The sequence below is a fragment of the Nyctibius grandis genome, chromosome Z (assembly GCF_013368605.1).
Source record: "Nyctibius grandis isolate bNycGra1 chromosome Z, bNycGra1.pri, whole genome shotgun sequence".
NCBI lineage: Eukaryota > Metazoa > Chordata > Aves > Nyctibiiformes > Nyctibiidae > Nyctibius > Nyctibius grandis.
Genome location: NC_090695.1, coordinates 46,435,395 through 46,548,389, shown reverse-complemented (window position 1 = coordinate 46,548,389; position 112,995 = coordinate 46,435,395). Strand labels below are relative to the sequence as shown.

The following is a 112,995-nucleotide window of genomic DNA, read 5'->3' as shown; positions in this document are numbered from 1 at the left end:
TATGCTTTATCAACAGAGTCTATTAACAAGCTCTTACGGTATTGCTGCTTCATATGGCTGCGTTACGTTCAAATAGAAAATGAGGCAACTTTCAGATATAAGGTGAAGTCTGCTAGCTTGGAAATTAATAGAGGCAAAATTAGTTTATAATTGATTTAACAGTTATTAATATAGCTGCTTTTATATCAGGTACTTTTCTATAGTGTAATGGTGCTTATATATTCTTTAAGAAGTGCCAACTTTCTACTTCAGCAGGAAATTATTTCTTTTTTATTATATAATGTGGAAAACTTTTTTTCTTAGTTGCAGACAACTGCGAAGGAGGTGAACACAGGAGCGGTAACAGATTTCTTGTTGACTGTGTGAATACTGAGTGGGCAGCACAGGGATGGAGTCTGGCATGGAGGAGATCCCAGTTAAAGTTGCAGTTCGAATCAGACCTCTGCTTTCGAAAGAAGTACTTCATAACCACCAAGTGTGTGTGAGATTAGTCCCAAATACACAACAAATTATCATTGGGAAAGACCGTGTCTTCACTTTTGATTTTGTATTTGGCAAAAACTCAACCCAAGAAGAAGTTTATACTGTTTGCATTAAACCGCTTCTAGCATCTTTGACTGAGGGATACAATGCTACAGTGTTTGCATATGGACAGACAGGTTCTGGGAAGACTTACACCATCGGAGGTGGCCACATTGGTAGGTTGTAGAAAGTTTGGTTTTTTTTTAAACTGGTCAGCACTGTATTTCTGCAAGTTAAATATTTAATACATAGCAGATGATGCTGCAGAATTTTTAAGGACTAATGAAAAAAGGTATAGTAAAAAAATGCTTCCAAAGTTTATATGATAATTAAACTGTTCTAAAAACAATTCTCCATAAATTAGGCTATACCAAAAATGTCTAAGAAAAAACCAGTTTATAAAGTGCTCTTTCTCATTCTCCATTTTAACATGCAACTTAAACTAGAATTTCTTTCTGAAATGCAGTGTTTTGGAGATTCTTGCTGCATTTATCTTACCTTGAAAATGCCTGCTTTAGTCAATTAATTGTTTGCTTGCTCAGTCTTTGCCTTTTTTTTTTTTTGAGAGACATTTTTATAACATTATAGAAATTTATGATTTACGTTTTCCAAATGGATATAAATAGATTATTCTGAATCTCTTGGTAGGTATTAAAATCTTCCTTTTATTTAGAATCATAGAATCACAGAATCATTTAGGTTGGAAAAGACTCTTAAGATCATGGAGTCCAACCATAAACATAACACTGCGAAGTCCACCACTAAACCATGTCCCTAAGAACCACATCTACAAGTCTTTTAAATACCTCCAGGGATGGTGACTCCACCACTGCCCTGGGTAGCCTGTTCCAGTGATTGACAACCCTTTTGGTGAAGAATTTTTTCTGATATCCAATTTAAACCTCCCTTGGCACAACTTGAGGCTGTTTCCTCTCGTCCTATCACTGGTTACTTGGGAGAAGAGACCAACACCCACCTCGCTACAACTTCCTTTCAGGTAGTTGTAGAGAGCAATAAGGTCTCCCCTCAGCCTCTTTTTCTTCAGAGTAAACAACCCCAGTTCCCTCAGCTGCTCCTCATCAGACTTGTGCTCCAGACCCTTCACCAGCTTCTCTAGACTCGCTCCAGCACCTCAATATCTTTCTTGAAGTGAGGGGCCCAAAACTGAACACAGTGTTCAAGGTGTGGCCTCACCAGTGCTGAGTACAGGGGGACCATCACTTCCCTAGTCCTGCTGGCCACAGTTTTGGATACAAGCCAGGATGCTGTTGGCCTTCTTGGCCACCTGGGCACACTGCTGGCTCATGTTCAACACCCCCAGGTCCTTTTTCAGCAGGCAGCTTTCCAGCCACTGTTTCCCAAGGCTGTAGCGCTGCATGGGGTTGTTGTGCCCCAAGTGCAGGACCTGACACTTAGCCTTTTTGAACCTCATACAGCTGGCCTCTTAATTCTGCTTACTGTTATAACTTCACTTGTCTTTCCTCTAATATTAGTTATTTAATGTTCTTGTAAGTACCATTGCCAGCCAAATTTTCAGGCAGTGGATGTCACAATCTAATGCTGTTCATAGCTCAGCAAGTTTAGTTTTATACCTATATTTACTAAATTAATAGTTATATATAAGCAACCCTTTATTTTTTTAGTAAAAAGAAGAAAGATTCTTGGTATCCTCTCATATACAAACAGTTTTCGTGTTCTTGCATAAAGAACGCTTATTTTTTATGGAAGTGTCCTATGCTGAATATTAAAAGAAATAAAAACAGAGTTTGGCATTAGTGTTCTATGTCTACTTTGAAAAAATAGGAAATTACTGTAAATATTGGTCATAAATCTTGTCTCACTAAGTTACTAATGATTCTTTGCTGTATTTAAGTGGAATTTGTAGTTTCTCAAACACTTGTGATGTCATTGCCAACCATAATGAGTAGGAATAAAGAACAAATCTGTACTCTGAGGAGTATAGGTTTAAAGTAGACTCCATATTTTTCATAACTTTTGTGACTATAAGATTATGTAATTTACAACTTAATGTTGAATCCTATTAACAGATGCAAACAAATATTCTGAAGCCCAGAAAAACAACTGTTCACAAAAATGCTTGGGAACACTGAGCTTTTTGATTCCTTAGTATACAAAGTAGCAAATCCCACAGAGGTCTATCTGAAAGTCTTTGCAGTTTATACAGCAGAATGACTGCAAGCTTCTGTGACATCTTTGCTTATATTTTAGCATCAGTTGCAGAGGATGAAAAGGGCATAATCCCACGGGCTATTCAGGAATTATTTCAGCATATTTCTGAAAACCATAACATTGACTTCCATGTGAAAGTATCTTATATAGAGGTTTATAAGGAAGAGCTTCGAGATTTATTGGAGTTGGAGACCTCTGTGAAAGAATTACATATCCGAGAAGATGAAAAGGGAAATACAGGTAGGATTTCAGCTCTAAAATTTGATATGTTTGGTTTCAGTTGTGTGCCCAAGTTATTCTTGTCTTCTCTTGAAATAATTTATTCGTTACTAATACTAGAAAAAAGTTACTTTTTCAGAATATAAACTTACTTTAGCTGATTTGAAGCAGTTTTGGGGTTAGCTGCCTGTGAGCAATATAAATGTTCCAGCAGAAACGGCAGCAAATGATAAAGTAAAAATACCGTTATTACTTCTGCAAATTCTGTCTGGAAACACTATAGTGTGTGATTATTCACTTGAATAAGTATTTCAAGGTTAAACCTGTGCTTCTTCCTTCAAATTTTAATTGTTAAGCCATTTATACTGTAAATATCTGCCTCTCTTTCACTATGAAATGAGTGGAAGAGAACATTTAATTAAGAGTAGCATGTGATATTTTTGGAGGCTTTGAAATTAACACTTGTCCTATAGTTCTCCTGTCCACTACATGAAAATGGTAGAAGAATACACTGCAGAGATATTTTATTCTGAAACTATATAATGTTTTGTTTGTTTGTTTTGTTTAGTTATTCTTTATATTCTAATTGTTGTGTTTGCTTTAATATTAATATACTGTTGCATTGAACTGGCATGGTTTTCTTGTCTGTAGCTGGCAGAAGGTACTACTTTAGCCCAAATCTTGCAGACAATATATCATTGCTTCATAAGGACCCTGCAATATATTTTAAACTATTTATCTTCTTCAGCACAGTTCGAGTCAGCTTCACTTGATTGTGGTAGGACATTTTCCATCCTTCTTTAAAAGAAAGGACAAAAAATACGCTTAGTAGGAGTACTTGGTAGAAGTAGACTTCCACGTTATTAGATTACTAATAGATACCTGTCCAAAATACCCAACTACCTGAGCTATATAGAATAGAAATTCTGTTCTTACCATAGGCTAGGAGTTATTTCAGCTACAAACTTTTTTATTTTTAGTCTTTTTTTTTTTTTTTTTTTAAACTGACAAAATATCCTTTGAGCTGACTTTGCTTATACTTTTTCTGGATAGCAATAGATTGAAAATTCCATATGGCAATGTGTAAATGAGTAAAGCTGTGTATTGTGTTTAAGATATTGTTTCTAATGCTATGACACAATACACCCTTATATTAAATATCTGCAGGTTTCAGATGTGTTGTACCTCATGCTTTTCACATATTGATGCCTTATTTTTCTATATCTATATGCTATGACCTCAGAGTAATTCAGGCTTGTATATTTTTCTAATTTGTGTTTTTAGTTTGACTATTTCTAATTGCTGTAAACTTTTGCTAAAGAGTTTAGAATTAACTGAATTATTCTTACTTTCTTTGGTTTGGTGTTTGAAGTGATTGTTGGTGCCAAGGAATTCCAAGTAGAATGTGCAGATGAAGTGATAAGCCTGCTGGAAAGTGGCAATGCAGCTCGTCACACAGGCACAACACAAATGAATGAGCACTCTAGTCGATCTCACGCCATTTTTACCATCAGTATTTGTCAGAAACAGCCTGCAGAGTCTCAAAAAAATACTGATACTGCACCGGATTCGTCTTGGAAATCAGTCCAGATGATTACTTCAAAGTTTCATTTTGTGGATTTGGCAGGATCAGAGAGGGTCACAAAGACTGGAAATACTGGTGAACGCTTCAAAGAATCAATTCAGATCAACAGTGGTCTGTTGGCGTTGGGAAATGTCATCAGTGCCCTTGGAGACCCGAAAAGGAAAAGTGTACATATTCCATACAGGGATGCTAAGATCACTCGTATTCTGAAAGACTCCCTTGGAGGAAATGCCAAGACTGTCATGATAACATGTATAAGTCCATCCTCATCAGACTTTGATGAATCTTTAAATTCCCTCAAATATGCCAACAGAGCCAAAAACATTAGAAATAAACCAGTTGTAAATTACAACCCTGATCAAGACCGGATTGATGAAATGGAACTTGAAATCAGATTGCTTCGAGAAGCTTTGCAGAACCAGCAAGTCAGTAATCAGTGTTCACATGACTTAAATCAAGAAAGAACTCGTATCAGTTCACTTGAGGAGCAGCTCATCCGGCTTGAGATTCAATGCTTCAGTTATAGAAATTGTGTAGATGAAGCCTTCCCATTTCTGGTTGATTTGAATGATGATGTTAGCTTAAACAGAAGTCAGCGGAACAGGTTGCAGAGCTGGATCACTATGGTACAGGAAGTAAGGAAGGAAGCTCTCACCATGCAGGAAACTGGCACCCGGACTGGGACCAGCCAAGCGCCACATCACATCACAATTCTTCAGCTAAAGAGGGAACTAAAGAAATGCCAGGTATTTAATTATAAGTTGATTATTTAAATAACTATGGGAAAGAGCAGTCTGCTAAAACTTTAATTCCATTTTGAAAGAAGTAAAACTCTTACACTTACCTGTCCTTAATTTGACAATTTAAATTTAATTCGCAATCTTGTATGATTTTGTTTGTCTAATCCCTGGGACATAGCTTTATTTTAATGGATGATGGAATAGACAATCAGCTTAATCATGACAGAGACAGGTAAAGTAATGTTGTATTTTGGCTAATCAGTTTTATCTGTTAGATTTTTGTTTTTAGCTCTGCTAGTGTTCTACTTCTGTCTGGGATGGAGTTAATTTTCTTCACAGCAGCTTGTAGGGTGCTGTGTTGTAGATTTGTGACCAATACAATGTTGATAACACAGTAACATTTTAGGTCTTGCTGAGCGGTGTTTGCAGAGCATCCAGGCCTCCTCTGTTTCTGCCTTTGCCCCGTAAGGAATAGATTGGGGACACATACACACATACACACAACCAAGCAGATGACCCGAACTAGCCACAGAGATATTTCATGCATATAACATCATGCTCAGCAATTAGAGAGAAGGAGGTTTAGGGAGGTTAGCCATATTTTGCCTGGGAACTGGCTGGGCATCAGTCAGCCTTGGGAGGTGGTGAGTGATTGCCTTTGCATCATTTGCTCTGTTTTATTTTCTTCCACGACACCTTCACTTACTGAGCGATTTCTATCTTGACCCACAAGTTTTCTTGCTTTTACTCTCACTTTGCTCTTCCCCTGTCCCACTGGGGTTGGGGAGAGGGAAGTGAGCAAGCTCAGCTGCCTACTGGGGTTAACCCACAACAGTCTTTTTGGCACCTAACATGGGGCTCAAGGCCTTTGAGATAATGACAGATTTGACAGAGTGTGCTAGATTAGATTTCTAGCTGTTAACTTGTTGTTATTTGAGTGGCTGTTGCAGATCATGATGCTGACATATTTACTTTAGGTGCTGACTTACGAGTTTCCTCGAATATTCTGATGCTTGATTCCTTTCTATCTGTACAACAGACTCCAAGAATCATTAATGACTGTTTTCAGATTTTGCTGTTTAGTGTGTTATAGATCACTTTGTTTTCCTTTGCTTGGGAGTGCTATGATAAAATCACTGGCCTTCGGCCTAATCTGGTATTTGGGTCTTATATTGCTGGTGTCCCAGTACTCCAAGAACCGTCTCATGGACAAAACCAGCAGCTATACCTTTCCCCCTTTCTCCTCTGAGGGACATTTTGTGGAGAGAGGAAAGAATGACACCCATCCCTTCCTCTCCTCCAGGATAGGTTTTTATAGTTTTGATGTAATGGCTTCTCAGTTCCTTCAATATCCTTGTGTAATCAGACTGTTCATACTGGTGTGTGTTGTGATCCTGATTTTGATTATTGTTCATAAGGTTAAACAACTAATTGGGGATGCCACGCAGGAACATGCTCTAAGGCGATGGATCCCTGGGGTGGCAGGGTGTATAGGAGGAGTTGGGCAGATGTATAGGGCCATTATTGCCTCTGATAGCTTGGGATTTCACGCCTGAACAGGCTTGTAAACCCGTCAAACTCATACATCATTTGAAGGAGGGAAGGTGAAACACAGTGACTTTTAAAGCTGTGTTGGGACCTGGCCCGTGCTTATCAAGCCACTGTCCAGTGCCCTTGGAGGTGTAAGAGGGTCTCCCGATCAAAGAGCCTACAAATGGGCATTGAGAAAGCCTCTTGCTCTGAGGCCGCACAAACGGACACTAAACCAGAGACTGAACCCTAAACTGTAATAGTTGCTCCTGTAGTCAAGAAGAAACAGCGGAAGCAGAGGTCTACTCAGTAAGAGAAGCAGCAGCTCCTGAGAGGGGAAGAGAGGAAGAATCAGAAGAGGCAGCCTATTCTGCAGCAGGACAGGGGAGGAAAGAGGCAGAAATTGTAAGAGGTGGAAACTACCTGGTCCTTATCCATGACCAAGCTGCAAGATAGTCAGAAAGATTTTGTCCATCAGCAAGATGAGCAAATTGCTACCTGGTTGCTCCAGTGCTGGGATAGTGGGGCTAACAGTATGGAACTAGAAGGTAGGGAAGCATAACAGCTGGGATCCATTGCTAGGGAATGTGGGATTGACAGAGGGATCGGAAGAGGGGCAGCCACCCACAGCCTTCAGAGGTGGCTCTTATCGAGCTTGAAGACAAGGTACCCTCTTAAGGAAGATATTGTAACCCAGTGAGGCAAGCGGACTACCAGAGAGGGAGGTATCCAGTGTCTGAGGGAATTAGTGGTGGTGGAGGTGGTCTACAGTGACATGGACAATAATCAGGCCCTCAAAGATCCAAATGACATACAGTGCACATGGTCTGTGTGGCAGAAGTCTGTACAGAGCGCACCGACATCATGCACCTGCAACCTAGCAGTGATGGATTGGACTGACATCAAGGCACCAACTTTGTATAGACTGGTCTGCCAGCTCTGGCGGTTCAAAGAGAATCTCTATTCCCCCTACCTGCTATGGGCCTGCTTCTCAGCTGTGGAAAGACTGTTCCATAAGGTTTGGCAACTCAGAGAGAAAGTGGATAATCTCTCTCCCTCCTTGCCCCTGCAGGCCAGCATCTCAGCTTCCATGAGTCGGCCTTTCTCTGCTGAAAGTAAAGGGAACAAGGGCACGTGCTACGCGCCATCCTGTGGTTCTGTCTGCCTGACTGTGGGGAGGATATGAGGAAGTGGAATGGTGCACCTGCCTTGGTCCTGGAAGTCTATGTTCATGAATTGTGGGAAAAAGCAGTAGTTAAAAAGGGTCCTTCCAGGAAGATTACTGCTCCGGTTGCTGTCAAGCAATTCCCGAGATGCAGTAGATGGTCTGAGGACCCCTCTCCTCTTTCTGATACTGATCCAATGGACTTATGTCCCTATGGGTTTGAACCCCACTCCTTCTACCATGGAAGGACCATGCTGGTTTATAGTAGGATCACACTTGTGAATAGTCCTTGTAGTATAGCCTGGGCAACAGAGAGAGACCATAGGCTCCTTTCATGGTGTAAAGGCTTCTGGTTTGCACTTACAGGAGTCAGGTAGTGAATGCTCTGATTGGGAATAGGGGAGCCCTCCCTCTGACCAAGCAGAGGAAAGGGACAATTGGATTTACTTTGGTTTTGGTAGACACCAGTGCACAGTGTACCCTAATGCCATCGGGATACAAGGGGGCAGAACACATTTGGATTTCTGGAGTGACAGGGGGATCCCAATTGTTGTCTGTGTTAGAAGCTGAGGTGAGCCTAACAGGAAACAAATGGCAGAAGCATCCTATTGTCACCAGTCTAGAGGCCCCATATATCCTTGCCATTGACTCTCTCAAAAGAGAGTACTCAGGGATGTAAAGAGGTACCATTGGGCCATTGATGTAGCCACTGCAGGTTCAGAGAAAATTAAATAGCTGTCTACCTTGCCTGGCCTCTTCGGTGGTCTTTCTGTTATAGGGTTGCTGTGTATTGAAGAACAGCAAGTGCCAATTGCTACCATGATGGTGTACTGGCATCAATATCGTCCTAACTGAGACTCCCTTGTTCCCATCCAGGACCTGATTCGTTGACTCAAGAGCCAACGAGTGATTAGCAAGACTGACTTGCCCTTTAATAGTTCCATATGGCCACTGCAAAACTCCAGTAGAGGGTGGAGTTTTGCAGTGGGCTATCATGGCCTAAAGGAAATCACGCCACCATTAAGTGCTGCCATACCGGACATGCTAGAACTCCAGGATGAACTGGAGTCAAAGGCAGCCAAGCGATACACCATAACTGACATTGCCAGTGCATTTTTCTCAATCTCTTTTTCAGCAGAATGCAGGCCACATTTAGCTTTGATGTGGAAGGGTGTCCAATCTGGAATCGACTGCCATGGAGGGGTGGAAGCACAGCCCTAGCATTTGCCATGGACTGATCCAGACTGCACTGGAACAGGGCAAAGCCCCAGAAAGCTTGCTGTGCATTGATGACACCGCTGTTTGGGGCAACACAGCTGAGGAAGTGTTTGACAAAGGGAAAAGAAAAACCAGATTCTTCTGAAAGCTGGTTTTGCCATAAAACAAAACAAGGTCAATGGACCTTTACAAGAAATCTAGGTTTTGGGAATAAAATGGCAAGATGGTTGTCATCACATCCTAGCAGTTGTGATCAATAAGATAACAGCCATGACCCCAGTAGTTAAGAAAAAGGAAACCCAGGCATTCCTAGACATTGTGGGACTCTGGAGAATTCATATTCCAGGATACAGTCAACTTGTAAGTCCTCTCTATTGATGACCTGAAAGAAGAACTATTTCAACTGGGTCCCCAAGCAGCAACAATCATTTGAGCAGATCAGTCAGGAAATTGTTCATGCAGTAGCCTTTGGGCCAGTCTAGACAGGATCAAGTGTGAGAAAAGTACTTTACGCTGCTGCCAGGGAGCATGGCCTCAGCTGGACCCTCCGGCAGAAAGCACCTGGAGAGATCCAAGGTCAACCTTTTGCGTTTTGGAGCTGTGGGTAGAGAGGATCTGAGGCCCACTACACCTCAACTGAAAAGGAGATATTAGCACCATATGAAGGGGTTCAAGATGCTTCAGAAGTAGTTCATACTGAAGCTCAGCTTCCCTTAGCACTGCGATTGTCTGTACTGCATTGGATGTTCAAAGGAAACATCCCCTCTACCCATCATGCAACCAATGCTATGTGGAGTAAATGGGTAGCACTAATTGCACCATGGACCTGAATGGGGAACCCCAACTGCCCTGGAAGAGATCATGGACTGGCCAGAAAGCAGAGACTTCAGCTCATTGCCCGAGGAAGTGACTCATGCTGAAGAGGCCCCACTGTATAATAAACTACCAGAAAATGAGAAACTATATGCTCTGTTTACTGATGGGTCCTGTCAGACTGTGGGAAACCCTTGGAGGTGGAAAACTGCTGCGTGGAGTCCCACATGACAAGTTGCAGAAACTGCTGAAGGAAAAGGCAAATCGGATCAATGTGCAGAAGTGAAAGCCATCCAGCTAGATATTGCGGAACAAGAAAAGTGGACACTACAATACCCATATCACCACCAGAAACACTGTCCTGGGCCTTAAAAAGCAAGTTCTGTGGTGACATGGCACCCCAGGAAGCCTTGAGCCAGGCAATGGGACTCAATTCTGAAACAATCTGATAAGCACCTGACCAAGAAATATGGCATTGATTGGGTGTATCACATTCCCTATCATGCACCAGCCTCCGGAAAGATTGAACGATACAATGGACTGTTCAAGACTATACTGAATGCAGTGGGCACTGGGACATGTCAGCAGTGGAATGCAAATTTAGGAGAAGCCACTTGGCTAATTAATACCAGAGGATCAGCTAACCGACCTCGACTTGCCCAAACAAAAGCCCTATGTATTGTAGGAGGAGAGAAGTTCCTTGTAGTACATGTACAGAACTGGCTGGGAAAGACAGCATGTATTGTTCCTCCCTCAGGAAAAGGCAAACCTATTTGTGGGACTGCTTTTGCTCAAGGACCCAGGCACACTTAGTGGGTAATGCAGGAGAATGGGGAAATCTGATATGTACCTCAAGAGATTTAACCTTGGGGGAAAATAACCCATGATTTGAGTTGTATATTTCAAGAAGTACTACAGCACGAATCACCTAAACCAACAGAGAATAAGCCTTGCAAAAAGCCAGGCAAGTGCAGCAGTGACTCAGCCTGAGCTGGTTTTGATGTCCAGTAATACAACACAACATGCCTCTGTTGTCCTAAGTGACCACCATAACAGACAGAATCCAAGTCATGGAACTCAGCGGACATTTTAGGAACATGTTAAAGTTATTTTACAGGAATGGCCCATAGACTAAGGCAATGATATCTGTGTCTAAGTCAAAGGACAAGAAGGGAGAGATGGTTAATGATGTATTGGATAGTGTGGGACTTGAGCGTGACATAAATGGTATGGAATATAGAGTGGAGATTGTACTGAGTCTGGTTGGGATGGAGTTAATTTTCTTCATAGCAGCTTGTAGGGTGCTGTGTTTTAGATTTGTGACAAATACAGTGCTGATAACACACTAGTGTTTTAGGTCTTGCTGAACAGTGTTTGCACAGCGTCAAGGCTATCTCTGTTTCTCTGTCTGCCACTCCAGTGGATAGACTGGGCAGTGCACCCAGGGGCAGGGGGAGCACAACCAGGCAGATGACCCAAACCAACCAAAGAGATATTTCACACCATATGACATGTTTATCAATAAAAAGAGAGAGGAGGAGGGCTTAGGTACGTTAGCCATCTTTTGCTCAGGAGCTGGCTGGGCATCAGTCTGCCTGTGGGAGGAGGTGAGTGATTGGTTTTGCATTAATTGCCTTTGCATTACTTGTCTTGTTTTCTTTCTCTCTTTTTCTACTTCACCTTCACTTACTGAATGATTTCTATCTCGAACCACAAGTTTTCTTGCTTCTACTCTTCCTTTGCTCTTCCCCCATCCCACTGGGGTTGCGGAGGCGGGGGGGACATGAGTGAATGGCTGTGTGTGCTTAGCTGCCTACTGGGGTTAACCCACAACAATGACTTTCAGTTGTCCTTCTAACTCAGAAATTGTTTTGAGTCCTGCAAATAAATCAGTCTGTCAGAAGCATTACAGCTATAACTACAATGTAGGTCTTTTCAGATATCAGTGTACTTACAGATAACCCATGGGCTAAGTTTTGCAACTTGTATCTAATACTATGTATGTAGTATACTAGTCTGTCTAATACTATGAAGTTGCACCTCGTCTATTATCGTTAAGTAATTTCCTAACCTGTATTTCTTCAGCAATGTTCTCACCAAGAACTCCTGCATTTCTTTTTCATTATCATGTCTTTAGCTAACTGATTTTCTAAACTGTTTACAGATTTCTCTGTCTCATTACTTTTCTAACACTTGCTTGTGTGTCGTATACCAACTTTCTGCTTTTTGGTGTCATCATACTTTCCAGTTGTCTAGCTGAGGCGAGAATTTCAAAACAAGATATGGGATTCTTAGCATGCAGATATCCCATGAGGATCCTGTTATGCTGGCAGCTCTGATTAGCTCTTTCTCAGACAGCAGATAATAGCGCTAGGCAATGACCTATGGGGAGAAGAGCTCTGAGCCTTCTCAGGCATGATAATGTCTCCTCACAGAACTGACACATGATCAAATAAATAATTTTTTTTGGGAACATCACCATATACGTTTAGGAAGTGCATATTTTGGATGTACTGAGTTAAAATGTTGACTATGAATAACAAAACGTCAAAAATAACGCAGATTAGTGTACAATAAACAGACCCTCAAATGAAAATTAATTTTGTAACTTAAAATACCTGTACACTTATTTGAAACTGAGTGAAGTTCTGATGTAAGATGAACAGCTCAGAAAAACTAATCTGAGTCTGTCTTGTAGTAGGAGACAGTGCTCCAACAAGTTAGAATTTTATAACATCAACCCATTTTCAGTTTGCACACCAGACTGTGATAAGCCTGTAGATTGTTATCAGGCAATTGCATATACAAATTCTGTCTGTTCTTTGTTCTAAATCAATCTAAATCACAGCTTTTTTCTTACTTCTTGATTTTCTTCTGTAGCTTACTTTAAACCTCTGTTTCCCAAGTTCAAAACAGTATAATAGCTGAGTTTGAACTTAAATTTCCCCCGGTGAGTATGCCATCCACAGCCAGCAGGAGATGGTTAGGGAGAGGCTAAAATAAACAAGACAGTACAGACTCTAGAGCAGGGCTTGCATATGGACAGATTTAATAGCTAATAGTGGACTTATTCTTGTGTGTACATAAATATTTCTTTGCTAACAGCTCTGATTGCCTGGATAATGCTGCCTTACACAAAATAAAAATACTAGTGTAGTGGGTTAGGCATAGCTAACAGCCAAACTCCCACCCAGCCACTCATTTACCCCTCTATCAGCAGGACTCGGGGAGAGAAAATAGGAAGAAGAGGAATGAGAAGGCTTGTGGGCTGAGATAAAGACAGGGAGATTGCTTACCAAGTGAAAAACAGTCTCAAATTGGGGAAAAATGATTTAATTTATTGCCAATTAAAAAAATATTAATTACTAATTTGGGTAATGGGGAACAAAGAGACAAACACTGAAACAACACCTTTCCTCCTCCCCTTTTCCAGACTTACCTTCAGTCCTTCACTCCATACCCCTCTCCCTCACTGCCGAGTGGTGCAGGGACATAGCAGGGTGGTTTATGGTCAGTACATACTGATTTCTCTCTGCTGCTTTTTCCTTCTCTCACCTTTCCTCTGATTCAACATGGGCTCTGCATGGGCAGCAGTTCTTTCAAGAATATCCATCTGCTCCAGCATGGGTCCTCCCTAGGTTGTAGTGTGGGTATCTGCTGCTCCACCATGGAGCACCTCCTCCGTCTCCTCCTCCTGGTGTTCCCTTTGGTCTTTCTCACTCTTGGTTCCTTCCTCTTCTGCCTGTCTGGCATTTTGTGCCCTTTCTTAAGTATATTATCACAGAGGTGCCACTATTTTGGCTGAGGGGCTCAGCTGTTCCCTGCAGTGGGTCCACTGGAGTCGCCTGGAACTGGATGTGTCCAGCATGGGGAAACCCTGGGCTCTTCTCACAGATGCCACCCCTGAAGTCACCCTCACCAAACCCTGGACACCTACACCCAATACAACCAAGCAAATATATTCTGATTTTAGTTATGTATGTTTATTACAATATGGACAATATGCCACTTAGTTTTCTATCACTTCATCCTGCCCTTCTCTGTCACCATGCTAACATCTGTGCAAGCTTCTTTTTTCTGTAGTTAGCTCAAGTCTGCATAATGATACAGGACCAGTCGGGGGCAGGATACACTTGTCAGCCATGTTTAGTAGAAACATTTGCATTGGTACATAGACTTCGGAAAAAAGTTCTGTTCTCTGAAGAGACATCAGGTTCTTGAGTGCATTTTTAAAAGTATTAAGAGTTGTCTTTTCTTGGAAGAAAGATGCAGGTAAGCTAGTTGTACAGAAGTATCCAGTTTTAGAACAGTAAGACATCATTTTTCGATACTTCGTGTTTGGCTTCTACAGGCTTTCTGGAAGAGTAACATTTGGAAGTCTCCTTCAATCCGTATTGGATTATTTATCCACCAGAACATCTGAAGAAGCATTCTTATGGTTTCTTTAATCTTTAGGCTGTTATCGGAGTTGCAGAATGAGGACAGCTGTCCTTGTTTTTTCATTTAAGAAGTATATAAATCTTATGGTTGATGCTGAGATCTTGTGGCTACATCTCATAGCATCCTGAAGACAGTAATTTGATTTAGATCAAATTTAGATGTCTACTTCAATAAAGTACCTTTGGTTATGGGTACATTATTCCCTTTGAAAGGAAGAAACTTGTCAGAAGAAAATCAACAGATGAAACAGAAGTGAAGAAATAACTGGTAGAAACCACAGATAACCACTTAGACAATTTGCCTTACGTACCTCAAAACTTTGCAGTTCTGATCACATCTTTTAACAACAAATGAGATTTTGTTGTTTTTTTTAAAATTTTCCTACTGTAAGAATAATAATGTCCCCTTTTCCCCAGCTGAACTTTTCCTTTATTATCTAGCAGGCTCTAGTTATGGATGAAGAAGTATTTAGCCAGAAGGATCATGAACTGCAGATACTGCAGAAACAGATAAAGACATTACTACAGGAAAACGAAGAACAACTGGAATCTTTAAAGGAGGCTCAAGAAACACATAGATTACAGGTATTTTTCCTCTGGTACACATTACATATATCTGTATTGAACTATCCTTCCACTGTATGAATACATTCATTATTTCAAGATAAGTCCCTCGGGATTTTTTTGGACGTGTTGTTTGAATTAGAGCTGTATCATTTAATGAGTTGAGTTCATCTAGTGGATGAAGCACAATAGTGTGATTCCTGAAGTTTGTATATCAGTCTAGCTGTGCCACAGCCTTCCTGTATAACACGAGGTGAATCACTCACCCTCTCCGTGCTTCCTAAGGCATACCACACACCCCTCTCCCCATATGTGTATTATTAAGTAGTTTCAGGATGATTAATGAATTAGGATTTGAAAGGCTTTTAAAGATTCTTTAGAATCTAAAAAAGACTATAGTGATTCTATAGAATGCTTTAATTGAAAGGTTGTACAGAAATGTTTTTTTGTTATAGCTTTATTAAGAATTAGAGTGTTGTTCCCTTTTGACTTTGTAAGACAGAATTTCATCCTAATTTTCTGAGCATTTACTATTGGAGAAAACTGAGTGACATAGTGGAAACACTGCTTGCCTCCTTCCTTCTCTAGATCTTGTGCTCACTAATGAAATTATGATGGGTAGTAAGTGTATAACATTTCAAGATCCAGGAGACCTTAAATAGAATAGTTAATATTCTCCTGGTGTTGCCTGTCACGTGGATGATAGATAAATTATTATCTGACTTTTAAAAGAGAAAAGCATAAGCATGGCTAGGTAGTACTCTTCTCCTTATTCTACTTTTTCTCCTTTTTCCTCTTCTCTGCTGATGGCTTGGGGAGAGTCAATGAATGAAAGGTAAGTATACTAGTCATAATCTATTTCTTCCCTCTGTAACTTTCTTTCTTTTGTGTCACCTCTAGATAGACTGATTTTTTTTTCCTGTACAGCATAGTGTCAACTTATTACACTGAGATAATGCTGATATAAATTCTTGAGGATACAAGGTAGAGGCAATGAACAGAAGCAGTCACAATGTAGGTAAAAGATCATGATTGTTTCAGTGTCAGAGATGGGAGAGAAGCTTGAGAGCTCTCAGGCACCATTTTGGTACTTAATCCACTAAACTGCAACTTTTATTTAAAAACATATAGGTAGAATAATGAAAAGCAAACGGTTCTGTCAAATATTTTGTGTTCACAGGAATATGTAATTTAGTGATGCATGATAGAATAAGAACTTTAAAAGTAACAGGTACTAGATAGATATTAAATGTTTATACACATATGTATTTATGTAACAGGTGTTGCACTGTGGGGTTGTATGTACAAGGGTATCAGGGACAAAGAGTTTTAAAAGGGTTAAATAATAGCTTCAAGGTAGATCAGCTGGCCTTTACTCCTTCCAAAATCATAACAAATATGGTATTCATATATATATTCTATTCCAACACAGGAATATTATGTGTTGCATTCCAACAAAATGTCAATTTGTAAGGCATTGTCTATGTGTGTTTGGAAGGAACTTGCAGTCTAAGAAAACAAGATACACAGAATAAAAATGTATTATTCAAAGCAGGAGAATGCAAAATATCTTTCACTGAATACTTTCAGTTGACTATCACTAGCTATTTTTCAACTTTCCTGTTGCTACTAAGGCCAGATTTTAAAGATACTTTGAAAAGAATTGAAAGGAATAGAAGGAGTTGAAAATGGATATAATCTTGGCCTTTGGATGAATCAGTTTAGGTAAGATACGTAGTTTCAAACAATGTACAGAGACTGCTGTAGGAGAAGCAGATAAGTAAATTCTCCAAACTAGCATTACCAGCAAAGTTGAGGCTGGGTAGAAGAAAAAGAAGTAGCCTATACAAGGGATCCTGAGATCATATACATGTTTATGTTTTTTAATACAAATAATCTTTAAAGAGGAACTGCTCAAAGAGGAAGAGGAAGCCTGTATACATGTTTAATTAAATAGACTAAGACCATGTGTTTCATTTGAACATTTCTGTTGAATTCTCATTTTATTTCTCCATAAACACACATATAAAGGAAGCACAGGCTGATAAGTATGTCGTCTACTTCTCACTAGATGCCTCGATAAGCTAACGTAACTTACCTGGGGTAGGTCTTTCTGAACAAAAATGTGTCTAAAATTTATTGGAGTTGGGGTGTGTGTGTTAGACTGAGGATATGTCATAGAATTTTCAGTTTGCTGCAGAATTTGCCTGTGTACTGCAGAAGAATTTAGGGTCAGTAGGTGATTTACAAGATTCATGACCTTTGTAAGGAATTTAGAAATGGTGAATATGGTACAGAGCTCATGAGCAGCAACAGTTTTGCTTTGTTTTTTTTTCCCATGAGAATGAGAAAATGGTGGAACAGCAAATGCTTATTGATCAGCTAAAAGAAAAATTAGAGATCTTTACAGATGTGAAAACTTCAGACTTCTCAAGTGCTCATGGAGCTGGGCCAGCTGTTGTGGCATCTGCAAGGAGGCCATACAGTGTCCCACTCACGAAGAGTCTGCCACATTACCTTCACCCAGCATCAGGGATAGAGACCCAAAAGGTAAGGTCTATCCAAATGTTACTTTTTTTTTCCTTTACTTTGTAATGATTAAAGTTCAATTATTAGACTTGACAAATTATGGTGGCTTTCTCAGATGCTGTTTAGCTTCCCATTGAAGATTCTGGAAAATTATTTTTTAATGTCTTGCAACATATGCTATGCCACAATTGTCCAAAATGTTCAGGTTTAAAATTATCACAAGTGGTAAAGCTGTAGTCTTTTCTGGTGTCTTCCTGGGTTTTTTGAGGGTTCAAATATGAAGCATTATCAAAAATGAATGATTATTCTTACCAACATATTGAATACGTTGGATAAAGAGTTGATAACAGTGCCTTCTTTTACATTTGGAACAAGTGCTCTAAGCTCTTGCAAAACCTTTTGTTACAAAGGTATTCAGAGTTATAGAAAACCTCTGTAATTTTGCTTATAAGCTGAGGTGATGACAGACTTTTAAATTGAAATGTTTTAAAAATATCAGTAAAGTATTGCTAAATTGTTGCAAGTGTTTTTACCCATCATTTTTTTGTGTGCTTTTTGACAGGTGTATACCAGCCCCCCTGCCTTCTCCCTGACTCGGGTAATGGCAGAATTCCATGCTCGCAGCCAGATGATACTGAGCAACATAGAAGATCAGGATAAAGTCCTTCATTGCCACCTCTCTGATCAGAGTGATGAAGTGGAAGAAAGTACAGGCAGCAAACAGAAAACCTCATTTAAGTAATTTTTAAATTATTCTTTAATTTTTGTTACAGGGAAATTCATAGCAGAGGTAGTATTACTGCCTAATACTGACATAATATAAGACGACCATTTGTGATGTTATTTATGGTAAACTTATGGGACCAACTGAGCATATTACAAAATAAGTTTAATAAACATAGGTTTTTGATTTAATAAAGATTGCATAATCCTTGTTTTGGGGCCACAATCTACCATGAAGATCGGGGCGGGGTGGGGGGGGGTGGGCCATAGATTGGAAAGAAGGTATAAGTGCTTTTGTGAGTTTGGGATTCTTCTCTGTTAAGATCATGTACTTTGCATGAAGCTTAAGGAAAAAACATTCCTGTGTGTTTGGAATGTAGCATGTTTTTCATTCTTCCTTAGGCATTCCATAAACCGAACATGGACACGAAAACAGGCTTCTCTGTGCTTTATCCCTGATCTAAGTGACATGAAGTATCAAGTAGACAAGTCTAGTTTATCCAACAGATCTGCACTACAGACTGACACAACCACAGGTAAAATGGAAGTCATGAGAGCAAATCTTATTACAGTATCAGAATATGCAAGAATGTCTTTAACACATGTAATTATTTTTCCCAGCAAAATATGTGTATTTGATACAAGTATTTTTTTGCTTATAGTTCAACATAGGCTTTCAAGATTTCTTCTTTCCCTCTCTGAAACTGATGTCAGTGACCTTAATGTTTAAGTAATACTAGCCAGAAAGCAGTTCAGTTCACACATCAAAAAGCTGTTTAGTTATAAATCTTTAGCACTGCTTCAATGGAAGAAAACAGATGCTATTATCTTATCAGAGATGCACTGAAATGGTTTCAGGAATATTTTTGCTCCCACTTAGGGTCTTGAAAAGCTGATGCATGCCATCCTTTCTTTTCCTGTTTAGACACATGGCAGGGAAAAGACTCTGCGTTATTGTCTCCTTTTGATTCTTTTACTTCATATGGAAGAACTCCACACATACAATGTTCCGGAGCACTATCTTTTGGATACAGAGTGTGTTCCAGATTTTTAATCTCCATATCGCTTTGTTTTCTTTCAAGGTGAAGAGATTGACAGCCTCCAGAAAAGTCATGTTTTTAACATGCAGAAGTTGAAGAATTCAGAATTGAGATTCACTGAGGCCGAGCAAAAAATGAGAGAACTTGCACTTGCTATCAAAATGAAAGAGGAACTTATTAAGGAATTATTAAGAACAGGTAACTGGCTACTGTAAGGAATTTTAGAATGAAGAAGTTGAGAAACAAAAGAAAAGGCACAGAATTTCTGAAGTCCTACATGTCTTAGTTTTTATGTATTTATCTTATGTAAGAATACTTTTAATAATGTAAAGATTCATAACTTTCATTAATTACTTGCTAAGATTGCACTGAAGGCTGTAAATTTTGATTACAGCCTACTTTGCTATGATACACAGATGTATTTGTTAAATATTTTTTGTGCTTTGCTGATTATTGCTTTTATCTACCAATACTGTAATTTTTCATGTATGCTCAGTGCTATCGATCTCTTCATGGACATGTATTTGTCACATGGTGTCTGGGATAGGAGAGAAGATACATAACCATGCTGGGAACGTAAGTGTTCCTAGCACTGCAGTAGAGAAGCAGGAGTCAGAAGTGCATGAGGGAAAAGGTCACTGTCCCTGTTAGCCTATATCCCTTACACATCTGTCCTGGTATATATATGCCTGCCAGAAACCAGCCTTATCATGACGGTAAGGATCTCTTTGCTCAACCCCTTCAATCACACTCTTCTCCTGTGCATACCTTGTCTTGAAGTTGTCTTTTGGCACTGAGAAAGATTCTGTGCCCCCAAAAATAGTACTTTGGGAAAGATCACCCAACCAGGGCAAGTCAGAGAGTAGGAACACAATCCAAAGTTGTTTACTGTTTATTAAGCTGAAAGTTGGGTAATAAATAAATGGCATATTCTTCTGGAAAAAGCAAAATTTATGAAATACAGGGGAGTGTTTTGGCAAAAACTACAGTGGGCAGAAGAATTTATATTTATTTGGCATTCAGATGGCACTTTATTTGGTGATATCATGTGACTCATGAAGAATTCAGATTTAAGACTCCTTCCTTTATCTTTATTTCACAGTTAGAAAGGAACTGTGTGTTCCTTTAGGGTTGGAAAATGTCTCAGAAATTATTGATTTAGCCAGAATGAAGTAATGATTCAACTACCGAATTAAGTATTACATTTCAACTGATTACCCTGCTGTTTTTAAACTATTTGGATATGGTGTCTTTAAGGTAAGGATGCTCAGGCTGTAAGCAGACAATACTCTCTGAAGATAACTAAACTGGAGCAAGAATTAGAGCAGGCCAAAATGGAACTGGCTGAAACACAAAAGCGGCTTCAGGAGCTGGAGAGTAAGGAGCTGAGAGACATTCCTGAGAAAGCCAAGTTACAAAAAGAGTTCCGGAAGAAGATGGATGCAGCTAAATTGAAAGTGCAGGTATTTCTGATCTTACCATTAAGATTTGCAAATCTTGCAAGTCTTGGTATCACTTTTGAACCTTAACACTCTGCTTGTAAAACTCTCATCAGTTTTGCACATTGCACACTCAGTCTTTAATGTCAGGACCGGTTGTCCTCAGGAGACTCAGCCCCCAGAGCCTGAAGTTAGGGACAGGGGGCTGTGTGAAGCCCCCATAATCCAGAAGGAGACGGTTAGTGACCTGCTGTACCAATTGGACACCCACAAGGCTATGGGCCTGGATGGGATTCACCCGAGTAATGAAGGAACTGGCAAATGAACTTGCCAAACCACTCTCTATTATCTACCGGCAGTCCTGGTTAACTGGAGAAGTTCCAGCTGACTGGAAATTAGTAAATGTAATGCCCATCTACAAGAAGGGTCGGAAGGATGATCCAGGGAACTATAGGCCTGTCAGCCTGACCTCGGTGCCAGGCAAGGTGATGGAACAGATCATCCTGAGTGCCATTACATGGCACATGCAGGACAATCGGGGCATCGGGGCCAGCCAACATGGATTCATGAAAAGCGGGTCCTGCTTGACCAACCTGATCTCCTTCTACGACCAAGTGACCCGCTTAGTAGATGAGGGCAGGGCTGTGGATGTAGTCTATCTAGACTTCAGTAAAGCATTCGACACTGTCTCCCACAGCATCCTCCTAGACAAACCGGCTGCCTGGGGCTTGGATGGGTGGACTCTTAAATGGGTTAAAAACTGGCTGGATGGCTGAGCCCAAAGAGTGGTGGTGAATGGGGCAAAGTCCAACTGGCGGCCGGTCACTAGCAGTGTTCCCCAGGGCTCAGTTCTGGGGCTGGTGCTGTTGAATATCTTTATAGATGATCTAGACGTAGGGATTGAGTGCACCCTCAGTAAATTTTCAGATGACACCAAGCTGGGTGGGAGTGTCGATCTGCTGGAGGGTAGGAAGGCCCTACAGGGGGATCTGGACAGGTTAGATAGATGGGCAGAGACCAACGGCATGAGGTTCAAGAAGAACAAGTGCCGGGTCTTACACTTCAGCCACAACAACCCCATGCAGCGCTACAGGCTGGGGGAAGAGTGGTTAGAAAGCAGCCCAGCGGAAAGAGACCTGGGGGTGCTGATTGACAGCCGGCTAAACATGAGCCAGCAGTGTGCCCAGGTGGCCAAGAAGGCCAATGGCATTCTGGCCTCTATTAGGAATAGTGTAGCCAGCCGGTCTAGAGAAGTGTTTGTCCCTCTGTACTCGGCACTGGTGAGGCCACACCTTGAATACTGTGTCCAGTTCTGGGCCCTGCACTTCAAGAAAGATGTTGAGGTGTTGGAGTGAGTCCAGAGGAGGCTCAGAGGTGACCTTGTCGCAGTCTACAACTACCTGAAGGGAGGTTGTAGTGAAGTGGGAGTTGGCCTCTTCTCCCAGGCAACTAGCGATAGGACAAGAGGACATAGCCTCAAGCTTCGCCAGGGGAGGTTCAGGTTGGACATTAGGAAGAATTTCTTTTCAGAAAGGGTTAGTAGACATTGGAATGGGCTGCCCAGGGAGGTGGTGGAGTCACCATCTCTGGATGTGTTTAAGAAAAGACTGGACATGGCACTTAGTGCCATGGTCTAGTTGACAGGGTGGTGTCAGGGCAATGGTTGGACTCGATGATCCCAGAGGTCTCTTCCAGCCTGATTGATTCTGTGATTCTGTGTGGAAGCTGGTTGGATTGAAGTAGCTAACGAGAAACTTAATACAATTGTACTAAGAATGCTATTTAACATATATGTGGTTAGATGCACATGGTATTTTCTTAGTAGATAAGAAACCAAGAAAGAAGTGGGTGATACGAGATGCTCCTACACCATTGTATGTAGTACCGTAAAAGAACCTACACAAGGAGACTATTACAATTTTATTACCTGCATAAATAAAATTGACGTTTTATGAAAATACTATATAAATTCCAGCTCTAAGCAAATGACCATGATGGTTTGCAAGACCAGGCCCAATACAGTAATATTTGTTTGTCACTGACCTTCTATTTTTGAGTTCTGCTATACCTAAGTTTAAGTTCTGTGTAGGGCCAGCTTAGGTGCTCTGTGCCTCTTGGTCCTAGAATGGTGGGTCAGACAAGCACCTTACAGAAAGAGTTAGCTGACTTACTGACTTGGGCTCAGGACAAGCATTCCGGCACTATTATGTCTCTGCACATTTTTTAAGCTGTGATTTCTGTTAGATTTTACTACTTCCATTATATTGCCAGGCATAAACTGTATCTTTACCTTTTTATGTTGCTTGAGATTAATTTTGCCTGTGCTGACTTTACCAGATAGCTCAGAAACCACAGAAATAATGAGTGATTGTTTGGGCAGAAGTTAGTAAGTCTTGCTGACTCTAAGAATTCAGTGAAATAATGAATGAAGTTGAGTCCTATTTTGGTTTTAAGTTTTCCTGCTATTAAGCTGAAATTCGCCATGAACATTCAGGCCTTACAGAAGAAGCAGCAAGACACTAAGAATCTGGCTTCCTTATCTAACCAAAGTGAGAGACAAGCAACAGAACTTGAGCAGAACGTGGCTCAGATGAAACATCAGCAGGCCCAGCTACAGAAGAGACTGTGTGAGGAGAGTGAAAAAAAGAAGCAACTAGAAGCAGAGATTCAGCGGGACCAGCAACAAATTAAAGTAGGATTCTTCCTGTTTCTTTATGACAAAGAATGAGATGAGCCAATTTTGACTCTGCTTCCCCAAAGACAATAAAACCATACTGCCAGGCTTTCCATAGTTTTAAGTAATGACTTTCTTGACAAATGCTCTGAAGAAATTGTCTATAAACATTTTCACAGAAATCTTCAGTTCGCCTTTCTCTTCAGCTTTTTTTTTTTTAATTTTTCTACATGATATCTAGCTCTGAATTGCAATTTTACATGTAAATTGAGGCTCAGTATTTCAGATTATATACTTGTGTGACATTAAATGCATTTTAAAAACAGACTGATGCAGGAAGAATGGGGCTTCTTGTTTGTTTATAGGAACTTCAACTAAAGATGGAGCAACAACAGAAGATCCTTAAACTTAAGGATAAAGAGATTGCTGAATTTAAAAAGAAGAAAAATAACTCAGTGGGAACTTCACAGAAGCTGCAGGTACCTAATGTATTCCAAATCTGTGTGGGCCCTGAAAAAAAAATTCTTTCTTCATCCCTAGTCATCTTGAAAAGTGTTTGGAAGAAGAGTGTTCCATCATAGTTTTGTCTTCTTTTGCTGTAGCAAAAATTGGGAGTGTAGTCTAGCAGCTCTTGCACTCTTTTTGAATGAAGGAAAGGAGAGGCTCTACTGTCTTTTATTTCTATGATTTGTCAAAGACGCTGTTTCAGAGACCTGAGAATTCAACAGGTTTAGTTGTCGGTAGGTTTGAAGGTGATCCTGATGAGCTCTGATATAAACATTCCATGGCTTGTTTGGTTTTTTGTTTTCTCCTCTGACATAAATGACAGCAGTCTGTGGTTTTGCTTGTCCCTAAGAGGGTTAGAAAAGTAGGTGTCGTATGCAGCAGTGCCACCTACATTATTTCAGATGTGGAGATTGGAACATGAGAATTTCATGAGTTACCCTAAGCCTTTAATGGTGAAAAGAAATTTTAAATGTTAAATAAAGGCAACTTTTTAGCCTTAACAGGAATATATCCACTGATTAACTGTGGCTTCAGAATAAATTTATAATGGACTGTGCTAGCAGGATCAGAGCTCTCATTACTGCCTTTCTTCCTGTCATTACAATTTCTTGTCACTGAATGTTTTTCCACAAATAGCTGGTCTTGGGCAACTATAATGCAATGAGGATGGGCTAGCTGAATTCTTGAGGTACCTTCCAAACGTAGTTGCTGTGATTATATGGAAGACATCTATTTATGTAACTGTTCTTAGAAAAAGAATATATTTCATTAAAGGCATCTGATACAAATTTGTTTATACAAGATGTAGCAATGTAACATTGCTGAGCCTCTTAAGTCAGTCCAATTTCTGTATTATTCTGAGTCAAGATTCTGTTGCAGAATTAATGTTAACATTTGTCATTTTCTTCTACACTTTTATCAGTTATTCTAAAAGAGGAAAAACATAATCATAAATTCTGACCCAGAAAGTCCTGGTTAATGCTCTCTGGATCTCTATTTAAACTTTAGAAATTAGAAGAGCAAAAGAAATGGCTGGATGAAGAAATGGACAGAATTCTCCAACAGCACCAACAGTTAGCAGAACTAGAAGAAGATTTAAAGAAAAGAGAAGCCATTGTAGCCAAAAAAGAAGCATTATTGCAAGAGAAAAGCCAGCTGGAAATCAAGAAACTGAGATCTAGCCAGGTGATTTAAGAAAAAACATGAAACTCACCACAGTTATAGTGCTGACCAAAAGACTGGGGGAGGGGGAAGACAGATAGACAGCAGAAGAGACTCAAGCCATGTGACCTGTGTCTCCACCACTGCCATGAAGTTATTGTGTGGCTTGAGCAAACCAGCATTTAATGTGAATAACACAGAATAATGATTTTTATTCACTTTTTCTCTCCAAAATGTGAACAACAACCCAAAACAAAAAAATCCCAACTGTGAAGTTCTATTATTGCAGAGCATTAAATAATACGGTATCTAAAAATGACTCAGTCCTTCTGCAAACTAGAGAACGTGACAGGGAAACATTTTGCATTACTTAATTTTCAGTAGCAAAAGTGAATAGAAATTGAAGTATCATTGTCACTTATAATGACTAGCCCCTTTAATTTTTAGTATGTAGAAAACTGCACGTTGAGTGTTTTGGTTTTCTTTCATCTTTTGAGTAAACAGTATATTTTATGGTAGCTGTCTACTCAAAATAAATGGGGTCCCATTGCAAGAAGCAGTCAAGTCTTTCACTGCAGAATGTGACAGTCTCACCTACGTTTTTCACACTAGAAGGAGTATCTCGGTTTTACATCTATGGTTGCTGTGGTTTTTTTAGGCTTTAAACAAAGATAGTATGAAATTGTCTACTCGCTTAAGTATGCTGGATCAGGAACTGTGTGATAAAGGCATGCAGCTTCAGGGCAGTGCCACTGAAGATAAGACACACATTTTGGAAAAAATTCAGGTTCTCCAGACGGAAAGGGATCAGCTGCTCAGAAGAAGAGATAGTGTGGATGAGAAATTGAAAGATGGTGAAGTGTTGTCAACTGAAGTGAGTAAGCACCTCTGAGATAAATATAGGTTTTAGGTAGTGTTGTGTAATAAAGAGTTCCAATCACAACCTAAAATGTCTCCAAATATTAGATAAGCTAGAACCAAGGAACTGAGGTTGTGTACCTTTGTAAATAGCAACATTAAAATACTTCTATGATAGCACTACTTAATACCAGTGAACAAAGTTTATGTTTAGAGGGACTTAATTCAGCTAGTGCCTTGACGAACTCCACTGACCTAAGGATCATATAATCAAAAATAAGGGAACTAGAAGTTAATCGGTTTATCGTAGGCAGATATTTTAATGTCAGGACAAAGTACAAGGCAATGTACTCACATAGTGATGCTCCTTAATTTTTTTCATAGGATTTTGTGAAAAAGCAAACTTCACCTGAAGGCCTTTACATTTTTACAGTGAAAATAAGTCATGTTACCCAGATGGTCTACACTTTAGTTGATCATTATGATTATGTTGAAGATACAATAAATTAATATAAAATGCACAGATTATTTTTGGGTCTTGAGAAGCAGTATAGGCATGTGGCTGAGGTGATAACGTGCGGAAAGAACCCTACTTGCCTCACTCCTCAAAATCTTCTGCAATGCTTCAGGCCATGCATTTCTGCCACTTCCCTACACAAGTTATGGTCACCATACTCATTAGTGACCTGATTCATTCATTAATCCAACAGAAAACTAGTACAACCAAAAAAATAATAGCAGAAGTCAAACTGTGGGTAGGATGAGAAAAGGAGGATGAGGGAAACATGACTTCTGTTTTTGTGATGAACCATTTGATTGACCTCTGTGTCATGGAAGGGGTACTATGACAGAAAAAGACAAGTGTTCTAGATTTGTACTCTACCTCTTGTTTTTCCCATTACATTCTCTGTACTACTACTAGTTTGTCTTGTCCTTTAGTTTCACTCTTGCGAATGAAGTTAAGGAATGTCTTAAGTTTACAAAGTTTAATTCTACTCTTTTCTTTTAAAGAGCTCACTCGTGTGTTTCTCTGTAGGAAGAACATGTCCTTTTCCAGCTGGAAGAAGGAATTGAAGCCCTGGAGGCTGCTATTGATTACAAGAATGAAAGTATTCAGAATCGCCAACACTTGCTTAGGTCATCTTCTCAGGTTCTTTCACAGAGTGAGAATAATGTAATAGGAAAACTAGTTTCCCTGTCTGCTGCTGAGCTCAGAGCTATCCTCTTCAAATATTTCAACAAGGTTTGTTTTGGCTAATGAATAATATTTTATCCTATTTTCTGTTATTATTCTAGGTAATGAAATGAAATGGTGTCAAGAAATTAAAATAAATTTAACAAGCTTTTGGTGAAAAGCTCTTCAGGTTACATACATCTGCTATTAATTCAGATATTTTTAATTTTGACATTAACCTAAATAGTATACTTGTGTGTTAACTTTGTATATCTTGTTTTGGGGTCATTAGCTTTAAAGGTGCTGCAAATGTGGAAATTTCCTTGCTCCTTTCCAGTGCTCTGCGTTGCTAACTTTTGGAGCAGCAAATTTAAGTAGTGGTGTCGTATATAAATTCTACCCAACTGCAAGCTTCATAAAGCTCAGGCTAGTATTCCTATTTTTTTTCTAAATCCAGTAGAAACTCTTTTTGCATACACTGCCTGCAGTGTGTACAGACAAATACTGAAGAATCATACTGATGCCTGGAAACATAAAAATGAAATGCATTAGGACATGGTGTGTCTTTGTGACCTTGGGTGAACCTCGGGTGATTTTGTGAACAAGTTGTGTGGGGGATGCAAGTTGGAAGTTTTCCAGAATCAGGAAAACACTTGTTTCAGTTTAAATTCTGCAGAAGGTATTAAAAAAATCCACTAGTCCATGTGATCAACATGTACAGAGCTCATTTCTGAAGGGCAAACTTGTAGCAGCAGGCAAGTCTGTTTCCAATATAAGCTTATGGCTTACAGAGACCATTGCTTTTGTATGCTTTAATCTGTTAAGCAGAGGGTAAAAGCTTTTATGAAAATGGTTTGATAAATCAAAAGAAGTGTATTTCTTTCTTAGATTGTTGGCCTACGTGAGTCTGAACGTAAATTGCAACTGCAGACTGAAGAACAGGAAATGAAGATCAGAGACCAGGAAAACATAATACGTGAATTAGAATCTGCACTTGAACATGTCAAGTTGCAGTGTGACAGGCAGCTGACCCTACAACACAAAGAACATGAGAAAAAACTACAGTTAATACTGCATCATTTCAAAGGTATTTGCTTCTTGGGGGGGGCGTGTACAGCAAGTATTCTCTTCAGTCACTACTGAGAAATACTATAGTCCAACTGAAAAAAAAAGAATGAGGTTCAGAGATCTATTTTGGCTGTCACTAATTCTGATGGTGTCTAGGATGCTGAGGAACAGACACATGGTGTCTGTATGAATGGAAAATAGAATATTTTTTAAAAGCAGTATCAGAATTGTATTTTCATACTGAATTTGCTGATATTGGATAGTTGAAATATACCAGTCCTGCTGATCTTGATCCTCTAAATATTCCTATTAAAACTCACAAGTGGGGTTGGCATAGCCTCTTTGACCCTGTGTCATACTAGTTTAAAAGCGTTAGCAAGATACAAGACATATTCTGTCTAGTTGAGCATCTGGATTTTTGGCACTGAGATATTTGGTTCTTAAACTAGTTTTACTTGTCCTAGAACACGATAATGAAGGTATTGCAGAAACCTTGAAAGGGTATGAAGTAAAAGTCCAGCAACTGGAAAAAGACTTATTTTTCTATAAGAAAACCAGCAGAGAGCTGAAGAAGAAATTGAAGGGCCTCTTTGGAGAGTCATCCCATCAATTATTGGCATCCACTAAATGTAAGTATATTATCTTAAAACATTTATGAAGTTGTCAATAGACCATTTGAAGGGTGGTAAACACACAGAAGTATATCAGATAGACATAAAAATCATATTTTTTCTGAACTAACAGTTCTCCAGGAATATATTACACGTCTCCCCCAGTTTCAAAGGAGAGACAATATTGGTTTGTAGCTGTACCAGTGGTATACCAGTGCTTTAAATTCTTGTTCTGTTTTCTCTGGATTCTAACATAATTTCAGCATCTACAACCTCAAACTGTTGTGGTTAAAGAAAAATAATTTTACTCTCTGAAAGGGTTTGAATGATGTTGTAACTAACAGCTTTGTCATATGCCATGCTTTTAGATAGGCTGCTCCCAGCATTTGATTTCGTAAAAGTTACTTACTGGGAGATTGTCAGTGAAGAATTCCCTACTTTCACTTAGTAACTTACTTTAGTTAGTTACTTACTAAGGCTAAAGGGGAGGATTTATACACTTGCAGGGAAAAAAAAAACTGTTTTCTTATGTGATTCTGTGCTTTGACACAAAAACAAACAAAAAACCCCCTAAAAACCAAACCAACAACCAACTGCTACTATAAGTTTTCAATTGTTCCATGTCCTACTTTCCAGAATCCAAACCTACAACAGAGCTATTCAGGTGGAGGAGAAAAGAAGGTTCAATTTCTGTCACTATTTTGCTTGTCTCACACCTCTTGATGCCACCACCAATACCTCACATGCACAATACAGCTGTCTTGGTCCTGTGTTTCTTCTTAAGGCTCAGCATGACTGGTCCTTCCTCCCAACGGATGCTTGTTTCTTTCCACTCAGGCAGTGTTGTGCCTTCCTAACACATAGATGCTGATCACACACCTGCTGCTCCCAGAGTGAATTAAGGCTCAGCCCTTGCCCTCTAGGCAGGATAATGAGCCAACACATTCATTACAATAAAGCACACTGTCAAACTGTGAATATTAATATTCTAGAGGTTGGATTATAAATAAGCATGGGAAAGACTAGTCTGTGTCTAATATACAAAGAAGCGTGTAGTTCAGGACATGTATCCGTGTGGGAAACACCCATCCTAGCCAAACTGTAGAAAGGGAAGGAAGGGAGAAGATCCCTGTGAATTTCCAACTTTTTCAAATACATATGTTCGTAAGTTTTATAAGAAATATTCTGTATTTAGTTATTTTTCTTTTGAATACATTTTTAGGCATGCTGCAATAGAATGTAATAAAAACACCTTATAATTTGTTGCTGAGCTTTAAAAATAATAAAGCCCTGTTCATACATTACAGCTAGATTTGCAGAATGTGTTTTGTGTGTTGTCCTAGTTTAATTGCTGACTGTTTTTCAATATATGAATAATTTCATATTTGACTGTCATGGTTCAGTTGTTTTAAGACTGCCTACTAGGATACAAGTTAGAATGGTGAGGTATTACCAGCACCTTGTCAGAGGAAAGTAACAGCTAATGCCTCTGATGTTTTTGTAGATGACAAACTTTTTAACAGAAAGGACAAAATGTGAGGTGCTGATAATTTTTTACCATGATCCCACTACAAATTACTGATGCTGTAAAACCATATTAACTAATATTTCTTGATGGCAGGCACTCAGAAGAGTTGTAAATTATAGCTACTTATCTCCTGATAAATTTCATTTTAGGTAACAGTGCTGGTGACAAGACATCCAGTCAAGATGAAGCAGAAGTTGCTCCTGAGGAATCCAAGTCAACACTTAACCCTGAAACCAATAGTCGACCAGGGAAAATAAAAGAAACAGACAGAACAAGTATTTTAAGAGCACAGCAGAATTCATACAAGCTTGGAGAAGATGTTTCAGAATTTGAGTGCAGCAAAGAATGTTTGTCAAGCACTAGTGATGACAAAACAGGAACAGATGAAGCTCTGCCTTTAAAATCTCATCCTCAGCTACCTTCTGTCATCCAGAGAAGAGACACCGTAACACAGTTTCAAGGAATAACTCCAGTAAAACTGTCTCGCCGAGACCTACGTCATATTCCTTCCTCTGAATTATCTTTGAGACGCTCAAGCCTTGGAGTTGGTGTCAGTTTTATTGCTCCAGATTCCACTGAAATGGACAAAAAGTCTAGTGTTACTAAAACATAGTTACCCTTCATTGCATTTTTAATAGCTGTTGCTACTGGAGCAACTGTATTACATGTCTTCTTACTGTTAAGTATCAGCCATGGATAAATGAGTAAGAGTTCTTTAGTTCTTACTGCTCACTGTCAAGTCGTTAGACGTTAATGCTCACACAGTTTCAGTGAATCCGAGACAGCCTTTAATTAACATAGTATCTAAGAACTTTCATTCAAAGACCATTTAACATTGAAGAAATTATTTATATTAGTTTGGGTTTTTTGCAGTAACTTCAAAAAATATAAATGTTTTTCAAAAATTGCACTGTGAAGTGCACTGCACTTTTGTAACTTAGACTTCCTAGAGCAATATTGTACTTCACTTTCTTGGGTCAGAAACAGTGACAAACTATTTAATTTATTTGGATATACAGCAAGAAAACTTAGTTGCCAGACTGTCACCTAGTACTGATAATGACTGGCTTCTGTATGCTTTTTATCTAAAAACATTTTATATGAGCCATGTTTGAGATCAAAATCGGTACCTAAGGATTGATACAAAAATCGGAGATCTCCAAACCCCCTTGCTTTCTAACTTGCCTCACCGACGTGGGAAGCTAGGTGCGGCTGGGTAAGGAGTCCGAAAGAAAACTCAGTAACACCAGAGTGTGTTATTAAGCAGGCATTCTTTATTGCAGCGCTGGGCAGCACTGGGGATTATCCACCATGAGTCCTCCGCCGGTTTGGTAAATTTTCAGAGACTATATACCATAAAGTTATACGTAGTCATAGGATTTCCGAGAACTCATTTACAGAGCCAAGAGATACGCAAATGTCCATTCACATGCACAGTCTTTTTCCCTGGTGGTCGTCGGGGGTCTTCAGATGAAGGCCGGTAGTCTTCCTCACTGTGTTCGCTGACTGACCCCTGCTTCTGCCGCACTCAGTCTAGGGATTAGGTAGGCCACGTCCTTTGAGGTTGCAAATTCCCTTCTCTCTGTCTTCCTGTGCATCCGCTCATCCCAAGGCCCAGCCATCTGAAGTGAGACTATCCTGGAGCCTCCTTACCTTACAGCCATTACCACTCTTCAAATTGTAAAAGCTTCCCTTTGTTTTGTATATCTGTGTTAATCGAGTGTCTAAGGTATTTTCAACATCCCTTGCTCTGGGGACTCCAACTGTTTCATTCCCCCCTTTACATGTTACTTGTAAATTCTTTTACAAAGTTTCCAAGTTTTCATATTTCATTACCTTAGGTAGGATCCAAATTTCCATAGCTAATTTCTTCAATTTATACCATAAAAGGCAATTTAAAGCTGTTAGTATAATGACAAACACTAACAATATCAGAGGTGGTGTCAAAACCAGAAACAATATAATTATTAACAGTCTCGAGTCAACTTTATGGATGTGGGTCCTGTGAGTTGGGATTTCCATGGTCCTTCGGGTGCCTTTTTGATTCTCGAGTAGTGGATCCAGGCAGTGTGCTTCTCAAGCTTGACGGCAAAACTTGAAAAGGACTGCTCCATTTCTCTTCGAGAGGGTTACCTGAAATATTTTTAATGTAAACACAATTTCCAGGTCTAAACAAATGCACTGGTGACCATAAACCATTCATAGGTTTCCTTTAAACTGGTCAGCAAAGTATATGGGTTTTCCACTACTGGATACAAACCTTTAACTATGTGATTTATTGCTTGCAAATCCTGCACCCATCGATAAGTTTTGCCATCAGGTTTTTTAACAGGTAAAATAGTTGTGTTATACTCTGAAGAGAGAACAACATTAAGGCATAAACGAGATCAGATGCTGCCACTCAGACCGCTTTATTGAACGAGAGGGCAGAGGGAAAACAAAGCAATAGGAAAGGTAGGAAGTGAGAGCAGAAAACTAAGCAGGAGAGCGGAGAGAGCAGCAGGGTTAGTCACCACCACAGATCCAGGGGTGTGCCGTGGTCCTCTTTCCTCAGTGGGGGGGTGTACAGACGAAGAAGCAGAAGTAGGCACCGCCCGGAGGAGAAGGCAGGCGGCGGCAGGGGGAGCAGCAGCAGCAGGGAGAAAAGCAGGGAGGCTACAAGGATCCTGTGGCTGATGCATGGAGTCGTGTCATCCAGTGGGCATGTGTCTCCTCCAATGGATGCGTGTCCACAGGCCTCGGTAACAGAGCTTGCCGCTGGCAGATAGAACATGCGCACTTATCCCAAAATAACTAAACGCACCTGCTGTCTGCCCCAAAGAGTCCATTTTATTGGTCCTCCACACCACCCCGTGGCTCAAAGTTTGTTATGTCGTCCCAGATCGCTGTCTTCGGGATCCCGTGGTGGTGGGAGAAGAAAAGGATAGTAAAGTAGGAAAAGAGCATTTGAACTTTTTACAGTCAGTTGGCTATAATCCTAAAATGCAAACAATCAACAGATTCAAACAATTTGTACAACGGATGGCTTTGGTTGGTGTATTCAATGCCACCCGGTGATGAGGTAGGTACGAGTTGTACAGTATTAACAGTGACAATACACAATAAGGGCAACAACATTACACAACCACATAACATGTTAAAACAGAATGTGCTTAATTCACTGGGCACTTGGAAGTCATGAAAAGAATACTACACAAAGGCAATGCCTCTTTGTTTCATCGTTTAACAACTTAAATATGTCAATCGACAATGTCAGACAGAAATAAATTCAAACAAAATTAGTCTTCAGACCTTAGTTTAAAATACTGCTTATTGCTTTTTCAAACAGAAAGTTGCAGGCAAACATTATTTATATTGAAAAATGTGGCAGCCCTCATATGGAAATTTGTATTTTAACAATAAAGCAAACTTAAAAATATTGTTCCACATAACAAATAAAACAGGACACACTTATATACCGGGTGGACAGCTTCGTCCACCGTCTTGATATGTACATAGTAATTATCTTAACAATATCTTAACAATCTTGGCAAATTTTTAACAATATCTTAACAATCTAAAGAGTAACAGTTTAAAGAGAACAGAAACTTAACAATATCTCAACAATTCAAAGAGAATAGAAAGTATCTCAGGCCATGTTGGAGGTTTATGGCTCTGGGGGATCAGAAGAAGGAGGTGATTGTCCACAATTGCAAACACAAGGCCAATGACAATTACAGGATAAATCATAACCATAAAAAGCCAGAAGATTAAGTATTCCAATAATGATTAAAATAAAAGTTGAAAGGAAGAGTGCAACCAGAAGCGTAATTGCAGCTCCTGGTGACAGCCACATTCTGTCCTTTTTAATTCTTACGATTCGTTTGGCTATTCACAGATGAGTTTGCCACCTGCGTTGCGACCGAGAGACTGGTGGCCACGCTGCCCTGGTCTGATGGAGTTGGGGTCTGCATACACAGTAGGAAAATGGATTTCCACACTCCCAACCCAATCAGGAATGCTCCAGCACCTTCTCCCGGAAGGGCTGGAAGGCGCATGCGTGGTTTGGGGAAAAATGTGTGCAATGGGATCTAAGAGATTTTATGTCTAGCAATGTTATTTTGATCACCAAGGATACTTGCAAGTAAGTATGGGACCCTGACAAGCAGGATGCACAAACAGGTTTCACACAAGATCCTAGTTATCAAGCAATTTTCCACACAGAATTCAGATGCACCAGTTACACAATCCAGGCACACAAGCCACAAAGTTCTGATGAAGTTCTGGTCTACAAACACAACAAGTGCGGGGGTAATCGTCTCAGGGAGGCGGCACGTAAATCTCCACAAGGCTCTGGCTAAACAGGGATTTTCGTCACACAACCCCCACCCCAGTCGTCCCTGAGAGGCACACACAGAAAACCGAACTCCACACACAAGAACTCCCACCCTGTACATCCCTGAGAGGTGAACACATAATACAGACACGTGATACAGATCAGACCTGTCCGGGGTACACAGCAGAAACGAGGCAAAGTTAAAGCAGATTAGAAGCGCAAGCCAAAGTTAAAGCAGGTGAAGGGCGCAAGCTGAAGTTTAAAGCGGTTTGCGGGGGGGGGGGGGCGACACTGTCTCTTTAAGGGATCCTGCCGACACGCAAGTCCTCTATAACACTTTTCACTCCTCGCCTATCTTCCAGTTTCAGGGGATATTGTTTTATCCTAACAGGCCGTGTTCTTTCTTAGTTTAACAACAATCCATTCTGCATTTTTAGCTTTTCCAGGCGTTCCTGAGGCCCACACTCCTGGATATACCTGGTCCTTTATTTCGTGTATAATTTCTTCCCTAATTTGGGGTCAGTGAGAGCCAAACTTAAAATTTCAATGTGATTCTTTTCTGGTATTTTAAACTCAATTTCTCCATTTTTAAATTTTATTTCAGTATTGAATTGTTCTAACAAGTCTCTTCCCAAAAGTGGTCTAGGAGCATCAGGCAAGTAGAGAAATTTATGAATTCCTACACTTTTCCAATTTTGAATGCCAATGGTTTCAAAAAGAAAGCTTTCTCAACTGCCCCGTTGCTCCCACAATGTTAACATTTTGTTTGCTTATTGACAATAAGGTCTGATTCAATACTGAAAATGTGGCACCTGTATCTACTAGAAATTCTACAGTTTTTCTCTCCTTTCCCTAGCTGCATTTTTACCCAGGGTTCTGCTGGGGAAGATTCCCCTGGTTCCAGGCAGTCAGCTCCTGTGTCAGTAATCATTACCGATTTCAGTTTCGGACAATCCTTTTTCCAATGCCCCATCTGTTTACAATACACACACTGATCTTTCAGAAGGGGTTGATTTCCCCAGAGGGGTTGATTTCCAGAGGGTCTCTGGCCCCCCCGCGGTGCGCAGAGCAGCCGCTGCAGCACCGGCAGCCGCTGCGCCCTCACTCTCCCCCTCCGCGTCTCCCTGTTCCGATACGCCTGTCATGCAGTCTCCAGCAACCTCTCTAAATCTCTCGCATCCATTCCTTGCACTTTCTGTAGCTTTCTCCTAATATCATCTGCCGATTGTCCCAAAAACAGGGATCCACTGTTCCCGCAGAATTCCAGCCAGAATCAGAGCCTGCACCTGGGCTCTGGCCGCTTTCACAAACACCGCATTCCCAGCCGCATCTCCTTCTCTATCCCCTCCTCTAATCTTTCCTTCTATGCACCAACCTTTAAACACTTTTGTACAATGCTACAAGCCAAGCAACATCCTTTTAACCTCCCATTTTGCTTTTATTTTTTTTTTATCGCCAGGACCATAGGGTCCTGGGGTGCTAAATTAATTCCACATTCCTTTTGCCACTCCGGGTGATTCCACAGCGTAAAGAACATATCTGCATAACCCACTTCATCCCATTTTCTTTCACTTCTTAAAAATAACATAAGTTGTAACAAAGTATTATAATCTAAAGTTCTGTTAACAGGCCATTTTTCTCCGTCATATAACTTGTATAAAGGCCACCACTGATTGCAATATTTTATCAGAGTCTTATGGCTCACACTTCCTCCAGGTGGTCCCCCAATCTTTCCAGTGAGTCAGAATGCAGCCCAAAGGGCTCCTTTTCAAAACTCCACCCTATTGGTTTCCCATTCAAAAATTTATAACACACAAAGACAGGGACTGGGGCCCGAACACTTACACACACAGAGACAACAATTAACAATTACTATAGACAGTATTTCAGGTTCCCACATTTATCAATCACTTTGTCCTTCTCCGGCTGTTTCCCTCGCGGGATAACAGAACCGCAGATCCAGACTCCGCACTCGCTTCGTACGTATTTGTACTTCTCACTCACACAATCATATAAATTCAGATACAAAGTCAAGTTACAATAAACAAATTTTCCTCCGAACATTCACTCGCCCCCCCGCCAAAACCTCGGGGAGACCAACAAAGGTACAGAGATTACAAAGTTAACAACAGCAGCTGCTACTCCCCAGATGACAAATGTCGACACAGGTTATTCAAAGATTTTCAAATACGCGTATACCAAACACAGACGTATTACTACGCATATGTAACCAAATGCCAGCCGGCGGGGTTCTCATAAACCGCGACTTATGAGCAGCTCCAAATACAAATGCACAAACAAACGATCGCACTAACCAGAAGATTAATACGAATCGTACATGCAAATGTCAAAATCAAATACAAATGCACAAACGATTGCACTAACCAGATGATTAATACAAATCGTACATGCAGATGTATGCCACCCGGTGAGGTTCTCACGAACTGTGACTTATGAGTAGCTCCAAATGACCGGTCCCAAAAACAGAAACAAAACCAAAACAAAACAAACACAGAAAGAATGACTTTTCTTACCAGTGGTCCTTGTCTGTCCCCGCATGGATCCGCCAAATCGGAGAGTCCCTCCAGAGAAGTCTCTGGGGCCGGCCAAGGGAGTCTCCGACTCAGGGGTCCTGCAGCTGGACAGAGAGTCTCCTGCCTGGCTCGCCAAAACTGATACAAAAATCGGAGATCTCCAAACCCCCTTGCTTTCTAACTCGCCTCACCGACGTGGGAAGCTAGGTGCGGCTGGGTAAGGAGTCCGAAAGAAAACTCAATAACACCAGAGTGTGTTATTAAGCAGGCATTCTTTACTGCAGCGCTGGGCAGCACTGGGGATTATCCACCATGAGTGCTCCGCAGGTTTGGTAAATTTTCAGAGACTATATACCATAAAGTTATACGTAGTCATAGGATTTCCGAGAACTCATTTACAGAGCCAAGAGATACGCAAATGTCCATTCACATGCACAGTCTTTTTCCCTGGTGGTCGTCGGGGGTCTTCAGATGAAGGCCGGTAGTCTTCCTCACTGTGTTCGCTGACTGACCCCTGCTTCTGCCGCACTCAGTCTAGGGATTAGGTAGGCCAGTTCTTTGAGGCTGCAAATTCCCTTCTCTCTGTCTTCCTGTGCATCCGCTCATCCCAAGGCCCAGCCATCTGAAGTGAGACTATCCTGGAGCCTCCTTACCTTACAGCCATTACCACTCTTCAAATTGTAAAAGCTTCCCTTTGTTTTGTATATCTGTGTTAATCGAGTGTCTAAGGTATTTTCAACATCCCTTGCTCTGGGGACCCCAACTGTTTCAGGATACATTTATTCCTGAAAAGGAACATTAAAGTACTTTTCTTTTTTTCTTCTTTATGGCTTATTTATGAAATTAAAAGAATTGCTTATTTCACTGGTTTTGTTTATTGGGTATTTAAAGAATTGCACTTGGCAACTCAAAGTGTGATATTTATTTCTGTACTACTGAAATGGAAAAAAAAAACAGAGGACCAAATTCAGCATCCTCTAGGTAAACCAGATGGACCAACACATTATTTTATTTGTACTAATTAGTCATGTCCTTTCACAGACCAATTATTCTTCTAGATTCCATATCTGCTTCAGGACAAGGACTACACATATCCTTTGGTTTACTGCTACACTGCTGTTGGTAATGCATTCAGAATGATAACCAAATCTTTTTTGTAAGAGGACAGTGGTCACTGGGCAGCATATGCTTAACAGCTACACAAACTTGAAGGCAGAGACCAAAATGTCCACATTTAAATGAGATTAACACTTGTCACTGTAAGTCTCTCCTGCATAAAAAGTGGCAGTACTGAAAGTACGGTTAGTTTTATTTTAGTGGTGGACTTCATGTTTGAAAATGTCTTAGATTATCAGATGTACTTAGGAAAGGAATTTTTGCTTTCTGCTGTTGTCTAGGCAAGGTCTTTATAGCATGTGTGGCTATTGGTACAAAAGAACAGCATTTTTCCACGCTGCAAGCACAGTTCAGATCTGTCCATGTTATGAAGATGCTATTACAGCATGATAAATGGACCTGTTGTCTTGTGGCACATTTTAAAATTTTCTGAGTAGACTGCTAAATACTTCATTGTAATCAGAGAGATAAACCACTTAACATGTCAAATGATTGCATCTTTCCCGATTATACATACTTATTACCTATTGTTCAGCTGAATGGAGAGATAGATAAGGATTGAGGTCTTTCTTGATTGTTTTTGGATTGGGCTGGATTGTTTTCACTGTCATGGAAGTACTGAGCCTTAACTGTTACAGACGCTCATGATAAATCGGGAAAGCCAATCTATATTAATAATAAGAAATTTTATTAACATGAATTTAGCAAGCGATAAATGAGCAAAGACAACGCTGGGTGACCGGGGGAGTAACAGCTCCGCCAACGGCTCGCACCGAATCTTAGGAGAAACATCAATTTATTAGACAAAGCATACATATTCATTAATATGGGTTGGGTTATTATAATTTACAATCGTGGTAGGCTGGCCCCAAGGAAAAGACACTATCCAGCCAGAGTTGTAAATCACAACAATTAAGGCACAGCAGGGGTGTTGTTTTTTGTTCCCAAGGCTCAGCCATTTGTCTCCTGGCACCTCCTTATCTATGCATTTGTCATTTGTCGGTTGTGTTGGAATTTCCTTATCTAGTTACAAGCTTAACATATGTTATTCTAAACCTACCATCCTACATAACAGGAGGTTTGTTGCAGTAAAGCCTTTACATCTTCGTGCGATTTCATGAACAAAGTTAACCCGTCTATTACATTAACTAACATTAAGTTTAATATTAGTGCATGTATCATTCACTTAATGTTTCTAGTCAAAAAGCAATAAACAGAAACAAGCAAATACAGTTTCAAATGTGTACTTATTTACTACATCTCTGTATTACACGAAGGAATTGTTGAAGGTGTTTCTTCGTAAGATAATACCGTGCATTACCATACACCTCATTCTACTCTATAAATAAACATGAATTTCTCCTCTTCTGAAGTTTCCACAAACGAAAAACCTGTTCTTTATGGATGCAAAGTAAGCAAGGGAAAATGTAAGGAAGTACAACTCAGTCACTAGTAGATGTCAGCTAGTGCTCTGCAGGTTTCTGTAGCTGTGACGCTGCAGGTTAAGTAGTCATTCAAAAACATTAGCTTCTGTATGCCATACATACCTGTTTCAAGACATAACTACAACATCATCTGATGCTAAGGTAGATAAATACGTCAGATACATTTGTGATCTTTGAAGAAGTGGAAGAATTGTTGACCATGAGAGGGACCTAACATAAGCAAAGCAATGAGAGAGGCCAGTAAGGCAGTCCTGTAGGGAAAAGTAAAGAGTGATTTATGTTCTCATTTATGTAACTCTAATAGAGCTAACAAATAAAATGGTTTTACCTCTTTCAGACAATATGTAGCTCCTCTTATTTCTGCTAATTAAAAAAAAACCAAACCAGACTTTATCTGACAGGCTTTTATTATCACTCTCTTTGCTTTACTTTCTTGGTGTTATTCACTGGCATTTACGGCCTTCATTGCCATTCAGCTGATGCGCAATATGGGGGTAACAACAATATGGACCTAATTTGCAGTCATCCACCATGCTATTATTTCACTGTTTCTCTCATAGCTGTTTCTCCTGCTATGTCCTGCTAAAACTAATGACAAAAATAAGTATAATCTGTTCTGTTGTCTAGCTAGTAACTGTGAACATAAACTAATTTTACTGACGATCTGAATTCTCTGTTATGACTATCTGAACACTGTGATGGCTGCATTTCCAGAATAGACTCTTGTCCTTTCCATTACTGGCTCTTTGCTTAGTAATGCACATTGACAACAGACAGAGTTACCCCATGCAAGTAGTTTGCACAAGTTCTATGATTTGTGTAAACAGTAATTGCACCACCTTTGAGAAGCGAATCTGGCTTTTAGTAATTTAATGGAAGTTTTACCCCATCTACACCAAAACAAAGTTTTGTTCTTAGTAACTTAAAGGTGAGATTTAACAGGTACTGAAACTCCAACTATGTGTGTGTGGTGAGGTACCTTTTATGCCAGCACAGCAATTTTCAGTCCCACTGATTTGAAGGTTCTGGCTTGAGTTAGTTTTGTTGCATGGCCAATAAATAGCATCTCAGTTCCGATTTTCAGGATCCACGTGCTGATTAAGCAGGTTATTCAATGCATGGCTTGCAATGAATCTGAAAATATTTTGTAAGAAAAACTACTTGCAGGGCATCACTTCAACAAATGCACGTTTTATGTATTTCTAAGATTACATAGTTTTTATTTAACAGCAAACACTAAACACAATACAGCAAACTTTGTTATACTGCAAACGGTAACCTGTAACGGTTTATTTATGCTACGATCTATAACCACACAACACATGGATAGTGCACTAGCTGAACGAAGCAATGCCAGGGAAGACGGGTTTTTTTGCTCGCCTGACGGGATGCCACGGTTACAGAGCACAGCGGTGGGACCTGCCCCGGTCAGACGCCTCCAGCAGCGTTACCGGCCGTCCGGAGCGATTCTCCCGAGCGTGAGCCGCCCAGCGCTCCCGACGGGCCGGGCTTTGAAGGAGCTCGAGGAAACGCCTCGGATTTCGCCACGGCTGGCACAGGTGTGACGTTCTGCGGGTGGCGAGGGTCACAGGGGACTCGAGGCACGCACCCCCTTTCCCTGCCGCCGGCCTTCCCGTCGTGTCCCTCCAGCCGCAGCTTCGCGGACGCCCTCACCCTCTCCCTGCTTGGCAAGCCCCCCCCCAGGGCGGGCGCTGCGCACCTCCCGGCCCCGCGGGCAGGGGACAGCCCTCTACCCGCCACAGCGCACGGAACGCCGCAGCACAGCCCCGCCCCGGGGGATGCCCAGGTTTCGCGCAGCCCCCTGTGCGGTCCGGCACGTCCCAGCTCGCCCCGTCCTCGGACAAGGCGCCGGGGCCGGCGGCGGCGCTCCCGCGGTGCATGCCGGGCAGCGCCGACCCGGCGGCCGCCCCGCGCCCCGTAGCTTTTTAATCCCGGCAGGAGCCCGTATGGGCCGGCGGCGGCTGGCCTGCAGCCGTAACGCCGCGGTGACGCAGCGCCAGGAGCGCCGCGCGCGCCCCGGTGCCCCGCGCCCAGCCAACCAGCGGGCGGGGGACACTAACGAACCCGGGGCCGGCGGCGCGCGTCCAGCGCGCCCCCGCCGCGGCCCGCGATAACCAACTCCCCAGGGGCAACCGCCCGGCCGCTCCTCTCGCCTCGTCTCAACGCTCACTGCCGCCGCCACCGGAGTGAGTGTCCCATGGGGGGCGCCCGCCCGCCGCTCCGCCGCTGCCCCGCCGTTCCCACCTGCTGCTGCCGCCCCTTCCGCGGCCGTCGGGGCTCCGCGCCGCCCTGCGCTGCCTGCGGTGGGAAGCGGGCCCTCGCAGGCCTGTGGCGGTGGGGAAGGGCGGTGTCCGCCCGGGCCGTGCCTCCTAGCGGCCCCTTCCCAGTGGGCCTCGCCCGGCCCCGGCGGGAGAGCGGCGCCCCTGGCCCGGGGGCGCAGCAGGTGTCGGTTGGCTTGGAGCGGCCGGTGGGGCCGCAGGGCTGGGGCGGGTGTCAGCGCCCCGGCAGCTCCGAGGGCCGGGGCGGCTCGCTGCCGCTGTGCCCGAGCTCTCGCGCTTTAACTTCCTCGCCTCCTGTCGTGCGCTGCCTTCGCTTTTGCGCCTCTGCCCACAGGCGCCGCCTGAGAATCAAACTGAATCAAAATCAAAGGACGCTACTTCGGCAACAGCGCTCCTTTTTTCGGGGCCCACTTTTCCATCTGCCCCAACAAAGGTAGTAGCAAGGGGACGAGCTCTGCCGCAGGATCATCAGGAAAAGCCTGGTTCTTCCTCTCAACCTACGGCGCCACTTGTTGACGTGGAGGTTACAGGACACTGCTACACAACCAATGTGATCAAGCAAATGTCGTTTATTAGCCGTTACGCACAGATTAATATAGCAATTCTATCTCCTTATCACGCTCCTACTCGTATATGATTGGTAATTAGTAGCTATCACGCTCCCTTAGCATGCTTATGATTTGTTAAAGCCCTTTGTCCACGCTCCTTGACGTCTCCTCGTACATCCTCTTTTGTGTTCTGCTCCAAGTCATGTACACAGTTTTTTCTTCCTCTTATACCAATTCTTTCCAGTCGACTCAACCGCAAACAACCTTCACGTTCCTTCTTCAAGGTCAGTCCATAGGCCCCTGCTACATGATTCTTGTCATGCAGCCAGGTCCTCATTTCCTGCAGCCTTTTACATCTGGCTCAGGAGGTGACCATTCTCTTCCAGAAACCCCTCCACAGTCTAATTACTGGGTGGTGAAATGGTCAGACAAAGTAAACTCAGTTATAAAGAATCAATTCTTATTAATTTCGATCGCACTGACATATGGGCTGTGAAGTTACCTTGGCATTCTTTTATTTTAAAAATAACTTTAGAGCAATTACCATAATTGTAACATACAGTGGTTACAGTTCTGAAGATATCTCAGTCCCATTTTTTTATAAGAAAAAGGAATAGCGAAATGCTGTCACAGTTCTTGAGGCTGAAGAATAGACTGTTTTGCAGCACAGCTATATTTTTAATAGCTTTCTGTGGTCACAGTGGACTGAGCGTAAAGACTGGAGGTACAGTGTGGACTGTGCCTATTTTTCCAACAAATCCTGTGTTAACTTTTGCTACATTTAGTGAAATGGTTGGCACTGGCAGGATCACTGTTAGATTGCAGTGTTGCTGTTCTGTAAATCTGAAATAATTAAACTTTGTTTCAAGTTATTGGTATGACTTTGACACTATAGGTTTTGAGTCAACTATAGAGGTTACAAAGCATGGTTTAAATGGTTTAAAGCATTGGGTTTTAGATCTCAAAGTGCCAAAAAGTTGCCTGAACTGCTTTAAACTTACTTTTAACTTTACCAAGAAACTCTTAAAAATGTGAATATTGGAATCTGATGCGTGGAAAAAGAAATTGCTCCTTGTGATTCCTGTCTTAGAACAACAATCAAAATGCTTGCTGTAGCTCAACGTATATAACACGGAGTGCATGTCTTGTTAGGATATTCTCAACAAAATATGCATAATCAATAAGATTCCTTTTAAAATTGTTATTTCACTGTTTGTAGATGCTGCCCATGTGTTACAGCACTGGCAGGCATTAAATTAGCTTGGTTTTCCTTATATGAGGGGAAAAAAGGACAAGAGTGAAAATGGTGAGGAATTTAGTTTAATTACAGTGTATGCATTTTTAGGCTCTTAAGGAGAATTACTGAAAGCTTGAGAGTCCCCACTGATTTCCACAGGAGCCTACTAACAAGGCAATAAAGGACTTGTGACCCTGAAATAAAAACTAGGAAGTAAAGGCCAGTGTTACACAAAGAACCATGAGCCTTTGATATCCAGAGCTATGCCTTATTTTTTTTCTATCTAATATTATCACCAACAGTTTCAGTAATAACTTGTTTTATTGTCTGTAATCTTGTTGCCCAAATTGTCATAACAGTTCCATGTCAGGATATGCATTTAATGTTATTTTTGAAGTAATGAGTTACAGCATTTGTGTATCACTTCTGTTAAATTATTATTTGGCATGTTCTGTAAGACTATAATTTGAAGAATCTATGGATAACTCCGAGTTAAAGAATTGTGATCTTAAGTAAATTTGGTTACAGACTCAAGGTACAAGTATTAGAGACTTGATGCTTTGAGTGTAGTAATGAGTGAAGAAAAGCATATGCTTTGGAGTAGGTCTGAAAAGGCAGATCTGGTGAGCAATAATCAGTCTAGTCAGTCTGAGCACAGGGACTCAGAATTGATACATTACTGAGGGCCACAGGTAGTTTTTCCTCACGCTTGTTCAAAACATGGCCCATTCCGTTATATTCTCTAAACAACCCAAAAGGAGGTGGGGCAGGCACTTGCCTAGCTTCTGTGTAGTTTAATTGTTAAATAACTTGAAATAAAATTTGGGATGTTCATGCTCCAAGCTCTTCTCTTTCCCTTCTTATGACTATGCTAAAAGCATGACTGCAGGGTGATTTACATCTGCACTGTTCTGCACCTGCTGAAGCTGCCTTACTTTTTTTTAGTGCGGGATATTGCATGGTACACATATATGTATGCAGGGATTACCCTACCCAAGTCAAGTGTCTTAGCCATTTAGCAGTGAGGTCCTGCTCGTCTCAGCCCTTCAATTCTGACAGAGAAGGAAGCTTCACATGGAGGGTGTTAAAGTCCTTATCAGCTGTTGCTCGTGTACGGCTTATTATATCATTACCACCACTTTAGGAATATACACTTGATAGGGTCTATGTATAGCTTTTTGAGAACAAGTTGTTATATTAAGGCAGATACAGAGAAAAAAGGTAAAGGAAAAGAGAGCGAAGGCATGCTTATGTTGGTGTGGTATGCATTAAAGGAAGAATCAGTTAAACTATCTTCAAGCCCACAATAGCACCACCACTCTTAAAATTAGCAAGAGATGGTAGTTACAACTTACAGGATGTCTCTGTAGTAGGAAGAAGAGGTAAGGTATTCTTTTGAGGTGAAAATGAGAAGTGTTGGAAGCTTATGAAAAGTCTGAGTTTTGTTACGGGAAAGATGGGACCAGATGCACAGTGGATTCAGCAGACTTGAGAATGTAGAATTCCCAAACAAAATGTCATTATTCCACATTGTCCTGGTTTGGACTAGAACAGAACCAATTTTCCTTTCAGCTAAGTTTCTTCTAAGTAACTGCACTTTCTGAAGTTGACTATGTGTTTTGCAGACAGTGTCCGCTTCTAGGATTGATAACGCTCGAAGTTTATAGTTATTACTGAGGACTGGAGGAAGGCCAATGTCACTCCAGTCTTCAAAAACGGCAAGAAGGAGGACCCAGGCAACTACAGCCGGTCAGCCTCACCTCTATCCCTGGCAAGGTGATGGAACAGCTCATTCTGGATGCTATCTCTAAGCATATGGAGGAAAAGAAGGTTATTGAGAGTAGTCAACATGGATTCACCAAGGGGAAATCATGCTTGACCAATCTGATGGCCTTCTATCATGACATGATTGGTTAGGTAGATGAGGGGAGAACAGTGGATGGTGGATGTTGTCTACCTTGACTTCAGCAAGGCTTTTGACACTGTCTCCCATAACATCCTCATAGGAAAGCTGAGTAAGTGTGGGTTAGATGAGTGGACAGTGAGGTGAATCGAGAACTGGCTGAATGGCAGAGCTCAGAGGGTTGTGATCAGCGGTGCTGAGTCTAGTTGGAGGCCTGTAGCTAGTGGTGTTCCCAGGGGTCAGTCCTGGGTCCAGTCTTGTTTAACTTATTCATGAATGACCTGGATGAAGGGACACAGTGTACCCTCAGCAAGTTTGCTGAGGACACAGGACTGGGAGGAGTGGCTGATACACCAGAAGGCTGTGCTGCCATTCAGCGAGACCTGGACAGGCTAGAGGGTTTTGCAGAGAGGAACCTAATGAAGTTCAACAAAGGTAAGTGTAGGGTCTTGCACCTAGGGAGGAATAACCCCATGCACCAGTACAGATTGGGGTTGAAATGCTGGTACTGGAAAGCAGCTCTGCAGAGAAGGACCCGGGAGTTCTGGTGGACAACAAGTTCACCATGAGCCAACAATGTGCCCTTGTGGCCAGGAAGGCCAGTGGTGTCCTGGGGTGCATCAGGAAGAGTGTGGCCAGAAGGTCGATGGAGGTTATCCTCCTGCTCTACACTGCCCAAGTGAGGCCACACCTGGAGTACTGTGTCCAGTTCTGGACCTCCAGTTCAAGAAAGACAAGGAACTACTGGAGAGAGTCCAGCGGAGGGCTACAAAGATGATTAGAGGACTGGAGCATCTCTCTTATGAGGAAAGGCTGAGAGAGCTGGGTCTGTTTAGCCTGGAGAAGAAAAGACTGAGGGGGGGATCTTATCAATACTTACAAATACCTTAGGGGCAGGCGTCAAGAGGAGGGGGCCAGACTCTTCTCAGTGGTGCCCAGCGACAGGACAAAAGGCAACAGGCAAAAACTGAAACATGGGAAGTTCCATCGAAATATGAGGAAAAACTTCTTTACTTTGAGGGTGACAGAGCACTGGAACAGGCTGCTCAGGGAGGTTGTGGAGTCTCCTTCTCGGGAGATATTCAAAATCTGCCTGGACGTGACCCTGTGCAATGTGCTCTAGGTGAACCTGCTTTATCAGGGGGTTGGACTAGATGATCTCCAGAGGTCCCTTCCAACCCTAACCATTCTGTGATTCAGTGATTACTAAGGTAATGGTAGGAATGGTATGCAGAAAGGCTCTTGCTTACACTTATTCCTATAGAAACCAAAGTCACTGCTGAATTCCTCATTATCCACAAGCAAAGGGCTGTAGAAGGGTCATGCCTCTGGAGAGGAGCGGACAGGACAGGTGACCCAAAATTGACCAACAAGGTACTTCATCCTGTATATGTCATTCTCAGTTTAAAGCTGAGGGATCACAAGCGTCATGCTCTCTTCTGTGGCCGGTGTCCAAAGAGGACTCTGTCCATTCTCCTCCCTTTGATCCCAATCTGTGCGTTCCTGAATCCAGTTCCTATCTGCTGCTGAGTCCAGTCCAGGGCAAGAAAAAAGAGATATCCCATCCTTCATTCCTGTTGTGTTGTTCCTAGTTATTTTTCTTAATAGCTGACGCCTAGAAAGCTTCAAATGTTCTTTCCATCTCTCAAGAAGACTTACATAGTTACTTTTCTCAGAAATGAAAGAGAAAACATCTTGAAATAATTGTTTTCTTAGTTCTGCTCTCCTCTTAAGAAAATAATAAAGTGTGCTTAACCTGATCTCTTCTGTGCAATGGATGAGCTCTTAGACTTTCTGGGGTGGTCTGCAATGACCATTTTCATCCTTTAACATCCTCTGGTTTTCATGTTTCAGACTAAAAATAAATATTATTTTAAGGAAATCTTGTGTAAACAAATCACAGAATCACAGAATGTTAGGGATTGGAAGGGACCTCGAAAGATCATCTAGTCCAATCCCCCTGCCGGAGCAGGATTACCTAGATCATATCACACAGGAACGCGTCCAGGCGGGTTTTGAATGTCTCCAGAGAAGGAGACTCCACAACCTCTCTGGGCAGCCTGTTCCAGTGTTCAGTTACCCTCACCGTAAAGAAGTTTTTCCTCATATTTATGTGGAACCTCCTGTGTTCCAGCTTGCACCCATTGCCCCTTGTCCTGTCAAGGGATGTCACTGAGAAGAGCCTGGCTCCATCCTCATGACACTTGCCCTTTACATATTTGTAAACATTAATGAGGTCACCCCTCAGTCTCCTCTTCTCCAAGCTAAAGAGACCCAGCTCCCTCAGCCTCTCCTCATAAGGGAGATGTTCCACTCCCTTAATCATCTTCGTGGCTCTGCGCTGGACTCTCTCTAGCAGTTCCCTGTCCTTCTTGAACTGAGGGGCCCAGAACTGGACACAATATTCCAGATGCGGCCTCACCAGGGCAGAGTAGAGGGGGAGGAGAACCTCTCTTGACCTGCTAACCACACCCTTTCTAATACACCCCAGGATGCCATTGGCCTTCTTGGCCACAAGGGCACACTGGTGGCTCATGGTCATCCTGCTGTCCACTAGGACCCCCAGGTCCCTTTCCCCTACGCTGGTCTCCCACAGGTCTGTCCCCAACTTGTACTCATCCATGGGGTTGTTCTTGCCCAGATGCAGGACTCTACACTTGCCCTTGCTATATTTCATTAAATTTCTCCCCGCCCAATTCTCCAGCCTGTCCAGGTCTCTCTGAATGGCTGCGCAGCCTTCCGGTGTGTCAGCCACTCCTCCCAGTTTTGTGTCATCAGCGAACTTGCTGACAGTGCACTCTATTCCCTCATCCAAGTCATTAATGAATATATTGAATAGAACTGGTCCCAGTACCGACCCTTGAGGGACTCCGCTAGATACAGGCCTCCAACTGGACTCTGTCCCATTGACCACCACTCTCTGGCTTCTTTCCTTCAGCCAGTTCACAATCCACCTCACTATCCGATCATCCAGACCACACTTCCTCAGTTTAGCTGCAAGGATGCTGTGGGAGACTGTGTCAAACGCTTTACTGAAATCAAGATAGACCACATCCACTGCTTTATCATCATCTGTCCACCGGGTTATGTCCTCATAAAAGGCTATCAAGTTGGTTAAGCATGACTTCCCCTTGGTGAAGCCATGTTGAGTGCCCCTAATGATCCCCCTATCCTTGATGTGCCTAGAGACAGCACCAAGGACAAGTTGTTCCATCACCTTTCCGGGGATGGAGGTGAGGCTGACCGGTCTATAGTTCCCCGGGTCCTCCTTCTTGCCCTTTTTGAAGACTGGAGTGACATTCGCTTTCCTCCAGTCCTCAGGCACCTCTCCCGTTGCCCACGACTTAGCAAAGATGATGGAGAGTGGCCTAGCAATGACTTCCGCCAGCTCCCTCAGCACCCACGTGTGGAAGACCCTCAGCCTGCAAACAGCTGTGCTTTACTTGGGGAGCATAAGATTTGCTTGGGAACACTGCACTGAGAATAGTTTTTGCTTGCTTCTGAGATAAAGGAGCCGAGACCAGTTCACAGGGCTCTTTGAGGCATGTTAACAAGTAAACATATGTTGAAGGTCAGTTCTGAACACAGAGCTGAAAACAGGAATGGTTGTTGATGTTTTGAGCCCAGGACACTGTGGGCTCTTCCCAGGATGAGTGATGAGTGCTTAGCGTGTGAATGTTGATGTTATCTTGAACTGCCTAGTCTGGCTCCTGCATTGTAGCAGTTAAATAGGGTAGTAGCATAACAATAAAAAGCCTTAGGCCTTTCGGCCTTGCATCCTCGATCTCAGAGTCTGTGCCTTCCTTGCCGCCCGCCGCACCCGCGGGTGCATCGCATCAGGGCCCATGGATTTATGGATGTCCAGATTACTTAATTGGTCCCTGACTCAGCCCTCATCAACCAAGACAGATTCCTCCTCTATCCTGACTTCTTCTGGGGCCTCAGGGGTCCGGGACTCCTCAGGACAGCCTCCAGCAGTACAGACAGAGGCAAAGAAGGCATTCAGTAACTCCGCCTTCTTTTTATTCTCTGTCTCCAGGGCCCCACCTCATTCATTAGTGGGCCTACATTGCCTCTAGTGTTGGTTTTACCTGCAATGTATTTGAAGAAGCCCTTTCTGTTGCCCTTGACCTTTCTTGCAAGGTTTAATTCCAATGAGGCCTTAGCTTTCCTAGTTGCCTCCCTACATCCTCTGACAACAGACTTATATTCCTCCCAAGTGGCCAGCCCCTCCTTCCATGATCTGTACACCCTCTTCTTCCACTCAAGTTTGCCCAGCAGTTCCCTGTTTAACCATGCAGGTCTCCTGGTACCCTTCCTTGACTTCCTACCTGCTGGGATGCTCTGATCTTGAGCTTGGAAGAAGCAGTCCTTGAATGCTAACCAACTATCTTGGGCCCCCTTACCTTCTAGTACCCTGTCCCATGGGATTTCCCCTAGCAATTGCTTGAAAAGGCCAAAGTTGGCCCTACTGAAGTCCAGGGTTGTAATTCTGCTAGCTATTCTGTTCCTGCCACATGAGATCCTGAACTCTACCATCTCATGGTCACTACAACCAAGGCTGCCCTCAACCTTCACCGCTTCAACCAGACCCTCCTTGTTAGTGAGGATAAGATCCAGCAGCGCTCCTCTCCTAGTTGGCTCATCCACCATTTGCATCAGAAAGTTATCATCAATGCACTGGAGGAACCTCCTGGACTGAGGATGGCTGGCTGAGTAGGCCTCCCAGCAAATATCAGGGTAGTTGAAATCCCCCATGACAACCAGGCCCTGTAATTGCGAGACTGCTCTCAGCTGCCTGTAGAAGGCCTCATCACCCTCCTCATCCTGATCTGGTGGCCTGTAATAGACACCCACAACAGTATCACCCCTGCCAGCCTGCCCCTGAATTCGCACCCACAAACTCTCAACTCGCTCCTGATCCTCCCCTGGACAGAACTCAATACATTCTAGCTGCTCACTCACATAAAGAGCAACTCCACCACCTCTCCTTAGTGGCCTGTCTTTCCTGAACAGGACAAAGCCATCCATGACCACATTCCAGTCATGCGAGGTGTCCCACCAAGTCTCTGTAATTGCCACTAGATCATAGCCCCCCGTAGTCCAGCTTACTGATTACAGTGAAACAGATAACTGCACATCTCATGAACACAACCAGGCATGTAAAATGGCAGTCACTCTGAAGTGAAGAAGTTTGTCTAATAACACTTATTCAATGATCAGAAGGGAGCACCTGAGTAGAAGAAAGCACAAATCAAAAGCACGATAATCTTAAGGAATTAAAAACCCCACAACACTGTAATATTTTTGTCTATCTGAAGAGGTATTTAAATGACTTAATTTTTTAACATGAAACACTTGTGATTGAAATAATTTTTGCTTCACAGAAAATGCCAATATTTATTACTGTGTTTCTTATCTTTTTGGTATCTGTGCACAGATACCTCTTTAGTTTTGATCAAAAATTCTCTTTTCTAACAAACAAATAAGTTGCCTTTCCCAAGAATTGAATTCACATGACTAAATTATTAAGAAGTGATGTTTTCTTGCTTACGGGAGAGTGTTTTGAAAGATGGAAAAACAGAATGGCTAAAGCTTGAGCTTGAAAAGAAAGACGCAGAAATCGAGCAACTGAAAAATAGAATAACTCAGTGGGAGGTATGTATCTGATTATACCTTCAAATAATAGAGAAAATTTAACATTATTATACATTTGTAACAAGGTATTTATTAAAATCTGTAGAGATGCTTCAGACTGGCCACAGATTATGTATTTACAGAGCAGATCATTCCTTCAGTACCACTTGAAGCGGTCTTTCTTGGTAAGTTACATTAAGCATCTAAAAATAATCAAAAGAATCAAGACAAAGCATCCAGAAATAAACTTCATATCTGGCATATCACTCACTACTTGTTTTCTAGTATTGCTGTTTTCATGGTCAAAAAAATAAAGATGTAATCTAAGACTAGGTAAGATCTTGAGCAATCTGATCTGCCTTGGAAGTTAGCTCTGCTTTGAGCAGGAAGTTGCACTTTCTTGGATGGTTTCCAACCTGTTCATTTTTAAAATTCTGCTCAGCTTTTCTTGCATTTAAGAACTCCATATTGTTGGATTTTTTTTGTAGATTCAGTCCAATATTTGAAGTGGTTAAAGAAATCAGTGAATATTTTTTCAGGTTTAAAAGAAGTTCCTTTAAAGCTGCAGCATAAGAAGAGTGGAGGAGTCCTGTATTTTGTTATATCTTTTTCCTATTACATACAAGTGAAACCAGAAATCAGATTCACCATATGCTAAAACACACCAGGGAAAAAAAGATTTGATCATTAATAATTGCATGGTATTGCTATATTCCGGAGTAGCTAGGGAAAATATCGGTGTCTTTCTGTTTTCAGTCCATGTTAGCATTGTCTGGATAGCATCTAAAGCAAAAAGGGCAAAATCTTCATGAGGAAGTGACATTGTAAGAAAATACAGTAAAGCAGCAGAGAATTATTTTAAATTATTTTATTACTATTTTTATTCATTGCTTAAGGTACACTGAGCAGGTTGACAGATTGGGAGTTTTCTGATGCTTCAGAGAAGTACTTTTACTTGTAGTAATAAAGACATGAACATTGTTAACAGCTGTTCTCACCATGTACTGAAGTTGGAATCCCCAGGTGAAGTTTTAAAGTATAAAACCATTCATATTTACTGCTATCAGTACTTGATCATGTTTGACAGAAGAAACATGATGCGTAAGGATACTGGTGCAGTGATGGACGATGATAGAGCTGTTTAATTTTATGAACTTGTCGGGAGACCTTCATACAGTTTTAGGTGGCCATGAAAGGCCTTGCTTAAATGTGAGTGAATGATCCTCAAGGACTGGTGTGATACTCGAAGTGGATGATAGTAGCTTCTTTATTACAAAAAAAGTATGTCTGAAATGAAACTTTTTTTCAAGAGCCTTCAAGAGCAAACTGTGTGAAGACTTGTGACAGGAAAAATAAGTGTTTACAGCTGAGATGCATGGCTAGAACTGACATTGGTGGCCAATTAAGGAAAAGACTGACTTCTGAAGAAAGTGTGGTGATAGCAGATAGATTGGGAAAACCAGCAAAAATAGGTTCTTGAGTAGTAAACTGTAAAGAGTTGAAAAGGAAAGAAACTGTAACGTAACAACTGCTGAATAAAATCTGTAATGCAGTGGGGTCTTGTCCTACTTGCTAAGTAATATGGCAAACTATTTGTATTATCTCGGTATCTAGAAAGTGCATTATAATTGTTGTAGTTTTTCGGGGAGAAACCACCAAGCCGTTGATGCAGCAGGCCTATGTACTTCAGGCAGGCCTGAATGGTGGTTCCTGCACTATCAACGCACTGACATAACTGTCTTATTTTAACTTGCTCTAAGCCTTGTGCTTGCCTTTTTTCTTCAACTCTCAGTTATTAATCCACTTCTCCTGTCCTGTATTCCTTACTTTGGCTGCGGTTTAATTAAGACGTAGATGATCTTAAAGGTCTTTTCCAACCTAAATGATTCTATGATTAGATTCTCTGCAGAAGTCATCATTTTAAACTCTAAGTCTGATTCTTAGTCATGCTTATTTTATAGAATACTTTTTTTTTTTTAATAGGGTATATGGGTAATAATTCAATCTCTTTAATACAGGCAAAGTACAAAGAAGTAAAAACAAGAAATGCACAGCTTCTGAGGATGAAGCAAGAAGTTGAAAGTGAGTAAGAGTTTTATCAGGAAACTTAAACGTTCTTTTTAAAACACGGAAGGAACTTTCAAAGCAACTTTTAAAAAAAAAAAACTGACTCAATGACAGCTATAAAGAACTAAACTAATTGGCAGCGACTCCAGTGAACTACAGAATTTAGTTTACCACACAGTACTGCATTTCTCTTATTATATAATGAAATAATCAGTTGCATGTTGAGATCATTCTTTGAAATACAAACTGTTCAGTTACGTTTTAGGTACAATGATTCTTTGAGTTAGACTTTCTTTTGCTAGTGACAGCTCTCTGTTCTGGATTGATCTCATCATAACATCTGTTTAACCACACCTGAGGAAACTGTTCAGTTCTTGCATCTTTGCAAGCTGTTCTTTGAACTGTTGAAAACATCATTCTCCACCTAAGCAAGTCTTTTGCCGCACAATGAATAGGGATAGCTAAACCACAGGATTATATATGCAACTGTGTGATAACTTTCTTCTGTTATAACACTATTCAGAGTTTTTATGATTCAGAGTTTGTCGTCAAAGTTTGGGGAAAAAATTATATATATCCACTCATATATACGTAAATATCCTAGTATACTTGTTATGCGTAGTTATCCTTTAATATTCCTAATCTTGCTTGATTATGTTGTTTGAGTCGACAATGCTAGCCACACTTATTTTGTTACAAAATTGCCTTTGCTTCTCAATTTCTTAATTTAGTTCTTCAGTGTAATTTCTTCTCTGGGCTAAATTTTCAGCTAAAAAAGAGCTCAATTTTTTTCTTCATGTTAACAAAAACTATGTCTAAAATAGTTCAAAGGTTCATAATGTGATTGAGCATTGCAAATTTTTACTTGGAACTTTATTACTTCAGATCAGTGTCTGGGCCAAGATGAAGTATTTTCATCTTGAAAAAGGTGAAGTTTTGAAGGTTTTTTCCTTGTTTATGGAACAGTAGCATACTATAAACCGAGCAATGTTGTGTTTTTCTACAGACTGTGCATTCTGTATTTTGGGGAGAAGAAAGCTCATGGCAGAATTGAGCCTTGGAAAAACTTAATTTCTCCATATTGAGAATTTTAAGTTATCCACAGATATTTCCTAGACACTAGCTAAATAGTTTAAACATCTCTGGTTTTGAGTAAATAGAAAACTATGACTGAGCTCGTACGTGAAACTTACGATCCCAAAATCTTGATCCACTGCCAATATTCAGTTTTCTGATGGACTTTGTTCACAATGGATATCTCTAAAATCCATGCTGCTTATAGCATTAAGTGTGGGGTAAGTAGTGCAATGTTGGGGTTTAATTTCCAGAACTTTTCAAGCTGCTGCTAATGACCCTGGTAGCTAATGGTTGGTTTTGATTTACAACATCTACTATTCTTTTAGTGAAGACGGCATTATTTAGTGGTACCAAAATAGTGAAATCAAGTGATATCACTGTGCTATTGCAGATGAAGACCTGCAAATCTAGAAAGATCCTCATGCTGTACCTTTCTTTCTCTGTAGTGAAAGACAAAGCAGAAATACTCCTACAGGTGGATGAATCTCAAATGATCAATAATGAATTGACTGTACAGGTAAGCAAGGATTTCTAAATGTAAAATTTCATGGGTATTTCAAAGCTGCTGTTTATTTAAGGCAGTGATAGAGGTGGGGGAGGAAGGAAGATGAAACAGAAACTTGTTTGAAGCAAAAAATGTTACATTTCAATCTTAGCCCTGCACTATTTGTGTCAGAGGACATGTATTATGTAAATCTCCAGTGTGACTCACTTAAGAATTCTTTCTGGAAAGACAGCAGACCTCAGCATGCCTGAAATTATTTTGTCCCGAACAGTACCTTAGGAATATCATTCTCTGGTAACCCAAGCTAGGAAGCTCAGAAAGTGCTTCAGAAGATGCTGCTTTCCTGGGTGGTTGTGGATGTTTTTTCTTTCTAGTCTCAAGTTTTCAAACACAAGTAAGCTACAAATTACTTAAGACATGTCAGTTGGCAAGTCACTGTAGTAGAGAGCCTGCAAGACTCTTAGGCTTAGTTTTTGATCCCCAGCAACTATTAGATCTAAGCCCTTGACTTGTCCAAACATCTCACATATAATACAGCACTGTTTTTTGAAGGTGATGTAATAATCTTGTCTGTGTTCCATAATACTACATCAGTTAAGTGTTTTATGGAATAAACTAATGCAGAGTCCAAAAGTCAGAAGAGTTTCTAACTTTATAGAATTTCTATATCATTATACAGGTAAAACAGTAAATGTTGCTTGGGAAATAAAAGTCATTAAAGAGTATTTTACTTGTACTTTCAGTTTATGCACAATGATAGTGGTACTCTTGAACCCAATGTGTATTACCTGTTTGCCAACACAATACAAATGGAGAACAACATTGACTTGATAAACTCACAGAGGGTAAGGTTATTTTATAAATTCATATTCTGTATGTTTTTAGGTAACTATGCTTCATGCTGCATTAGAGCAAGAAAGATCCAAAGTGAAACTACTGCAGGCAGAATTAACAAAATATCAGGTATTGTTATTTTCTGTGTTTGTAAGTTTATCTGTTTTTGATGTAGCTGAGACTATCATGAGGTAACATGCTCTGAACTGACCTATTAGCTCTAATTTTTCCAGTTAAAAAAAAATAGCAGTTCATATTGTAGGAAAAAAAACAGTAGCAAAACCAAAGCACAGTTTTGGCAAGTTGCACTCTACCACCTGTTTTGTACTTTAAAGCTTCCTGAAGTATGCTGGTCAATAAACATGCTTCAAGCAACAAGTTGGTTTTATTGTCTAAGTCTGACTGTGTGTAACTGGACTAACCACAGACTTCATGGCTTTTTTTTGCCACATTCTTTCTTTGGTTCTGTATCTTTGTTCTGTCTTTAGCCAAATCCTTGTAGGAGTTTCGCAGCAAGTTGTGTTGAAATATGAGTGATAAGATCAGTGTCTTGCTGATTGTGCATATGCTGTTCTGTTCAACTTGGCTGCTAATGCAACGCATGTTAGTGAATTTCAGTTAACTTCTGCATAAATAGTATGCTGCTTAACATTCTGACTGGTTTTTTGAAGAGTGATGGTATTTGCAGATAAGGATTTGTACTTGTGCCTGACGACACATTTTGGGGTTTTTTTGTTTGTTTTGACTGTGACCTTTCGCATAGGTTACAAGGAGAGTCTGTAGTATATAATGGAAACTTATAAGGTAGCCGTGTAGTCTCTGGCAGGCTGTCCTATTTCAAGCTGCAACACATTGCTCGTGTTGGAATACTATAATTTTATGAAAACTGGCTCATTAAGCCATAATTACTCTTTCTGAAGCAAGAATCTTTTCTGATTACATCAAATTATTCGGCTAGCACTACATGTGGTTATGTACTCTCTTGTCTTTTTCTGTTGTTTTTTTCCCCTTGTCACTTTAATGCAAGTGAGCAAGTTCCTTCTTAAAATTGTCTTGCAGTGGTTGAAAAATACATATGCTCATTCAGTCCCTTACAGACAAGCTGAGGGCCACTACTGAAACTGAAGTAAATCTCTTGTCAAATTCAGTCATTCACATCACTGTTACGACAACTTCAGTCTTTCTGTTTTCCCTTCCCATCCGTGCCTTTGCTAATGTTAAGTATTTTTCTCCATAAATAGAAATTTTTTAATAAGATACATGTATCTTGTGGTTAATTGTAATAAACAGGATTAAAATAATAACAGTATAAAAATTACAAAAACTGGTCTTTGTTATATGCTTAGTAATTACTGCAAAATCACCTATTCTGTTGCTCTTTTTCCTCTGCTCTCTCCAGTCTAATATGCTTTTATCTTTCAGATCTTGCTGTATTTCTTGTTTAATTCATCACCCTGGGATTTTTTGTTTGGCTGGTTGGGTTTTTACTTTTTTTTTAATTGCGATATTTTTGGTGTGTTTTGTTTTAGGAAAACTCTTTCATCTGCCTTGCAGAGATTGTTGTTTCTGCTTTTATTATTCTTCCCTGTAATCTTGCAGGCTGACCAGGACTACCCTTCTTCTATTAGTACTTTTTGTGTGTTGTCTTTGATAAGGAGGCCCACTTTTTTATGGAATACTGCTTTGAAACATAAAGATGCCTTTCAAAAAAAGTAAACAAAATCTGTGGATTAAAACCAAAGAAACAAACAAAAAACAACCAAAAATAAGCAACAAACCACTGTGTTTTTATCCCTAGATGTTAACATCTCAGTTATGTATCCTATAAGTGCCTTGACTGTTTTAATTTATATAACAATATTTCACATTCAGACAAGCTTGCAACCCATAATAGCTGTATAATTTAACAAAAGTATGCAACTTAACTCAAGTTTTTTTTCTTGTTAACTTATACTACTTTAATATACAAAATAACTGCAGATATAAAGTGTCATGTCTCGTATATTAACTAAACATTTTTTTTAATTCTTTCTTACAGAGTGGGAAAAAAGGGAAAAGGCACTCCAGAATCTGACCAGTGCAGGTGATCTTCTCTGCCACCAGATTCAAAGCAAAAAAAATCAAATCTTTCTTCAGGGTTTTGCAGAAATTTATATATTTGTTGTACAACTGCTCAACTATGCAGTTTTTGAAGAGAAGTTAACAATTACTAGTTTGTTTAACAGTCTGAATAATTGATTTGTTGCACTTTCTGCTAGAGAAAAACTAAAAAACTAGTATTGCAGCAGAATAACTGCTGAAACTAACCGTAACGCCATTAGTTTTTCATCATTCAATAAAATTTACTCTTCCATTTCTGTTTGGATTCTTACTTTCACAGAATTTCTCAATTAAGAATTTTATGACTATCAAGATCCAAATGTATTAGTATGCAAATAGTCAAAGTTTCACCAAGTCAAAACTGAAAATGGGACAGCTCATGCAAAAGCATCTTGCTGTTGCTGAATTCAGATCTGTTTAAAAAAACAAGTCAACAGTCATTATTTCTTCTCCCTGTTTAGGACATTCAGCCAGTTGAATATGAGCCAGCAGTGTACGCAGGTGGCCAAGAAGGCCAACAGCATCCTGGCTTGTATCAGAAATAGTGTGGCCAGCAGGACTAGGGAAGTGGTGGTCCCCCTGTACTTGGCACTGGTGAGGCTGCACCTCGAATACTGTGTTCAGTTTTGGGCCTCTCACTTCAAGAAAGACACTGAGGTGCTGGAGCGAGTCCAGAGGAGGGCAATGAAGCTGGTGAAGGGTCTGGAGCACAAGTCTCATGAGGAGCAGCTGAGGGAACTGGGGTTGTTAACTCTGGAGAAAAGGAGGCTGAGGGGAGACCTTATCGCTCTCTACAACTACCTGAAAGGAGGTTGTAGCAAGGCGGGTGTTGGTCTCTTCTCCCAAGTAACAAATGATAGGACAAGAGGAAACGGCCTCAAGTTGTGCCAGGGGAGTTTTAGATGGATATTAGGAAAAATTTCTTCACCAAAAGGGTTGTCAGGCATTGGCACAGGCTGCCCAGGGAAGTGGTTGAGTCACCATCCCTAGAGGTATTTAAAAGATGTGTAGATGTGGTGCTGTGTGACGGGTAGGTGTGGGACATGGTTTAGTGATGCACTTGGCAGTGCTAGGTTGATGGTTGGACTTGATGATCTTAAAGGTCCTTTCCAACCAAGACAATTCTATGGTTCTATGATCATGAGGTTCAACAAGGCCAAGTGCAAGGTCCTGCACCTGGGTTGGGGCAATCCCTGGTATCATACAGGCTGGGGGATGAGTGGAGTGAGAGCAGCCCTGTGGAGGAGGACTTGGGGGCACTGATGGATGAGAAGCGGGACATCCGCCGGCAGTGTGCGCTTGCAGCCCAGAAAGCCAACTGTATCCTGGGCTTCATCAAAAGCATGGCCAGCAGGTTGAAGGAGCTGATTCTGCCCCTCTACTCCACTCTCATGAGAATCCGCCTGGAGTACTGCATCCTGCTTTGGGGTCCCCAGTACTAGAATGACATGGACCTGTTGGAGCGGGTTGAGAGGAGGGCCACAAAAATGGTCAGAGGGCTGGAACACCTCTCCTGTGACAAAGGGCTGAGAGAACTGGGGTTGGTCAGCCTGGAGAATATGCTGGAGAGACCCTGTTGTAGCCTTTCAGTATACAAAGGGGACTTATAAGAAAGAGACTTTTTACCAGAGCCTGTAGTGACAGGACAAGGGGTAATGGTTTTAAACTGAAAGAGGGTAGATTTAGATTAGATATTAGGAAGAAATTCTTCACTGTGTGGGTGGTGAGACACTGGAACAGGTTGCCCAGAGAAGTTATGGATGCCTCCTCCCTGGAAGTGTTCAAGGCCAGGTTGGACAAGGCTTTCAGCAACCTGATCTACTGAAAGATGGCCATGGCCATGGCAGGGGGGTGGACTTTGATCATCTTTGAAAGGTCCCTTCTGACCCAAACCATTCTGTGATTCTACATTTCTATGATGTGTATCCTCTTCGTACCTACATGGGATTCAGCTGCAGAATGTAGAAGCTGACATGTGCAATTACCATGTAAAAAGACCTTTCCTACCCGTTAGCTTTGAAAAATGCCCTGTGTCATTCTTCAGAGCTTGCCTAGTAATACACAATTCCTCTTGTGCTAAGAAACAGAGCTCAAACATTTTTTTTGTCCCATGTTAACTGTCAGTGAATACAATATGGCTATAAAAATGCAGAATTGTTTGTGCAGCACTGAATGTAGTACAAAATCCTGAGATCTTACTTATTTTGGGATAGTTGTTGAAGTGGAACATTACAAAAGTATGAGCAGGAGCTGGCTGACTACAAACAGATTAGAAAATCTCTGTCAGTTACCTGGGAAATCAGCAGAGAACACAGAAGTTGGAGGGGAAGAATCAGAGAAGAGATGAAGGAGGAGACAAAGCAAAATACCTGTAGATCTAACAGTAGAATACTTTCAACTGAGTTTTTGAACACACTGTAACATGCGTGTTTCCAAAGCAGTTTCCAAACAAGCAGTTTCCAAAGCAAAGTACATGTGAGGACAGCACTTCCCTGGGAGGCAGGAGAGGAAAGCGGGACAGAAGTCTTTATCAATAGAAGTACAATGAATCTCTAAAGTTCTTAGAGTTAGCAGTGACTTCTGAAAACTAATACCATGAAGATGCTAACAGTGGAGTAAGATGTTTCTAAGAGATTAGACATTGTAGCTAATAGTCCATAATTATTCAGATTTCATAATAATACTGGAAGTATTATTGTAGCTTTGCTGATTTTTTTTGTCCTACCTTTTTTATTTTTTTTTTGTTCTGGCTAACTCTTTCACAATATTTTCCAAATACCACATCCTCAGGACAGGACCAATACCACTTTTTCAGAACTGTGAAGCCTCTGACTACACATAACTGCAGTATCTTATCCTAACAGATAAAGCACCACTGGGTGGAACAAAGTAATCTGTCTTGTTAACAGTCTGATTCAAACTAAAACCCCTTTATTTGGGGATGTGGTATGTTTTTTCAGTATCTGCTGCCCCACAGGAAATATTTACCAGACCAAGACCAGGACTTTTTTCTAATCAAGTCAGTGGTGCCTACAACTTTTAAGTGTGACTTCTTTTCCAACATGTTTGTATTTGTAAGCAATTTTGAATTAGGAAATTCAGAATATTTATTTTCTCCCAAAATCTGATCAGTCTGTTTCAAGGTGTCACTAAATTGCTAAATGATGTTTAGGGAGAATAATTCAAAGTTCTATTGCTTCAGCTGTCTAGAAGCCAAAATCCAAAAGACTGACCATCTGCTATCCTGTACATTTGTCTTCCTTTAAGTTTTAATTTGCCCATCTGTCCCTATTTGACATATGGTATTTTTGTTGTTTTGTTGTTTTTTTTTTTCCTCTCAGGACTGTCAGTAAAAGCTTCCCCCACACCCAAACACTGTAGAACTAACCAGTGTCGTTTCTTGTGCTGTTGAGTTTGACATAAATGAAAGTTAGTTTGTATAATGCTTGCCGATTAACAACAGAAGGAATTCTATTAAAATGATGTTTTATTCTAAAAGTGCGTGTTCATAAAAAGCTTATTCTGTTTTTAAGTGCTAAAGAAATAGACACACATTTCTGATTGGACAATACTGAATACAGTTCTAATTGTTCAACACAACTCCTTTCCCCATTCACCACTTGATGTATTAGCTGGTCCAGTGTGAATTACACAGAAATTCTTCTGTCAGCTGATTTCTCCACTATGTTGCTCTTACTTGTAAATTTTTGTATGACTCTTGAAAAAAAATAAATTATATTTTCTCAAATCTAGTTCCTTTTACATTTGTAATAACTGAATGTTCATAAAGGCAAAGCTTTTTTTTGTGGCTGTTGCAGCCTGTTTCAGGAGAGAGACTCTCAGTATGCTTTCTGAAAATTCAGCTATTGTCTTGTTATTATTTTCCCACAATGAGTCATTTTTAAAATGACTGTAAGTGTATATAACTTGGCAATAGCCAGTTTCGTCATTCTTCTGATTTCCTGTACAAATCTTAGCAGTATTCTGTACCTGTCTAGTTGCTTTGAAATAAAGTGTAAATTGTATATATAGCAACACAATAAACCCTTTTTTTTAAAAAAACCCGATTAATTAAAAAAAAATCATCAGAATCTCATAACCAAAGGTGAGGTGAGAAAGCCAGAATAAAGAGAAGGAAGAGAAAAAGGCTCGTATTTACTGAACGTTAGAAAGAGTTTAGACTCTGTAGGTTCTGTACTACCTTTAAAGTAGGCAGTTAAAGCAATACTACAGATACAAGTTTCCCTTGCTGAAATTAGGAATACTAATGAGTTTTGGGGAAAAAAATCTGAAGTGAGGGGAACTGATGCGTCTTTGCCCAAAGAAATTAAAAGCTCCACACAACAGAGGTTAGGGAGACCAAGAAGCTGTTGGAAAGACCAAAGCACAGAGTACGTACAGAGTGGAGCTGGAGAAAAAAATTGCTGGGATGAATATGACTAAATAGAACTACAAAACTTTAAATATTATTTTTGTGAATCAAACCAACAAAAATAAGTATGGATAGGGCTTAGGTAGTAGAATACAATTGGAAAATACCTGTTAACAGATCAGGATAATAAAAGTGATGACTTTTTTTTCTAGACTTCCGAGTGCGTGATTCTACCTAAGAACTAGCAGTCACAGTTCAGAAGCTCAGGGCTCTATTTCTGTCTAATGCTACTTTCATGAAGACCTTCAGTGTCTTCCAAAGAGTAAAGCAAACCCTACTGAAAGTGAGACAACACATTTCATTTATTAGAATTACTGACAAGGATGTTGCTCTCTAGTTCAGATCTTAACAAGGCATTGTGCTACTAAAGGTAGCGTATCCACACAGTGAGCCCCGTATCCACAGCAGAAATAACTGCAGTCTCTCCAGTTACACTTTAGCATGCAGCTTTTTTAATGTATAGAAGTCTATACTCTCCCCTTATACGTTAAGAATAAATCACAGGTATTTGTGTTCTGTTTTGGTTTTAATATTCAGAAATGTAAGGAATGTTATGCATAGTTTATAGCAAAACTTCAGAGATCTTGCAGCAACTTTTACTGTCATTAGACCACCCGAGACCTTGTCGAAATTCAAAATTGCATCACTAACTTCAGGTAAAACATTAAACTGAGTTCAGGTAAACTGGCTCAAAACCTTTTACCGATATTCTTAATTTGGTTCAACTCGACTTGAGACAGTATTTTAATTTTGATGCAAGATAGTCTCTGGTCACTGCAAGTGACTTGGCATTGGTTTAAATCAACTGCCTATGGAAAAAAATACCAAACTGAGGATGTCTCGTCAGAGTTGGGAATTAAGCTGAGCTTCTGCAGTAAATACCATAACCATGGGTGAGGAAAATGGAACGGCATAAAAATTAAGCTGCTCTCTCTAATAAGCAATCTGAATTACATTCTTTAGGATCAGAAACTGAGGAAGAAAAGTTGCACAGATGGTTATAGAAAGGGGAAATAAAAGCACAGGTGGAAGGAAGTGAGAAAGAAAAAAAGCAAGAGGAAAGAAGTGTTCAAAAACCCATCAGCATAAGGAGGATTAAGAACTCAAAAGTCTTTGCTGTATCATTTTCATTTTCCACGCATTGTGTGTAAGTTGTGTTCTCAAGTGTCTGACGGTGAACACGCATGCATGTTGTCCTGGTTTAGGGTGTTTTCCATCTGAATGCTTCCAGTACTGTCAAATGAGCTCCCATATCCCTGTTATCTGTACCAAAATTAAGATGAAGAAACAACCATTCTTTGCTAAAATTTCCTCTTTGCTTAATTAAGAACTTTTGATAACTTCCAAGTTATTTTCTATGTATTTTTAGTATCCTTGTCCCTTATAACAAATATACATCAGTAAATAACACTAATGATTATTCTTCTAACATGTAAATCTCTGCTAACTGTAACCAGGTAGCAGTTGTGCTACTCCAGTACAAACTCTACTCCACTAACGATACAGTCAGCCTGAGCTGTATCTATATACTAAGAACAGCCTGGGATGAGGAACATCTTCTTGCACTTTGATCTGATTGATTTCTGCTTGAAATCACTGCTGGATTGCAGTGCAAAACGTTACTTCATAATGTCCCTCACTCTGACAGTCAATAGGACAACGTAGACCTGTCGTGTTGAAGTGCTCCGCTGCATCAGAATTGTAGGGTTGTGACTAATGTGGAATAGGAACAAGCATGACTGAAGAAAGGCTCAATGGTAAAATAAGCCTGAAATTATTTTTATCTGCAACAAACCAAAGCTCTGGGACAGGCAAAACCTGAAATTGCCTTCAACCAGTGTTTGGTATTGCTATTCTAAAACCTCTTAGCAGGTTTTAAATTCTTTCAGTAAAAATTTTAGAGGGTTGGAGCCTATTACACTTGATTTAGTATCAGCTGAATCAATTTAGATTGAGCTCCTGAGAGATTATCCCAACAGGAGACCAAGCCAGCAAATCATCTGGTGAGTCAGGCTACTGTGCCAAATGCCAATTATTATTTAAGGATAAGGAAGAAAGGACATTTGACTCTAGAATTCAACGCCACACATACCTTTTACACCAAAACTGGAACAGGCATCTTAAATTTCCTGAGAGACAGGAAAATCACTCTTATTTTGGGAGAATGCCTAATTTGGTGATACTAGATTTAATTAGGGATTTAGATTTTTTTTGGTCCAAGTTTGAGGAAAATCTGATTCCCAGCTATGGAATGCTTCCATAGCAATACTACTTTTAAAGCAGTAAATGTTTAGTACTTATGATAGAATTATTTTGGTTGGAAAGGGCCTTTAAGATAATCAAGTCCAACTATTAACCTAACACTACTAAGTCCACCACTAAACCATATCCCTAAGCACCACATCTACTCATCTTCTAAATACCTCCAGGGATGGTGACTCCACGACTTCCCTGGGCAGCCTGTTCCAGCTTGATAACGCTTTCAGTGAAGAAATTTTTCCTTATATCCAGTCTAAACCCCCCCTGGCGCAACCTGAGGCCATTTTGTCTCGTCTTAATGCTTGTTACCTGGGAAAAGAGACCAACACCTGCCTCGCTACAACCTCTGTCACCAAAATTGGGAAGAAAAACTCCTTAATGCTAGACTTAGCATTAACAAGCAGGCATTACTTTATTCAGCTGAGGGACATGGGGGATCACTCCACCTAACACGTCCTCCTAGGGACAAAAGCACACTCATTATATGCATTATAGAAAAGTTAATATTCGTACAATTCCTGAGAAAAGCCCACCTATTCCAAGAAACCTTATGCATATAGTAATATATTATGTAACTGTCTTTGGGCATGTGTACTGAATTGGGGAAGGGGTCTTGGGTGGTCTCTGGTGGTCGTAATCCCTCCATAGTGATGCTGTTCGCTGTATGACCCCACTTCTGCGCGTGGATGATGCCTTTCTGTTGACACATGCAGGTGGCTCAAAGGAAAAGATACTGTTCTGACTCCTACAGGATTTATCTCTACTCCTGGCGCCAGAGCTGTGAATCAAGTCATTTAAGACACTACAAAGATGTTGTTCGCAGTCTTGTTTCTCTTTGGCCCTTCTTCTTAATTAATGAGGAATTTAACAGAGACCTTGGATTCTCTAGGAATAAGCACAAGCAAGAGCCTTTCCGCATACCATCCCTGCAAACTTTAAGGCTTAACAGTCCCAGAAGCAGACTCTGTCTGCAAAACATGCAGTTAGCTTAAGAAAGTGCAGTTATTTTAGCTGAAAGGAAAATTGGTTCTGTTTAAAGGTTACAGAAAGTAGGCCTTTTAGGGCCTGCTTTGAGGCCTACTTTTACTAAACCATCTGGTATCACTTTCAGGTAGTTGTAGAGAGTAATAAGGTCTCCCCTCAGCCTCCTTTTCTCCAAAGTTAACAACCCCAGTTCCCTCAGCTGCTCCTCATGAGACTTGTGCTCCAGACCCTTCACCAGCTTCATTGCCCTCCTCTGGACTCGCTCCAGCACCTCAGTGTCTTTCTTGAAGTGAGAGGCCCAAAACTGAACACAGAATTCAAGGTGCAGCCTCACCAGTGCCGAGTACAGGGGGACCACCACTTCCCTAGTCCTGCTGGCCACACTATTTCTGATACAAGCCAGGATGCTGTTGGCCGCCTTGGCCACCTGGACACTATTTATTACTCTTTAGCTGGTGCCGAGTAACTTAAAAGCAAAAGGTGTGATTTATTTCCGTGACGTAGGTTCACAACCTGTACCGAGTTAATTTCCTTGTTTCCCCAACACAAACACCTCGCAGGCCGCGACAGGAACGAAGACCCCGCGCAGCAGGTGAGTGGCGGCAGCAGACACGGTAGCCTACGGCGCATGCATGGGCTGGGCGCCAGTGCCTCAGCTCCCTCCAGCGCGCATGCGCGGGGCGTGGGCGGCGCATGCGCGCTGGAGGAAGCGAAGCGCTGGCACATGGCCACGCCCGGGCAGATATCGCCCCTTTCTAGTAACTTCCCCGATGGGCGACGTCATCAGTGTGCGTCGGTGCGGGAGCGGGTGTCGTGGTCGCTGCGCGGCGTGGAGGGCCCGCCTGGAGCCGGGTGCCCGCAGCCGGCCAGGCTTCACCTTCCCCCGCCATGTCAGAGAGTGCGGAGGGTCCTGCGGGGGGTCGTAGCCCACCGGATTCCCCCGCCCGGAGCTCCGCCGCTGAACCGCGGATCATTAAAGTCACGGTGAAGACTCCCAAAGAGAAGGAGGAGTTCGCTGTGTCTGAAACGAGCAGCATCCGGCAGGTGAGGGGGCAGCGGGGCTGGCTGAGGGGGCTGGGGGACGAGGGGGCGGGTAGCGGGAGTAGCCAAGCCGGGGTTAGGGGCCGGGGCCGGGTGGAGCATAGCCCGGGAGAAGACCTTAGGCCCGTGGTTCTCCTCTCCAGCGCTCTAGGGTGAGGGCCCTTCCCGGTGACAAAGCAGCTGCTGCTCTCCCGGGCTGCTCTGGGCGCCGTTGAGTGAGTACCAGGGCCGATCCCGGCCCAGGAGAGGACTGCTGCCATCTGAAGCTAGCGGGGCTCGTGAAGAAACCTCCAGCTTCGTCTCTTCCTTCCCAGCTTCTCTCCTCCCTGTTGCAATGCTGAGAGCCGGCCCGGGAGGTGGAAGTAGCTCGTTTTCTAACTATGAGTTGTCCTGTTGAGCTGACTCAGTCGGCAAGTAGGAGGCTGGCCGGCTACCTGGCATGGCTACAGACAATGTATGCAATCATCTGCGTCGCAGCGCTGTGTGCCAATGGTTGCCTTGATCTACAATTGTCTTTAAAAAGGAGCGAGCAGGTTATGCAAAGATGTCTTCATTTTAGGTAGTCATGCCTTTAGACGGTGCTTATAAAATTTGCACGACAGATTAAATGTGCCTTCTACTGTACTTAAATGAGCTAGTTATCGATACAGTACTTAGCATGTTGGTACTCTTGGATAACTCTGAATTATTAGGGTCTTTTTTTTACGTTCTTGTGAAAGTCTATGCCCCATGGTGCCTTTGGCTCCACAGAAGCAGTGACACCTACTGAATCATCGATACTATTTCCTGCAACTCTTCTGTTTTCCTTAGAGGTTTTCCATGCAAGTATTGACTAAAACTTCATTTATTTAGATTAGAAAGGCATAAAATGTAGAAAAGGTGTAATCAAAGTGTAAGGTAGAGGCACTATAAAGCCAGAGTCTCCTGCTTGTGAGGGATGTAGACATCGCTATGCTAAAATACTCCAGAAAGTGAAGTTCCCTGAAGGAGATTCAGAGCTTACTTAATTTTCCATATAATTTCTCTGAAATTCTTACTGAAATTTCTCTGATTGAGGCAACTCAGTTTGACTTCACATTTTTTTTGGTGTGGTTGGTAACTGCAAAAAACTCACCAAAAAAAGTTATGTGTGTGAGAGTGCCACTGCTGTCTAGATACAGAGCGTGAAATCATTCCTTATGGATGAGCTGAAAGACAGCATGTGGTTATCAGAGGGGGATGCAAAAGATGAAGTAAAGGCTCTCAAATGTAAAATGTAGTACCAGCACCTTGGCTAGAATGTCAGACTCTTGCTCCACCTAGTTGCTGTGAAGAAACAAAATGCTGATATTTCTTTCACGATTTTACCGTTGGGTCTGTTTTAGATGCAGGATTTTTTATGTCAGCATTTGGCTCATAAGTATCCCAGACATAAGTTTTACTGAGGTCTTCTCTCCAGCTGCCAGAGAGGTGATACTACTCTTGTCTTCACTGGTCTTTTGGCAGCTGCAGTATTGTATACTATCAGCTACTCTCTCTTCAAGCTTAATCTAGTCATTTCTCCCAAAAGTAAAATGACTCTGTTTGCTTCTTAATGTTGCCCACTGCTTTCCCAGCAATCTCAGTCTGAAAGGGGTGCTTTTCCCTTCTCTGTTCTCCATAGGTTTGTGAGTAGCTTCAGTGCAGTTTTTGTAGAAGTCTTTGCAGGTTTTGGGATTATTGTTTTGTTTTATTTTTAGAAGAGAGATTCATATGCTGGAGCTAACCTGAGGATTGCATTTGTCCTGAAAAGCAGGCTGCTGTTAGTTTGGGTCCTTCAGGAATTCTAAACAGATTCACTTAAGATGTGAATTTTGTAATATATTTGATTTTAACAGTATTGTTTCAGATGTGAATGCCAGTGGGCCTGCCAAGTTTTCAAATAAGCAATTATCTTAAACTGAAATAGTTCTACAGCCTAGCAAGAATATGAATTTTTACTGAAAGCAGCCATGCAAGTTTAGTAGAACACACTGCTTAAAATGTCTTTCTTGCCCACAGATGTCTTAAACTCTGAATGTTGTCTCTCTTGGAGCTGCTGTTAAAAGATGAGATCTGCAGTATTATCTTGATTCCTGTGAAGTAAGATTGCCCCTGTGGGTCGACCATTTGCTTGGCGTCTCAGACAGTGTCATAGCTAGCACTAAAAAATGCACTGTCCCTATAGTGTGACTAATATTGGCGATTTCTCTAAACTGTAAAAATGAGCTGTTGTTAATAATAAGCATCAACAGTAGTTACTATGTGTCTAGAGCTAGCCTTGGAAACAGATTAATCTCAAATACAAAACAAGTTGAACATCTATTCAGATGCATGTGGGATCAGCAAGTGGTTTATTCTGTTGGCATAGGTGGGCCAGCAATGCCTGCCATATTTGCAGGTTGAAAAAGAAAAACAAACAACCGTAAACTCATACAGAAAAATAAAACCCATTCAGTTGTATATTTCTGTAGCTAATGTTATGACTTAGTGAGTTGACTACTTTTTTATTTGTTTGCAGTCATTTCAGAGGACTGCCAGAACAAAAATCTAGATTTTTAGGTAAATATTTTGTGTCATTAGGGCCAAATTTAGGGATACACAAAGCATATTTTATATTGCTTCATGGATGTAAATCAGGTTTGCAACTGTCTTAAGTCAAGGGAGATTTTTCCCTATGTTGGAAGACTTCAGCAATGTAGGATTTGTTATTGCTGATCCTGTGGTGTTTAGCTAGAAGAGCAAGTATGAAGGCTGGAACAGACAATAACCTTCAGGTACAAAGCCAGTCTGAGAGGTCAGTTGGTTGCAAGTGCCACCCATCTCTCTTTTTTTTTGGGGGGGGGGAACCTATTTGATTGTACTGAGCACAGTTTGACTGACTATTAGGACAGGGATCAAATATTTGCTTTCTTGATTGGGTATGATGCTGTTCTTGCTCTGTTCAAAGACTTCATGAAGACATGGTGGGTAAAGATGAATACCTATAAGCCTGCCGACTTTAGCTGACCTTGACGGTGCTGACACTTCAGCTCAGTAAAACTGTTTGCCTTTTGTCTTTTTTTTTTTTTTCCTTTGGTTTATTTTCTGAGTTCATGGCAATACAATCTTTGCAATTCCTTGCTTAGCAAAGTTGATTTAACAATGTGTTTTAATAATGTCTGTATACGAACAGAAAGTATGCTTGTGTTACGGACGACTCATGTCTCAATGTCTTAGTGTATGACTTGAATTGTTTGTATGAAGAGGTGTTGGAACCTCTTTACGTGGAAAAACAGTTTTACTTTCGTCATGTAGACTGTTTACACCGCAACAGAATTTTAGAAGAGTTGAAGCTTGCTGAGGCATCATGGTGTGCTTCTTGTAAATGCCCAGTGTTGAAATTTGCAGTGTTCAAGAGTTGATTGTAACCGGTTCAGAGTTGCTGCCCACCAATGTGTATGCAGACTGCAAGATACCAAGTTATGCATTCTGTGAGCATTATGACTCTGGAACCAAATAACATGCCTTGCTGTGTATTTTTAACTGTTAGGCCAACAAAGAGTGGATATAGCAAATAAGTACTAATAATTTCAGAAGCTTACAGTTCTTGCAGAGAATTATTGTCAGTCCTGTGATTATCTGAAAATTTCAGAGTAATGTCAATCTGGAAAAGTTAGTGAAATTCAGTTTAGTTCCACAGAAAACAGATTTGGTTCTTCTGCATTTTTTTTTCCATTTTTATTTAATGTCAGCATTTTTATGGAATTTCTCTTCAGTGTGGAATACAGTTTTCAGAATTAGCATATTTAACAGCTTGTATTACGTTTTTTAAACTAAGTGAATACATAAGTATTGTGCTTTCTGTACTACACTAAATTATAAATAAAAACCTGATCTACTGAATTATGTGTGTAAATGTATACATTGTGTTGGACTCTGCTTGTTGTCAAGTGGCTATGTCACACAGTTGTATACTCTGATTACAACCTGTGTACAGTTTATGGTTGGAACTTCAAATCCATAAATCCAGGGTTTCGGATTTGTGCCTGATTCTCATGATCCCAGATCGGCAATGTTCTGCTTATAAAGATAACACAGGTGTAAATGTTAAGGGGAATGTTGGGTGATTTGGTAGTGGAGCATGTTTCCTGACTTGCTTATGCTTTTAGTATTTTATGTAATGTTTTATTTCATAAAAACAATTTAATTTTAATTCTTTTAACTTAATCCAGTTCTGTCTCACTGTTTTTCTGTAGTCCAAGGATTACTGAATGGTACAACCAGAAGAGTTTGAAACTATATAATGTCTTCTTTTCCAGGATTATGATTTAGCTTTCTGTTGGCACTCAAGGCACTTGAGTACATGATTTGTTTAGCATTAGGTTTTCCATCATTTGGTGTCTCAGTGCATTGAAACACATCTGTATGACTCTTTATGGAGTCTGCCTGGTAGTATACTCTGATCATTCATGTTTCTTAAGCTATTTGTTTCTCATTTTGGAAACTTCCTCTCATTGGAAATTTGATTGAAATTGTTTTAGAGCAATGGTAGATGGCTATTTGGTAGAATAAAAACCTTTAGAAGAAGATATATTGACTTTCCTGACAGCTGGCTTGTTAGATGTAACTCGAAAGTATTAGTGATCTAACCATGATACTTAGCAAGTGTTTTCTGATAAATGACTGGCAGATATACTAAAATAAGAATACCTATTTAAATAATACTGTGAAGTATCTTGTGTGGAGATACTTTTCTGTAGAGTAACAGATTCATTTTGATATTTCAATTTTTTTATCCTTTTTAAACTTTATCCATGTCAAATGGAGCCTTTCTTCCTCCTGTGATTTCCTGTGGGTTTGTTTTGCTAGCATCCCTCACCCTCGGTCACGAATCAGGGATGTCACAGAATTTTTAAAGATCATCCTGTATACTGTTTAAAATTGCCAACAGCAGAGAAATGCCTAATGAATGAACAGCTGTGGTAGAGGTGTCATGGCAAATTATTCTATACATTTATTTTAAAGCCCAGTCAACATCTCAATCTAGTGACTATAAACCTTGGCTATCTAAGGAGGGTCACTGTCTGGGAGTAAGGTCAAAATCTTAAGAATTGGGGATTACATGGTGACATAGAGAAAAATGCTTTTGTTTAGACTTCTTGTTGTTGATGGGGTTAATTGTTCCCTACCATTAACAGGCTAAAAAGAATGTTAGCCATTATGTCTGTAGGCCACTCATGATCATACTCTGTATCACCTTAAATTTAAAACTTGCTAAAGTCAAACAATTTACAGATGCTTACCTAGAAGGTCAGAAGAGAAGGAATTCTATTGGCAGTAACTCACATCTCAGTGTTTCCTTGGGAAAAATGGATGTTGCCCAAGCTCCTCCCAGTTAAGCTGAAGGATAAAACATCCTATGCTGTCTTGTGGAAAAGAAAATATAGGGTAGATTCTCAAAAAGGAGCTCTACTGCAAGAATCCCATTTTACACATAATCCTTTTATGCCCTTTTTCAGTCTCAGTGACTCTCTAGAGAACAGACTAGTTCTGTTGCAAGTACAGCACTTTCCACCTGTAGATTGTGAAGTGCTTTTACGGAGAAGGGGAGTACTGCTAGCCATTTCTTCTAAGTCAAAGCATGGAGGAGTGGAGTGGCTTGCTGAAGGATGCCTGGAAGGAATAGAACTGGCTGGAACATGAGTCGTGAGCCCTTTGCAGTAGGTTGCACTGCCGCAGTTTTCGTTTATGGGCTGCTAGCCTTGTAAGCTCATCAAGAATCTGAATTTGTTTCTTGAGATGAATTTTTTGTGAGTTTGTTTTGTTTGCAGAGATTTGAGGAAATAACTTGATTGTGAAACTAGCATGCGTCATTGGCAAGGGCACAGGAAGATAGTAACTCCACCGAGTCGTGAAAGACAGAATAGGCTTATATAGAAGCCTAATTTTGGGTGCACTTTCTAGCTACGCTTTATAATGCTGCAAGCTGTGGGCTGCGGGCCAAAAGTACTTTACTGGTTGAAACCACGAATTCTTGTCCCGCTTCCTGTATAGTGTCCAAGAGTTGTGCAATGAAACCCTGTTTTCACTGACTCACTTTAGTTCACAGTCATAAGATTACCAGGTATGATTCATCAGGAAACGAGAACACAGCTATCAGTGGTTGTATTGCCATGAGTGTGTTTGGTTCCTTACTTCTTCGGTCAAGAAGACCTGTGGCCATTAATTCTATTGTATAAAAGAAGGCTGGAGCTCATCAAAGTTGGCCTCTGTTGAAACTGCTGGGCGTGGGTATAAGAAAGACTAGAGTCCAGCTAATACGCTTAACTGTGTGTGTTACTAGGAATGGCTGTTGAAAGTTTAAATGATCATGGGTGTGTTTGAAACAGCAGTGCTGAACAAAGTAATGTGATTTGAAAATCTTTCTTTGTAGTAGAACTGTTTGAGGGATTGCTGGGAACGTAAACTGCAGTTTAGCCCTCTAGATACAAACCTTTGCTTCCGTGTCATCCACTCCTGTGTTCAAAACAGTTTGGTGTGGGAAGAGTCAGCAACTTTGCTTTTTTATTGTCATCTAGATGAAGTTGTAGCTTAGTATTTTCAAAGCAGCTGCAGTTTTTAAGGGCCTGTTTTCTGTAACTTTTCAGTGGGAATTGGATATTAATTCCCTGAGGCCTCTTTCAGACTGTTACTGTAATTCAATTTTTAAATGTCTTATTAAGCCAAGGTTCGGAGGATTTGGGAAAGTATTTTTCATTTATTTGTTTTCCTCTTTTTTTTCCTTTTTCACAGCACTTTGTCATGTGAACGAATAGTAATGTTATTACAGTTGGTTTTGATGTCATAGAGTGAGTCAGCAAAAGTTTTTGAATCATTATATGATGGTAACATATCAAAGGACAGTTTGCACGTTAGGATTTTTACTTTGCCTGGAATAACTTTTTACCAGGCCCTTCCTAGGCCAACTTGTCAGATGTTAATAAGTTAATGTTTAAAGTACGGATCTGCTCTGCGAAGTGACAGTGCAAAACAGTCTCTGTTTTAGTCAGCTGTTCTACTTCATGTGTATTCAGACATTTGCTTTGTTCAGTAACAAAATTAATACTTCAGCTAGCTCAGGTATGAGTATGCATTTGTTCAGCACTGGGCATCAACACTGTGGTGTCTACCCATACCTTCAGAGGCAATCAAGTTGAGCAGGTGTAACAGAAGTCCTAATTTGCTTTGTGGAGCCTTTGTTTGTGTTAACATGGAACAAAAAAGCCAAGTTTTGTTAGCAGAATATTGGGCTGAGTGTTTTAAAGTTGTGTGAATATGAGGATATTTGGCATGGACATCAAGAATGTAAACAAGAAGTGCTGGTGTGCTGCTAAAAAAGATGTGAATGTTCCCAATGTGACAAATTACACTGTTCCTGTCCTTTAAAAACATAAAAAAGTTGATAGAAACAAGTTAACTTGAGGTAAAATGGTAATGTGGGCAAGGTGCTTCAACAAGACTAGCTTTCAATTTGCTCTAATTTATGTCAAATCTATGAGTTGCCATGCTTTGAGGAGGCTGTGACCTTGAATTAGTTCACTGTGGTTAAAAATGCTTTCTCCTTTTCTCCCTAGGGAAACGAGATCTCTGTCTAGCTATTAATCTTGTGTTTCAGTCTGATTCCTATTGTGTTTCTCTCCACTGATTTGTCTAATAATCATGTCTACAATTGATACAATTTTACATTATTTTTGTTGTATTCAGTTACTAGAGGAGTACAATTAATTAGTTTCTGTGGATATGCTAGGTGTTAGGTATGGTGAAACATTTGTTAGTTTTAGAACTTCAAGTCCTTTTCTATGCTCAGGTACAACTGAACACCTTTGTAATATCACAGTGCCTAGTATTATCACAATGGAGTAAAAACTTTTATTTTAGAACAGTAAACTGTCTCTGTTTAGCCTGCACCCAGGGCTAAACAATAGCCAGTTGTTCTATCACCCAGTGTGCCCTCCCTGACCGAGAAAGGGAATTGGGAAAGGAGGGAGACATGTGGATTGAAATTTAAACAGATTTAATAAAATCCAATATCAATACTAATACAAAAGACACAAAGTTATACTTAGCCCATAGAGTGGCAGCAAGTCCCTCCAGGGATAGCAACTCTTGAGAAGAAGGAAGAGGGATAGGAGAGCAGAGCAAACAGGCCCCCCCCAACCCCAGCAGCTTTCCCATTGTCCTGGTTTGGCCCAAACCAGGCCCATTAGTCTTAGAGAAACCAAGGTCACTGCTAAATTCCTCACTGCTTACGAGTGAAGAGCCAAAGGGGGGTCGCAGCTGCAGGGGGAAGCAGACAGGGCAGGTGACCCAAGATTGACCAACAAGGTATTCCATCCCATACATGTCATTCTCACTTTCCTGCTTATCACTAACCCACTGCCTCCTGGAGGTGGGGCCCAGGAGGGAGGGGCCCTCCTGTCTCCCACTGATTGGTACCAACTTTGCCAAATCTCCAGTTAAAAGCCTGCAGGTGTGATGGCAGGGAAGCTATTGCATTTTGCCCTCTGCCCATGCTGGGTGGAGCTACTGCATTTTCCCCTCTGCCTGTGCTGGGGGAGCAACCCTGCCTGAGGAGGATTTCCAAGCTCTCAATCTTGCCTTTGTATATATATTTGATTATTTCTATTATTATTGTTATTATACTCTTTTTCATTATTATAGTTTATTAAAACTGTTTTAACTTTCCAACCCATAAGTCTCTCTCCCTTTTCCCTTTCCCTTTCCCTTGAGGGGGGGGGGGAGAGGGTTAACAGAGAGCATCTGCCACCTGGTTAATAGCTGGCCCAGCTTTAAACCGTGACAGATTTATTGGTGCCCAACGTGGGGCTCGAGAGAAGCTCCAACAGGTTGCTCTGATAAATTGAATCCTGGCTCTGGTGGGAGGAGACCTGGAGAGCTCAGCTGAGAGAATATCAGATTTCTTCCTTTGAGATTTACGAGGGGTTGGAAAGTTAAAACAGATAGTGAAGATGGTGATGTCATTTTTGAATACTGTGTTATCTCATCTTTTTATGGAGTTTCTTTCACAGTTGAGTATTGCAATGATGCCTTACCTGCCATGGGCACTGTGTTATTGCTTGCTTCTTATGAATGTTTACATGCAGTTTAGCAGTGGGCGCTGGTCGAAATGTATTGTTTTGGTATGGGGTTTGATACTGATTTATGCTGTGATAAACTGGGCAGTTAATATTCCGATCTCTTATCTCTATGACACAATGATGGGCAGCTTTAATCGCGAATCAGTAGCAGCAACTTCATCTGCACGCTCCAGGCGTCCTTTAGCTGATTCTGTTAATGATTACACTTCCAGTTTTACTTTGGGAAATAGTACCTTCTCCTTTTCTGCCAAGCTGATTGCACTAGATTTTGCAAAATTAGGATGGTGCTGTCTAGGTGGCATGTTTTTATTTTTGGTTGTCCTGAATGTGTTTCTGATGTGGGATAAGATTAAATATCGGTGCAGGGACAGTTGTAGGTGTTACGCAGCCACCTCAGATCCTACAGTGTGTACTGCCGCTACAGCCACTAAACCCACTGAAGCCTCGGCAGCCTGTACCACAGCTGCTGCACCCCCCAAGATGGCCACTGCAGCTACTCAGACTCTCAGCACTCCCACGACAGCCACTGCGTCTACTCAGACCCCAGCATCTATCGAATCTCTACCAATTGCTCCTGTAACCAGGAAGAAATACCAAAAGAAATCAGCTCGTGAAGTGAAAGATGATGACTCAGAGCCTTCTAAGGCAGAGCCATCATATGACCCAGGTGAGGGCCCTTCTCAGGCAGAGTTAGGGCCTGACACAGATGGGGGTTTCCTCGATTGTCCTTTTAAAGCAGACCCATCACAGAAGAAAGGTCCTTCTAAAGCAGAACTATCACAAGAGGAGGACTCGGACGTAGAGATAACCTACCACTCCTTATCCCTGAAGGACCTGAGAAATATAAGGAAAGACTTCAGCCGTTATGACGGTGAACCTATTATTACCTGGTTGCTCCGATGCTGGGATAATGGGGCAGACAGCATGCAATTAGATGGCAGAGAAGCCAGACAGTTGGGATCCCTGTCCAGAGATGGTGGTATTGATAAGGCGCTCGCAAGAAAGTCAAACACTATCAGTCTCTGGAGGCGACTCTTGTCAGCTGTAAAGAGCAGGTATCCCTATAAAGATGGTGTTATGAGCCACCTAAGCAAATGGACCACTATAGAAAAAGGTATTAACTACCTTAGAGAACTGGCTGTGCAAGAGATCATTTATAGACACCCACGGGACATTGTAGATCCTGTAGATCCTGATGAAGTGGAATGCAACCGATCCATGTTCCGGAAGGTTGTGAAGAATGCTCCACCGACATATACCCATACATTGTCAATATTAGTATGGGGAGAAGATGCTATGGCAAGATCTAGTGTGGGCGAAATGGCTAACTATATGCGACAGTATGAAGATAGTATTTCTTCCCCACTGTAGGCACGCATCTCGGCTGTGGAAAAACTGACTAAGGAAAACAAGGACTCGTTTAAACAACTGTCAGACAAACTGTCCATGATCGAGAATAAACTTGACTCTCTACCTACACAGGCGCGCGTTGCAGCTGTTAGGAGCAAACGCTCTCCTACAGGACCAGCTCAAAGGAAACAGAACACATCACGAGGTGTCCTGTGGTTTGCCCTGCGTGGTTATGGGGAGGACATGAGTAGATGGCATGGACAACCTACCAGTACCCTACAGGCACGAGTACGTGAGTTGCAAGCTAAAAGAAATACCAGAGAGAATTTTTCTAGAAGGATGGCTGCTCCAGTTACCAGTGAGCAGGACCCCAGCCAGGGTAGATGGGCCTCAAATCACTTTTTCCCAGGTGTGAATAGGAGAAATGAAGGTCCAGTCCCTGTGAGCAGCACGAATCCATTTCTTAATTAGGGGGGCCCTGCCTCCAGCCAGGTGGAGGAGAGGGACAACCGAGTTTATTGGACTGTGTGGATTCGATGGCCTGGCACATCAAAACCACAAAGGTATCGCGCCTTGGTAGACACTGGTGCACAGTGCACCCTAATGCCATCGGATCATAAAGGGGCAGAATCTATCAGTATTTCAGGAGTAACAGGAGGATCTCAAGTGTTATCTGTATTGGAGGCCGAAGTGAGCCTAACTAAAAATGAATGGAAAAAGCACACCATTGTGACTGGCCCAGATGCTCCGTGCATCCTTGGCATAGACTACCTCAAGAGCGGGTATTTCAAGGACCCAAAAGGGTATAGATGGGCCTTTGGTATAGCAGCTGTAGAGACTGAGGACATTAAACAGCTGTCTACCTTGCCTAGCCTCTCAGAGGATCCTTCTGTTGTGGGGTTGCTGAAGGTTGAAGAACAACAGGTACCAATTGCTACTACCACAGTGCACCGACGACAATATCGCACCAATCGAGACTCCCTGATCCCCATTCATAAACTGATTAGACAATTAGAAAATCAAGGAGTGATTACCAAGACTCGCTCACCCTTTAATAGTCCTATATGGCCAGTGCGAAAGTCTGATGGAGAATGGAGGTTAACTGTGGACTATCGTGGCCTAAATGAAGTTACACCACCGCTGAGTGCTGCTGTGCCAGACATGCTAGAACTTCAATATGAACTGGAGTCAAAGGCAGCCAAGTGGTACGCCACCATAGACATTGCTAATGCATTTTTCTCTATTCCTTTGGCACCAAAGTGCAGGCCACAGTTTGCTTTTACCTGGAGAGGTATCCAGTACACCTGGAATCGACTGCCCCAGGGGTGGAAACACAGTCCTACTATTTGCCATGGACTGATCCAGACTGCACTAGAAAAGGGTGGAGCTCCAGAACATTTGCAATACATTGATGACATCATTGTGTGGGGTGATACAGCAGCAGAAGTTTTTGACAAAGGGGAGAAAATCATCCAAATTCTTCTGCAAGCTGGTTTTGCCATAAAAAGAGGCAAGGTCAAGGGACCTGCCCGGGAGATCCAGTTTTTAGGGATTAAATGGCAAGATGGGCGTCGCCAGATCCCGATAGAGGTGATCAACAAAATAACAGCTATGTCCGCACCAACTAACAAAAAGGAAACACAAGCCTTCTTAGGCGTTGTGGGTTTCTGGAGAATGCATATTCCAGATTACAGCCAGATAGTACGCCCTCTTTATCAAGTGACCAGAAAGAAGAATGATTTTCAGTGGGGCCCTGAACAGCGACAGGCTTTTGAACAGATTAAACAAGAGATTGTGCATGCAGTAGCCCTTGGACCAGTCCGTACGGGACAAGATGTTAAAAATGTGCTCTACACCGCAGCTGGAAACAATGGTCCTACCTGGAGCCTCTGGCAGAAAGTACCAGGGGAGACTCGAGGTCGACCCCTAGGATTTTGGAGTCGAGGATACAAGGGCTCCAAGGCCAATTACACTCCAACTGAAAAAGAGATACTGGCAGTGTATGAAGGAGTTAGAGCTGCTTCAGAGGTAATTGGTACTGAAGCACAACTTCTCCTGGCACCTCGATTACCAGTACTAGGCTGGATGTTCAAGGGTAAGGTTCCCACTACCCATCATGCAACTGATGCGATGTGGAGTAAATGGATTGCATTAATTACGCAGAGGGCTCGAATAGGAAACCCTAATCGCCCAGGAATCTTAGAAGTGATCATGGACTGGCCAGAAGGCAAAGACTTCGGAATGGCACCAGAAAAGGAGGTGACACGTGCTGAAGAAGCCCCACCATATAATGAACTACCAGAGGATGAGAAGCAGTATGCCCTGTTCACCGATGGATCCTGCCATCTTGTAGGAAAGCATCGGAAGTGGAAAGCTGCTGTATGGAGTCCCATACGACGAGTCACAGAAGCCACAGAAGGACAAGGTGAATCAAGTCAATTTGCAGAAGTAAAAGCCATCCAGCTGGCTTTAGACATTGCTGAGCGAGAAAAGTGGCCAAGGCTGTATCTTTATACTGACTCATGGATGGTGGCAAATGCCTTGTGGGGGTGGTTAAAGCAGTGGAAGCGAAGCAACTGGCAGCGTAAAGGTAAACCTATTTGGGCTGCTGAACTGTGGCAAGATATTGCTGCTCGGCTAGAGGAACTAGTCGTGAAGGCACATCATGTAGATGCTCACGTACCTAAAAGTCGGGCAACTGAGGAACATCGAAACAACCAACAAGCGGATCAAGCTGCTAAAGTGTTCCAAATAGATTTGGACTGGGAACATAAAGGTGAACTATTTTTAGCTCGGTGGGCTCATGACACTTCAGGCCATCAAGGGAGAGACGCAACATACAGATGGGCTCGTGACCGAGGGGTGGACTTAACCATGGACTCTATTGCACAGGTTATCCATGATTGTGAAACATGCGCCGCAATTAAGCAAGCCAAACGGTTAAAACCTTTGTGGTATGGGGGGCGGTGGTTGAAATATAAATATGGGGAGGCCTGGCAAATTGACTATATCACACTCCCTCAAACCCGCCAGGGTAAACGCTATGTGCTTACCATGGTGGAGGCGACCACCGGATGGTTGGAAACATACTCTGTGCCCCATGCCACTGCCCGGAACACTATTCTGGGCCTTGAAAAGCAAATCTTGTGGCGACACGGCACGCCAGAGAGAATTGAGTCGGACAATGGGACTCATTTCAAAAACAGTCTCATAGACAACTGGGCCAAAGAGCATGGCATCGAATGGGTATATCACATCCCCTATCATGCACCAGCCTCTGGGAAAATTGAACGGTACAATGGGCTGTTAAAAACTACCCTAAAAGCAATGGGGGGTGGAACCTTTAAAAACTGGGATAAGCATCTGGCACAAGCTACCTGGTTAGTTAACACCAGGGGATCTATCAATCGAGCTGGCCCTGCTCAGTCAGACCTTCTACATACAGTAGAAGGAGATAAAGTCCCGGTGGTGCATGAAAGGAATCTATTGGGAAAAACTGTCTGGATTCTTCCTGCAATGGGCAAAGGTAAACCCATTCGTGGGATTGCTTTTGCTCAGGGACCTGGATGTACTTGGTGGGTGATGTTGCAAGATGGTGAAGTCCGATGTGTCCCTGAAGGTGATCTGATTCTGGGTGAGAATACTTAATTCTGAACTGTATGTTGTTGCTGCATAAGTGTCTTTCAGGTTAAGACAGTGGTGATGAGACCGGAGCTTCATCAAGTGGCGTCCAGTAACCTCCTCGAGTCTGACATCTTTAACCTGCAACCCGTGGGCACGAACCATGACAAAAGAGAGACTGCTAGCCAGAGAGACTGCTGAGAGACTGCTAGCCAGATGGAAACCCACAATCCTGAACCAAATGAACTTAATGGACTTTTTGTATAGAGATGAATCATAAACTAGTGATATGTGTATATATATTTGAAAATGAAAAGGTAGTGGTGATCTGAGTATGACGTGAATGGTATGGAATAAGGGGTGGAATGTCCTGGTTTGGCCCAAACCAGGCCCATTAGTCTTAGAGAAACCAAGGTCACTGCTTACGAGTGAAGAGCCAAAGGGGGGTCGCAGCTGCAGGGGGGAGCAGACAGGGCAGGTGACCCAAGATTGACCAGCAAGGTAATCCATCCCATACATGTCATTCTCACTAACCCACTGCCTCCTGGAGGTGGGGCCCAGGAGGGAGGGGCCCTCCTGTCTCCCACTGATTGGTACCAACTTTGCCAAATCTCCAGTTAAAAGCCTGCAGGTGTGATGGCAGGGAAGCTATTGCATTTTGCTCTCTGCCCGTGCTGGGTGGAGCTACTGCATTTTCCCCTCTGCCCGTGCTGGGGGAGCAACTTTGCCTGAGGAGGATTTCCAAGCTCTCAATCTTGGCTTTGTATATATTTGTATATATTTGATTATTTCTATTATTATTGTTATTATACTCTTTTTCATTATTATAGTTTATTAAAACTGTTTTAACTTTCCAACCCATAAGTCTCTCTCCCTTTTCCCTTTCCCTTTCCCTTGAGGCGGGGGGGAGAGGGTTAACAGAGAGCATCTGCCACCTGGTTAATAGCTGGCCCAGCTTTAAACCGTGACACCCATTTATAGTGAATGTGATGTTAATGTCGCAGAATACACCTGTGGGCCAGCCTGGGTCGGCTGCCCCGGCTTTCACTGCTAATGGCCTTGATCACCATATCACAGCTGTCCATAAACTGAAACAAAATGTAACAGAAAATTGATTCTATAAATTTTATCCCTGCAAAACCAGGACATAAAGCAAATTGGCCGAAACCATTGCTTGGAGTGTTAGATGTTAATAAAAAGGAAGAGTCAGTGGAGTAGGAGAGTTGGACAGAAATGCTCATCATTTCCAGCCAGTGACACTTTGAATTCCTTCTACTTTTGGTTTTCCCAGGTGACAACGTATTTTAAGTGTAATTTACTGATAGCATTATTTAGTTCAGTTGTACAAACCGAAGATTTAAGCAGTACCAAAGTTTATTTTCTCACAACTGTCTAAATACGTATTAATTCCCATCATCATAATCTCATTTCCTTTATTCCCATTGCTGTCAATTGCATATGTTTAATTTGAGGCTCTGAGGCAGTACATACTAGGGTTCTGTTTAGGGAAAAGAAAAATCAGATAGTTGTCTTCACTGTTTATGCTGTCTTTCATTACCATAGTGCTGTTGCACCTTATCCCCCAAATGATTCGTTGCTATTAAGAGTGGTGGGGAGTCCTGTAAAAACTACACAGATAAGGTCTACGGGAGTAAGAATGCAATTGCCAGTCATTTGTCTTGTCCTTTTGCTCTCTGAATTTAAAGAAACTTCTGGATTTTCCACTTTACTGTGGGAGAATGGTCTTGCAGTTCAGTTACCATTAACAGTGAGATGCTGAGAATACTGAAGATAGGTATTTGCCCCCAGAGGATGGTAAAGAGTCTTCTCTTCCACCCTCCTTGACTTTATTTCACAGTGCAAACAGTATTGCCTTGGGCCAAACTCCGACCTAAGGCTAATCATCTTCCAGTATTGGCAGAGATCAGGTGGTGCTGAAGACTGACTTATTCATATTTTAATTTTAATTTTTTTTCCCCAGAAGCAAGACAGTAGATGCTGACAAGTAAAATAAAAAAAACAAACCCACGTGTATTGAATATGTTTCTGGGATTCTGTTTTACAAATGTATAGACTATTCTCTTCCCCCTGCCTCAGCAAAAAAATGAAGTGTGCAGACCTAATGTGTTATTGATGGTATCTTTGACTGTTGACACTCATCAACAGACTCATTTGCAAAATATCTTGCATGGTAACCTAGTTTTTATGTGGTAGTCTTCTGTGAATGAAGTGTCAGAGGGCTTGGTGCTGCTTATACCTTGTCATTTCAGAAGTCCCAAGGTTGTGCTGAACACAAGTGAAGCTGGTGAAGACACCTGACTCTTTTTGTGCATCTTGATTAGGCTTTTTATGTAAATATGCCTCAGTTAGCCAAAATTGACTCAGAATTCCTGACAGTTTTTTTTATTGTGGCTGGAAGGAGATCTGTTGTACATTTGTATCATGCACGTATGTTGCTTTAGAGATTGTTTTGGGGATCCTGGTGCATTGGCTGTTGCATTCACGTCTTACTATAGTGTTGTTTTTGCAGATCATCTAAATAGCATTATAGGCAAGTAGGGAAAAAGTGTGTAGTCTTTGCCTATAGACTAGTAATATTAGATACTGTTTTGTTATGTTCTATAAATGGTGTTTTGTTTCCTTGACCTTACGGGTAAATAGCAGCTTCTAGAAATGTATGACAGGGCTTGGTTTAAGATAAAGTAATTTGAAGAAGGACATCAAACTATTAGAGTGTGTCCAGAGGAGGGTGACCAAGAAGGTGAAAGGCCTTCAGAGCAAGACTTCCGAGGAGCAGCTGAGGTCACTTGCTTTGTTCAGCTTGGAGAAGAGAAGGCTGAGGGGTGCCCTCATTGCAGTCTACAACTTCCTAAAGGGGGGCAATGGAGGGGGAGGTGCTGATCTCCTCTCTCTGGTGACCAGTGATAGGACACGGGGAAATGGAACAAAGCTGCATTGGGAGAAGTTCAAATTGGACATTAGGAAGAAGTTCTTCACTGAGAGGGTGGTCAGTCACTGGAACAGGCTCCCAAGGGAAGTGGTCATGGCACCAAGCCTGTCAGAGTTCAAGGAGCATCTGGACGATGCTTTTAGTCATATGGTTTAGTTTTGGGTAGTCCTGCGAGGAGCAGGGAGTTGGACTTGATGATCCTTATGGTCCCTTCCAACTTGAAATATCCTGTGATTCTATGAATATTGTTTATACCACAGCATCACCCTTCTGATGAGAATTAAGTTGTGGATCTCACTGTCACAGCATTGTGGAAAATATGATAATAAATGAGTTTGGGTAAATGACATTACTGTTTGCCTTGGCACAGTATGATAGTCCCTTATTTTTATGCAAAAGCTTTGTACCAAATTGTATTTCTGGTGTTCTTATGTTACTTTGGAATGCATATTAAGAATAATTAATGAGAAGAATGCAGAATGGGAAGCAACTGCCTGAACAGTTGCTCTGCAGAAAAAGGTCTAGAGTTTATAGCTGTTAAATAAGTCAGCACTGTTACACGAATATTTTCCCACATGGATTTCTCACCTTTTTCTTATAAATAGGAGTTTAACTTGCAGGATGCGGGTTTTATTCTGTTGTTCCACGAAGTATAGGTAAGAACTGGTGTGGAATATTTTGGCCAGTTTTGAGCCTCACACTTAAAAAACTATGTAATTGGATTTGAAAATCTAAAGAGTGGTGGGAATGACTGGATTAGTAAACAAACCTCAAGGAAAGATTAGCCTTACTGCAACCCTTTATTCTAAGGAGATCAGCAATCTGTTTGTGCTGTCCATTGTGGGCAGGACGATGAAGAAATAGGGTAGCGAAACACTGGAATAGGTTTCTTGGAAAAAAGTTGCTGGGAACCTCAGTGAACAGACTAGATAAACATGTCAGGAATAATGCAGGTAAGTGACCTGCTTTGGGAAGGAATGGACTGACTGACTTTCTGGAATACTTGCAAGTCTAAATATTGCCAGTATAAAGGCTGACTTAAAAGTTATTTCCCCAAGAACTGGAAGTAACTCTCTGTGAGCAGACTTTTAACTAACCAAGGGCAACCTCCTACTCAAACACAGAAACTTTTAACCTCTGTTGTCTCTCAAACTCTTTCTCTTTTTTTTAATCTTTCTTTTTTTTAAACTTCCTATACTATAAAACCTTTCAATTAGAGACTCCTCTTCAAAGCATAATACAGTGAGACTTTACTTTTTCAGTCCTGCCTATTATAAAATGTAATTATTAATAACTAATTGCAAGATTAATATTTTATTTTCTTATATGGAGTGAGAATTCCCTAGGATGTTTGGGTTGTTTTTAAAAGTAGTATGGTCATCTTAATTTTAAAATGTTAAATAGAGTGAACTTCTGAAGGACTTCCTAACTGCCTGGGATGGTTTTAAAAATACTTAGCCTACTGACTAGTCTTGTTGAATACATTTATCTGGCTTTCTTATAATCAAGTCATTCCTTAGCGTTTTCCTTGGATGTCTTCCTGTTTAAGTTTTTTGAGTTTTTTGCTTTTGGTGAGAGCATTTTTCTAGAGAATAATAAATCTCAGTCAGAACTCAGTCAAAGCATAACCTGGTTATTACTGGCTAGGAAGGCAAGAAGGTATACAGTGCACTTCCATGTTCAGTTGTTTTAATGAGGGTATGATTTCCTGGTCAGCTGAAGAATGTGGCTGTTCACCATGCCCTGGGCTGCATCCACATCTCATGTAGCTATGTCATACATTGAATGAGAAAGAAGAGCCACCTGAGAGGTAACTTGTGCCTGTGTGAAAAGGGATGCTAGTTTGGACACATAGAAGGCAGCAAAAATATGTCTAAGAAGAGAGGATACTTCTCTGTTCAGTTCCAGCAAAAGTGTAGACAGATTTGTCATACTTGTGACATTGCATCCTCAGTCTTTCAGCAGTGGATGGCTTCAGTGGCGTGCGTGTGTATATATATATTACTGTATACTTACTAGTATATAATTATATACATACTTTCCAGTGTGTATATATATGTGCATTTATAAGTAGTATATATACTAGTCTATATTTATTGTCATGGATGCATGCCTGATTGAAGCCACAGTAGTCTTTAAGTGGAATCAGATTTTTGTTATTGCTAGTTATATAACTAGTGATCTAGATGTGAAACTCTTATGATTTTTTTATTGTACAAAAAAGAAATAACTATTTCCCATCTTCCTATGGAGAAAAAAAGTTGAGAAAACTTAATAAAGTATTTCTGGATTGTGTAAAGCAGAATGTGAAGTGCAAGTGGGGTAATACATTAAATGTGAACAAAATAGCTTGTCCTTAAATCAATAAAAATATAGTTCAGTGTTCAATTACATGAATGTATAATATATCTTTTTTTGTTTAGTTCAAGGAAGAAATCTCTAAGCGTTTCAAGTCCCACACTGATCAGCTTGTGTTGATATTTGCTGGAAAGATTTTAAAAGATCAAGATACTTTGACTCAGCATGGAATTCATGATGGACTCACTGTTCACCTGGTTATCAAAACACAAAACAGGTAACCTTACTGATGAGTGATCTTCTGTTTACCTCTATGAAGTAAAACCACTCAGAATTCTTAACAGCTTTCTGTTGTGTATACATAAATTTGACTAAATCACTTTAATCAACTCCTTAGTCATAGTTGATACAGAATAACAGTCTGAGATTACAGTCCTCTTTTCTTTCGTTTATCTTGGATTTTAACTGGATTCATATTTCTAAATGCAAGTCTCTTGCTTTTTTGTTATTTAACTTACTGGGTTTAGTGCTGAGTGCTGGCTATGTCTTGTCTCCGTAGCTCTTAGATTATCAGCTTTTACATTCCATAAAGATGTGTTTGCAGCTTTTCTTTTCACACATGAAAACTTGCAGTGAATCCTTACTCACTGTTTTGGTAAAACAAGGAAGGAAAATTTTTATGAGAACTGCTTTAGTGCAACTGATTTATCTGGCTGAACAGAAAAACTTGGATTTTAAGATTTTTTTGTTTGTTTTGGTGAGGCAACTTTAAAATGAAAATGGGAAATTTGCATCAGTTAAGCTGTATCGTCTGCACGTTACTTCCTGTGAAGTGCCCAGAAGGAAGAGGCTCAACTAAAAAAATCCTTTCAGCAAGTAGGGTAGTATATCCCTCAATTGAATCTAGCTTGCTTAGTCAATAACATGTTCGTTGTTCTAGACTGAAAATGTTCTTGCTGCTGTTCTACTTAGGTCTTTCCTATTTGTGGTGAGGATGTCCTCCTTTGTGAAAATGTCAGCTGATGGAAGGGAAGCATGGAACATCAGAGAGAAGAGAAATATGCTTTCCCTTTCCAGGCCTCACCAAGTCACAAAGACCTATTAGTAACTTTAGCATTAAATTTAGGCACCTGTTGAAATTAGTAGCATTAGTGTTAAATGTAGGTACCTATTGAACAGCTTTTAGAGAATTTTTGGTGTCCGTGCATCGATCTTACCGGCATTGCAATCCATGTCACCCCTTTCTGCCACTTTTTTGAATAATTGTAGAAGAGTGTATTACCATTATCTTCAGAATGTTTTAATCATATCTCAGACAAGGAAGTACAAACAAAAAACTACAGACCCTTTTCATATATCTACCCTATCTTCAAATGAGGCAGTACTGGTTTTACCTACTAGTTTTGCTCAAATAAACTAAAAATATGCTCGTAAGACCTCCTAAAGAGAATTGCCAGCGCAATGAAAATCCCGTTTCAGAAAATGTAACATTGTCCTGAGCCATCTCAATATTCTTCTTACTAAAATACTTGAATTTTTGATTGACCCAAAAGGGAAGACTTAGACCCTGCAGGTGTGGCCTGGCAAGTGCTGATTTTCAGCCACAAGTATCAAGATTGGATTGATCCCAACTACTTTACACTATGACATTTAATTTTCTGTTGACTGTCGCTGCTACTGTTGCTGCCATACATCTGAATAAACAAAAGCTCTTTTCCAAAACTGGATCTGAAGATGATCTTTTCCCATCTAAACAATATTAGATGTGTAACTTTCAAATAGGTATCCTCATATGTCCCAACCAGTCCTTGTTGAAAAAGCTAATTTTATTACTGTGTGCTATATTTTTCAGAATGATACAGGCTTCCAGTGTAATCTTGTAACCTGGCCTATGCAGTGTCAGAGTAGCAGTGATTAGCAGTGGGCAGTGAAGATGCATTGAATTTCTGAATACAAAGTTCCAAGTCAACACCTATAATTTGTTCACAAGCAACAAGAGGAAACATAATAGCAAAGTGGATATAAAAGATGACGTGCACTTTACAGGAATTTTAGTCACTCAAAGGCTTGAGGCTGACCTACTTGACACTCAAACCATTATCTTGAGGGTATATACTCCCAGTTTCCATAGAAGCACTATGAACTGCAAGTTTTCAGTCTTGTCTACTTTTCTGTCCTGCTTTGAGAACCCTTGTTATCTGTTACATGAAGAGGAACAGTTGCTTCTCAAAATAGTTTCTCAGTTGAAAAAACAAATAGGATTTTATGCTTATTATTTTCCTTTTGCTTATGGAGGAAAGATTTATGTGTTTTCTAGACCAAAGGAAACCAAATACCTCTAGCAGAAAATCACGGTCTGTATACAGTCTATAATCTTACTCACTGAAGTTACAGCTGCTTGGCTAATGGTAGTTATCTTGTGTTCAAAGTTCACAGTTGCTGTTAATGTTACAGAGATTAATGCTTGTTCTTCTCAGGAGCCCAGAGTTTCACCCAATGCTTTATGTCAGGGCAGCTTATGTCAAAGCCAAGTATCCAGGTATTTCCTTTCCTGGGTTGTTAATGTCTGTCTGGAAGGTTTCTTCCAGAACGTGTTTTTGTTCAACAGAATCTGTGTGTGTTTTGGTAGACCTGAAAGTAAGCAAGAAAGGAATACAAATTAAAATATGCAAAACCAAATTCATAGGGATCACTATGGACTTAAGTTTTAGTAGAACTGTTAAAATCTTGTGGACTCAAATTCATTTCTCCTCCTTCACACCCAGAGCATCAGTAAGAACTTGAATGAGGTGATTTCTTCCCATGGCATCCTATAGCTTCATGAGCTGGCATGCCATGTTTTATTTACCTGTTTACAAGAACACTGGTCAAATCAGCAGGGTATACCCACAAATGGGCTACTTATAAGCTAGTGTTGATGATTTGGTGAAAGAATTTGCGAAGTGTGTAAAGGATTTCATTGTTGCTTTGGTTTCTGTCTATGATTTTGGGGGCTGATGTTTTGCCTAGAGTTGGAGAACTCTTAGAAATCTCAGGGAAGCCTCTGGACCTGAGGCATCTCTCAGGCTTGATTTTTTGGTTGGTTTATTTGGCTTTTTTTAGTTGCATGGGGTTTGGGGTTTAGTTCCCCTCCCCCCCTCCCCAGTCTTTGCTTTAGTGAAAGAAACACAGAATTTTATTATAGCAGAAAGGTGCCCCAAGATGAACTGAGGTATGAAATCTAGTGTACTGTCAAATCCTCAAATATTTGTGTGAGGTTTGAATTCATAGTTTCTACAAGTTATTTTATGCTGTAATTCTGTAAATATAGGCATTTATGAGACTGATTGTGGAACCAGACTGGAGAACTGATATGGAATTCAAACTAGCCTCTTTTCTTTTGAAGAGAGGCCAGGCTAGCTTTACACAGGCTCAGTTCCTTGATCTCTTTTACTATATGGCAGCACCTGTGTTTATGCCTCTGCAGTAGAAAGGTGTGCCGAGTATATGACGTAGGCAGCCTTTAGTGCCTGTGCTAAATTATACTGGCTTTAACTTTGTATATGTTACATTTTTTCCCCTGTTCTTAAAGTCTTAAAGGCTATTGAGATTCTGATATTTGTCTTCTAATGAAATAAGATGTTAACTGAATTTCACATTCAGTAAGGCATCCTATTAAGGATGTGGCATGAAATAAATCTGACATTAAATCTTGCTAGGCTTCATTTGTTGATGCCCCAGGTATATAATCAGTAGTATTTGAGTGTAGTGGATAAGGCAAGAATCTTTAAAGCAAGATGAGGACAGAGGAAACAATTCATTGATGGGCATCCCGAGGATAGGGTGAGAAGCGGGTAATCGCTGTGGTGGTGCCCATCCATTTTCTTAATGTTTCAAACTACTCTTCTGAAAAACTGATGTCTGAGAAAGATTTGTTACAGGAAGCCATCTAGAGATAATAGTGTGATTTTTGGGAAAGAATCAAAACGTAAATTAAGAATCTTAAGTATGACACTATTCCTGTATTTAATGGCATTATTTAAATTGTTAAACCTGCAACTTTTAAACTTGCTTTTTTAGATCACAGGACCACCCAGCTCAACAAACAAACACCACTGGGAGTACTGTTATAACATCAACATCAAGCAGTAGTACCTCAACACCAGCTTCAACAAATAGTAACCCTTTTGGCTTGGGTAAGAATATTTGTTAGGTAGCATGGTGGGTGTCTTCTTTTGGATTCAGGTAATGTCCCTGAAGCTTTATTCTCATGTAGACAAAACTTTTAAAAAAAAAAAAAAAAAAAATCAAACACACCACTCAAAAAAACCTGATTACAGATATCTATGGTATGGGTTATAGAAGGTTTCTGATCAGTAATTTATCAGAGGAAAGTTGTTTCCTTAATTTTATATGCAGAACTTCAGACTTGTGCTGTTTCACCTTCAGCAGAAAGGTGCCACTGATGTTATATTCTGGCACTATGGGTAATGAAACTCCTTCCAGTGTCCTTGTGCTCTTTAAAAGTGCATCTGAATTTCTGTGAGGAGAATGTTGATGAAGTTGGACCTGTGACATGAAGCCAGGATCTGGCACAGAAGTAACAAAATTGCTGCTAATTTTACAGTTCAGTATTTCTCAGATTCCAAGTCTGATAGCATTATCAGTCTTCTCTGTCATGAATAAAGAGGCTGCGGTCTATTGACTTAAAAATACTATTTTCACAATGACAGTGGGGTTTTTGGTTCATTGTTTTTCATCTCATTTGCTTTCTGGGGGTGGGGAAGAAGTAGAATTGGAAAAGCTAACCATAGTGAGCAGTTGCTTTTTTAGGTGTAAACAGGTCTTCAGACTGACTAATACCTTCTGAAATTTTTTGTTCGGACTCAGCAAAGGAGGGGAATTCAAAGCATAATTAGTTCTTGGTGCATTACTAAGAAGAGCCCTACTTTTAGTTAAAATAGGGAATATGAGTTATATTGGGAGATCTCTCTTGGTTATAGTCTAACCAAGAGGAGACAGATAAATGATTATTATAAATGCATTGGAAAGTGCTGTGGGGGAGGGGGGTGTGGAACCTAAGGCCACAAAACTCAAACATCTCTTGTATCTTAGCGGTGGAAAATGAGAAGAAAAGCTGTTAGAATTGTAACAAGTTATATTTCAGATGCAGTTTGTTGGATTTTTAGTTATGCGTCTTGTTATTCTAAGAAGCAAACTCTTAGTGGATGACTCCTTAACAGCCTTGCAAAGATGGACTTTCCATTCATTTTCATTGTTTTGAAATGTGGGATATGTTCAAGTATTTTGTGTTTAGAAAGAACCTGGATGTGTTTAGAAGTATACTAGAGGCTGAAAGTTCAGTTATATTTTTTTTATCCCCTTAAAGGTGGCCTTGGAGGTTTGGCAGGTCTGAGTAGCCTGGGCTTAAATACATCAAACTTTTCAGAGTTGCAAAGTCAGATGCAACGGCAACTTATGTCCAACCCAGAAATGATGGTTCAGATAATGGAAAATCCATTTGTTCAGAGCATGCTTTCAAATCCTGACCTGATGAGGCAATTAATTATGGCCAACCCTCAAATGCAGCAACTGATCCAGAGAAATCCAGAAATCAGTCACATGCTGAATAATCCAGATATAATGAGACAGGTATGTAAAAGTATCTCTGTAAGTTCATAAGCTTTGATTATACTGTAACTGTGAACAACACAGTAGAAATTGGACATGCTTAGTTGAGTGCTTAAACATTCTTTAAGTATTTAGTCTTGTTAGAAATTCCATAAAAGGTCACTGTAGGCAACTGATGTTTGTATTTCTAGTTGTTAAATCTGAAGTAGACTCATCATTTAGAAAATCTGCAGCATAGTTTTGAAAGATATTGAAGACTGTGTAATCATGACTTCTGAGGTTAGAGTTCGATTGCCTGTGTGCACTTGAAACCTTCTGTTTTCTAGCCAACAATGAGTTTACCAAAAGTAGTAATTCTCCTAAAATACTACATATTTCCATTTTATCTAACTGTGGGTACTTCTGAGTGCTTTTAAAATCAGATGATATGTAAGATATGCCGTGTGGCAGAAAGCATAAAAAACCAAATAGATACTAATGAAAATGTAGGTATTTAAAGTTCATATTATAGGCTGCCTGCTGTAACGATGTTAGAAATCGTAGGAGTATATTGTCTTGAAAAGATGAAGAAAGAAAAGAATAGTTCATTCGAGGTTTTTCTTCTGTTTAGCCAGTGCTTCCTGACTCAACTGGCATAGTGACAGTTGTAGAATGTTGGCTCAATATCGAATTCAGTTGACTCCCACTAAGCTGACATCTTGATTTGGCTTTAATCATAATTTCCAACCGGGTTAGACAGTGGTAACTGAGATATTGCCAAATGCTGACATTTTCACTTTAGAATGGATTTCTTATTAATGCAGATTAAACGTTCCACTTCCCTAGACACTAGAACTTGCTAGAAACCCTGCAATGATGCAGGAAATGATGCGAAACCAAGACCGAGCCTTGAGCAACCTTGAAAGTATACCAGGTGGATACAATGCCTTGCGACGTATGTACACAGATATTCAGGAGCCAATGTTGAATGCAGCACAGGAACAGGTGAGAAAGATTCCAAATGCCACTAAAAATAAATATTTTTTAAAAATAAAAACATGTAAGTAATGTAAATTTCCAAATGTGTACTTGACAGAATATTTCTTGAAGCTTGAAGTCACTCTGTGGCCTCTTACTCTTGAGAGGAAAGGTCTTTAAAAATTCTCTGCTCTTCTAAGCTTGAAGAAATACAGATACTGTTTTGTGTGTTTGAGAAGCTACTTTAAAGTTAATTAACTTGTGTATTACTTAAATTTGAATTCCTTTAATTCTTTGCCTTGAAATTCTGAGGTGCAGGAAAATTTTTTAAGGGTGTGTTTAGTAACTTGGAACCTAAGATGGGAAGAAAAAAAGGCTTTGAAGCTGGAAACCAGTATGCAAGATATAATCTTACTGTGATCAAAATACCAGTATAATAGCAACACTGCTTTCAAAAAGAAACGTGATTTAATTTTTTGGAGGTGCCTAGTGTCTTTCAATGTTGGTGTCTTTTTAGAATATTTACAGTGAATTACTGTAAAATGGTGAGTATAACTGATCAAGAGCCATCAACATTTATCTTCATGTGTAATTTTGGAAAGGTATTTATAGCAGACTTAAAAATGGTTGGCTTTAGTAGATGATATGTGTTTGCTTTCCTTCCTCTGTAGTTTGGAGGTAACCCATTTGCTTCTTTAGTAAGCAATGCATCAACAGGAGGGGACAGTCAGCCATCTCGTACAGAAAACAGAGATCCTCTGCCAAATCCCTGGGCTCCTCAGTCCAGCTCACAGACTTCCACGACAAATACCAGCACCAGCAGTGAGAGCAATGGCAGTAGTAGTGCTGGAAATAGCACCTCTGGCAGTACGGGACAGAGCTCAACTGTGCCAAATTTGGGACCTGGACTAGGAGGTATGTTTGTTATTGCAGTTATATATATTTGCACATAGCTGGGGGTTTGCTGAAATGATTCTTTCATTAGAAAGAGAGTTTTTAATTCAGAGTTTTTATTGCTATTTACTTTTGTAGAACATTTGACTAGTATCAAAGTCCTCTGTAGAAAAACAAACATGAAAAGTAAACTAAGAGTGATAATAGTACTTGCGTATTGCCTTAAAATAACAAAGGTAGGGAATCTCCAGATGAATGACAGTATTTTTCCTGGTTAGAGGCAAATGTGAAAACAGCTAATAATGTAGATGCTTGTTGGATACAGCCTCTGTCTTTACATCTAGAGTACATGTGTCTGTATAAGCAGAACCACACTGAGGTGTATTTCAGGGCCTAAAACTTTTAGAAACCAAGTGGTTATATCCTGGTTTTAGGTAGTCTAATTCATCTGATGATAGTCAGGATGTTTACTAAAGTGGCCTTTTACTCTTTTTTTTTTTTTTTTTAAGCTGGTATGTTCAACACACCAGGAATGCAGAGCTTATTACAGCAGATAACAGAAAACCCACAACTTATGCAGAATATGTTGTCTGCACCCTATATGAGAAGCATGATGCAGTCATTAAGCCAGAATCCTGATCTTGCAGTACAGGTAAATAAATTTGGTGTAGTAATGTATTGTGTGTATTGAAGTTAAAAAAAAAAAAAAAAAAAAAGAGTTGAATCTATGATGCAGTTAAATTTTTGCTTGTGCTAGCATCTCAAAATTATCTGTAGTGAATGGCCCAGTTTTTAATGCTAATGCCTAACTCACTGAAATTATTACCTACTTACATTTAAAAATTTGTTGCAGTGAACTTCTTCAATTTGTAGTGGGACATCATGCTAGGCATGCTTCTAAAATAACTTGTAAGTTTGTGTATGTTTTGTACAGCACTAAACTTGTGATCCAGCATATAAGAACCAGTTAGACAAAACAAATACTTTGGTTGTAAATTAAGGTAGATCTGCCAGTAAATAAATAACCCCACTAGCTTGGGAGGAGAGAAATAAAGGGAGGAGAATTGGTGCCATACCTAGGCATTATTCTGGTTTTACCTTCTCTTTTGTGACCTGTGCTCACTGTAAAAGTGCAGATGCTGTTTTATGAATGGTATTGTAGAAGTGCTTTCAAATTTTTCTTAAAGCAGTAATATCCGAAGTCAAATCCTGAACTGAGATTTAAAAGAAGTTATCTTTTCTGTATTAAATACTCACTTGGAAAAGATCTTTGACTTCAGGTAATGTTTACAAGGAAACTATCACTTAGATCTGTAGTGGAGGCTGAGCAGAAAAGGATTTTCTTGTAAGTAAGTTTGTCTGGGCAAGTATCTAGCGATTCATTCACTGAAAAGAAAACAAACACACAAAACCAAAACAACAACAACAAAACCAACCAAACAAAAAACCTGCAATATGTTCAGGCTGGTGGTTCATAACAAGTTTTGGCCAAAGGAGAAGTATATTATTATTATTCTGTGAGGTCATTTTCGTAGACTATTACTGTGTCTATGTCTCTAAACCCCCTGTGGTTTTTACTGCTTGATCTTTGAAGTTAAATGTGTTTGTCCCATAGATGATGTTGAATAATCCTTTATTTGCTGGAAATCCTCAACTTCAGGAACAAATGAGACAACAACTTCCTACTTTCCTTCAGCAAGTAAGATGAGATACTAGCTGTTAATAAATGTCTGCAAGTCAATGAGCAATGTTTTCAATAAACTGGTGTCTTTGATTTGGCTAAAAGCTAGATTCTATAATACATTCTTATTAGCTTTAGACACCAAGTTAGATCGTGCCTGGATAATAAATTCTTGGTTAATGTCTCCATTCCTTTTAAAAGTTAAATGTGATATCAGTGGATATTTTTTTCTGTGGCTAGCAGAACCGCTTAGATTTGCTCTTGCTTCTTTGCTTAGAAGGAATAATTGTTCTTACTGTGCACCACCCAGAGAACACCTGTTGGCGACGTTATTTGTTTTGCAAATTAAAAAGATCAGTAGTTTTCCCACTACTAGGATAAAAGTTTCACTATTCTTTTCTCGTACCTTTTCAAACCTACCTTAAGTATTTGGGAAATAGATCTCACACTGTGCTGTGACAGACCCAGGTCATTAGCTAATTCAAAAGAAGTGGGTTCTGAAGTTTTTTGCCTGTAAAGATTGCCCTACCACCATCTTCCCCTCTTAACAATGTCGTGCTTGCAGGCCAGCTGTCTACTTGGTATTAGCTGCCACAGTGTGTAGTAGTACTGTGTTCCCTAAATAGCAGCAAACAAGATTTTTTTTTTTTTTTTTTTAGGAATTGAAAACTTAATCCTTTGCATGAGTTAGATCATTAAGCAGTCCTTGCAAATCAGAGTAAATGTGCATTGCCAAGATCTGATTGCACACAGGTAGTTTTATGAGTAAAATAATTACCACATACATCAAGTACAGTAACAAGTTCTGTGTTCAGAAGGAACTGTTTGAATTGTTTCAACCACGTGAATGGCTGTACTGTTTCATAATGCCGCTGCTTTGTGATGACTCAGTAGTATCTGAGGAGCTAGTACCACATGTATGTTTTGAAATCTGTGAATAAATGGTAATTAATGAAGACACAGTAGGAATCATTTCTGTTTCCTTTGGGTATCTCCTGTCAGTATCACCTTGGGGTTTATTTGCACCCCTGTTCTCTGTTGTATTCACTATGTTAGGTGAGATGATCAGCAGCATTAGCAGGTGAAGTAAAGTGGAGAAATATCTGGGTATTCTCAGGATGTTGACAATACTGCAGCTCATACTTTCTTATCTACTGGCATTTATATTATGGAATTGGGTGACAGAAACCGTGGAATGTTCCCCTGCATAATGGAAGGCATCTTTTGCAATAAAGGGCAATTGCCCAGCAGAACTAGGAAAGAATTGCTGCTACTTAACAGCTGGAATTGCTAACATTAATAGAGACAAGATCCAGGCCACCTAAGTTCTCTGAGAATTGTTGGGCCACCATTTCTGTAAAACAGCTCTGAATATCAGACAGTAAGTCATGATTTTAAGTATTTTCTTAAAGTAGTTGCAGCAGCTTTCTCTGGAGAACGCAAAATGTTTTCCTCTTTAAGATTTGAGTAAACTTTGCCAGCTGTATATTTAGTTATTCTCTGACTTCTAGCTATCAGGAAGATAAAAATCCAAGAGATGAATGGAGAATATTAACAACTTGCTGTGCATAAGTCTTGTTATGCACCCATATTCCAGACCAGAGTTCTTCATGTCCTATTCTGCAGTTCTGCTCTGCACCAGAGGAAGTTTGACCTTAATCTGTGTATTTCTATGTGAATCAAAAATGGTTTTGGAGCAGAAGGAATTTGGTCTGGTTGCTAAGTGAATGCTGCTAAGATTAATAAGCTTGTCTGCTATTTGAAGTAGGTCTGGCTACCAAGACTGTGTCACTTGCGACTGAAACACATTACTTTTCACTTACCTGTAGCATCTCTAAGCAGAGGTGAGCATAAGCCATTAGTTTTGGGCTTGTATTTAAAATAATGAGGTTTCTGGACATTTAATTTCAGAAATTAAAAGGATTTACCTTTTAAATTATCTGTGGATGTGAAAGTCAGTTTTTAATTGAAGTAACAGGAGAGTGAAAGCCCTTGAATATGACACATTTGCTTGCTAGTATGTTTTGCAGTGTATTTGTTTGCATTTCTCTAGGCTGTGAGGGCACTACAGATATGAAGACATGGACAAATAGTCATGATCAAACTGCTGTGGTCTGAATATTGTATAACTTCTTTGTAAGATAACTATTAGTCAATTTTCATTGTGTTTAGCATCGTTGCTTAGCAGTAGTATGATTATTATGATAGTATGATATTACTAGAGTGATTACTAGAGTGATGTTAGACTAATACAGTCCTATGGCTTTGAAAGATTATGAAGTCTGCTAGAAGAGGTAATGAAAAATACTTTTCCTTGTGTACTTCTCATTTGAAAGGCTTTGTCCACATCTAGAGAGTTCATTGATCACCTCCTATGAAAGTTTTCTCAGAAAAGAAAAAATACCTGAAGGATTACACGTAAATATTCAAATATAAAGTTGAAAAACAAGTTTTGAAATTATGTCAGATTCTATAAAACTTCTAGCGATAAAGATTAACTTTGAACATCTGCATATGATTAAGAGCTTATCTCCTTTTATTAGATGCAGAATCCTGACACGTTATCAGCTATGTCAAACCCTAGAGCAATGCAGGCTTTGTTACAGATTCAGCAGGGCTTGCAGACACTAGCAACAGAAGCACCGGGGCTTATACCAGGGTAAGAATCGGTCTTACAAATTTAGACAAGAACTTTTCTCTTGTGTTATATTGTTCATTCTGTTTACAGGTAGAGATTTACCCAATTTTTATTAAAGACTCCTCCTCCGGCCTTTTTTAGTTTAACTAAACTTCTTTTAGAATCTGTCACATTTTTGCCTGCCATGCACTTCTGAACAGCGATGACACTGTCTTTGTCCTAGTACTTTACTTAAATTGTCATCCCCTCTTTGACAGGATTTTTACTCAGTAATTAAATAAATGAGAAGAGTCAAGCTAGTATTTATTATTCAAGTGGTGTATTTATTTTTCTGTCATTTATGCAGATTTAATCCTGGTTTAGGTGGATTGGGAAGCACTGGATCTCCTGCAGGGTCCACTGTGCCTAGTTCTGTTCCTAGTGAAAATACAAGTCCAGCATCAGGAACTACTGAACCTGGTCACCAGCAGTTTGTCCAACAGATGTTGCAGGCACTTGCTGGTGCAAATGCTCAGGTAAAGTATGTCACTATATTCTAGGATTTTTTAATTCTTACTTTATTTTTTCATTGTAAACCACTAGAAAGGAGACTGATTGAGGGGAGAGCTCCCTGGATACTTCGGGTCAAAGGAGAGCAGAGGAGGCTTAAATGTGGTGTTACAGCTGTGCAAGTAAATGCTGGAAAAAAACCAAATTTGAGCAAAAGTGTCTTCCAAACAGTTGATTTTTATACACTCATCTTCACATCCTTGAATTTCTGAAATGCTTGGAAAGATTGAGGTGGTAATGTTCACTGGCAAGTGTGGGCTGAGGCAAGAGAAAAGCTTAAGCATATTGAACACCATTACCTCTGTGTGTTTTGTCTGTATTGCTGGCTGTTACTCTGTAGCTGTGACTAAGCCTCTGTCCCACACTTTGGAATAGCCACACTCTGGTTATTTGGAGTCTGAATCTGTTGTATGGCTTCACTGACATCCTGCAGGTCCGGACTGCAGCTCATTTTGTTAACATACTGAGTGGGTTAAGGGTTTCCAGGGAGCTCCAGATGTTAAGCAAAGGTAGCAGCTTTGCCAGTAGTTGTAGGGTGGTGAGCAAGACTGTCTTTAAAGGAGACATGCTGTTAACTCTCAAGAATGCTGTGTGAAACAGCACCCTTACACTGTGGTACATACCCAGTGTAATGGCAGACTGCTGGCAGAAGGGGCAATCCTGCTTTTTCCTCCTCTGTTGCCAAAGGGCGAGTTAGTTCAACTTGCTGATCTGACAGACTTCTTTCTCTTGTTACCAAACCAGGAGAAAGTGTTGGTAGGTGTCACTGCAGGAAACAATATTCTCATACATTTTCACTTATGCTGTCAAATCTTACATTACTGAATCAACATTCTGCTTAGTTTTGCTTGGGGGAAGCAGGTGGGGGACAGTTCTTGAATTTCAGGTTACATCTTTTCGTTGTATTGATTTGGAACCATATGCAAATTTTAAATACCGGTAGTAATTTCTTGATGTATGAAACTGTTGAATTAGAACAAAAGGAGAATTAGCAGTAGCTGCACAGGTTTTGTGTTAGTATCTAAATCGACTCATTGATTTCAAACACTGACTTCTCAGTATTACTCCAGCATATTATTTTCCTGTAATTGTTCTGATTCAACAATGCCTCTGAACTGAAGATCATACCACTGAAATCATGCAGAACTTTGCATGACTTGCTGTGAGCAGGATCATCCCATAAAGCACAGCTGTCAGTTTGCCTCAGACTGAAGCTTTCTAACAATTAGAATTTTGGTAATTTTAGTCAACAAATACCTGGAGCATTAAAAAAGACGTGCTTTTATGTCAAGGGGGAAAAAAAAAAAGCCTGTGACATCACCATTGCTGACAGTGACATCGTCATAATCCTTGCTGGTTTATGTTACTAGGTTGAACTAGGTTTCATTTTAAAAAAATACCTACATGCGTATCTTTAAGAAACTGTTCATGGGACATAAATTTACCCAATTGAATTTTAATCCTTTTTTGTCAAACAAGCAGCTTTTCCTGTATTCAAGAATGTCATGTAAGTGTAGAAACTCTTAAAATTTCAAGCTGCTCTGACTTGTTAAAAAAATAATTCAATTGTGAATTGAATTTTTGTCATAGTAGTTATAGGATCTTGAAAAAGATGTTTTCAGAAATCTGTAAAGACAGGGTGGTGCAGAACCAACTATGTTTAAATCCTGTACTTTGCTAAATGTGTGTTATGCTTTTATAGCTTGAAATTTTGTTCTTAGCAGTTACAAAATCCAGAAGTTAGATTTCAGCAACAACTGGAGCAGCTGAGTGCAATGGGCTTTCTGAACCGTGAAGCAAACTTACAAGCGCTAATAGCAACAGGAGGAGACATCAATGCAGCTATTGAAAGGCTGCTTGGCTCTCAGCCTTCATAGCAGTGTTTCTTTAACTTGAAAAAATGTAATTTATTTTTGATAACAGCTCTTAAATCTTTAAAATATTTGCTTTATTTCATTCTGACTCTTGGGATTGTCTTGTCATAACTAAAATTGGTCTGATGCATTTTAAGGTGGAGTGCAGTAGTTTTCTTCAAACAGATGCATTTTCACTCTGTTGCATGCATCACACTTCTTTTGTTCTGCATTATTTGTGAATTTTTGAAAAATATCAGCTTTCGCAGTTGGGTGAACAGGTTTTGTCTGATCTAAAACTGTCCAATTTATTTACTACTTAAACATTAGCCTTCAGTAGTAATTTATGTAGAATACAAATTAAAAAGAAAACAAATTAATTGAAGCTACAATTTGTGGGTACCAATACTGCTTATTGTGATTTTTGGCATGTACTTTTTTTGCTAGCAAAATGCTGTAAGATTTATACCACTTGAGTAATCTACCATTTTTTTGCTTTAATTTGTATAAACACAATATATACAATGGAGACAGCTCATTTCTAGAGATTTACACATTGCAATAGAATGAAATTATAAGTAATGCAAAAAAAGTCCTAAGACTTGGTTTTAGTGAAGAATCTTCCAGCATCTTTGGTAACCATCTCAGCAAAATGCTTAAGCAAGTTCAGTTAAAATATACTAGAATTACTGTTCTGGTTCTCTTTACATCTAACTGTACAGAAACTTGCATTGGAACATAGTCTCAACATTCACAAAGATTAACTGTAAATTACCTTTACCATTGTGCAAATTAAAGGGGCACTGCCCTGTGCTCTGGAACCGCTTCTAAGGCTATTTGGCTTGTCCATTGAGATTCTAACATGTATTCTGATTTGTAATTGGAAACATTACTTTCATTCACGGTCATGTGACATTCTAATTACTTTTAACCATAATGTAAAAAATACTGTATATCTTTTGAGTTTTTATTGGTAGCTACTTCTCTTGTGCACAGGTAATAAATGAATTAAAAAATCTCTAAGCATCTTTAAGCATTGTCTCATTGTGTTTGCAGTTGATGATTAGCTAGAATTCAAAATGACTGACCAACTTAAGAGTTGGCATTTGAGTGTGAGCTCTGGGAATATTCACCAGCTCTGGGCTAAGATTAGTAAACAACTCTTGGAATGTGAGGTGGAGGGAGGAGAGTAAGAGGCATATGATGCCAAAGACTAGTAGCTTAGATAAAATGGAGGTAGCAGAATAAAAGACACTACTGTGTGTGTTACTGAATAGCATCTGCTTTTTATTGGTCTTCTGTGTCAGTGTAGTTGTCAACATGCTTATTGAATTCCTGTATTGCTTTTATTGGTTTGAACAGTCTTTTTCTTTTGAAGGTACAAGTATAAATTCAGTTTGCTCTAAAAATCATTGCTTGAAAATGGTTTAAAATTACCCGTTGTCCTGGTTTTGCTGGGATAGAATCATAGAATCAATTTTATGTTCAGAAAAGCTGCACTTTTGAGAAGACCAATACGGTGGTAACAAAGGTGATCACAGGCTTTGTTTTAGTTTGTGGCCAGCCATGGTATGTGGGTGTCCATGGTGATGAAGCTGTTAGCAGTTTTGAGTTAGGCAGGTGCTCAAGCTAGGAGTAGCTAAGGCCAGGGCAGCTGACCCAGGCCGGCCCACAGCAGTATTCTATACCATAAATGTCACGCTCACTATAAATCGGAAGGTTTGCTGGGAACGGCCTCTCTTCTCGATGGTCGCCATCCCTGGAGGGTCTCGCCTGTCACCCTGCTCCTGAGGCCTGCTCGCCTGTTTGTTGTGACCGTCACGCTGTTGCTGGGGAGCTCAGAGTGTTTGACATCTGACATTCACTGCTGGGAGCACACAGCCCATGACCACCATACAGGCCGAGTATAACTCTGTATTTTATATTACCATTAGTATTAATGTTGGTTTTCTTATTTTATTAAATGTGTTTCCATTTCAACCTTTTCTGTTTCAATTCTTTTCCCAATTCCCTTTCTCAGTCAGGGAGGGGTCATTGGGTGGTAGAACAGCTGGTTAGTGTTTAGCCCTGGATGCGGGCTAAATGGAGACACCTGTTTTAACTCAAAGTTGTTATCAGTTTGATGAAGCACAATTACAATGCAATATAAAGGAAGAAGTTGAGCACACTTCAGCATGTAGTGAAATTTTAAAGACTTCTGGCAAAGTTATGTATTGCAGTTTTGTTGGCAGTAACTGCATTGTGTTCTTACCACAGAAGAAAAGTTTCACTCACTGTCCAGTAATCTTGTCTCTTACTTTGCCAGTAAGTAAATTGATAAAATACTGCTGATGTGTGGTACTGGAAAAAGTTCAAGAAAGTCTCTTGGTTGGTGGCCTGTGCCTTTGGATCAGTCTCACTGATGCAGCAGCACGGGGTGTTAAATGAACAGAAATAAATTAAAATAGAATCTATTGGTAGGATGAATTTGATATAATCAAAACCTTTTAAAATATCTACAGTTTGGGTACAAAATTATTATTACTTCTATTTCCTAGCCAGTGATCAGACCCATCATCATACCTTCACAGTGACTTCTATTGGGTGGGTAGCTTTCATTGCACTGAGTACAAGGCCATGACAGGGGAGTGATAGGTAGCAAGTAGTTTCTGTAGAACAGTCACTACCTTTTTAGAGTTATTTTGACTATGACTATTTATTAGAATCTTCAAAGTAACTAATTCGACTTGACTTTGTAGTGTGCCTTACTGGGACCTTGCTTTAAAAAAACTAAGACCCCTTGTTGTTCAGAAGGCAGGTCCTTTAAAAATACAATCCAAAAATCCAGTAACATCCAAAAATGCTACTGTCAAATGAAAGGGCGAGGGTGAGGTGGGGACTAGTTTTTACCAACCTTTACCAAGACACTAAAACAGTGAATCTAACTAGCATGAACACTTTCTTGAGACAACATTCAGCTCTCCTGTGTAAGAGTTTCAGTTGCGCATTACAAACTGAGACACGCAATATTTGAAGTCAAATTTTACTGCAATTCAAAAAGAGATGAAGTTTGACCTAAATTCTACAGTGAGCCCTTGAACTATGTTTCCTTCTTGAAGTACAATTGATATTTATCAGTAACTGTTGTCAACTAGTAACAACAGTTACTAACTTTCTTGTAAGTAGTGGTGAAACAGTGAGCCATCTTTTGCATAGGAGGAATTTTAGTTTTGTCAGAAAACACAGAACAAGGTTTCTAGGTAGGGTAGGCTTTTTATGACATTTTTAACAATAAAAGGAAGATCGCACTTGTTGGTTTAATAGCACACTGCAGTGTTCCTGTTCACGGCCCTCCCTGCTACTTCTTGCCCCTTTTCCTGTCCCTCTTTAAAATTACCTCTTTGGAAGTGTCATCTACCTCTTCTTTCAGAACCAATCTCACGGTTAAGTCTGAGTACTTTGATAACTTGTATTTGAAAGCTGCTGCTTGCATTTTGGACCAGAAGAAGGGTGTGTGTGCCTGAAGCTTGTCTCTTTTATTTTCCTACTTTCTTTTCCCCTACATTGGGACCAAATGATCTGATAGGATTGCCTACAAAACTGATCATCGAACTACTGCTAGAGAAAGTAACTGCTGCAAAAAGAAAAAAGCTGAAAGTTGTGGTAGTGTGAACTGACAGACGCCATTTAAAAGATTTAAAATGCGTCCATTCAAATCAAACACTCTTACGGTACTTCTGGGAACATGACAGCAAGATGGCTAGTTTTGTAAAGGATGTGGTCTGTCTAATTCTCTTCTCGGGTCACTGCTTGCATAATAAAATAACCACCTCAATTTAGAGCTGAGTTGGCAGGCAGCTAGGTCTGTTCCTTTGCCTGTATAGATAACCCTTGCAGTTAAAGAAGACTGCCGTTCCTGTATTTAATGTATGAATGGATACTGCTATTGGGATCTAACATTCTATTTTTATTTCCTCATTATAGCATTGCAAAACACTTATGTTGTACTAGGCACAGTATTTACACAGCATGTTACATTCGTGAGGAGGTATAGTGCATGTACCTTCCATAGGTAACTTGCGCTCGTGGCAGAGACAGGAAAAGCAATTTATAACTCCAGATGTTTCCTCCTTAGTTTTGCTGCTTTGCTAAATGTATTTCAAAATATGGACAGAATACGTGCATCTAAATAACCTGAACTGAATATAAATAACCTGCCCAGCTAACCTGAATTGCAACTATACCTGAACACAACATCCCTAATACAGTGTTAGGTTCATTTTAAAAAAAAAAAAAAGTAATTAAATGAAATGTAGGATTGTGTTTGGGCAGGTAAATGAAACTTATGTACCCAGATTGTTCTGCAGTCTTTTCCTTCAACTGTGCCCATGCACAGCCTCATGACAATTGGAGAGCAATTATATCTTTTTTTTTTCAGGGTCACATATTCTTTTCAAGCAGTTTGTGCATTCCTGCAGCTGCATTTGAACAGGCCAGCAGAAACCAAGCAGGCTTTCCCTGTAGAGGGGAAAAGCCAACTGCTTCTGCAAGCGCCTGTGGATTTAGCATTGTAAAGTTCAGATATGTGGCACTGTGGCAGAAGTTTATGAAAAGCAAATTGCAACAGTTCTGTCCAGCTAAGTACATGAGCCTGGTTCTATGTTGGGGAAAATAAATCAAACATCAGATGGAGCTAATGAAATTTTCCCAGGAGTCTTGCAACTCTCCTTTTCTAAATAAAAAGCAAGCAGAAAGAGTTTAGAAGGAAGGCATCTAGAAGAAGTTGTGTTGCTGAAGATTTCGCCTGCACTTTCCAGTTAACGTAATGGCTTCTTGGTTTCTACTTGTTTGTTGAGAGGTGCAGGTTCTGCAATTTTTTTGGCTGTATCTGTCCCCCTCTGAGATGGAGCAAGGTAGAGGCAAACTCCCTCCTTTTCTGAGGTTCTGTGAGAGAAATGCAGATGCCTGGCATTATCTTCAGATCATCATTCTGAAAAAAATTGGTGTATGTTTAACATCTCACTGTGTTCATCCACCTACTGCCAGCTGCCCTTTCTTGGAAACCGAAGGTTCTCATGAGCACTATGTCTGCAAAATACGACTAGCTTTAGATGCTGATAATTTATAGTTATCAGCATAACTTTATGTGGAGGCTGGAACAGTGAAGGTACGGAAGTGTCTTCTTTTAATGGAAGGATGTAAGTGGAAATTACAGTCTTCAAGCACAGATAATTAGGACATAACAGACTGAAATACTGAACTCCACTTGTGAAAGCTGCACTTGTCATTCAACAGATTAACAGACAAGCATGTTAATTTAAATGGTTGCTTTGTTGTCCTCTCAGCATCATTTGAACTGTGGAAATACTTCGTTTTGCTTTAAGTAAAAGCAAAAGGCAAATATATTAAAAGGCTAAGGGAAGGAAATATTTCTGTCATTGGAGCAAAGAGAAACCCTCCGACCTAATTTGAAGAAGCATTAACTGCCTGTTAAGTAGGAACATACTGCTTTGTTTAGAAAAGACTTCCAAAACCAAAGATGCTTACGTAGACTTCCCTAAGAGAGAATGTTTTTTACATGTTGAGTACAATTTTCTGTTAGTGCCAGCCACTTTGTGAGTGTGCTACAAATGCTGACAAGCAGATCTGAAAATTGGAGTCTAGCCTTTTCGGCACTCACACTTGAAAATGTTGCCCATTTTTCTTTTAATTTGAAGGTCTGATCATCGGTTTGTGACAGGATGCAGCTGCTTTCCCATTGCTGTACAGTATCCTGCTCTAGTTTTATTCTGTCTGAAAAAAAGCATAAAGCTGTATTTAATAATGGGTGTATTAGAAAAGCTCTTTGTGAAAGGGTGTATTGGGAAAATATGAAGACTTCATTAAAAGCAGAGGTACCACAAGAGGGTGCCATTTCTTTGATTTTCATAGCTACTAAACTTACTTTCACAGTTCTGACGAGCCACTTGTCCGAAGAGGTGCCTAGTCTCTGAAATGTGAGGGTGCTAAGAATCAGCCAGGCATGCCTGTCTCTTGCACTTTGCCTCTGAGTCAGAAGCTTGCACCTTGGCTCTTGGAATAAACAGGCTCTGCATTGAGAGCAAGCGTTTTTTCTAGTGCTAAAACTGCTCACTGCCTGGTATTCTCCCTCCAGATCATGAACAAACAGGAAAAGACCACTTCTAGGTGGGTTTGTTAATGTCTACAATCCCAAATCTGTATCTAAAAATGCCCACTTTCAGTCCGATAGTGCCCATTTATTGCACTGATCTAAGCACAGTTAGTTTGTCTAGTAAACCACAAAGCCCTTACTACTCATACAAAATGAGAACCAAGACAAACGTTTTTCAACTAGTTATGCAGGTAAAAATTACACCAAAGATACTTTGAAACATGAGTTTTGCTTCTAAAGGAGTTCCTCCATTATCCTAGAAATAAAAAAATTGCATGACACACTAAAAATAATCTATGATGTCCCACACCACATGGGGATGACACCATTCAGATGTGACTTGAATCTTTCTTACAGAAACTTTAAGTTAAGCTAAAAAGGCACCTCTTGTGTAACAAGGCATAAAGAACTTTTTAAAAAACACTTTGGCAATAAAAAAGGATTTTAACCTTAAATTCTGTGAGTTAGGTAACTGATTGGATATTAGGAATTTTCTGATCACAAAAAAAAAATATGTGAAAAATGTGTATTAGAAATAGTTTGATCTGAAGCCTTAAAGCAGTTGTATGAACACCTATCCATAAGCATATATTGGACTGGGAACTGGCTGAGGTGGAGGACTAAAACAAACCAGAAAAGGGAAGTAAAGGAGCAGGTTCAACTGTGAAAGAGTAAGTTCATTTTTCTAAAAGAAGGAAACATTGAACCATCTCATATTCAGTATCTTAGATCACTGATTGACTCGCTCTCCACTACACTTCATCAGTGGGTATACTTTGTACATGAAAGATGCCAGTCAGAGCCAATATGATGCCACTTATCCTTTATTTCTAAAGCTTTCCATTCAATTATATTTTGTATATTGCCTCACCACCACTACCTTTTTTCTCGCATTTTTCAGTTTGGTGTTCAACAAATACAGTAAGAGTTCACAAAAGCTCTCAGGAAGTCAGCAGTGCCCTGGTGAGGTTAGCAAGGACACAAACACAGAAGCTACAACTTCTTGAAAATCTGGCAGTGAGACAGCGGTAGTGTCATGCAGTTCCTGCCTCTTAAACTTCTAGAAAAATAAATATATTGTTTCTAACACGGCAGTAAATTATTTCATCACTTAATAGCAGATGTGCCCATCTCCATGTTTCACAGAGTTAAAATTAAAATGAAAAAATTAAATTGTTGTGTGTGAACCTTGGCAGGATTTTCAAAAGCAGGCTCTTCCTAAAATGGAAGTTTTAACTTCATATGCTGAAGGGTTTAAAAAGTTGATTTTTTGAAAATTTCATCTTATATGTCTTTTGGCCATGATAAAAATACCGACAGTAGTAAACCAGCTCTTAACATTGCAATCCATTTAATTATCAGGAAAAATAAGTTGTTTTCATTTAATAATCAATTTAATAATTAAAATGCTGTTTCATACCCTTGATATCCTTAAGGGAATTTCTGTATGTGTTATTCAGAAACTTACTCCAGAAAAGCCTCACCCTGAAAAATGGCGCGCTCAATCTCCAGCACTATTTCAGGGAGAGATTGTTCTAGATTGACAGTAATGAAGTTTTCTGGTGCGCTAGGAGGCTCCAGAGTATCAAACTGAGACTTGAGAAGTTCAGGTGGCATAAAATGTCCTCTCCTCTTCTGCAGGCGGCCAGCAATGATGTCTATAGGCCCATCCAAATGAACAAAGAGGATCTTCAGTGCTGCGTTTTCTCCTCGTTGCTCTGGCTGGTTGCTTTCAATTGCAGATGCGCCACTAACTAATATATGCCTATATATCTTCTTCAGTGCAGAACAGGCCAGAATTGCATCATGTCTCGATGAGTCTTCTCTATCAAAAAGAAAAAAAAATACATCCACGTGTGGTGTAATAAAATGGCTCGTTAGTTCTGCTGAACAAGGGAGACAAGCCCTGGATCCTTGCAGAGGACAGCCTTGGGAGTAGTGGTATTTTTTCATAATTTTGACAGGATTTTGAGACCAAATTTCCAATGCCGGTAAACATTTGGAAGTGAGGTCAGGCTAGCCAGCCTCCTGGTAAAATTTCAGTCTTGGAGACCTTCTTTATTAGCTACCGTTCCTGTCTAAATTAAATTCAGTTTTAGCACAAGGAAGTTTCATGATCATTTCCTTAATTGCAGAGAACAGCAACTGAATAGCCATACAAACTCCCATCCGTTATCTATAAAATTACTATACTAATCTGTCTAGAAAGTAAGCGGCTGCTGAACAGTACAGAGCTCTGTTCTTAAATACATATGCAGGTATACTTCCAACATCTGTTTTCACTGTCTCAGATCTAACTGTAACATTAAATTTTATTTTTCTCATTGGCAGCACTGACGTATGCCCACTTCAAGTTAAGCAAGGGATTGGATGCAGGTAAATTAATGCCTTGCACAAGTACTTTTTACTGGCAAGGTTTCTTAAAATAAAGCAAACGTTAAAGCATGGGTGTGTCTGTTCCACCAAAAAGCAAATCCAGAATTAGTTGTCTCTGGGAAGAGTGACTGAAATGCCTGCCTAAGAAAATACATTCTGTAATCAAATTAAAATTAGGTATAAATATATTTAAAATCATGCTACATACATCAGATTTTGTTTACAGGGAAAAACGAACTTCCAATACCTACTATTATCACCTAGCTAAGTCAATCCCAGCCTCAGCTACTTATTAATTAAATAAGTAGCTACTACTACTTTAATTACTACTAGTAATTAAACACGGGCAGTAGGCTCTTTTAAAGTATACTTGATTTTGCGAAGTTTTTGAAGCTGCGCAGTGGCCTTGGGCTAGCACATAACATAAAGCAATGGATTCAGCGTAACAATCCAGATAAATTTCTCAGTGAATTAACCCATGCTCCAATGAGGTACGCTCACCTGATGTCCACAAGCAAGTAACAGCCACTGTGTAAAGCCAGGCTAAACGGTCCCTGGTCTCGCAGCCTTTCCTTATCTGGGAGATGTTCTAGTTCCTTCATTATCTACATGGCCCTTCATTTGATGCTCTCCAGTATGTCCATGTCTCTCTCGTAATGGGGAGCCCAGAGCCAGACACAGTACTCCAGGTGTGGCCTCACCAGTGACGAGGAGAGGGGAAGGATCCCCTCCCTTGACTTGCTGGCAATAGTTTGCCGGATGCAGCCCAGGATATCGCTGGCCTGCCTTGCCAGAAGAGCACATTGCTGGCTTGTGTTTAACTTGGGTGTCCACCAACACCCCCTCAGGTCCTTTTCTGCAAAGCTGCTTTCCAGCTGGGTGCCCCTCAGTGTCTGTACTAGTGCCTGGGGTTGCTCCTCCCCAGGGGCAGGACTTTGCACTTCTTAAACTGCATGAGGTTCCTGTCAGCCCATTTCTACAGCCTGTCAAGGTCCCTCTAGATCAGCCCCTCCTCCCAGTTTGGTGTCACCTGCAAACTTGCTGAGGGTACACTCTGTCCCATCATCCAGATCATTAATGAAGATGTTAAACAGGACAGAACCCAGTACTGACCCCTGGGGTACACCACTAGTTACTGGCCTCCAGCTAGACTTCATGCCACTGATCACCACCCTCTGTGCCTGGCTGTTCAGTCAGTTTTCAGTCCACCTCCCTGCTCATCCAGCCTTTACTTTCACCAGCTTCTCTGTGAGGATCCTATTGCAGACGGTGTCAAGCAAACTTGACACTGTATCTTACTCAAACTAACAGTATTTTACAAAATTTTATCTTAATGTCGTTATTGGTGTATTTTGTGGTTCTGTCCTTCATAAGTAGCTAATGTCAGGTTTATTACTGAACTGGATCTTTGAAATTATTTTCACACAGACAGTGGAAAACCAACTATCATTGGCAACAATGTTCCCAACGCAGTTATTCAGGGATTATCTCACTCTCAGCAATGATTATGACAGCTTCCATTAGAGAAAACAGAATGAATGGCTTTACTACCTGCAGAATGTTTCTGCACTACTACATACATTTCTGCTTTGGAATGCAATGGGGAAAATACTTTTGGTACTTCTTTTGTCTTTAGCCCAAACTCCTTAAAGCTATATGTTCTCTTACCTCCTTAGTATATCATGCAATGCACAAAGCCAGGGAATCCTGTCCTAGAAAGAAAACAAGTTAGTTCAAAATTGTTTATGAAACTGATTTAAAACAATTGCTTCTAACATCTAGAGCATTTGACTAGAAATGAAAATCAGCATTAAACTGTCCAGCAACAGTTTTGATTCTCTTTCTTCCTAATGTAGATTTGCTACTACTGCCTGAAGGCTAATGAGAAGTACTAGGCATATTAGCAGTAAGATGTTTTTAGTGGAATAGCACTTTTTATATTACAGATACCTACAAGTATCTGATGGAAGTATTATGTAGTTATGTGTAGCACGCACCTTGTAACCTTTGAACGACAGTCAAATTCTCTCTTGCTTCTATTATACAGTTCAAATGTACAGCCTGAATTGTTATTTCTTTTTCCCTATATCTTGGCGTACACACACAATGCTCTGGATTGAAGTTGAGGTTTTCAGGAACAGACAGATCTAAATTTAGTTATCTGCAGTAACTTAATTATATCATTTTTATGTCAGTAGCAATCACAAATAAATGTAATCATAGCCACGATTTCACAACACCTTTGCTGAGCAGTTGTTAAGTGCTCAATAAGTATGACAGAAGTTTGTGGGAGCTTAAAATTCAAAATAAGATTATAATGAGAACAACTGCTCCCATTTCATCTTTCAATGTTGTTACTGCACAGTGAGCACAACAAATGATAACATGGACAAATAAATACAACAATTTTTTGTTACTGTCATTACAGATAACTTCCCACTGGCATTCAAGAAGGACCTCACAATTTTGCATTTCTGGTGTTTCAGAAGAGATGCTTCCCTCTTGTTGGGCACCATACACCAATGGTTTAGTCATTGAATTGTGCATTGCTGCTTTAGATGATCACTGGCTTATATGAACTTCCAACCACTAGCGAAAGATTAAAGTTTTTAACAAGAATTTAGAATATGTTTTTCAGTCTCTAGAGAGTGCTTTGAAGAACTCCCTAGTTCAGCTCCATGTTTCTAGAGATTTTCCAGAAAAAGTTCAAGAGGTGTCATCTTGTAACTTTTCTAATTTACTCAAGTCTCTGAATTCCTAAGTATTTTAAAACTAAACTCAATCATTTTTATCTGTTTAGGCAGATCAACAAAGGGAAGGAAGCGCATGTTAGTAGGAGCATATAAAACAGACGATTGTGGAGTAATCACTGCAGTAACTGAAAGTGATGAAATGTACTTCAGTAGAGACACTTGCCTGTCTTCATGTATTTAACTGAAAGCATCAGCATGTAATCTAAAGCTGCAACTCTGTATGTTGGTGTAGAGGGAGAGATTTCTGACAAATCCTGAATTGGCATCAAACCACTTGTGAGCTACCAGCACACTTTGATTAACTATTTTATGCAGAGTCCTTTGTGACACAAGAAGCCTCCCCCTCCTACCAACTGCAGAGCTATAAATTCAGCCTATGCTTACAGTCAGCCTAGTCTCCATAAAGCACAATCTGCTTTAACACAATGTGCCAGGGGTTACAAAGATAAACATGCTGATGGCTGTTCTTCCAGGGCTTATACAAGGTACCTCATCATTTAGTGGTATCCCTTCTGCCATCTTCTTTTTATTCTCTGGAGGATGATAATCGTCTGCATCGTAGAATTTCCATCCCAGCTGAGGAAAAAAAAAAATATGGATCATTCAGCCAAACCAGGTGAGCTAATAAGGATCCCAGAATTTATGAGGGCAACACGTAAGAAATTACAGCCCCCTGACACCACAGTCTGAATCACCATTATGTCACGATGATCAGCAAAAATGACAGCTCAGCAGCAGCTCACCCGGTTCGGGGACAGGCCGGCCGCGCTGCCCGGCCGCGCTGGCCACGGCCACCGACACCCGCTGTTCGGGGGACAGGCCGGCCGCGCTGCCCGGCCGCAGCGGGCCGCCTGCCCGTGCAGGCTGACGGCCGCAGCATAACACAGCCGTACCTTCGCCGCCAGCCGCGACCCAACCGTCGTCCTGCAGGGAAGCACAAAGCGGCGGTTACAGCCTCCTCGGGCAAGGGGCCCAGACCCCCGCACGGATGGGCTCCAGAAACCTCCAGCAACGCCGAGCCGGAGCCCCCCGCCCGGGGCAGCCGCCGGCGTCCCAGCGCTGCTCCGCCCCGCCCCCCGCCCGGCACCTACTTCCCCGAGCCGCTCACGCCCATCACCACCACCAGCACCATGGCGAGCGCGCCCGCCCCGCCGCTCTGCCCGGCCCTCAACGCTCCGCTCTGCTCCTCTTTTCTCCTCTACCGCCGGCCCGGCCCGGCTCGGCCCGGCCCGGCCCTCTGCACGGCAAGACAGCACCCCGCCCCCGCCCGACCCGCCCTCGGCCGCGGGAGGCGTCTGCGGGCCAGCCCGCAGGCTCCGGCCCCGTGACGGTGGCGGAGGGGAGGGGAGGGCCGGCCCCGGGGCGGGGGGGCCGCGGAGGGAGGTGGCGAGAGCGGCTCCGCCTGGCGCGGCGCTGGTGCTCCACGGGGCGCCTCTTCCCGGTGCCCTTGTCCGGGAGGCCCGCACACGCCTGTCGTGTCCCCCGCTCTCTTTGAGCGCGGTTGGACCTTCTGCCGAAGCGCCCTGATCTGCTCCCCAACCCTCGTTGTCTGTAGCTTTTCTGTCTG

The 112,995-nt window shown here is 40.7% G+C and overlaps 3 protein-coding genes and 1 long non-coding RNA gene across 5 annotated transcripts; 3 read left to right on the top strand and 1 right to left on the bottom strand.

Moving 5' to 3' along the window:
- The first annotated feature begins 388 nt into the window (after nucleotides 1–388).
- On the top strand, nucleotides 389–30,910 carry KIF27 (kinesin family member 27). The gene is made up of 18 exons (XM_068423340.1): nucleotides 389–698; nucleotides 2,752–2,952; nucleotides 4,304–5,262; nucleotides 14,863–15,006; nucleotides 17,329–17,535; nucleotides 18,077–18,252; nucleotides 18,640–18,773; nucleotides 19,320–19,475; nucleotides 19,774–19,911; nucleotides 20,535–20,740; nucleotides 23,211–23,408; nucleotides 23,756–23,869; nucleotides 24,906–25,082; nucleotides 25,717–25,932; nucleotides 26,953–27,159; nucleotides 27,979–28,177; nucleotides 28,623–28,787; nucleotides 30,447–30,910. Exons 1-18 carry the CDS (start codon nucleotides 389–391, stop codon nucleotides 30,908–30,910), a joined length of 4,371 nt encoding a protein of 1,456 aa, XP_068279441.1.
- Nucleotides 30,911–41,190: 10,280 nt separating this feature from the next.
- On the top strand, nucleotides 41,191–54,968 carry LOC137676689 (uncharacterized). Its single transcript, XR_011050118.1, has 3 exons — nucleotides 41,191–41,266; nucleotides 53,351–53,414; nucleotides 54,923–54,968. It is a non-coding gene; the product is annotated as an uncharacterized lncRNA (long non-coding RNA).
- An 11,356-nt stretch (nucleotides 54,969–66,324) lies between these two features.
- UBQLN1 (ubiquilin 1) lies at nucleotides 66,325–102,128 on the top strand. Its single transcript, XM_068423072.1, is given in 12 exon segments — nucleotides 66,325–66,465; nucleotides 66,467–66,634; nucleotides 86,092–86,243; nucleotides 90,026–90,141; nucleotides 91,335–91,597; nucleotides 92,402–92,560; nucleotides 93,205–93,448; nucleotides 93,937–94,079; nucleotides 95,043–95,126; nucleotides 97,652–97,767; nucleotides 98,093–98,261; nucleotides 100,017–102,128. Coding segments are annotated over 12 exon segments (1,875 nt in total). The 5' UTR covers nucleotides 66,325–66,360; the 3' UTR covers nucleotides 100,173–102,128.
- A 4,979-nt stretch (nucleotides 102,129–107,107) lies between these two features.
- Nucleotides 107,108–112,718, bottom strand: IDNK (IDNK gluconokinase). 2 transcript variants are annotated; one of them, XM_068423286.1, is made up of 5 exons: nucleotides 112,520–112,718; nucleotides 112,322–112,352; nucleotides 111,918–112,004; nucleotides 110,344–110,387; nucleotides 107,108–108,124 (listed from the first exon to the last, which is right to left on the bottom strand). In XM_068423286.1, exons 1-5 carry the CDS (start codon nucleotides 112,558–112,560, stop codon nucleotides 107,764–107,766), a joined length of 564 nt encoding a protein of 187 aa, XP_068279387.1. In that variant the 5' UTR covers nucleotides 112,561–112,718; the 3' UTR covers nucleotides 107,108–107,763. The 2 variants fall into 2 exon arrangements, with proteins under 2 accessions (XP_068279387.1, XP_068279388.1); XM_068423287.1 differs by lacking the exons at nucleotides 112,322–112,352; nucleotides 112,520–112,718 and adding an exon at nucleotides 112,172–112,306.
- Nucleotides 112,719–112,995: the final 277 nt, after the last annotated feature.

Bases quoted from the DNA above. Each gene is read 5' to 3' on its own strand.
- KIF27 (XM_068423340.1), top strand. From the start codon at position 389: ATGGAGTCTGGCATGGAGGAGATCCCAGTTAAAGTTGCAGTTCGAATC. The intron at 18,253-18,639 runs GTAATTTTTAAA...ATTCTTCCTTAG, and splicing joins AAACAGAAAACCTCATTTAA to GCATTCCATAAACCGAACAT. The intron at 25,933-26,952 runs GTGAGTAAGCAC...GTTTCTCTGTAG, and splicing joins GTGAAGTGTTGTCAACTGAA to GAAGAACATGTCCTTTTCCA.
- IDNK (XM_068423286.1), bottom strand. From the start codon at position 112,560: ATGGTGCTGGTGGTGGTGATGGGCGTGAGCGGCTCGGGGAA. The intron at 112,353-112,519 runs GTAGGTGCCGGG...GCTTCCCTGCAG, and splicing joins GGCGTGAGCGGCTCGGGGAA to GACGACGGTTGGGTCGCGGC. The intron at 112,005-112,321 runs GTACGGCTGTGT...TTTTTTCCTCAG, and splicing joins GGTCGCGGCTGGCGGCGAAG to CTGGGATGGAAATTCTACGA.